Here is a 144179-nt window from a genome sequence, read left to right on the forward strand (position 1 = left end):
TTTCAGATGTCTTAGCTGTTTTTTCTTTTCTTTTCTTTCTATCTTTTCTCAAATGTCTGTACACAATTGAATTTTGAATCCATATCTAAGTAAAATTCTTTTGTCCAACAGTATGTGATTGGTTGCATGTGATCTTGAGTTCTGGAAAGGTTCTGGTTGCTATGTGTGAATTTACACTGGGAATGACAGAGATCAGAAGAATTACTAAATAATTACCACATTCAGTCAGTACTCTCATGTAAAATTAGTTTCTGCTTTGTGCCATTAGTAGTTGGATATAATGCCTTTCATAGTCATGGACTAACTCTCCACCACTGATCCCTGAAATGGAGACATTGTTTAGCATCACTAAGGAGAGACTTTTATGTGGGAACTGACACCTAAAAAGTACCATTTCCTCCAAAAATTGCAGCAGTGAGAGCAATTGCAGAGATGGTGCTCAGTCTTCTTTTGTATTACATTAAATATTCTGAATGTGTTGCCCAAATCTTATATGGGACATATAAGAGGTACAGCACATAAAATACACATGGAAACATCTGTGATTTCAAGTCAAACTACCATCAACTTCAAGGTTGCTTAATTTGAAGTTTGCTTAATTTTCTCAGATACATGTTAATGGGAATTTTCTAGGCACTAATAAATATCAATACCGCTTTGAGACAGAAGTTCTTCTAAGGCTATCTTGAGATAGCCTTAATGTTAATTTGATGCTTCTTGTTTTACTATTTTTGGTTGAGTGCATGCGTATGTACAATGATGGGTACCTTTCAGTACATGTGATGTTAACTGACTTGTCTCTAAATAAATCCTGGATCTCCACAAAGTTTCCTGGTTGGAGGAGTCTCAGCACAGTTTCATTGTCATGGTGCAACGTCTTTTTTTTTTTTTTTTTTTTTTTCCTGAAATCTTATCTTATACAGGCGATCCAGAAATGTCTTGCATCTTTATTTCTTAAGAAGCTCATGTTCATATTAATAATTTATTATATAATATTTATAATATTAGTTATTAAATTAAATTTGCTCTTTTTAATGTGCTCAAATTCTCTCAGACCTTTATTGGTTTATTTGTGAACATTTCATATACTTTTCAAAGTTGAGCAATCTATTTTATATTCACTGAAAAAAAGTTCTATTAGTGTCCATTACATATGAGCAAAGTAACTCATCTGTTACATGCTGCCTGAAATGCTACTATAGTTGTCATGTCCTCTCTTTAACAGAAGTTAAAATACTGTGGCCATAAGGGAGATGGAATAGATGCTTTATTTCCTTTTTTAAAATCTTTCAATCTGTTATATTTTTTTTCTTTTAATTATTTTTGTCTGAACTGAGATTACTTTATTAACCATTTTTCTTACTAGTTTAATAATTCTCTTATTTTCTTCTGCCCCAATTCTTTTTTTCCTTTTATTTCCCCTACTTTTCAAAGCGAGAAAATTTCTGTACAGAATCCCAATTCATTTAAGAGAATTTCTTTTAAGAATCCACACAAAACATTTTCCAGTTGTAGGATTAAATTTTGACAGCACTGAACTATGCACTTCACATTTTTCTTCTTTCTAATCATATTAATTTCATTAGAGTTGCTTAATGTACAATGTTACAACTATATGCACTGTATTAAAAACTCCTGGAGCTTAAGCTTGTGGACAGTCCATTACCTGTGAAAATAAGATTTCTCTTTTTAATTCATGCTTTGTCATGTAACAGTACTTACTATTTCAATACCTTATTTCTATTGATAGAAATAAGAGGCAATTTTGTGTGACCTTAGAAAATAGGACCAGATTATTTATGAGCTGAAGTTTCAAATAAAAATTATGTTTTACGTGATACCAAGTAAAAGAAACTTGGTAATATGTGGTTTTGATTTCAGGTTTCTGTTCTGTAGTGGTTTGTTGCTGGTTTCTGGTAGTCATTCGTAACTGTATTGCTCGAGAAATACATGGTTACACTGCGTCTGATGAAGTTTTATGGCTTTGGAAGCACTACTATATTACCCTTGCTTAACGTTTTAACAAGTGCATAATAAGTTAAAAGAAATTTATTAATTCATCTTTGAAATTTAAAAAAAAAAAAAAAAAAAAAATAGTATAGGAAGTGTTGGGTATCTGGAGAGAAAACTTGTGGTTTTGGAGACACTTTCCTTTATTATAAACTGTTTGCTTATTACAGTTCTTCTTCTTCAATGTTGCAAGATAAAGTACCACGCTACTTTTTGGAGCTGGGGGTTGGAGGAAGAATTTTGTTCCTTTGATTTTCTTTTTATCAGTCACCAAGTATAAGTATTTCCAGAAGCATAGAGTTGTGCATCACATTGTTTCCTTTCTCCGTCAGCCATTGTGTTGGAGTGGGGGAAAGTCCTGCTTTAACAGAGGGAAATGAACCATTTTAGCCTTGTCCTTGCTTCCTGAATGCATGCACCTGTAAATTACCATAGTTTAAGATGAATATTTCTGTGAGAGTTGTTTGTTAGAATGGCACTATGTGCCTAGAGTCTTTTTCTTTCTTTCTTCTAATCTAAATAAATAGTATTTTTAAATAGGAAAGAAAACACTTTTGTCATGATAGAATCAGCTTACTGTAAGCCTCATCTTGTCCTTAAATTACATTTTCATTCCTATAGAATGAAGAAATAGAAAGCTATGTTGCTGAGTATGCCAAGTTGAAAGAGGAACACTTCCCTTGCTTTCAATACAGGACTGAACTTGATGGAGAATCAGAGATTGACAGCGTTTTGTGTTGCAAAAACAATTTTGTCTTGCCAAGGCATTTGAAATCTATAGATTTCTTTATATAGTGTTCTGCCTAAAAAGCAAAACACTGGGAATTAAATTTCTCAGTGAGGATAGTAGAAAACTGTTAATATTGTTAGGTAAACTGGCTTTTACTAGCAATAGTATTGGGAACGCCCCCCCCCCCCCCCCGCTTTTTTTTTTTTTTCTTCCTAAGCCATAACGAAAACAGGATTCTCAACCATAACGCTGATCTGAATCAAATTTACAGATAAAACTTGATAAGTGCTTTTACTACTTAAGTATAAAATTGATTCATATTTCATCCTAACACTTTGGTCTTTGAACACAAATCAAAGCCTCTCTGAATGGAAATCATGGCATGGAAGGAACTGGGGAAGTGGAGAAAGCAAATTTTAAACCAGAACAAAACAGTGCTTTCCTAGGTAAATATCAGGTGTCAAAGGAAAAACAGATATTTGTTTAAATCCCTTAACCTTAAATTGGATTTAAATTTATATATTATAAATAGCATGCAGGGTGATGTGTTTTTTTTCCCTCCCCACCCCTGTGGATTAAGCAACATTTTAGTAACTGCCACTTACCAAATCACATGGCTACATGTTTCATTAATTCGATATTATGTATTCTGGTAGCATGTGTATGACTGAGCAGCAGGATGTCTTTCATGTACAAAACACTAGCCAAATATTAATAAAATTGTACTCCTGTCAATCTTGAACATAAGCCAAAAAACTTTTAGGCCCTAGAAGACCTAATAAAGGTTTGTTGCTTTCTTCTTCTGCTGGATGATTAGAAGTCTGTGAGAGTAGCAAGTTGAAAATTTCTGACGTGAGTGTAAACAAATAATTTCATGAAGTATAAATGTACTGTACATGTATTAGTGACATGCTTTCTATTTCCTGTAGATGCATTATGACATTCTGTCTGATCTTTGGAAACTGTAACTGTGACACCGATGTATTCAGTGCTATTGTCCCTGTTGTATTAAAGAGAGGGGAGGAAAAAAACAAACAAACAAACAAACAAACAAAAAAACAGAACTTGGAATAAGATATTCTGTTTAAGACACTTTTTGGACAAGCCAGGGGGTAAATCTGCCTGGGAAAATGGGATTTAAGTGTCTAGAAAACAAGATTAGCCTTTTCTATTTGATCTTTGGTGAAATCATGTTGAACTGAGATGTTTCATTGCTGACAGCTCCTAGTGAATTCTCTTTTTTTTTCATTTTACTGAATTGGAGAGCAGAGGCCACAGGCCCTGCTGCCCTTTCATTGTCTCCTAACTCTGTTGAGTCAATTCTCATGCAAGAACGTCTGCTGCATGTGTTGAGTAGCTAAGGCTTCACTAATAGTATCTGACATTATAATAGCTTTCCACCCAAAATTCTCGAGAAAGATTAGATGGACTCAAATCTCTGTGATTAATAGGATATGTTACTTCATGCAACTTTTTGCTTCTTTGAAGTAAGAATACATAAGGAATGCCATAATGTAATTACAGTCTGTGACCTTCTAGAATTACTACCTCATATAGGTGGCAAAAATCATAAAAATAATAAGGTAAATAACTTCTTCCTTGTTCTAAAAAAAAAATAAAAAATGAGTATAAGCCTCTGTAGTGGATGTAAAAAGCAAGTTATGTGCTTCTCATTACTTAATTGTGTAATGATTAAGGCCATATACATAGTATAATTTAAAAGGGAATGAAAAAGAAATATTAGCACAGCTGTGGAATTTATTTTTGTCAGACCAACTAAATTCAGGAGAACAGAATGTCTTCAGTAGAATTATTGTCTGTTCATAATTTTGTAACAGAAATTCAGCATCCTAAATGGAAATTAAAAGTACAGTGCCTTGGAGGAACAAATCTCTCACACGGAAGTTATATCTCAGTTGGCTCTCTCTTTCTTCTCTGCTATTAATTCAGTTGAGCAGTTTGCATTTATTGCACAAGAAACTTAGCATGGATAATTGTAGAATTTCTTCATCCACAGGTAGGCATGTTCTGTTTGCAATAAGAACTTCTCTTCAGACATGTCCAAAAATTATGAGATCTGTCATACCAAAAAGAATGAACAAGAAATAACTCTAAAATGAAGGCTTAAAGTCAGTCAGTTGAGAAACATTCCTATTTGATCAAATATGCTATTATTACCATTGCTCCATTTTGATAGTCAAATTATCAACATAGAGACTAATTCCATAGATTTAATTATGTGTCTCAATCATATTCCTGCCCACTTTCCTCTGTATACTTCTTTGACTTCTCATTATAATGTGGGGGCTTCCCAAGGACAGGATGCAGATACTCCACGTGAGACTTCTATAACTTTAGGTATCTCAAAGTTGGGTATATAGTCTAAGTTATGCCACCCTCACCCTCTTGCTACTAACAGAGAACAAATAAATTTTAGTACATGTCCTAAAATAAATGCCAAAGAGAGGGAAAATGAGTTCCCCTTTGGAAAGGGCCTATTGCTCTTCATTGACCAGACATTTGGCTTTAGGCTAGAACCTTAACTCTGACAGCAGGGAGGTAGGATCCTCTTCCCCATGTTTTATTTTTCCCGGGTGTGGTTAGTTTAGTTGAAAATGTGCCCACATATGACTACTGTTAAGAACCATTGTAATTCTCCTTTTGGATTTCGCATTCTTTGGCCCTGTGTGAGTTAGTGAATGCTGGCATGATTTAAGAGGAATGTGGAATAAGGCAACGGTGCCCTGGAGGCATCCTGGCATTTGCATGAATTTGGGGACTTCTGTGCATTGTACAGTTCAACTGATGAACTGAAGAAAAGCTCAAGCAAACAAGAACTTTTTAAAATATATGCAGAAATGTTAGAAAGTATCTTTTTTTTTCCTAATCTATAGTGAAAGAAAACAGTTAAATGTGCATCAAAATGTCAATTTGACATTTGTTTTGTTAAAATCAAATGGTTTAGCTTTGCATCATGGGGTTGGGGGGAGGGGGGAAAAGGAGTTTGCTTATAAGGTCAAGTGTTCAAGCCAACCTGAAAGAATGAGTAGTGTTATAATTACTCCCACTGCTGTGCAAACATGAAGCTGACTGAAATTAGCCTTCTTAATTATCAGCTTTGATATTGTATATTTAGGGTAACCTTTTGAAAACTCACTGAGTTTTGTCCTAGCTCTTTTCCAACTTGACTGCAAATAGATTGAATTTGAGAAGTTGTTTTATTCCTGCTGGCACTCAGAATTATTACTTAATGAGGCATCTGCTACTGTTAAACTAAACATGTCACACAATAAATATGCAAAAAAAAAAAAAAAACCTCAACTGCTGTACTATGATGTCTACTTCTGATTTGGGGGAGGGGAAGAGAATATGCTTTTCCTCTTTATTTTTAAAACTTGAATTTTCAAGATCTCCTATGTACATGAACAGACTTACTGTTTATATCACTATTTGAATACATCTCTTTCCCAACTGAGTGAGAAAGAATCTTATCCTTTTCAGATAGTCAACGTACTTGGATAAAGAAAATCACTTTTAAAAATTAGATGTGATTTGAAAGGAGCCTATTGCAATTCATAAGGATCTAATTGCAATTAAGAGCTGCTCCTAATCCCCACTGGCTGCTTTTGAACATTTTGGTGCAAAGACTGTAGACTATAGATGTTAGGCTATCAGGTGAAAAATACTCATCTCAGAATTGTGTGGAAATAAATGTGCTTTTGGACTACTCTAATTTCTATATAGCTTTGCCAACTAGAATATTAAGAATCCAGAATATTAAGATCCACCAGAAAACATCTACTTTATTTATAAAAGCTGAGTGATTTACTAGGAGTAACCTGAGAGTAAAAAGTATGTGGTATGGCCCTCTGTACTCCCTCATTAGCCTATAAAGATTTTTAAAACTATGGTGTAGCTCATATAATCTCTTGAGTAGCTGCTTTTGTAGCTGGCAGCAGCAGCATGTAGTTAGGGACCAGGCTCTCTGACTGTCTGACCTTCTCCATAATCCTGCAACTGAGGCAACTCAGAAGCCATGACCACATTCCCTGACCACATAGTGCTTCAGTGGTGAAGAAAAATGAGATGGATGTATGAGCAGGGCTTTTCTGTATCCTGTGTAGGTGAGGTAGCTATGAGTGGCCCTATAAGTTATACAAATGGACAGGAACAGAATTATGACTAACCTTCTGGCATTATTAAGGAGGAAAAACAAAATCTGGCTCTAAAACTAGTGATGACTAAGCAGGCTCTTTTGATTGCTCAGAGTGTTTTGTTTTATTTTTTTAAAGTGAATTCTGTGCATCTCTGAAAATTATTTTAATATTATATTTTGGAACCTGTCCTCTTATATAGAATATCTGCACTTTTTTTTTTTTTTTTTTTTTTTTTTAAATGCATCTACCTACCTATCCATTCTTTTAACCTCCTCCTCCTCCTCCTTCCATATCGCCTGGTTGCCCTGGGAAGATGCCATCGCTGCAGGGAGTCTTACTAAGAGGCTGGAGTTGTTCTGAGTTTTGAATACACTCAGGCTTATATTCGTTATCAATAGAGAAGATTAGGTTGAGTTCCACAGCTGGAACTTGCTACTGAAAATGGTCTGTTGCTCTACCCTTTGCACTCAAGAGTTTTATGCTGGGACAGATTAGTTGAAGTGTCCCTGTGGAGTATAGCTGTAGGTTTGTGATGGGATAGGAATTTCTAAAATAGATTAGGCCCAGCATGCTATCCGCTTTTTAGATCAGTAGTAGCTGCTTCAATTCAGGTTACAAAGAGATAAGCAAGCAGAAGGATGATGGATGTGCTGTACTGAGGGCTGCTTTGCTCAGTGGTGAGCTGGTTCCATGTTATATGCATCAGCTGCTTCGTCTAGCCTGAAGTATTAAAAGTCAACAAGAGGCTAAAGGAATCAAAGAATCATTATGGTTGGAAAAGACCAGAAAGATATTAACAGGTTGTGCAGAAACAGTTCGGAACTGGTCTAACAATGTCTCTCATTAAATAATTAATGATGAGGGGGGAAATTAGCACAGCTTTTGCCATATTGCAGGGAATTATGATCTGTATCACTCAGTGTTAATGTCATGTGATTAGGAAAATGAAATTTCCTGGCTAGATGGTGAAGGAGGGAATTATTTGTGGCCTCTGATGCAATCTGCATATCAATGCACCTTTGTTCTTTAATTCTTTGTCATCACGTTTGTTTTATTTTATTTTTAGTAGATCTTGGAAAATTAAACGGTTGGGGATTTAATTTTGAGTTCTCACACATGGTAGATCCTCATCCTCTGGTCTTGAGCCCAGAATATATCCTTAGGTCTGATAGCAACAATAACACTCTTGATTCAGTACAAAACACAGCTTTTTGAAAGAAACATGTTATGGTTTTTATTAAGCAATTGTTTAGCAGAGACAAACCTTCATAGTGACCGAGTTAAGCATGGTGCCAATTCAAACTGTTAGTAATGGTAACTTCCTCATCAAAAATGATGTGTTTGTGTGTGTATATATATATATTTCTTTTTAAGATGGAATGATAAAATCTATTTTCCATTGTGATGGCAATAGCACTTGTTATTAATTTCATTTTGGATTATAAAGAATATTTTACAGATTGGATTTCCTGTGTACTTGCTTCCAACCCTATCTGTTGGACTGACTTCTGCTGCAATACTGATGTGTAAAAATTTTTTTTTTTGTTATGACTAAGCGTACGTGGTCTGGACATGAGACTGAAAGACAAGAACAAATTTACTTTGTGGTTTGGACCTGAATCAATGAGGAATTGATTCAGTTTGCCTCAAAATATAAGAAATGCCCTATTGGCTCAGACAAACTGTCTGTCTAGACTGTCTATCTAGTTTTCTGTCTCCAACAGTTGCAATTGGAAATGTTATTTAGGGAGAGCACACAAGACTGTCTGCTTTCTGCAGTCCACTTCACTCATGTTCTTCCAGCACCTGTATCCACTGAATTAGGGATGCATGGTGGTAGTCTTCCACTCCTACATCATTTATTTATTTATTCACTTATTCTTAGTACCCATTTATTGTCCTGATTTCCATTATTTTTCTGATCTTTTTAAACTTTGTGGTTATGTGTGCCTACACAGCTTCTCACAGTATCAAATTTCAGAAGTTAGCTACCTGGTGTTTCAAACAAAAAACACATATCTTCCCCACCCCTGCCCCTGAGAGGAAAAAACAAAAAAAAAACAAAAACAAACAAACAAACAAAAAACAACAAACAAACAAACAAAAAAACAACAACAAAAAAAAAACAGAACCCCCAAAAACCTCCCTTTCATCATTTTTAAACTAATCTCTAACTACTTTCAACTAGTTTCCTCGTGAAAAATGAAGATGAACCTAAGCAAGAATCTTGGATCTGCATGTCTCCTGATTTGTGTTTCACACTTCTGAATCAGTAACATGGGCTGAAGTGAAATCCAAAGTCTGAACCAGCACCTGAATTTTTAGAAATTCAGCCAAATCTTGCAGTGTATCACTAACAATGCTATTGTTGACCCTAACGAATGAAGGGTGATGTAGGTGGAATATACTATTAGTTTGTTATATTTACAGAAAAGATCTAGCTAGCAGGGACAGCACAGACATGTAGACTTCAAATTGGAAATAACTTTCATAAAGTCAAGAAATGACAGGAAGAAATGGGAGATAATGGACACCGTTCTGTTCGGAAATGTGAATGCTCTACTTGCTTTAGAAGAGTCAGATCTATAATTGGAGGAAAGGGAACATCTAGCTGGGTAGAAATTCCTCAAATAAAATAAAATAAAATAAATCAGAAGTTTAATCTGACCACAACCTGAATATGAATCTGCCAAATATGCAAGTACCATATAGGAACATACAGGCAGAAGGATGTTTTATTACTGTACTATTATCAGCACTTTGTTTTGCTCAGTACAGGTCAGTTTTGAAGTACTCTTTTCCAGTGTTGGACATCATCTTTCAAATGATGTCTGGATCAATTAAAGAATATTCCAAGGACAATTATAAGGATGAGTAGAACTTAAAAAAAAAAATGAATATCTGTGCAGAAATTTTGGAAAAGCTTATTATTTTGCCTAAAACAAGATGGCTAAGTAGGGAGGGAGTAAGTGTTCAAATACATAAAAGGCTTTTATAAAAAGGGTAAGAGAAGAATTAACTTTGGTAAGGAACCTATTAAATAATAAGGAAAAAATGTAGATCATAACAAGTAACAACACATTGCACTGTTCTGGGCTTGGAAATGAATTCATCTTGATACTGCTTGATAAGTCTTCCACCAAAAGTTAATACTTCTTCAATTTTTAGTTGAAGGGTTCAGCATATTCTAAACTCTCAGAAGTGCCACAATATTGAACAGAAGACGAGGCGCTGAATAAAAAAGTGGAGAATGCACCTGAAGATACACTAGTGGAGAAAGAGGTATGCAGGAACACAGTTAATGGAAACTGCATCTCTTTACAGAAATTATTAGTTGGGCCATTGTTTTAGCAACTATAGGAAAAGGGGAGAATTCTGAATACATTCTTTGTCTTATTAGGCTGTCAGTTGGAAGGCTACTGCTGGAATGTTTGTAACAGTGCAAGAGTTTGTGTGTGTAGTGGTCATATGGTGTTGAGTCCTACTATGTTTTGTTGAATCTAATTTTATTTATATAGTGACGTGGCTTCAGTTATACACAATTTAGTTTACACACAGCTTTCAGCTAAGAGGTAACATAAGCTTACAATCTGTCATTTTATTGTTTCTAGTCAGAGGTTATAACTACGAACAACATCACTACATAGAGAGGTTAATTTACAGGAAGTTAATGTTCTCTGCGTGCCTGCTCATGTGTGAGACCGTAAACACAAGACGAAAGAGGCACTATGATAAAGAGAGAGATTCTAATGTAAGATGGCTGAATAAAATGCATGAGAGCAACTTCCAAGATATTTAACTTGGCTCAGGGAATTCAAACACTTTCCTTTCCTTGAGATGCTGCCTTGCGCTGCACCTTTTTACATCATAACATCTCCTTAATATGGCAAGGTTTGATAGTGTTTTATGCTATTGCAGATGGCCAGTCAATAGCATAAAGAAGTTCTAATGTTAAATGCCAATAGCCTTGATTTTAAGAGTTTAGAAAGAGGATCCCTGAGAACAAAGAAATTCTAATAATCCTGTAATCCTTGAATATCAATGAGTGTCAAAGGGCTGAAGACAAAAGGTTTCTGTCTTGTCAGTTAATTTTTAAGACGGATGAATGCCTATACCAAAAGAAAGAGACATTTCCAGATGATGATTTTAAAAAATAAAAAATACTGGAAATAATAAAAATCCAGAAAATGAAAAGCACTAGGCCAAGCAAAGCATCATAGAAAATGACTTTGCAGATATGCCACCTCTCATTAAATTAAAGCTATTCATCCTGTCAATATTTCTGATTAAAGTTACATTTCAGAGTCCCTAGTTGGGCGTTTTGTGTAGAACAGTACCCCATGGGTGAAGTTGTACAGTAAGGAATCCTGATCAAAGTCAAGGAAAGATTTCAGTTACTTATGGTGATCTTTAAGCCCCCGCTCTTTAAATCCTTTTCTAGGATAGTATAAGGAAATACTAATTGAGGGCCTGTACAAATTATGCCTTTAAATCCGCTTGTGAGGAATGCGGAAGGCCATTATGCACACAAACAATGAAATTTCAGTACTCCAAAATGTTTCCAGTAAATCATATATGTTTTATGTAAACAAGAGGATTTGTGGCAGAGAAGTGGACTACAGCCTCAAATCCACTGCATCGTCTTTTTCAGTAGCTAATTGTTCCCTTGCATAGAACTAGTTACACATGGTAGATAAGTAGTAGGATAAGAAATGTGTAATAGGAGTTGGAACTGAAAGATTCAATTGTCAGAACAGCTGATCAGTAGTGAATTTTCTGATAGTTTGACACTGAACCCTAAATGCCTTCTCCCCTCATACATTAGGCTTATTTACAGTATTTTACAGAGGACTTTGCTAGTTAAGATACTAATTAACATCCTTTTTTTTTTTTTTTTCTTCCATACTTTTAAGCACTGGAGGAACAATGGGAGAGTCATATCTGTAGGAGAATTAAGGACTAAGTTTAAAATAGCACCTTCATTCTTTTGAGTTACTCCATAATAGCACTTCAAGTTGCTGAGCTTGGGGAAAATTGTCTCTATCTTTGAGATTTACATTAAATACAGATACCACCAAAACTCACCAGTAAATGTGTTTGTGGAAACAGAAGCAAACTTGCCGTTTTAACTCCTGGATATGTTTCTATCTAAGAGCAGAGCACAAGAGAGATGGATTCAAACCAAATGCAGGGCTTTAAGAATAAGGAGAATGGAAATGACATTGTGTGAAAGGAAAACATTCAACAGCTTGTTTTTCAGTTCTGAAAGATCTAAAATAAGCAAACTCTATAGTAAGCAAACAGACCAAATTACAACAGCATGCTACTGACTTTTGTTTCTGCTATTGACACTTTTCTGTTCCCCATTCTTGGCTCATGTTTCCTACGGTGGTTCATCTCTGACTTTTTTATCTCCATTCATTAGCAGTATGAAAGCAAGTAGTGAAATATATCTGCCAAATATATTGGAGAGGACTGTTAACAGATACATCTAGATGCTGTAGAAGAATGTGTTTCATAGATGTATGTTACACCAACTTCACCATCAGAATGAGGCCTGGATATATTTTAAAGCAATTTTAAAACAAGACCAAGAGAATTCATTTGAAGGAATTTTATACTTGACATGAAAAACTTCCTTTCTTTGCCAATAGTAGCTATTACCACTGTTAAAGCATAACATGCCAAGAGCTAAAACTATATTTCTACACTACTGGAGATATCTCTTTAGTCATTTGTGTTTATAAGGTCAGTTCACTGCCAAGACTATTAAGAGCTGCTTAAAATTAATTAAATTTTCCTGTAGGCCTTGTATGGATATTTTCATATAATTGAAAATTATCAAATAACCTCTGTATTGTAATTTGAAAATAAGAGGAAGGATATCTATTGCTAGCTGATTGGAGAAAGGAGAAAAGATTTTAAATCAGCAAAACTTTAAATTATCCCATCTTTTAGGGGACTGAAAGAAATACAGCCTGAATTGACAGAAGTCTGTCAAATGACTCCAAGCCAATGTAGTATTCATTTACTTGTAAACTGAAGGTGGTTGAAATCTATGATACTTTTATTTTAGAACCTTTAAGTTTAGACTATGACTTGAGGTGTTATGAAACTGTGATTATGAGCTTTCCATCATGATGGTTTAAACTCACTACACAGAGCAGTTGGTGGAAATGCTCTCTCGTGTAAAAGTATTTCATGCCATGAAGGATGTTCTGTGAATCAAGCGAAAAGAGTGCTGCTGAAGTGGGAAAAGAGATGAGGAAGCCAGCTGATGTAGTGATAACATAGCATGAGCATCATGTTCCATTTTTTGTGATTTAGCAATGAAGAGATGCTCTTTGCGTGACACTCCATTGAAATATCTGTGCATGATTTTGTCACTTTCCGCAGCAACATGATGTTTCTGAGAGATTTTTGAGTGTTTAAAACTCAATCAAATAATGCTGTGTTTGTTTAGATGGATTTTGCATCCTGGAGTATGCTTGCTGGCTTTAATCCTGTGCTTTGATCTGTAGCACTGTAAGGGTCTGTTGAAGAACAACAGGCTTTGTAAATTATACTATTTGGTGTCTTCTTAGGGTTTTACTCAACTTCTACCACTGTCATCTATTCATTGCTTCACTGTGTCCCACAGATATTAAATTGTTAGTGCTTCAATAACTTTGTAGTAACTATGAAAACTGTTTATAAACATCTCTCTATCCAAACTTGAGATTTCATTCTGACTGCAAGTGAAGTGATTGCTTCCTAGCATCAAAATAATTCCTTTGTGCAGCAGCAAGCTGTGAAATGCCATTTTGAGAAGGGTAAGGAATGACACAGAAAGAACAGAAGGTGCCTACAGGCCTGCTAGAGCCCCCTGTGCGTAAACTCTAGGTTGGCACTCCCTGAAGAGTCACATACTGGGGCTCCCAAGGAGAGGAGCAGTGAAACATGAGCAGGGTGCCAGCAGCCAGCTAAGGCAGTCCGGGATCTGCCCACACGGTATGTTCCCATATAGTCTTGATATAGTCTTGTATCCAGAAGATGTTTATGAGGGATGCGGAACAGTTTGAAAAGCAATTTTAAACATATACGTGTTTCAAAAACGCTCTAACATCAAGCAGTGGTGGAACAGGGAATATAACTTCTTCTGTTTGCATAGCAGAGGTTTGGGCAGGCTGTTCTCTATTATTTCATTAGCACTGTGCAATTTGCTTTGGTTTAACGTTTGACTTTTTATTTTGTTGTAAGCTTTGATCAGTGTTACCCCGTAGCACAGCGTCTGTGTTGTTTTACTTCAGACTCTGAACAGGGTGGCACTTCTGTTCCGAGGTGGCTCCAAGCTGTCATTGATAGGGAGGCTGCAAATAAGTAAGAGATACCCTGTGGGGTATTCGGTTTTTCACTTGACAAATGTTTTCTCTCCAGCCAAAAAAGCTGCATGCCTGCTACGCTCTCTCAAAGAGAGCTGCCAATGCTGCTCAACAAGTAGCTGGTTAGGATTAAAGGCAAATCTTGCAAAACTTCACACGGGCTCAGAGTGCATTGTAACCAACTTGATCCAGCGGTTTCGGACCTGAATGCAGCCAGCGGGGAACTTTGATTCCCCCTCGGGGCTGGGACCTAGAGCGAGCTTTTTTTTTTTTTTTTTTTTTCTTGGCAGAGGCGCAAAGCTTGGGGCTAGACAAGCCGGGCTCGGCCACCCGCATCTCCTGGGGCTCCCCCTCCGCTCCCTGGCGGAGCGGGGCGGCCTCTCCCTCTCCCTGCCCGCGGTGCGGGGCGCTGCGCTCCGCTCCGCTCCGCTCCGGGGCCGCCGGCGGCAGGCGGCGCACCAGCAGCAGCAGCAGCAAGAGGAGGAGGAGGAGGAGGAAGGCCGGCCCCCTCTCTCCGCCCGGAGGCGCAGGCAGAGGGCGCTTTCGCCATGCGCGGCCCCAGGCGCCGTGCACCCCCCGGCCGCGCCGCCGCTGACAGGCGTCGGGCGAGCGCTGCGCGGAGCCCTGCGGAGCCCTGCGGGCCGGGCCGGGCCCCGCGGGAGGGCGCGCAGGGGCCGCGCCGCCAAGGGGGAGCTGCGGGTGGCTGCGCCGTGCCGCTCTCCTTCCCTCTCTCTCTCTTTCCTTCCCTCCTCCTCCTCCTCCTCCTCCTCCTCTCTGCGCTTTCCACCTCCCCTGCTCCTGAGTGAGCGCGGCCTCGGATGTCCGGTTTCCTGGTGGGTTTTTTACCTGGCAAACTCCGGATAACTTCGGTGAGAATCCGCAAAGCGGCCGGGAAAGTTGGGAACTCCCCTGCAGGCGTCTAGGAGCTGCTGCTGCTGCTGCTACCGCATCTTCTCCATCCCGCGGATTTTACTGCCTTGGATATTGCGAGGGGAGGGAGGGGGGGACAGGACAGCGAAAGCCGGGGTGGGGAGAGAGAGGACGAGAAGGAGCCCCGCAGCTCTGCCCGCATTCCTCCGCCCGCCCCGCGGCCCCCCGCCCTGCCATCTTAGCACAATGCACTTGCTGGAGGTGCTCTCCCTCGGCTGCTGCCTCGCTGCCGGCGCCCTGCTCCTGGGACCCCGGCAGCCGGCCGCCGCCGCCGCCTACGAGTCCGGCCAGGGCTACTACGAGGAGGAGCCCGACGCCGGGGAGCCGAAGGTAAGGCCGTGCCCCGCGGAGGATGCCAAGCTTGCCCCACGGGGCACCGGGCTCCGAGCCCCCTTGGGTGCGCCGCTCATAAGTCGTACCGGCGAGGAAAAGAGATTGGGGAGAAGGGGAGGAGGGGAAGAGGTGTTCTAGGAGGGAGGGAAAAGAAAAAAAGAAGGCTGCACAGGGAATAGCCGCATTCCCAAAGAAACGCGAAGCATCTGATGGGCAGCCCAGAGGCTGCGCGTCCCGGGGATGGGGATGGGGATGGGGCTGTGCCCGGCAGCAGAAGCTTTCCCGAGCCGGCAAAGCTCAGGGCTTCTCCGGCATGAGAGAAGCTGGGGTGTCCCGGCAGCGCCGGCGGCTCCCTTCAGCGGGCTGAGGTGCAAGGAGCCCGGTGCTGCTGGAGGAAGGGCTGCGAGAAGCAGCTGGGCACAGGGATGGAGCAGTGAGGAAAACGTGGGGGACGGTGACAGCAGAAATGGAGACTTTCCACTTGTTGAAAAGTCTCTCTTGGAGCTATTGACACTTCGGATGACTTAGTGCTGCGTGACAGCGCGTACAGAAGGTGTGATGTGACACACCAATCTGAACCTTGCCCAGGCATGTGGATCGGGTCCTGATTAAATCCTCCAGTTCTAATCACAGATACTTGCAGGGCTGCCTTAACTTCTATTTGCATAGGAAATTTTGTAACTTAGTGTTTGAGTACATCTCAGCAGTAATTGTGGTTTTGCAGTTCTTGGTATGCTGATGCGTAAAAATGATGCATAGAATGTGATTGTATATGAATGTGACATTATTAGATAGACCTCTGAAGTCTGAGCTTTGTAACAGCTCTTCCCCTCATCTCATTGTTTTGAAGACTTGTGTCATGCTTTTGGAAAGCAATCAGGATCGAGTTTATTCGTTATTCATTTGGCGGGGGGAGTGTGTGGATTACAAGCTGAGCTGGTATTCTGACTTCTTTTTTCTAGGTTTGCAGTGATAGTTTTGATTTGGTTGGAGAAATAAACGTAATGTAACAGTGCTGTTTGGTTTACTGAACAGGAGTTTTGGGAGTTTTTACAGTAGCTACATGGGAAGTCAAGTGTTGACGGTGTACACATTAGCTGTACATGTAGTTTGGATATCCAGACTGTTGCAGACCATATGTTGTTCACAGGCTTCATGCATTTCAAGTAATATTCTGTATGGAGAAGGTTGCTGAGTATGTTGTAGTCTCCCTCCAAATATTTTAATTACCAATGAATGTTGTCAATTGTAATGTTCTAAATGCTAGTATGCTGTCAGCTTTCCTATTGCTTAAATGTTTACTAGGTACTCCTCAAATCTAAGTATTAAAAGTTAGGAACACAAAATAAACCTGGTCACTCTTATCACTTAGGCTATTAAAAAAAAAAAAATTACAAAAGGGTAAAAATACCTGGACTCTCTCCGGCATGTGACTGACTACAAGCCAGTGAACTGAGTGAAACTGATGCTAGAGGTGTGTGCCCTCAGACTATCTTGCGCTGAAAAGGTAGGGAAAAAAAAAACACAACAAAACAAAACTGGAACATGGTGCATCCTTTGCACACTGAAGTGGCTGAGATCGAACAGCTGATTGTGAAGAAATGCCAGAGTGATGCCGTGCATTCCCATGCACGTGTTGTAGGCAGTCACTGTGTTTCTTAAAGAAACTTCAAAGTCTTTCAGAGCTGCCGCTGTAGAGCACCGTACAGAAGTGCAAGCACTCCCTGGAAAGAAGGGAACTGTGAACAAACCAAAGGAAGAAAGGTCAAGAGACAGGGAAGTGAGTGGGATAGTGTGTGTTAAGCTATAACATTAACAGAAAAGTGTTTTTGTGCCTGGCTACTGGTGAGTAGCAGAGAGTGAGAGAGAGTGTGCATCCCAGCAGGCTTAGTCACGTTGGGAGACTTTAGCTGGGAGTTTGTTGCTTCTGGTGGAACTGTTGGAATGAGTGAGTATTGTGCACAGTTGTTGCTGTGATGAGAGAATGTGGGATGACTTTCTCAAGTAATTAGAAAGGATTAAATAAGTAAATTGTAAGTAATTGTTTCAAGGAAAATATGATTATATTGTCAGTAAAAAGATATTTGCTTGAACTTTCTGAACTTGAATGAAAAATGCATGATCACTTCTGTTTGTAGATACTACGCTTCCTCTGTTTTAACTTTCTACCCCATACTGCTGCATTTTATTCTGATGCCTAAGTGCAAGTTATATAGCCTTTTGGGTTGACATTTTTACAACTTTTATTCCTCTTTGCTTCCTATTTTAAGAAGGTCAGCTTTAGAAATGTTTCTCTAGAGTATGGGTGAAGTTGAGGGTCCTCCAACACAGGAGGCAGAAAATAGTGTTGTGTTTTTATGCAGGTGAGTGTTATGTATTAGTTTTGTCCTGGAGATATGCAGCAACTTGGAAGCATTACAGATAAAAATAGTAGTGCGTCTTCATACATAGCTCTTGCAAAGGCATGCTCTGCTGCAGCTGGCCACCGATAAGCTTGTGCAACACTGCCTCCTCTCCCTTTTTTTTTTTTTTCTTCTGCCAAAGGATAGTGTTCATTATTTGACAAGATTACAGGGCCCAGATTAAGACTTCTCAGATGAACTGTCTGATCAGTGGATGGGGAGCGACCCTTGCCCGTAAATCATCTCCTTCAGATTTCCTGCACCACCAGGGAGTTCCCCCAGCACACAGAACCTCACTCAGCTGGCTCCGCTGCCTCGTCCCCTGGCACCCAGCCATGCCCCTAGTGCTTCATGCCTGTGGCACGTCTTTAAATCGACAACATGCAGCGAATATGTGCTGCCTACCCAGGAGGTCAAAGTGTACTTAGTAATAATAATAATACCTTATTGTTTGGCAAAAGCTTAAAAACGAGCTAGAGGGGCTATGTGGGCATTTTGGGTATGAACTAAAATTCTGAAGTTACTGAAATGAAGGCGTGACAGTGGCATGTACTTAGACTGAATTAATGGGAATGTGGTAACAATAGCAGGAATAGGTTATTATGGTAACAATAGTGGTAACAGTAGCACAGTAACAATAGTGAGGAAGAAGCTAGTGACACAGCTGGGAAGTCTTGCTGAAGTCCCACCTTCGTCTTGCTATGTAGTCAAACGTTTAGGATTATGTGGCAATGCAAAAGCAGTGTTGATCAATTGTTCCACATCAGTTCAGGCAGTTTGAAACTATAAATACACAAGAATTCTTAGTTTTGCATTAAAATTTGAATAACAACTGAAAATTTGATTTTATTTCACTGTTTTAGGTGTGTCCCTGAAAGTAGCAATGGGGCCCCTCTGTGCACACAGCCATACAGAACAGTCTTTGTGCTTTGATTTTGTGGATTTTTTTTCTTTTCCTACCCTCATGAAAATAGGTGCCCTTACATGAGCTCCCATTATCTTGGATGCTATCTCTGCTGAGACATGCCTTTATCATCTTAATTTTATTTTAAATCTGACCTAATCATAAAGTGCTACCAGTTGATGGCTAATGATGTTTAAATACCATTCATGTGGGAGTGGGAGGAAAGCAGTCTGTCAGAGTCTGAGACTTCTTCCTTTTCCTACATCCTGATGGTATCTCAAATCTACCATGCCATGGCCAGCTCTAAGTTTATGAAGTGTGCCTTACTCTGTGCCTCAATGCTTGCTACGCACGCTAGTAAGAAATGAGGCTGGGTTTTCCGGTCTGCTAGAGCACTGCTATTTTTCATAAACCTCATGCCCAGTAATCAAGCAGTGCTAAAATGAATAGGCAGGGAGAAGGTTATTTTTCTTCTGCTGTTACTATTTTGTCTCCTGCAACTTTTTATAAATGTGGCCACTCTTTTTTCAGATGAACATGCAAAGATGCTATCTTTTTGGGAGGCATGACTTGTATCAAATGCAACTAGATGAATCTGAGTAATGTAATAGGACCTACTGTGAAGACTAAGTAGAGCTTCTGCAAGTGAAATTGTTAAACCTTTGCCTAGTTTTCTGTGTGAGGAGAGTACAATACTAAGCTCCAAGAGCTCATGGCACTTCCTAGTTCTTGGTGTATGTACGTGCATTCCTGGGTATCTTGTGTAAGCACACTTATGTGTCTGTGAGGGATTTCACAGGATTGCTGCTGACAAATAACCGCGTTTCTGAAGGCTCTAAAAAAACCCTTTGAGGATTATTTTAACTAACTGCAGTGCTTGAAGGCTTACAGAAACATCCCTTCAAAAATATTATTTTTAAGCTCATTTAGGTTTAACGTCTTTTAAGCTTCTGCATGTTCTTCAAGGGTGTGTGTTCAGTTATTTTGGAAAAAATAAACCAAGACTTGCTGTTTTTGCTGTTGTAGCTAGAGTGGTGGTTATAATCATCTCCCGTTGATACCCTGCATCCAGAATAGGCAGTCTGGCTAGAACCTCATGTTCAGCTGCTGCCTTTTTGAATGTGGTCAGTGATTCATTAAAACAAAATGCTTGGAACAAAGGAAATCCATATGAAGTCAGACTGGTCTCCTATCAAGTTTAATATCTTTGTTTAATGTAAAAAATGTGCTACAGCTGTGTGTAGAATGAATTATAAGAAATTCCAAGTAAGGTTGTTGTTTGAAAGATGTAAGCTCCTTCAGAGTTGCAGAAGAGTTATGTCTTATAAAGTCTTGAATTTTGTTTAGTAACTGGGATAAGTATAGTTTCATTAACTATTATACATATTCAACAGCTGTACTTTGGGAGGAAGGGATTTCCATCCTGAGTGATGTTTAAGTACCATGCACATATAAGAATCTGTGTCAAAGACAGTAATGGCTGCGTAAATTGCAACAGAGTTTTAATTTAAAACATTGATAGCTTAGAGGGATCACGAAGGGATTGTCTCAATTCTTATTTTATATGAATTTGTCAGCTTTTTTTCATAGTATTAAAAACTGTTTTCTGTTTATGTCACCAAAAGATTTTTCCAATGACTCAATATTAATGCATTGCTCTGTTTGCTCTCCTTTGCATTTCAGAATTTCGTTGTGAAGTAGCTAAATCATAAGTCATTTACTCTTCTGTTCTCATGTTGTCATCATTGTAAATCAATCTCTCTATCTCTTTCATATTTTTTTTTTAATTTTCTTGATTTTCTTTAGCCATCTTTTTAAGATGGCTAAAACTCCTTGCAGATATTTAGAGAGTTTATTTGCTGGTGGAATGAATATTTTGGTAAGGTGCTCCAGTTAGCAAAGTAACCAGGAGGAATGCAGTTCATTCAGAAGGAAAATAAAAAGCACAAGAAAAAACAGCTGACAACTGGAGGGGAAAAAAAATCTAATAGTAGTAGTTAGTAGATTTTGGCTAGGCTGTAGTTCTCCCCAGGTATGGGTGACTTCTGTTTTTGTCATCTTCTTACAGGATGAGTTGTCTTCCTAGGAGTGGTTACTGAGTATTACAGAAGTAGTAGTTACCTCTGTATGGAATTCTTGGTTCCTTGATTGGGGTTAACTTCAATGAACATTGATTGTGGAAGTTAACAACACAAATTTTCTGATATCGCCATCACCCTGAACCCTGTTGAAGTTGGTTCAAATCCTGTTCCTCATAGAAAAGAGCAGGCCTTTTGTCCTGGGTAAGGGAAAATACTGCAGAAGAGCTTGGAGACCTCTTGGAAGACACCAGAAGGCTGCAGGAGGGTGGTGGTGGTTGTGTCTGGTGTTGTAGATGTTGCATCCCCTGTGTTACTCTTGCATGCTTGTGGCTGTGTTGTGACATAAGCAATTTCAACAATGATATGACATCTGCCTGTGTCATCCAAAGCAAAGTCCTTTACACCGTATAATGTCTTCAATTTTTGACTCATCCAAGATCTGTGCTCAGTTGCCAGAGAGAAAAGAGCAATTTATCAGAGGGGATTACTTCTTTGAACAGTAGTTGTGCTTGATAATTTCCTCAGTCTTTTCCAAAGGAAATCTGTAGCACCTCCACGTGTGAAATTTCCAGGACTTTGTAAAGATGTAAAACTGTAGATTTCCTACTAGAGATTATTCAGAAGAAACAAAAGTAATCCCTAGCTGCCCTTCAATTTTCTTTGACTGCAGAATTTGTCAGACCCAAATGTATTTGTGGTGGACTGCTCCAGCTGTCTAGAGTGTACTTGCCGCATCACACTATTTACAGCCAAGTTGCAATACTTAGAGCCAAGAGAAAAACTGGCCAAGTGAAACTTCACACGTTAGCTGCTGTCTACTTACTCATGTTTGTGATTTGGGGGTTTTATGGGTGTGGTTTTTGGTTTTCCAGATTGGCCAAGAGAGATGCAGCTAGTAGTAACTTCTGCAGTCTGCTGAAAAAATAACATTCTCATCAGAGAAACAAGGAAAAACAATTGTAGAGGTTGAGGTATTACTTCCAGGTCAAACATTAGTTTTGGCAGAGCTTTTGTAATTCTGATACAAGAGCCCATCCCTCCTTTTCCAAATAAGTGGCTTAATGTTTGTTACCTCCAAGTATCCGTATACACAGCCATGTGAGGAAAGTTTGATAGTTGTTGTGTGCCATGTGCTGCCAACAGATGTTGAGATCCAAGTTCCTGCTCCACTGACTGTAAGTCCAGTTTTGTGGGATTCTTGCTGGTGAAGTGGTTGATGGCAACTTGCAGGGATTCCCTTTTATGAGCCCCCTGGGACCCAAAGCCAGCCCAAGCAGACAATGCTGTGAACCTGTTTTCATGTTCAAGGTGCTCATAAACACCAAGACGAGGAGTTGTGGACTTGGTTTCACATTTATTTGCACTTAGAAGTGCTCTAAAAATTGAACTCCAGGAACTGCCTTGTCCAGGTGCTCTCACTTTGAGCTGTATACATATTACAGAAACTTAACATGGAGAAAGAAAAATTTCTGAATAGCTTAAAATATAAGGAGAGCCTAAACCAAATAAAACTTTAAGTGGAAATGTGCTTGAACGGCTTTGCTTTCGTTTATTCATTTGGGAGTGGGATGGGGGGAGAGAAATTTCTACAATTCTTGGATATCATTTTGGTATGTTTTAAAAATAAAAATCAGATTTTCTCTGGAAATCTTGCCTTTATTGCTCTGAGAACTCACCACAGACTTGATCTCTCACTCTTCTTAACCAACATCTGCTAAGTATCGCAAACTGCAGCAGCATTGTATTTTCTGTAATCTGGAGACTAAGATGACACCATGAAAAGTGGGTTTCACTGGAAGTCCAAAAAAACAAAAAAAAAAGCATTTGCCTTTCTTATCCCTAAAAAGGATAGTTTATTTGATGTAATACTGATGAAAAAATCTCTGCTTGCTTCCAGTCTCTCTGTTACTTGGAGAACATCACTCCTACTATTTCTCTTTATTTCTAATGCAGAAAAGGCAAATTATGTAACATCAGTTGTTCTGGTTATGGATGTTTGTATCTGGCAGCAGACAACTTGATAGAAAAGAAACATTGCCTGTGAATTTAATAGTGCCAAGACTCTAGATAGACACACTGTGTATCCCTTTCAGAATTCCTACTTACGGTTAGAGTGACAGAGTAATTAACCAAGGAAACTAAGAGATGTACTTGTGAGGTAGCGGCTTACTGACATTTGTCTCTTGCCTAGGGACAGATGTTTCCAAATAAAAGCAGAGCCTATGACTTCCTCTTCTCCCCATCTGCTCCCCAGCAAGTCTTGCATAACAGGCAGAATGCTGCTGTGGTACAAACATGACCATTTACTTCATGTTTCTTTTTTTTGTTATTCATGGATGTCAAGGCACTCTTGTTAAGATCTCAATATTTCTTTTTGGTAAGGATTTTTTTATTTCCTTTATATCTTCAGTATTGAATATTCTGTTACTTGGAAGAAGTCAGATAATCTTGCTAATAATCAGCAGGCTGTTATTTTTGAATCACTGTAGGTTCAGTAAAGATGGAGAAGTGTTTTTTTTCCAGGAAGGAAGATAGCAATGGACAATTATTTTGTCCTTCTACTTGGGCGTGTTTCTGGCTGTCTATAGAGGAACAAAATGTCAGTTTCATTTTAAAATACCAAGAACCATGACGTATGGGCCACTGGGCACACCTTTTAGGAGAACATTAACAGTGACATGACTGCGTATCATGACTGTTGGCCTGTGTCCTTTGTAGTTTCATATCCTTTCACAGAGGTTTCATCTAAACTGTCGGGCAGCAGAAGTCAAGAAGTTAGGCTCAAAATCAAATTTCCAGGGGATCTCCTTGATGGACCATTAGTGGTGCTGAATCTGGGGCTTCTGCCTTGTGTTCCCAGGTGTACCTATGGCATGAGAACATACTTTTTTGAACATACAGTTCGGAAAGGTCTGCTTACTTGCTGCTCAGCAGAGCCCAGCAGCTTGGGCAGCTCTTGGCTGTGTGACTTTTCCCCTGCCAAACAGTAACACCATAGTGCTGGGCACGTGAAATTGTCTGGACCATCCTTAGGAGGGGATTTGCTGTGTCTGCACTGGGGAAGGTGGGTTTGATAGCAGTCTGGGCTCAGGTGAAGATCAGGCTGTCTCAGAATAGCAAATTGTGCTATATAGTGGTGTCTTTGCAGGTACAATTCCTTCCTAGGACTGTGGCAATCAAAAAGACTAAATGCAGCCTGTGCAACTAAAAGGGGTGGAAAAAATGCTTGCTTGTTTTTGTTGTTTTTTCTCCTTACCCAATAAGAGCCTACCTATTTTGCCCTGATCATCAACTGTGAAGAATGATCAGGATCCTTAAGATTAATGAGAACCCTGCTTGTTTTCTTCTCTGGGTGGCTGGCTCAGCAAGTGATCAAATCACTAGAAACAAAAAGGAGTAAAGCCCTGGAGAGGAGTTCTGAGTACTTTATTATTCCAAATAGCAGTGGAAGGACTGGTAAGGCAGTAAAAGCATATTGAACTGCGATCTTGCAGCAGGAAGTAGATGGGGAAATGGGGAAAGTAGCGGGGAAGGATTTTCAGAGGCCAGGACCACATTCTTCAAAGGAAGGGAGAATTAGGATGCCTTATTGCATGAGGTAGAACCAAAGAGTTAAGCAAACTCTAAGCTGAACAGTCGTCATTAATCTGGATTAATGGCATAAAAAGGTCTTTGTAGTAATGAAACTCTTTGAATATCTTAGCATAGCTAACAGTTTCAGAAAATTAATGAAACTTTCAAATCCTCATCTCTTATGACAGATGGATGATCTGTGTTTTTCTCTTGAGCCTTTAAGTCGATGTGTTATTCTGATAGTTTGCTTGTGGTATTTATTTTGAGTATTGAAGTGACATTAAAGTAGAAGAATGGTGGCTGTACCTGGTCAGACAAAATGCCTGGTTAGCCCTTTATGTTCTTGTGATGAGGAGCAGTCTGCCATGCTTCTCCCCCAGTTTGTTCCACCTGTAGCCAGTAAGACTGTTCCCACTGAGTCCTGATCCCCCAAAATTTCTTTTCTAACCTCTGTCTGGTGAGCTGCCCTGCTTGTCCCCTGCACATAGCATCCAGCTGGTTTGTCCCCATACCATGCCATGGAAACAGCTCAGCGGGTTCATGAGCTGTTTGCTTTGTTTCTTCTCCTTTGCATCCCACAGAGTGAGCTCAGGGGAATGCCTGCAGCCCTGGTGTGTGAACATGTACTTGCTGCTGGTTCCATGGCCAACTGGGGACTTAAGCTGGAAAATTTTGACAGCAAGCATTGACAGGGGCAGTGGAGAGAGACGCTTGCAGAGTCTTGGGCTCATGATGTTTTTTTGGAGTGAGAGGGCAACCATGGTAACATGCACCTGGCTACAGCCACTCTGCTGGCCCTTTCAGTACCTCTTAGGTTGTTTTTTGGCTGGTCTTTTTCTTTCCTTTTTAATTTATGCCCTTACCATCTAAAGCCTTGCCAAATTACAGGACCTACTTGACAACCTCCTTCTAAGCAAACGAAATGGGAAGTGTCACGACATGCTTACAGACTGCTGGCAGCAGGGTAGCCTGTGGGCCTCACCCCCTTAAATGATGGGGGGAAGTATTTTTCTAATGTTTCACTTGACTTTTCTGTGTGTTATCCCACACAGAGGCTTTTGACATCGACACCTCTTTGTATTAAGAACTTTAGTTTTGAGTGGCTGTTCTGTTTGTTTATATGTACGTATAAATGTTATACATATATATATATATATAATGACAATATTATATATATAATATATATATATAAAACAACAATGAAACTGAAAGCAATTTGTCTTAAGCCTGACACTTGTGAGTTATGTATGAATCATCCCTAGTCCTTATCCTAGACAGAGCAGGGAACAATTTTGTCCATGCCACTTGTGATTTTACTGCGTTCTCTCCTTAGTTGTTCTTTTCCTGGCTAATAGTCCTTCATTTATATAACATGCTTTTGGTAATGAAGCCGCTTCTTACCTTTGATCATCTGACTTCATAGCTTTCTTAATTCTCTGTAAGATGGCAGAACAAGGAGAGGGGAAAGCCAGGAATGCCTGCAGTATTCCGGATATGGGACACCACGGATGTGTGTAGGAACACAATGATGTTTTGTTCTTTTCCCTAATAATTCCACTTATTTTAAGTCTCTTGATTGGAGAGTATTTCGTAACATGTCTGACACAAGTTTGATTAAAGTGCCTCTTCTAAAGAAGTTTTAAAAGTATTTATATTGAAGGATTAGATGGGGGAAGACATTTTGTAGTTATTTTCTTCCTCAAAGTTCTCATAAAAGCTGTTCTTAGAGGCCTCTGTTAAGACAATGTACAGTTATTTAACTTACGTGCTCATAATGCTATGAGTTTTTCTGCCTGCCACATGTGCATGAGAGGTTTAACGGGACTAGCTATCTTCCGAGTTATAAGCCAGTTATAAGCCATGAGTTGTATATTTAATGTTCCTAATGACTTTTTTTTTTTTTTTTTTTTTAAGAAATGTGTTCTCAAAATAATCTGTAAAATATACCAGCAAGCTTGTAAAGGTTGTCTATACCTGTTAACAATAAAACGTGACTCTTGGGCAAGATTTGTGAGAGCTTCGTTATATGCACTAACTAGGTGCATATGACTAAGCAAATTTATCCTGAATCTACCCACCCATGCTTGCAAATTTTCAGATTTGTGCCAAGCCTAGCCTAAAGCATCAAATGTACAAAATGCCCTTCTGAGGTGTGCCTAGACAAGTGTTTTGCCTCTAACAGTCTCAGCAGAGCGTGCTGTTTAGGGAGAACACTTTGGCTTAGTCTCTTTCTGCAAGTCACTCACTTGTGCCGTCCTAACACTCATAGAGGATACATCACTGCCCCTTCTCTTTAGTATCTGTTTATGGACATCTTGTTCATGGATTTGTCTCAGTTCATACTGAAGACAACACAGTAGATTTAGAGCTACTTCAGGCCACGACTGTGACAGGAGTGTCTCTGATTTTGATGACCAGCAATATTTATAAAGAGTTGTTTTTTTTTCAGTTTATTTGCTTTCTGAAGCTTATATTCTGTTGTTTTTTTTTTTTTTTTTTTGTTTGTTTGTTTGTTTCTTTTTTATTATTATTATTCCTTTAAGTCTTGTGTATCACAAGAATCAGACACAAAAGTAATTTTCAGTAGCGAGAGAAGAAAATTAATGTTTGTTTGGGGATCTGGGATATGTGTCCTGAGATTTTCAAAGTCTAAAGAAGAAACACAAGTATTATTTGATTCTTTCAAAAAATACTTAAATACAAATGTATTTTGGCCAGTCACAGGGACTAGGGCCAATGTCAAATTGCTTCCTCCCACCCCTCACAACCGCTCTCATTGAGAAGCCACTTTTACTTCAAGCTTTAGACATTTATTATATGTGCAATGTCTTTTCAGTTCCTTTCTGCCTGGGGTTTTGACAACTTTGTGCAGAACTTTTCCAAAGGAGTACAGTACTTTCCCAGAGTACTACAGGTCAGAATCAAAATCTGGGCCTCTTTAAAGATGCTTTGTTGATGGGAACTTTTATTATGGGGTTTGTTTGTAGGAACTTCCACATTCCAAATGTCACTTGATGAGCACAACTGCAGTACACTGAGTACAGGGGTAAAGCAGAGGATCCTAGCTTGGTCTTGATGCCCTACTCCATTTAAAAATGTGGGAAGAGTTGCAGGGATATTTAGAGAAGGAAGGTGAAGGAGTTGGGTTGTCCACACTTAAGTCCAAAATTTCCGTTCATTCCCCCTATCTACTTTTCCAGGACGAAGGAAAAGGTAAGGGAGTTAAAGGAAAACTTTCAGGTAAGGGTTATATATAGTATGAACTTCAGAGGATATCCAGCATTATCCCTTTAGAAACATCTGTATTATCCCAAAGAAGATTCTTAGTTCATCTAGGCTTTTTCTTAATGGTGGATATCTTCCTTCTCCCTCAGTAGAGAAGTAAAGTTTACTTCTCTGAGGAAATTGTGCATTTTGTTAAGGGTTCTGAATGCATTTATGTTTAAATTCATGTGATCATTTGTTAGATGTTGTCTGGCAAGTGATACAGTGAATAAAATGGAAGATAGTCTTTTCTGAATAATCCTCAGCTTCTTATTCTAAGTCTCTGTTCCATGTTTGTGCTAACCTATTACATTTTGCTATTGTTCTACATATTCTTTTACAGAACTCTGAAAACTGTATTTGGAATAACTTCAGTTTTATTCTTTTTTCCTCCATAAATAACATGTACAATACATTCCTCAAAATCCCTGTTATAGTCTTTATCATACAAGCCCTAATTTACAGATTATCTATTTAACAAATGCGCTTGTATAGGCTTACATTTTTATAATCGCCGTCTATTTAATTTTTCAACTGCCTTATGAGGAAACTATAAAATTGAAAGTTTATTCTGAGCCAAAGCAGGGTGTGTTCATTAGCTAACTGGTTTCATTAGAATGGGAATTTCCTTTCTATTTTATGGGTTACAGTGCAGTGTTGAGACTTTTAAAGTAAAGGCAAAGTATTGCTAAGATATGGAATTGCTTATCTTATCGTAAAACTTGCACTGATATCTGAGTAGTAACCTTAAAATAAAAATGGAATTAGTAAACATTGCTTTTGGTAATCATTAAAGTGACTGAATTTCATACAAAAACTATTTTTATCCACTGCTTACCAGTTATTTACCAATGTCCTTCTATAAAATTAGAATCATTTTGCAAGCAGTGTCCTGATACTTTAGCTGGACCAAAATATTGGCTTCAAAGTCTTCTGGAAGATTGAAAGAAAAACAAATTCTACAACCTGTCTGGCTCTACTCAATGCTGATCATAACAGAGGAATTTCTACCACTAATCTGGGGGGCAATTTCTCTGTTTTATTCCAAACTCTGGCAGATCTGTACCTGGGAAAGACAACTTGAGAATTCTACTATATGTGTGTGTGTGTGTATGTAAATATATATATATATATATATAAAAAAACATTTATATAGAGAGAGAATTTTGTTGTTGTTACTAATTTTTTTTTTTTTTTTTTTGAGTAAAATAGGTTTTTATTTGGCAGCAAAATCTCCTGTTGAACTTTTTATGTTTATGTGGAAGAAGTTACAATATATGAAGTAAAAGATGAAGGCAAAACTTTACATGGAAGTAGTTCTTTTCTTAGTGTAACATGATCTGATCTTCAATTTATATTTACCACTTTTTTCTTATATGTGTATAAAGTTTAGTGACAGTGCAGTGAAGGACTGGTAATACTGGACCACATTACTAATTTAACTAGATTTGGCTAGTCATCCATGTTTCCAGCAGAAGGTGGCCCAGGAACGGGGAGAACCAGGGAGATATTGTTAATTAAGTTTGTAAATAGGTTAATTACTGCAATAATGTTAATTCTGCTCCTGAGCAGCTAAAATTATCCTGATAGTTTGTACAGCCACCCCATCCCTTGGTTGGTTATTATTTGTCCATGTCGAATGGAGGCAGTTGTCCAAAATGTTTTCTATAGAAGTACTCTAAATAACATGTGACCTATATTAAACTAAGGAAGAACATACACGTATAAGCAAGTACTTGCTTCCCTTTTACTTTATACCCAGGCTGACAGTGACATGAGTTCAGCATCTGGAAACCTTTCTCTAGCTATGCTGAAGAAGATTTAGGGTTGCTATTTTGCTGTCATTCCACATGGATAATGTACCACCCTAAAGCCAAGCTAAATCTACCTATATAATAGTACTGATGGACACTGCAACTGTGGTATATGAAAATATGTATTAGATTGCTATTCCAATAAAAATCAAGCATTCAGAATTTACAAAATGACAGAATTAAAACCAATGCTAGAACTAAAACTAAAATTAAAGTTTTTATTTTTTTTCCCAGTGTTATATTAACACTTTGGAGTTGAGTAATTTCCAGGGACTTTGAAAAGACTACCAAAAACGCTCCCAGTTGTATCATCTGTACCTGATACAGTGTTTTCAGTGGGCATGGGCCTGTATGACCAGCTTCCAGGAGTGTTGGGAGCTCTGTCCTCCTTTCCCTGCTGCCATCCCACATCCCGTCTGGTTCCACCCACCATATTCAGCCTGTTTCTCTATATGGCACAATGGGGCTTGGGGTTAGGGAGTGTTAAACCACACCAACCTAGTTGCTTCCACCTTCACCACAACACGTTAGCTGAGCTGAATGTAATCTGGGAGCTGGCATCACTTTTTTCCTACTTCCCTGGCTCTTTCTTCTGACACCCAGTTGCAAACTCTAGCTCCCTTCCCTCTCCTGGTGTCCTTCCTTTTTTACCATCTTCCTCTCAGGGTGGACAGCCTTTTTCTGCTTTCTATTCCCTTACACTCAGGTTTCCCCCATTCATCTGCCTGCTCTGGAATTGCCCAAGAGAGAAAAATCTCACTGCTGTGACCTCATAACCAGCTGCAGGCCAGAACTCTACACACACGGGGAAGACAGCAGCTTCAGGGAGAGCCTATTGATCCTTGGTTCAAGCTTTCTTGCTTTAGCAGAGTAATCTGCCAAAGGCTCTGTTAGAAATTTGTGAGCTGCAATGGTTAGAAAACTTATCTGTTGGGCAAGTTTTACTAAAGATAATAAAGCATGCCCCTAAGGCACCCTCTGTGTTTCTTTCTCTTCTCTATCACTCCAGATCATACTTCTCTGTCAGTTTAAGATGCTACAAATCTCCAGAGAGGAGGCTGCACAATTTTAATGCGGACAAAAAGCAGGCTTTAGGACAGACCCACATTGGAAAAAATTGAGCTTCAGGTTAAAGTCTGTCAAAATCTTTGAATAAACAACTAGAAACAAGGTCTTATAAGTGAAAAAATGGGACCAGGTCCAGCTGAAATTAACAGCTTAACCCAGTGTTGTTTGGTACTGCTAGCCAAAATAGCATTCCTGTTGCCCACCTGCTTATTTGTCCCTGCTGGAGAGCCCGTGTAAGTCTGTTAGGCCACGTTTTCAGTCTGTTTTACCTCTTGACTTTATATGTGCTCAAGGACATGGGGGGTGCAGGAATAAGTGGCTGGGAGCAGACTGAGCAGAGCATTGGTTGTGGTGTTAGCCCAGGGTATTTGTTGAGCAATAACTTCAGATCACAGCGGTACAACTAACTCTGTCACGAGGGCCTATTTTCTTTTTATTTTGCAATGCACTATGAAAAATAGCAATAGAGCAGAAAGTGTCTTGAAGGATGCAGTAATCCTTTGAAAAACACCTGTGGTTATTGGCTGGATTTATCTCACTTTATCTGCCTAGTGGTTAAGTAACTGATTCATGCTGTCTGGACTTCTGTATAACTAGAAGACAGAGAAAGGCACCTGTGAGGAATGCAGGACACTATCTCATCGGCTACTGTTTCAAGTTGTTTTCTAATTTTCAAGTTTCAGAAGTTATCACTTTGAAGTGGGCATATACTGATTGGGGGGTATTAAATGAAATAATTATGTGCACACATGCACCTGTTTCTTACGTAACCAGAGAAGGTATTTTCTGCTCCATCCTTTCTTCTCTGTGTCCTCTTTGCTGAAGTTGGTGAAGCTAGATGCAGTGCTGAAGTATCGCTTGTAGTTTAAATCCTGTCGGTTGGTGTGGAGTTATAAATAGCAAGTGGCTGAAGGAGAGGGTGACAGGGGTAAAGAAAAGCAGCAGCAGAGGAGAGAGGATGAAAGTGAAGGGGAACAGCCATGCAATTATTCCCTGAGCTCCAGCAATATGCAGCTAGAAACTAAAGCTAATACGAACACTATATACCAAGATACTCTAGGCTGAGAGAGTCTAAAGTATATTTGAAAACAATAAATAAACTGTGACTTAGATCAATACATCTGATACCTAAAGTCAACTGTTGTCTTTATTAGTGTTCAATGCTAATACAGTGGTATGAAAGGGGAGATAATTTTAGTATGGTATTTCCTGAGGTCATATACTTTTATTTTAAAGTATTGTTCTGTATCCGGATGCCGTTGCTTAATTTAGCTCTAACTGTAGAATAAAATGATGCTGTTCCCACCCTTGTATGTATAGGCACACATGCATGCACACACAAAATGTATATATATCCATATATACACATAGGTATGTGTAGACATATCAATACACATAGATTCTTTTAAATATTATTTTCATTATATTTAACGCTTAAAAATGTCAGATAACAATTCTGCTACAGTTGAAGTAAAAATACTTTTTTTTCCCATAAAGTAAAGTCTTGTAATTTTATGGGTTTATTTCCAGTAGGTCAGCCACAATTTGCAAAATTCAGCATCATAGGGAAAATCCATTAAAAATGGAAATAGTCTTTAGAAAGGTATATATTGGAAAAAAATAATTGTCTATTTTATACACTGCCTGAAGCTTTCTTGTCAACTCTAGTAAAGTTGACAAGCCCATGTCAGGGAGACGCATTGCAGACAAGTTATTCAGGAGCTGGTTATTATGTTTGTTACAGTGTTGATAAGATGTTACACTGACATTTGTTAAGAGTACAGGATATTTACTTCCTTTTTATTAATATTTTATAAATGTCAAGTTTTTAGGTCTATATACTCTTAGGTTAATATACTATTGAAATCTAGTATAATCCAGTGCAGCAAATGTGCATTGTCAGGAAAATGGTTTTTATTTACAGCAGAGACACACCTGCAAGCCAAAGCAGTGTCTTCTTGAAGAGAAGCTTTTCTGTCTGTTAGAAGACTGACTCTCACTCAAATCAGTGTCAGCTCTATTTGATGTGAATGACTAGTAGGCTGTGTTGAGCTAACTTTGGATCCTCTCATTTAATTGTTGTCTTATGTCATTTCATAGTTGTAAAAGTTGATAAAGATATGCATGAGATGTAAGTGATGAACTGAATAACCTTGTTTTTGTTAATCTGATGCCTTCAGTTTTGCAGGTCTTTATGTCCTGATCTGCACAGATAGGAGTTCAAGAATGATTATAGTTTGTTCCATAGTTCCTTCCATGATTAAATGTGACTGTTCACACATGTACCTTTAAATACACTCTGAGATCTTTGTAGCTGTGCCAACGAACCAATTGCCTACACTCTCCTAACTTAGATGCCAAACATGTTTTCTCTTTCACTCCTGCTCCTTTCACACTTGCCCTCATTTTCATCCTCCTTTAATAATTTTTTTTTTTATTTGAGTGGAAAAATGAGACTTGTGTCACCCTCTCACAGTTATTCGTTTCATTTAAGTCAAAAGTGATTCACAGTGACCTTAGTTGTTTCCCATATTTGTCCCCAAACTGTGAAGTGCAACAGAATGCATCTTCCTGCTTTAAATAGAAAGAAAGATGCTTTAAGTAGGCCATTATTTAAAAAAATAGCCAATTTGTACTTTGTACTTGAAATGTTGTTCTCTACACTAGCACTCCAAGTGGTAGTTTCATAGAAAATATGACAAATGAGTAACACTGAATGCAACTCCCTGCATTTCCCACTCATGGCGTGTTTTTGTTTTTAAATGGGAAAAGGCTGTTCAACTTCATTAGAGAGGAAATTGGCAATGAATCAATTAAAACCCTTACTTTAATCCAGTGGAGTGCCCTAATTTTTCAGCATGATAATACTGACCCTGTCAGGCCTCCTTGTTATGACTGGCAATGAGCATTGGCAGAAACGAAGTATTAGATGATACAATGTTGTCTTGAAAGCCTGGAAACTTTATCTTAAAAATAGTTCAACTGATTTACTGTGCCAGCTTGAATGGCCTTAGTAATAAATCACAATTGTGTTTTATATGGCCTATAAAATGACAACCTATAAAGATAGGCAGAGTAAAAAACAAACATACGTTACTGTTGCAAAAGTATTTCCTATGTTATCTGCTACATCCCATACAAACAGTTCCCATTCTGTTTTTAGTGTAAGCCCAAGGTGAACAGAGTATTAATTTAAGAGGATCTCTAAAGATCGTTTAGTTTTGTTTTCACCCTGCTCTTTTAAAATGCATTAAAATAGAGTCCTACGTGTGAAAAACCAGGCAAAACAAAATATAGACTTTAAACTGATGAGACTTAAAACAAAACTGATTTAGGTTGCGTAGGTATTCCTTCAAGTGTTTAAAGTTGAGTACTTGGTAGATAATAAAAGACTATTATGGCAAGTAGTACTAGTAGAAAGACTTAAGGCCACAGGAAAAATTATTTCTATTTGATCCTTCGTTAGAGTGTTGTCACGGGAGAGGTGTCATAAGAATATAGTGCATGTAGAAGGGGAAGAAGTGAGCTGCACCAGGGAAGTACCCTCCTCCCCTCATCTTGATGTCTGTGGATCAGCCTGCCCTGGAAAAGAGGGAAATATAACTATTTCTATAGTTATAGAAATATAATTATGAAAGGAGAGAGAGAGGAAAATAGCTTCTAGGGAGAATCTTAAATAAATGGTGACTGGGAAAAACATGCAGATATCTTTGGTAAATAGAAAATTTCAAGTGGCAAAGTGCATATCAAAATTAAAAGCTGAAGTCTGAAATATTAGTACTTTTTTTTTTTTTTTTGAGTGACTAAACTTTGGAATAAACTGACAAGGAAAATTGTGACTTCTTGACAATCTCTTCTGATTATCAAGTCTAGATGCCTCTCAGGTTAAGAGATTTAAAGTTTACAAGATGTTAGATTCAGTGCTGAGATATGGAAATGGCCATTGCACAGGAATTTGAAGTAGGTGATCTATTTCTGTGGTACCTGACTCCTCAAGCACCATACCATCCTTGTACAGGCACATGTAGCATGGCACGTCAAATCCTTCTCAGTCTGACTACAAGTACAAAAAAGCTTAAGACATAGAATCACAGAATCACAGAATTTCCTAGGTTGGAAGAGACCTCAAGGTCATCGAGTCCAACCTCCAACCTAACGCTAACAGCCCTCCACTAAACCATATCCCTAAGCTCTACATCTAAACGTCTTTTGAAGACTTCCAGGGATGGTGACTCCACCACTTCCCTGGGCAGCCTGTTCCAGTGCCTCACAACCCTTTCAGTGAAGAAGTTCTTCCTAACATCTAACCTAAAACTCCCCTGGCTCAACTTAAACCCATTCCCCCTCGTCCTGTCACCAGGCACGTGGGAGAACAGGCCAACCCCCACCTCGCTACAGCCTCCCTTGAGGTACCTAAAAAGAGCGATAAGGTCACCCCTGAGCCTCCTCTTCTCCAGGCTGAACAAGCCCAGCTCCCTCAGCCTCTCCTCGTAGGACTTGTTCTCCAGGCCCCTCACCAGCTTCGTCGCCCTTCTCTGCACCCGCTCAAGCACCTCGATGTCCTTCTTGTAGCGAGGGGCCCAAAACTGAACACAGTACTCGAGGTGCGGCCTCACCAGAGCTGAGTACAGGGGGACGATCACCTCCCTAGCCCTGCTGGTCACACTGTTCCTAATACAAGCCAGGATGCCGTTGGCCTTCTTGGCCACCTGAGCACACTGCTGGCTCATATTCAGCCGACTATCAACCATCACTCCCAGGTCCTTCTCTGCCTGGCAGCTTTCCAACCATTCCTCTCCCAGTCTGTAGCTCTGCTTGGGGTTATTGCGCCCCAGGTGCAGGACCCGGCACTTGGCCTTGTTAAACTTCATGCAGTTGACCTCAGCCCATCGGTGCAGCCTATCCAGATCCTCCTGCAGAGCTTTCCTACCCTCAAGCAGATCGACACACGCACCTAACTTGGTGGTATTTCATCAGACTGCGTTGTGAATACTGAGATCTTGAAGGGCTGTGTTTGGAGAGATGCTTCCTGCCGCCTCTCACCCCAGCTTTATCCTTTGGCTTTATCCTTGCAGTGACTCCAGTCTATCACATTTATTATCCGCTCATCCCCACAGGTTTCCTTAATTCCTGTGTTAGAGCTGCTTTATAGCCCTGGCCTCTACAGCATTACATGGCAAGAAGCTTGTGTTGCACAACCAGCTTGAGTGTTGGTGGGGATGTGTAACTAACTCATTTTTCTTTGTTTTTGACCTGTAGTTTGTCTGTTTCTTTAGATTTCTATCAGATTTTGTTCTGTGGGAAATAGTGTATAATTATTTTTATCACTTGTGATTTTATAATTCTTGTCCAGAAAGAGCTTGACTTTGTGGGTTGCCATTCTTGTGTTTATGCCTTTGCATTTTGAGATGGGGTGATCTGGTTATGACATGATGTGAGAGAACATGGAAAATATTGGAAATATAATCATACATGACCAAAATGCAATTATGTCCTGTCAAATCAACAGCTAATAGAAGCCTGTTTTATTCAAGTGTCTTCATCCCAAGATGCTCATTAATAACATACAGGTGCCCATCTCCATTGTAATGAATATATATTTCATCACCTGATTGGAGATTGTATGCTGCCTCTTACCTGTCCTTATGTATCCTCTTATAAAAGAAGAATGTGTACTTGTATGATGGACAAATGTTTACTTACATTTCAGTAAGTTAGAGTAGCTATCATCATGATGTGCCTGTTTGTAATTAAGTGAAGAGAGAGAAGCTGTGAACTTCCCATAAATGATATGGTAGGGAGCAAGCTGTAAGAACAATTCAGGCAGCCCCAGCTTGCCTATATTCATATGTAACAGTATCTGAAAAAGAGGACAGGAGGGAGTAAGCTGTAGCTATGTACAGAAGGAATTATTCTAGTGAGCCAAATCCAGTCAGTAATTTGGGCACTTCAGTCCAAATGACCTTACTGGCTTTGGAAGAAGTATCACATTTTTTATTTTTTTTTAATTTTTTTTAGAGTTTTTTTTGTTCTTGCTATGTTGTGGGCTGTGTTTTTTGTTGTTGTTTCTTTTCTTATTTTTTAATAGCATGTGTGAAAGTTCGAACTGTGATTGCCTCCAGAAGTTTTAAGTAAAACAGTAAAGGCCATGTTAGAAGATGAAAATAAGATTTGGCAATATTGCTAAAAGGAAAAAAAAAAATCTTTCATGCAGTGTTTTGTTTTAGATAATTTGTTTTATAATTAAATGTGGATACACCACTTTTCAGAGACTAAGCATGCCAAGCAACTGAGAATACAATTTATATATTAAAATATCTAAAATTGTTCGGATTTGACTATGGTTTTAAATTGTTAAGGATTTTAAAATAAGAGTTTTTTTTTAAAAAACTACGAGTTTTTTGGCTTATATTCTCTTATTTATTCAGTTGTATATCTCAAATCTATTAAGCCAATTGTTACTATGGGTTTGCACTAACATGCAAACGGAACTTGACCCGTATTGTTGTCATAAAGTGCAGACCTACGTGCAGATTCATGTGTAGAAAGAAACAAAATATGTAGCCAATGTCCCTAGTACAAATCTCACTCCTTTATTGTTGGTTATACTTTTGGGTAAAAGATGAAGGATCTGATCAGTAGTAAGAATGGGGGAAAAAGGAAAACCTGCTAAGGGCCAGACTGTGTGGCCCTGCACTCAGGATATCATGGTTAACCTCTAGGCACTGAACAGATAGGGAGGAGGGAGAAACCCTGAGCAACAGCCAGTTATGGAGCAAGACAATGCCCTGAATTAGGGACTTGGTAAAAATCCCTCGGTGGTTTTGAATTTCTGATAGAAACAGTCCTGAAATACTGGATTCACATTTCTTAGGTGAACTATTAGAATGTATTTTTTTCTAGTCTTCTGAGAAGCACAAAGAAAGTGCAAATGAGTACAGGATGATACTATATTTCCTAAATTCTCCTTACTGCTTTATGAACACAGGCAGTCAAGCTGTTTTCCATCTCTAACCTGTCCTTTCAAAACATGGAGAGTGACTTTTTATTCAGGCAGATAACAAGGGAGAAAGGTTTTAAACCAAAGGAAGACCCATTTAGATTAGATGTTAGGAGGAAATTCTTCACTCCAAGAGTGGTGAGGCACTGACACAGGTTGCCCAGAGAAGCTGTGGATGCTGCATCCCTGGAGGTGTTCAAGGCCAGGCTGGATGGGGCTTTGGGTAACCTGGTCTCGTGGGAGGTGTCCCTGTCCATGGCAGAGGATTGGAAGTAGAAGATCTTTAAGGTCCCTTCTAACCCAAGCTGTTCTATGAAAATCAAAACAATGATATCAGAGAGGAGTTTAGAAAGGAGTGTGTATGCCAAGCAAATGTCCACAAACAGGAGACATGGATCATGCATTTTAGTTGACTCGCATTTGTTTTCTTACTATCAAAGCTTTTCTTTCTGCTTAGTCATAACTTCTGAGTTATGTTTTTATTAGCGCAGTGAATAGAAAGGAAAATACCTGTCACTTAGCTATTGTAGTATGCATCTTGAAAGGAAAATAATTTAAATGTATAAGCAGTGTGTTCTGGGAAATCCTGGAGTTTTATACTGTTGAAGGCTTCTGCTTGTGTATTTTGCTTCTTAGCACATCACTTCTGGCTTGGTAGAAAAACTATCCGAGTTAGTGAATCCTTACTTCAAAAAAAAATAAAAAAAAATTTGTGTGCATTTTTGTTGTATGCCTTAGTTGTATACTCACGTAGCAGTATTATTGCAGGGATACTGCAGCTGTGTTAGCATTGTTAAATGTTCCTTAGGTCTTTAAACATGATTGGTCTTGTTGCTCTACATCTTGTAGTAGCAAGGGCAGAACCCTGCCTCAGAAGGCTTTAAAAAAAATAAAGAAACAGAAGAGACAGAAAAAGCTACACTGCTCTTAGGTTCATTTAACAGTTCTGTGTGTATGCTTACCTACTTCACAACTGGAACAATTTGTGATCTACAAGAATAAAATACGACCATTGATATGTAGCTGTAAAATTTATTTTTTTGCAAGTGCTTTAAAATAAAATTGAATTATATTAAAAGCAGGGCCAATATTTTTATTATTATTATTATTTTATTTTCTCTTAAAAACTAGAGATAGTATAAAATAGCAAACACATGAGCTCACTTACCTTAGTCAGGACTTCAGCGACAGCATCTTTATCATAGGGAAGAATTCTTTTTCAAAAGCAGATATTGCAGCTCCATATTACATAATTAGTATGAAAGATGCTTGCTGTAAGTTTAAATTGCCATGCAACTCAAATAGACCGATGATTTGATTTTCACAGTTGCCCAGATTAAAGCCATAATGTGACGCTGAATATATTTTGATGTGATTAATTCATACCTATATCAATTTTAGAACTTAAGAAAGGTTCTGCTGATTGGAAAATCATGGTTCTAAAAAGGCACTTTATTTAAATGCATCATTTAGTTTCCTGTCTGATTCACTTTCCAACTCCTGAAATACAGTTGAGTTGCTTCTGGTATTATGATTTAAGCCTCTACTGTAGTTAAATACTGAAGTGCTTTAAAGCATCATTTGGAAAGTGAAAGAAAGCTGTCATGTTCTAATTGCTCATTTTTAAGAATTCTTATCTGTCTTGTGTTACTCATAGTTAATTTGCTTTTGCTAAAATTTGTTTCTTACTGTGATCATATGTAAGAAAGATAAACTGTAGCCACGCACATAAACTAAATGTAAATAACAATTATCACTACATTATGGGCTTATTTAAACAAAGAAGGTCCATAGCAAAGGCTCCTGTAAGTGCTCCTGTAAACTCTCTTGAGGAGATGACTAACTGTGGACTAGCCTGTATGAATTATTGCAAACAGCAGCAAAGCTGAATGAGTTTGGTTAATGCCCCTCATGTTATTTCCTCTTCTTACATCTTCCACTTCAGATCACTTTCTGTGTAATCCACAGGCTGAAGATTTTTGGGGTTATGAAGGCAGTACTCATTCTTAGAGTCTTAAATCTCGTTCTATAGATTCAGGCACCCCACATGTTTGGTTAATCTTCTATCAAAACCAATGGATGTTCCACTACTGATAGCAGTGGGGGTTGGACCAACTTTGTGTATTTGTGTAGCAAATGTCTCTTTCATTGAAAACTGGTATCTGAAAAAGAAGCTTTACTTGTCCAAGCGTGATTTGCAGACTTCATTGCAAATCTTGCATTGTTTTGCACTTGCAAAATGCACTTGCATTGTTTTGTGTCGCATACAAGCTTTTTGTTTTCAAGAGAAGGAAATATGATTTCTGTTTTGCTGTTCCTTCTACTGCCTTACATTATTTGAAAGTAAGATACCACTTTATATTACAATTTACTTTGTATTTCATCAAACTAATAAAATTCAAGATTTTTCATTATTTAAGGTACGTTATTATCACAAAATATTTTATTTAAACAAAAGGGCAAAATAATGTTTGAAAATTATGCCATGATTTCTTTTAATTCTAGTTAAAAAAAAAAAAAAAAAAAAACTATTTAGGAATGTATCATCAGTCTAAATGCAAAGCTTTTAATTCAGAAAGATCCTTAATGTTATGTTACGCCTTAGACAGAAGTATTGGTGAGGAGGTGCATGTATTATGAACAAATCATTTTAAGACTACATTTCCTTCTTGTAATGAACTGAAGATTGTTGTAGTGGGTCAATAAATCAAGCAACTGTGAGTGTTTGTTACACAAAGAGCTGGCTTCTGCTGAATGTCTGTGTGATGCAATTTAGAATGGAGGGTAGTCTTGTGGGTAAGCCAGAGATCAGATTTTTATGTAGACCCAGCACAGGGATGGGTGGCTTATGTTTGAATCCATGAATGGAAAAAGTAGCCAGACAGCAATATAAGTGTGTATTGATGACTGAAAGCATTTCACTGCTGTGGTGCTCTTGTTTTATTTACTTAAAGTGTAAGTACATTTCTACCTGTTCTAATATTGACTTTTATATATGCCTGTATATGTTGCGTTACGTGGTTGCAATGGACTTTGTAGTCTGAGAGTTGTCATGAATTCTGCAGACATCAAGAAAACAGAACTACATTTTAAATTGTATTTATACTCCTTATGAGAGTGATACTGCTTCTAAAATAAGCATCTGGAATTATTTCATTAGTCATAAGAAGATCTGTTTACCTTTCATTCTCTCTCCTTACCCATACCCTCTTAAAGTACCAGGTAGCAATATGATAGACAGAGTCTTGATTTTGAAACAGATGTCAAAACAACATTTATTAGGCCTTTTTTTAACTGTAGCACAAAATAATAGTGTAGAAGGACTTGATATATTTTCATAAAGAGATTTTGTCAGCTGCTTATGTAAAACAGATTTATTGAAAGCCAATATACCAATGCTTGTCTGCATTTTTAAAGCAGTTTTACTTTCCTTCATATATATATATATGTGTGTGTGTGTGTGTGTGTACACACACATGCATACACTTAAGACCACTTTTTTATGAAATTAAACTCCACTTGTTAGGATCAGGTGTCCTGTAGCTTCCCATATAGAGCTGTCTATACCAATTTTGAACAAATATTTGGTCCACTGAATCTAGTTGAAGCCAGAACAAATGAAATTACATGTCCTTATTTTGTTACATACACTGGAATATTAGTTTGTAACAATTTTTAATAGGATATGCTGGTCTGTTTTCATTAAATAAATTTGTCTTGATTGTTTAGTCTGATTTCATCTGTAGTGGTACAGTTTTACCACGAGATGCTGACTTGATTAAAAGCTTCACAGCATTTTTTTGTTTGCTATTATATGCTCTTCATATGGGACAGTAAAGGGAAGACTGGTACGAGAGAAATAGTAAACTAGTAAACTTTGTTTATGTACAAAGTTTACTATTGTACAAATATCTAGAACAGGGGGATTATTCAACACAACTCTCTTACCTAACATCCAATGTGAATGTTCTTTGCTCTAGATTTAGGTCAACTGCTATCTGTCCTGGTTAATGTGGACAAGCAGAATGGCTTATTTCCTTCTCCTTAGTTCTTAGCCCTTTATTTCCCTTAGACTTCTCTTCTGTAGACTAAACAATGCTAGTTCCTTCAGTTTGTTCCTTGTGGATGTTAACTAGTGCTCAGCTTGTGACTCATAGATCACTGTTTTGGAGAGCAGAGTACAAAGCTGGAATTTCTTCAACTTGTATTTGTCCAATTGAGTATTCCTTCTTGGAGGACAGAACTTAAAAGATCCTGAAGACTGGATATGTCCTAATGAATTTACCATCTTTAGTTTTCTCTGAGTATTTCTCTTGTCTGCAAAGTTCCTTTGGAGTTCCAATCCTGTCTTCCTGTTTTTACAGCTTATCACGAAGGAGTTGGCTGCATATTTTGTAAGCATCTCCCTCTTCCACCACCCAAATCTGTAAATAATATGTTCAGTAGAACAGCACCATGAGTACAGCTGTGTTCGCTTTGACAGTTAACCACTAATAAACATTGTAGCATACAGTTTTCCAAAAGATTTGCTTCTGTCTTTGTAGTAACTTCCTCTATACCAAATTTCCTGCATCTTAGAATATCAAGGAAAAAGTCTTACTCAAGTCAAAATAAATTAGAGAGTGGACAAAATGAGACTTCTAAATCACACTGAGGTCACAAGCTTTCCAAGAAAAGTAGGGTCAGGCATCTGAGCTAGCAGAAAAAAAATGATACTGATTTTTCTCAAGAATAATTGTTAAGAGGAAGTGCAGCTCCATGGTAACTGTTTCTGTTTCTTTTAGTCCCTTACCAGTGCAACACATTGGAGAAAGTGCTGTGTTTGCTTATCAGTATCTTTTAGTGGGTCCCTCTGACCCATGGGGCCTCACAAAATCATGCACAGGGTAGGACTGTGAAGGAAAAAAAAAGTCTGTGTTGTACAAGTGCTTGGTGTGCAGCTAATGCAGTTTTTGGCTGAAAGCTTTCATTGTGCTGGGGGTTTAAAAAGCATCCATGGTAAATCTAGAAGCACAAGGTGTCTGGATCTGACTGGAGTCTGCATTTCCATGCAGAGATTGGGAGAAGGGTGCTGGGAGCAATGAGTCTGGGCTGCTGGCTTGCAAAGAGAAAGCGTGGCACTTCCCCACGTGTAAATCTTAGAGTGCTGCTTACCTTCCAGAGGTTTTATCCTAACTCATCTGATTCATATTGCTTCTTCCTTATCAGTGTGACACACTTCACTGTCATGAAAGGAAAAGATAATGATACTAAATTGACATGATTTGTGTGTTATACGCAGCCATGATGTTTACAATCCCTTGAGAGGACAGGGGGCAAGGATTCTTCTTTTCCCACTCCCCAAGAACTTGCAAATAACTTGTTTGTTTATTGTTTGTTCCTGTGTTTGTGCAATTGGCGTTGAGCTTTGGAATTCTGCTTTCCTTTTCCAGTCTCCTGAAACCACCAATACTCCAGAAGGTCTCCAAGACAGCAGTTAATAGCTCTGCAGTTGCTTCTGTCAAATCTGAAAGTATCTTAGGGCTAACTAGACAAAGGCATTTGGTTTTGAAGCATCCAGATTAACATGTTGGAGAACACTTTGTGCTTTCCCAATTTTAGCTGAAGTTCTTTGTCACTGTGTTAATTATGTCAGCTAATTACAAATGAGCTTTTGTTTAAAAAAAAAAAAATTGTCTGAAAAGAGACTGAAAAGTCTGTCTTCTCAGATTAATCTGTCAATAAACTTCTGTCCATCATCATCTTTGTTTTGAAGTTTAATGGACACTTTAGTCAAAAACTCTATTTCCTTCTTCACATTCTGGACTTCTGGACTAAGTTCTGCCTTAAAGTTTTACTCAGATTTCAAAATACTTGCTCTCTACTTGTTTTCTCTATCTTCTCTGTCAAAAAAAAAAAAAGAAAAAAAAAAGAAAAAAAAAAAGTATGTAACAGAAACTTGCTGGACAATCTGTTCTGCTTCATTTTTTTTTCTCAGCAGATGGGCAAGTTAAAGCACAGTTCCCTGTACTAATATGTCCTGCATATTGGTTGGTCAGATCATGAGAAGCTGCATCCTACTCACCTTCCTGTGGCTAACATCCTTACTACCACCTTTACTCTTTTCAGTCTTGTCGTTCTCCACCTGCAATAGATGTCTGTCTATAAACAGCATGTGCTGCAGCAGATATGTGCAAATGGCATCTGTTATAATTGCAGCTTTGACCAAAGTCAGTCATACTTACTGATGGTCTTTCATACCAGTCCTGTTTATCCTGCAAGTATGTTCTGTTCACAACTCAATTGCTCAGAGGGGGGGAAAGAAATGTAAAAGTTAAACTAGATAAATTTTTGCCTTGTAAATCATTTGAACTGATTAGAAGAGAGAGGGCTGGATTTTGAGCTTTACCCTTTTACATAAGCTAACAATCTGTTCTAGGAAAAACAGCTTTGTATTTGTAGGGACATAAGGTAGATTTATCAGAGTTTGTGTGTTGTTGGTGATTGATGTAGTACACAGACATAATAAATGCCAGCTGTTCTTCCCCCATAAATCAGAAACAATAATATTTCTTTTTTATTTTGGTTTGAACTGTGTGACTTGGTTGAATTCCTTTTTTGATTTCAAAGGCCTTTTTATTTACAGTTACAAAATAGCAATTTATCTACACTAACAAGTTAGGAACATTATAAATATAACATTATAATGAAACCTGAAAACAGCATCACAAATACTTTCATATTACTAGGAATTGCTATGCTTCATGAGGTATGCAAAAAAAGTTTCCTTTTTTTTTTTTTTCCACATTTTACAAATATGTAATTCTGTCTTTCTCCATTAAAGTTGATTTGCTTGGGGCTGCCCACATCACTCAGTGTTCTAGCTATATTTGGAAGCATCATGTTTTGTATTGTTAACCGGATTGAAACAGATTTGACTGTCTTATTCCTTTTGATCTCCACTTTCAAAGTTCATGCTTTGTCAGCAACTGTTAAATAAGGGGATTGTATACTTAGCATGAAAATATCCAGATGTTTGACAAAGTAAACATGTAAATCCAGTGATCTACATACTGCAAGTAGCTGTATGAAAATCACGATTGATCTGTCCTCTTTAGGCTAAAGGAGGTTGCATTTCCTTACTATTTCTTCTCAGTTTTCTGTAACCAATAGGTATGTTGGTAAATATCATGTGTTATGTAATAGGATCTAAAAAAAATTGTTAAGTATTTGCATCACGTGAATGGTTGTGGAGTATGCAAAATGGAATCAAGTGAAGTTGAATTCAACACTTGTTGAATATGCATAGTCATGTAACATGACAAGCACGTTACTGCAGCTCGTTAATAAATTCAATAAATGAGAGTTATCAACAGCTGGTATCTGCTTTTATAGTTATCCAAACTAACAACTGGTGCGTGGTGACCTTTGGTAATTTATTTTAATTTTATTTTAGTGGCTATTTAGAGTTCTCAGACAGGTTTAGTTAATAAAAATTCTGTATGCTGGCATTCTCATAGATATTGCATGTCTTGTGCTGTTTCCTGACCTTCAAGTTATACGGACTTCTAAAAATGAAAACGCACTGCTGCTTGTAAAAGAAGACAGGACTGCTCTGTTCATGTATATGACAAATGGCATCTGTTCACTTAAGTCTTGTTCGGTTCCAATGACATTTAATTTCTAGGCCCCAATCCTGCTAAATTACATATTGCAGTATATAATGCAAGTTTTACTGAATTCTCAACACCAGACTGAAATAGGTTACACATAACACAAAATACTTTTTTGTTTGGATTGTTTTGTTTTAGTATTTATTTTAAAATATTTTTTAAAAGTCTGACTTTTGTGTTGTGTGCCTTTCTCATGTTCTGCATTTACATGAAAATTAACTAAAGCATTTTTTTTGATTTATGAAAACTCACAAAACTACAAGTTGACTTTTAATGTGAAGTTCTGTCATTTCTTCTGTATTTTGTTTTGTCATTTCAATCCACATATTCTTTTAAAAGATAATTAGAAGAAATAAGACAGGTGCTACTGCTTAAAAGTGTAAACTGAAGCTTTATTATTTCAGGAGTTGTGCTTTTCAGAAATATGTTTCTCTAATTCGACCCTCAGTAACCCTTGAGAGACATAAGCACAAGTTAAAAACTAATTACATGAATTGCTTTTCTGGAACTTGTTAGGCATTTTCTGTTTATACATTAATGTAATATAAATATAGCTTAGGCAACAAAAGCCCTTGGGGTAAATTTATGTCCTGAGTAACCCTGTTCTAGTGACCTCAACAGAATTACTCAAAGTCAAGACAGAATTTAAATTAGAAGACCAGATCTTCAACAGCTGAAAATAGCGAAACTCACCTAAAATCAATGTTCACAACTGCTGTAAAGACAGAATTGTGCCTTCAACTATATCTTGATTGGGTTTCTTGATCTGCAGGCACTTCTAGCAAAGGGGTTGCCTTTTTTTTTTTTTTTTTTTTTTTTTTTGATTCTGGTGTTAGGCTAGAGTTATGTTACGCAACCTGCTTTTGTGTGCATTTTGAAAAGGGGCTTCAATGGAGTGATGAGGAACTTAGTATCTTTCGATCTTGCATGTTTGTTTTTTTCTATTTTTTTTTCCATGCTGTGACCTATTTTCTAAGAAACTTTCTCTAACCAAGCAATACAAAGAAAATTATACTCAGTGCTTATACAATCTTGCTTAAGAGTCTCTACGCTTATATAGGGGCAGTCACCAGATGATGTTCATGTGTGCTTCCTTAATAGCTTTGTTTCAAAAATAAAATTTAAAAATAGATAGTCTGTACTCTACTCCTACAAACATGTAGTGCTTTACTTTAATCTTGGTGATTATCTCCTTCCTTAATTAGAAAAAAAAAAATGGTAAAAGTGGTCTCAGTGTTAAGTCTGGATGCAGTTGGTTTCACTACTGGAAATGTGGATTGAGACTATGTGGTTTATGAAGAGCAATGAGTGATCTGCAATTTTTCCAATACTGTAGCAATAGCCCACCAATGGGAGTTATCCAATAAATGTTTTTCCATTCAGTATCAACATTAATACTGATTTTTCAGCATGATGAGTTGTGTGTCTGTCCCTCCTCTCCAAGATTCCCTGAGCTATAACTAAAAGGGTTAATAACATCTCCATTCACTGCACAAATACTAAGTGACTATCAGTCAGTTGATTTAGATGGAAGAGAAACAGCATACATTTCTAATAAATGAATCTTTTTCCCCATCATTCTCTGAACCTGTCCTGCCAGCTTCACCAAGGAAGTGGAAATATAGTGGGAATGTAGTTCAAGATGTGTAGGGATGGTGTTCTTGACTGTTGCTCAGTGTTTCCATGTCTAGCTGGACAATATCCTCTGCAGAAGTGAGACCCTGCTGATATTCTGGCATAAGACATGTTTTGAGCTCTGTTGCTTTGTGCTCTGAAGCATGGTAGGATAAGTGCTGCGAGCCATTTTATGCCTCTCAAAAAAGTTAAAGCAGCCACTCTTTCTGCATTTTTGTGGCAGAGCAACACAAAGTCACCTTCCCCAAGAGTAGTGTCCTGCTTGTAGAATGGTTTTAGAATGGCTGTTCACAAGCAGTTCAGCTTCAAAGGAATAGCTCCAGTTACTTTGAAATGCTAGTCTGTGTCCTGGTCCAGAGAGTATCCCCCACAAAACAATGGAGTTCAACAATCTCAGCACTGCAATGCATAAAAACATGTAGGGTAACTGTTACGGGCAGTAGCAGCATAGCTGTATTTATATGTCTCTTCAGTCGATCTAATATATTATTTTCAGTTTGCTGTGATAGTCTTTAAAATCACCATGTTAGAACAGATTTAAGCCATGCTTGGGATTTTATCTGGTAGACTCTTTCCATTGTCTGCAGATATAGTACTGAAAGCTGTAATGCATAGACTTCTACAGCTTTTTCATCATTTTGATTTACTACAGTACAGCTTTCCCAAAAGTAGTAATGCTAATTTGAAAATGTGATAGCTGCCAGGCAAACTGCTACTGTGTCAGTTTGTCTATACACACTTTTTAATTAATGTTTTCATGTCAGAATGGAGAGCAATAGGAACAGATTAGAGAGAAGGAAAAAAAAACGTTGGGGGAAGAGAATCCAGAATTTGGATGACGGACAGAAAAGTATTATCAGCAGATGGTCAAATCTGAGGAGAAAGCTCTCATAAATTTTCTGTTTTATAGAATGTCAGGGAATAATTGCCTGCACAGAGATGCACACAAACTGGGAATCAAATAGGAGGATGCATGCAGATGCATCACTAAGGCATTATTGGAACAACCGTGATGAATGGATATAGAAAGGCATGGAGGGAACAGAGATATGGGCTTCCCTTTACAGAGTGAAGCAGTTTGAGTGGACGAGCTGATAACAGGGTTGGTTGAGTATTTGTGGATTAGAGGAGGGGCTGGTGTGGGTGACATTACAGTGAGTGTGTGTCACAGATCGTTAAGTCAGCATGAGGAAGAAGGCAGTTATACTTAAGCAACTCAGAGACCCTTGTTCATAGGGGAGGCTGTAGCCACCCTGTTGCCTGCTGAAAGGACAACTAAGTGGCTTATAAGCAACCCAAGAGATTTCTGGAGACTGCTAAGGGACTGTAATGTAGATGCAATATGCAGTCAACGTGGGTCCTTCACAAATAAAGAAGAACTGGTCAATAGCATCCTTGTCTTTTAGCAACCACAAATTAATGGAGTTTAACATCATGAGGGAGACAAGTAGCAGAGTCTGCATTTTAAACTGAGAGTGTAAACTTTGGTTTATTTACGGAACTGGTAGATGGCATTCTTCTGGAGGCAAAGTGGTTATAAGGGTAAATCATGCTTGACTAATTTAATCACCATCTATAATTAATCAATCTGTGGAAGAGGGCAGTGGATATCATCTAGCTTGACTTTAGCAAATCTTTTGATGCTGTGTTTCACAGTATTGTATTCGAGTTAGGATGTTTGGTCTGGGTGGGTGGAAAAACGATGAAAGTTGGTTGGAAGACTGTTCCATGAGGTAGTTGAAGTTTCATAGTCTGTTTGGAGCCCAGTTACAAGTATCTTTTCTCAGGGGCCTCTCCTGAGACCTATCCTGTTTTATATCTTCATCAATAACAGAAGAGGGTACATTCTGGAGGAGACAGGGTGCACCTGTATAAATTTTGTGAATGACACCAACCTGTAAAGGTAGTGTAGCTGACAGATTTTAGTAGAGGGTTGTCATTCAGAGAGGCTTAGGCAGGCTGGAATAATGGCCTGACAGGAATCTGATTAATTTCAGTAAAGACAAATGTGACATCTTTAACCTGGGAAGGAAGAGCTCCTTGCAGAGGATGAGGCTGGCTGGCTGGGGAACAGCTCTACAGAAAAGGGCTTGGGGGATATTAGAGATGACAAGTTGAACACAAGCCAGCAGCGTGCCCTACTAGCAATGTAGGCCTACGGCATCTTTGGCTTTATTGAGAGGAGTGTACAGCCAGCAGATTGAGCAAAGCAATTATCCCACTCTATTTGACTTAAAACTGCTAAGTATGGAGTACTGTATCCAATTTTGGGGTTTGAGGAGGTAGATAGGGGGAAAAGAAAAGAACAAGTACAAAAAAGAGTACAAGACATTGGTAAACTTGAGTGATTCTAGTAGCAGGATGCAAAAATGGGCAGGAGCAGATGCTGTATAAGAAGAATCTGAATGTGGGAACTAATAGCAGTTTTCCAACACTTGAGGGGGATACTGAGCAAATAGAGATGTGTATCTCATAATATTGTGTATTTCGGTGAAGAGCCTAAGAGACAACGGTCATAAACTGAAAGAGGAAAAGCTCCAAGAGTAAATAAGGAAAATGAGTTAGTGTTGGGTTTGTTTGTTTGTTTGTTTGTTTTCCTAGAAGTACAATTAAGAATTAGAAGCATTTGCTGAGAGAGGTTGTGGATGGCCATCCTTGGAGGTTTGATCAGCAGTTTTGACTAGATGTCTTTCAGAGGACCTTTTTAACCTAAATGATTCTATGATTATAAAAGGAATAGAGAGTAAACACCACTGGCCAATGTTAAACAAACAAATAAAACAAGAATAACAACAAACAAATAAAACAACTCTCAAACCTTCTTCTGTTCAGACGTTTCTGCCAAACCCAAATAACAAATGCTAATAGCACTGGTTTGTGCAAACTATTATTTGGTAATAGGGGGTGACGTATGACATACAAAGAGAAACACATGTATTCCTATTTTCAGAAACCATGTAATTCACTCCCATATTCTGATGGGGAACACGCAGATGTCAAAAATGTCAAAAAAAAAAAAAAAAAAAAAAAAGTCACCTTGAAAGTTGCTATAAAACTGAGTTATTGTTCTCCAGGCTCTAGTTTTTATATGTGGGCTTGATAAGGATATATTTTCTACCGACATTAATCCTTTAATCCTTTCATTATGGACATAGGAGTTCCAGTTTCCTAGATGATATCCAAGAAGGGTGAAACACTGTTCTTGAGTCAATACTAAAGGAAAGAAGATGAAATACCAGAGAAATTGAATTTAAAATTGCAGATCCAGGAGAAGAAGAATAGGGAGGGGTAGAAAGGAAGATTTTTTGAAAGGAGTCCCCTGACACAGACTCTAAAACAATGTAAGAGACAGAATGGGAGACTTGTCTGGGTTGGGTCTTCTTTTTATTTTTTGTTGTTGTTAAATGGCTGTGGTAGAGTTCATCTGTCTTTCAAGATAAAGTAAGTCCTTCCTGGGGTGAAATTTTATGGATATCAGCTTTCTCAGTCTAATCTTAACATTTCTTCTTCAAATACGGATGACTTGCTCAATATAATTAATAACTTGCATTATATTCTGTATGTTGGTATTTTACACATAAATGCATATCAGGAGAAAGAACATATTCCTGTCACAAACTTTGACAAATTTTGTTCTTTAAAAGAATAAATAACAACAACAGAAATCTCCTTTTAGATACAGCAGTTTTTGATATTCAATTCAACTATTAAGGTGTTAAACGTGTTCTGTTTCTCGGGCTTTCTTGTGGGATATTGGATACTGCATTACTGTAGTATTACATAACTAGAAATCAAGAGTCAGATATAAAATACAAACATGTGTATTTGTTCCTTTGTTCCTTGTCTCAGTCCATGCTGAGACACCGTAATGCACGTGTTTTGTCTTAAAGTCTGTTCAGAAGGGTTGTATTCATCTTATCTAAGTAATGATCTGAGGGAATGCTAGAGTTAAGCTCAAGGAGCTAATCATTTAGCGGATGGGAGTCCGTAAATGACAGGTATTTGTTAAATATTTGAAAAAAACTGAGGATGGAAAAGATGCATCCAGGTATTTCAGAGAGGATGTATTTTCTGTTCTGTACGTAGGCTACAAGCTACCATGGCTTAGTGGAAGCTTTACTAGCAGGTCAAAAAATAAGCCAAACAAAAAATTTGGAATCATGGAAAAGATGCAGATTTGAGTTCAGTTTAAAAATGTGCACTTATTTAGCAGGGCTAGTTACTTTCCATAAATTGGGTTGTCCATTTTTGCTTTATGTCCAGCATGTTTGTGCTTTAAGTTGCTTACAGACAGAACGGCAATTACAGTTACCTAGCCTTTGAACTGAATCAAACTGCCAGTTCTTGTTATCTGATGTCCCTGGTTGGATGTGACGAAATACCATGATACTGAAGACTGAAGGAGTGCTAGAAGTACTCACGCAGAGCCAGAAGGCATCTGGTGAGCAGGGTATCATCTGACAACTAGCTATATACTCTGCGGCTACTGCATATGCCTAGGGGGATGAGTACAGCAGTCAGGCTGGTCGTTGCAGCCCAGAAATCACAAGTTAACTGCTGTTCCTGTATGTGGGCAAGACCTGGCTGTGCCTGTTGACTGTAGACATGTAGCAGAGTCTCAAACACAGCACTGAGCTTGTGTCCTATATTTTTTATTAGGAGTTAAGTGCTTTTTTGTGTGTGTTTAAAGTAAATAGACGATAACATCTCTTGCCTAGCATGTGGTTTTCAAGCATGAAAAATACAGGTGCATACATTGACTGTTTCACACCGTATTGGAACATAATGTAACCTTGAAAGTCAACCAGATTAAATCGTATTCAGATTACTCACAAAGAGATATCAGAGAAACTGGGAAATCTCAAACAGTGGTTATAGATATTTTGTTGCTTGGTGGTTTTCTAACTAAATGGATATGCTTTATACAGTTTTTCCAGTGTGTCATTGTAGTTCATGCTGCTCATTCTTCATCTTTCATCTACTGCTCAAAAAATCTTGTTCAAATAAAATTATATTGCAATGCATGTACACCAGAAGAAGGAAAATGACTACAGTGATATGCTTAACCACAAAAATGTAGATAAGGGAATGTGATTTTTCTCCTCTTTGAAAATGCTGTAATTCAGTTGTACAGAAGAGAGGCTGTACTAATAAAAACAGAGTATTGGCCTCTCACAAGACAAAAATCAGTCTGTTAACACCCAGCTTCAGTCTGTGGTGCACAGTTAATGTGTTGCTCACAAATCAGAAATGAATAGTTAAAACTGAGGCCAACAAAAACGTTTGATGCTGTCCAAGGACCAGCATAAACTGAAGACCATGGGCCTATGTAGAAACGAAGTCTCTAGGAGAGATTGTCAGACATGATATTTAAAAACCTTTAAGAATTGGGGGGGGGGGGGAAGGTTTTAAATCTAGATGCTTAATATAGTAATTCATCCATTCATTGTTCTCCAGTACATCTTTCTGATTGATTGAATGTGTTTTTTTCTTGAAAATCCATTTTGGAATCTATGTAGTCCCCTAACACAGATTTTGATTTTCTATATTTATGTCAAAGTATACTGCTACAACAGTATACTGAGAATATTAACTGTATATAGTAACTGAGAATATTATTTTAGTATAGACAGTAGGGACCTGAGATAGGATGAGCAGCTTTGAAGGGAGATCAGAGGATGCGAGACAGGCAAGTCATGTCCTGAAGTAAGAACAGTAGGTACTTGGCCTTCTACCTGGACAACCCCATCTGGGTTATTCTTGGTGTTTTGCTTGAAATTCTTGCAGTAGCACAGTCTGTGATGTGTAAAGTCTTTCACCATTAACACTTCTCAATTTAATCCAGGAGAAAATTTGAATATAGCTGGTTAGGGAGTTTGAGGCAGCTACATTTTCACTAAGGCCCTGCCTCTGTAGGGAATACTGTGTAAAAGCCCACCATTTCCTATAAATTTATCTGGGAAGTACCTTGAAAAGCACAATAGAAAATTAATATGGATCAATACAGTTATTAGACTAAGCTGCAGCACCCTGAAGATGCTTGGCTTCAACCTGCATGGGAGTTACTGCATTGTAAATCATATGCATTGTTTCCTAACTTCCTTGATCTGTTCCCGCTTTTCAGGAAAGTGTTGTGCCAGGCCTTACTTTGTGAGGTATGAGGAGTTAACCAAGATTTTGCAAAAGGTCACACCATGTGTGTCTCTCATGTATGCTATTTCTTAAAGAGGAGAGTGTCTAGGCTATCTTTGTGGACTGTAGCAGAGAGCAAACAGTGGCCCCCAGATCTCTTGGGTCAACTCTTGTTGCTGTTGCTGGAGCTTAATATTGCATCACTGAGCAGGCTGCCCACATGCACTTGGCCTAGCACTTTATATGGGTCTCTTGGGCCCTATGTAACATCTCAGAGGCGTAATTAATTTTGTATTTTGTTGTTTCTTTAGAGGGTTGTTTGGTTTTAGAGTTGTGTGTTTTTTTTTTGTTGTTTTTTTTTTTTTTGGGGGGGGGGGGAGGGGGGTGTTGCACTGTGAAATGCTGTGAGTGCTTGTGAGTTTTGAGGATGCCAGACCAGCTGGGATACAGTTGAGCTTGACTCATGGCATTTTGTGTTTGTGCTGTTTGAAGCAGGTCCTTGAGTGAACTGTCTTGTCAGCTGTGTCTGGGTTTCCTCATGTATTCGGTTTGGATGAGGAAGAGACCAACAGGCCTGAGCTGACAACACAGAAACACCCTTGCCTTTGAGAAGTACAGCTGGTCTGATAAAAAATTATAGCATGCATTTTGTCTAGATTGTAGTGTTTGCATAATGATGAAAAAATGCTTTATGAACATATGCTGTGGGGGTAAACTAAGGAAGGACTGCAGGCGACCTGATGTAAACATCTGAAAAAAAAAAAAAATTTGAATTGGGAATTAATCACACAAACATGCTGCGACAGGCAAAAATGTTTAGAGAAGTCAACAAAAGCTATTATGGGCATTGGTCAGATCATCTAAAAATCAGCAGACTGCTTTAGTAAGGAGCTGAAGTGTAACTGAGAATTTAAGTAAAAAACTAGGGTAGGAAAATTACTGTCTTTGTGTTTTATCAGAATGACTTAACAGTAGTTAGGTCAATAAAACAGTAGTTAGGTAAATAGGTTTTCAAAGCAATTAGCATGTTTTAAATGAAAAATATAGCAGCAATGAGACAAATATTGGCTGTCATGTTAAAAAAAGTCCAATAGTGTTGAAATAGGAAATTTAAGTATAACAAAAAGAATCTGTTTTAAGGCTTTTGGAGGGGCAAGGATTTCTAAAAGCTCAATGTGATACTTAGGGCTAGTAAAATTACAGCTATTGTGACCGTAGGGACTGAAACATGCTACACATGGTGATGTATAGATGCAATACTTAAATAAGCTAGGAGGCCAAATCCTGTAATCCTCACTAAACAAAAATCCCATTGAAGTCAGTAGAAGATTTGGGTGAACAAGGAATGTATAACTGGGCAATTAGAGACAAACTTGCAGACTGACCTTGACTGGGTCTTTGTGCCTGTGATTAGCTGTACCCACAGCATCTGGGCACATTTGTTTAAAGGCACAGACAATTTTAAAGAAATCTCAAAAAAAAAAAAAAAAAAAAATACAATTATGTCATAGTGAAATTTCTGGGTGATCTAAATGATAAATGCGGATAGTCACATAGACACGAATAAAGGCCACACTTGTCAAATCTGAGTCTTATGGAATGGCAGAATTCTTCATTCTTTGTTCATTTCCTGCTCAGGCAAATCAGGAATTGTATAGTGTTCTAGTTTTGTCCCTAATAATATAGGGAGTCGGTTAAGTGACTTTTCAGAAATGGAAGACAGATTATTGTGTAGGATGTCAGAAATAATATCTGGGTAAATTAATAAAAGTATACAGCAACATCTGCCCTACATGCTTTTAAAGTTGTATTAATAATTGCTGTTGTTATTGTTCTAAAACTATGTAAGAATGAAGCAAAACATTCCTGAGATTCATTCAATTACTTTTTTTTTCCCTCTGTTACCATCTAAGTTAACATAACATTGTAAATAAACAAAGCACTTTCTTTTGAAGCAAAATTTAATTCATTATACTGGAAGTGTCATTCTCACTGCCGGTTATTGTAGTGGGACGTGTGTTCCATGGGTCTGAACCTGCTTTCTTTGAAAAGCTGCTGTCTCAGAGAATTGATGATCAAAAGATTGATCAATGAAATTACAGTTTGCAGTAAAAGAAATCCTAGAAATGTGCACAAGAACAGACAGAAATTGTTTCATGGTCCCTTCCTATAAAGGGTAACCTTAGTGACTACAATGGGCTCTTGATATTAGCAAGTATATGCTGCAAATTCTAGTTTGCAGGCCTGTGGTCCTGTAAAAGCATATGTGTGCCTTATGGTACACACAGTAAGCTGCTGGGAAAAAAGTTAAAGGAATCCTTCTACTACATTAACTTCATATGCACATATCTCTATTACAGTTTAAAATGCAAGTCATTATAAATAATCTCTGCAAATTGACTTTAGGAGATGGTTTCCTATGCTTAAAAAAGCCCTTAAGGGTTGCTGGATGTGCTAGAAAACTTCAAATACTTCTCTTCTGCATAAATTCTACTGCTTTGACGTTTCCTTCTGCTAAAATCTTAAAAATAAAAAGGATACTTTTATTTTGAGAAAGCTGAGAAGTGTGTTAGGATCTATTTTATTCAGAAAGTCCAGACCTGTTTACTTTGATTTAATTTCTTCCTCTTGTATTAGAATATAAAACTGTGATTAGAGGCCATCTACACTTTCAAGTCCATCTTGTCCCATCAAGATGTGTACGTTTACTTCTGAAAGTAAATGTAAGCACCTCAGGGTGCTTAGAGCCTGAGATTGGGTGTTAGGGTGCACTGTCCTGGTACTAACCTAAGTTTACTCTTTCATCTATTTTCCATCCTTACCCCCATTTTCCTTGGTACCTGGATTTAAAGTTCTTCTGTCCATGACACTGTGACCAGGTGAGTACAAAATGCAGTGATCCAAAACAGGTTTATTTCACAAAATAATATTTTATTTCTTAAAACAGATAAAAAGCTTAACGTGAGAAAATAATCTAACAGGAAGATCTGGCATGTGCTTAATTTACCTTAAAATTAGCTTAATTTTAAATATCTTCCTTGTATCTTTCCACAGACTTTGAAAAACTAGAACCTTTGCTCCCCTTTCTTCTGCTCTCTGTATGCCTCCTTTTAATATATATAATCCCTATAAATCCGTTTTCTTTTTCATTAGTTTCTAGGCCTGGGTAAGAATACTGGCAACTCAGCAAGATATTATAGGGAAAGTTTATACTAATGCTGCTGTCATGGATTTTACGGTGCCGTATTGTAACTTCTAATAGAGATTATACATATTCTTGCAATCCAATGGTTGTTCTGTATTTTGTAAATGTAAAAACTTCATTCTGTAGTCAAGACCTCTTCGAAAAGTCTTCCGTGTTCACCATTGGATTACTCTGTGTCCTGTCAGTATAAATTAGGGTCTTGTTGAATAGTGCTGATGTTCCCTGACCTTTCTTAAGTGACATTACGGTACAATATACTATTCAGAATAATTTAAGCCAAAAATAATGGGCAATATATATTTGTCCTGATTTGGTTACCTGAAAGGGAATTGTGAGGAAGTCTCAGTCTGGTTCTTGGATTTGCTGGTCTTGAGGATTCATTTACATTTCCCCATCTCTCATGCCTTGCTGACAAACCCCTTAATACCTGTCAGGTTTTACATGGTACAGTAAGCTTTCTCTTTCAATGACACACGAGTGTTCTCATTTTCTGATCCAAAAATGTAGTTTTTTTATTTTTTCCTCCCCCTTGTATGGAAGGGATGTGACAGCTTCATAGAACTACTGGTCTTTTACACTGTAGTTGCAATAAAGTTAGCCCATTAGAGAAAGCAAAAGTGGGTGTGTCTGGCATCTTTCTTACCCCTTCTGTAGGGGTACATGAATGCATGAGCTGATTGCCATCCCTGGAAGTGTGAATCTGGTACAGGCTATTTAAACATAGGAGGAACACAATGGTCTCCTTCCCTGCCAGACTACTGTAGTTCTTAAATATTGAAGTGTTGAAGTGCTGTATTTACTTGTGTTTAAATAATTTGCTCGTAATGGGACAATATGGCTTTGTGTGGGGGTGAAGGCTTTTGTTGTTGTCTTTTGTTTTTAAACTGCTTTCAATGTAATGTTGTACTTAAAGGCTTGAGAATAAATCTTCTTCTCTTTGTACTGTTCTAATCCATTTGGAATTTTGGGATTAAGATTGGATAGTGCTTTTCTCTGTTGTCTGGCTATTTTTTTATGCACCATCAAAGCGTGAGCGCAAAAAAAAATACGGGCTCAGTGTCTAAACAAGTGCTTTTTTTTCCCTGTATAATTTCTCTGTAACAGATGTCAAATGGTGATCCAAAGAATGTTCCACGCAGAATTTAGGATGGAACAAATTTCCAGATTACCAGAATGGGCACAAGTAGGCAATGGATAGCAAGTCCTTTGTGCCTACCTACCTCAGGCTAATGAATTTCAGATGATCTCTTTATTTTTCATACATTAGCAAAGAACTTTTATATAAAATATTTGGGTAAGGGTTTGACAACAAAAATAAAAGCAGCTTACAGCATTTTGTGTATTAATGAAATCTCAGAATGTAATAGCTTAGTTAACAAAGACTTAGCTGTGTGGTTTGTTAGTCTGGTGTGTTACTTTGAGTTACTAAATATACTTTTTTATGACTTTTGTAAAATGAACTGAAGAAATGTGATAGTAAATAAAAGAAATAGACGTTAATATAATCTTAATAGAATGCACTTAGAAACCTGTGCATTTTACTAAATTTGAGTTTTCAAGAACCTTTGTTTCTTTTTTCATTTATGCAAAACTTGCCCAGAATAATTTAAAACAAAGATTTTGCAACTGGAATTACTATGTTGTAAATTGCTTGTTATTCTTTTAACTTTTTTTTTTTGTTGAACTTTGAGCTTTGTATTATGTTTATAATGGGCATATTTGTTGAAATAGGCAATGTAACAAGGTAGGTGGTCTTCTAATTAATATTTCTGTACAGATCTGTAAACTGTGTAAAGCTTGTTTAACAATACAGAAATCATGTCCTGTTAGATTAGGACATTTGTTTAGGAATAAAGTTCAGCTTTTTCTTTGAAATCCAATTGATCTTGTTTCATGGCCTGTGAAATTATTTATTTTAAGTACTGCTTTAAAAGTATAATTAATTCAAGAAATTTCTGTGACCTGTTGCTAAATATTTAGACCATGGATTAATTATGTTTGCTCAGAGCTTTAAATAGTGATTTAAAAACTTGATGAAAAGGAAAGTTACTTAGCAGTGAGAGAAATTTATACAAAGATGATAAGAGGTGATGTGTTCATGTAATCCTTCTGTCCTATAAACAGCCACATTGTTAAAAATTCAAGAATACACAAGAAAGTTGAATTTAAAACTAAATACTGTCATTGTGGTGAGAATGTCCCAGAAGATGTAGCCATATGTGTTCAACATAATTCAGAAATGTTCATAAGAATGTGCAATTTCTTATTCCAGCTGTTAGGAAAACCTCCTCATATGCACTATTGATCTGTAGAATAGAAATTATTACATGAAAATCTATACCAACTGCCTTTTTGAAGTCCAACGCTTGATACATGACCAGAATTCTCACCTCTTTCTGGGGTCTAGGATGTTTTCATACAGTGTGACTCAGGTACTGTCCCAGAGTGGGCTGGCATTTAGATTAAAATAATGGGGTTTTGCCTTACCTTTCAATCTAGTAAATCTCTGCTTGATAATTTAAAAGCCTTGAAATATCACTGCCAGTATTGCATCTGCCAAAGTGATGACAGATAACTGCAGTGTTACGATGTTAATAGTTTTCTTCAAAAACCGTCTCCATATTTGTTTGCTTTTACTGACAAAGCTAATGGCAGTTGCTAATAAAAGTCATGATAATACCAATGCAAGCTCACTAAAGACTGAAAATAAACAATCTTGTTGTAAAGTCATGGTGGGTTATTCTTGTGTACTGATTTTAATGAGGTATGTCTGACTGTTGGAAGGAAAACAAAAGGTTGCAGGGCATTTAAAACAGACATATTCAAAAAAAAAAAAAACAAAACAAAAAAACCCCTACTTGTAACAGGCATTTTACCATTTTTCCAGGATAATAAGGTCTTAGAACCAGAGGTTTTAGTCAAAGTTCAATTTCTGTTCAGTTTCCAAGTACTTTCAGAATTGAATGCTTCACTTTCATCCTTAATGAAAAGTTGTTTATTTGAACTCGATTCTTAAAAATGAACATTATATTCCCTCATATAAGTCATATATATGTTATAGAAGTTACATATATGACTTAAACTGACAGTCTGCAGTAATTATGTTGCAGGGGACACAGGGCTGATTTTGCAAGCTGTCTCCTTTCTGGTAGATGGTGTTGTCTGTTAGCCACCTTAATAATGCAGTAGTCATCACAATGTTTTCCTTTATTTTTAGTTTTCAAACGTGTTCCCCTTTCTTCTGATCATGCACCTAGTCCCAGTGATCCTTGCCATTTATCACCACTGATCACTGTACCTGAAGATGACCAAGAAAATGCATGCATCTCTTCTGCTACAGAATGTGCTGCCTGGTGTCTCCAAGATTTAATCAGGTGTAAGCTTTTCAGCGGCAATAATCCAAATCCTTATTGATTCCCAATCTATTTGTAATGCTAGTGGAAGTTCTAACTGAAACCAGGACACCCTGCTATGAATCTTTCAATCAATTAAAGAATCTAGATGCAGGTGCACTTACACAACAAATGGTTATCCCATAAATTTCCATGACTGCAGTACAGCCTTTGACCTTTAATTTGTATGCTCATCTAGCACAAGCTCCTGAATAGTGAATCGAGTCTATTGAAAACAGGCATGATTTTCATAATTTATTTTGTAATTACTACATGGTGTATCCCTAGAAATAGCCAGTAGGTTTTTGCTAACCACAAGTCGAGAGCTATTGCTGTGGAACAAGGCTGATTTTCAAAGACCAGGCATGGGAACAAAGCCTTTTCTGTTGTTATAATGTAGTTGTGAAATTGCTTCAGAAAAGGTCATAAATATTCAGGATCTGGCTATGGTGCCACCAACCTCTTTCTCAAAATTACTTTCTATTCCTTCAGGAAGGGTGTTTAACACCTTTTCTTTTCCTATGTCTACACACACAGTCACGTATATTCAAAAACAAAGGTCTGTATCTTATGGATTTCTTTCACTGTGCACTGTGGCATTATGATCTCTACTTGTATCAGATATCGTGTCACCTACAACAGTGTCTTAATTGCCTAGGCTCATGGAAACCTGGGAGAATTGGCCACCTAAGATGAGTTTCTAAAGAAACCACTGAGTGGAGCGGGGAGTTGCTCTAGAAAGAGAGGAATGATCTTTCTCTCTCTCTGCTTCCCAGGGAAATCAGACTTAGATTAAAAAAGTGGTATTTTCATAAGTAATTGCCATTGATTGGATGAAAGTACTGCCGTCTTATTAGGGAATGTTGAGAACCGTTCAGGAATGCATGTACTTGAGGAATAAGTACAAGCCAAGAAGTGCATTTCAGAACCACAGGAGCACTGAAATGTTGACTAAAGGACCAAGCATAAATACCTTTGTACAAATATACAATCTTAGAATATTTTTCAACATTTTCTAAGAATATTGAAATAAAATATTTACTGCAAAGTGTTGATGCATATAAAAATGGGGTTTCCCACAAAGTGGAAATTGTATGCTAAACACTTAAATGCTTGTACTCATAAATAGAAGAATACTAATGGAATCCTGGGATGATTTTCTAGTACTTTATCCTCACCAAAAATACTCTGAACAAAATAAGATGTGATAAGATGTACAGGAGTGAAACTTCTGTAGTTTTAAGGTTGTCCTCATAGCCAATGTAATTTTTAGCTTATTTTTAACAAATTCCATCTTCCACATATCTCCTCAAACTCATTTATTTTTCCTTCCCCATCCATTTTATATATTTTACTTTTGTTTGTTTTGCCTCATGTTGTTCTTGGTATTTAAAATGCCAGAATGAATGAAGGTCATTTAAAGCGTAAGGTAGTTCATACCATTTTATTCATTTTCTACTTTCTATTTATTTTGTACCTTCATTCTTATTTGCTGTGTTTGTCCAATGCATTTTGTAAGTTCTTTTGGAGCAGAGACTGATCTTTTTGATCAGAGAGATTACTGCTGTTATTATGATGTTCTGATTTAGTTCAAATTAGCTGCACTGGTGTTACTACTTCTTTAATCTGAAATAAAAAAAAAAAAATGCTCAGTGTTAACATTTAATTTCAGTAAAGCACTGTTTTGTAACAGTATCCAACAGGAACTTTGAAGTTTGAAATTCTGGAAAGTCATTCAATTTTGCTAGTACCAAATCAGTGCATATGAGATCAAAATCAGGGCTATTCTGGCACTACTGTAAGGACAAACAAACAAACAAAAAAGTTAATTTTAATTCTTAAGTATGGTTAAGACATATTCTCTGATTAGCGTATTTTCTGGTTTTTTTTTTTTTTTTTTTTCCTCATAGCAACTTCCAAAAAATAGTGCTGAAATACATGAAGACTTCAATAAAATATTATGCAAGTGAAATGTTTATACATACTTTTGCAATATTTCCATTTGCCTGCACACTGTTTCAACATTGTAATTTAACTACTTGATTTTTACTGCATTTCAGTCAGTCAATAAATACAGGATATAAGCATATTAAAATGGAGGATTTTATAGGCAGAATTTTCTTATTAAGATTTGTCAACAAAATCCTTGAAAATGTAGTGAGTTGACAACTATTATTGGAACAGATGCATAAAGTACCATTATAGCACATTGCACCATCAATTATGTGTCATGTATTCTGCCAAATATTAAGTGTTCTGACCTTTGTTATTAATAATAGAGGCAGACACTGGGGATATGAAAGACAAATAATGCGTGGAAAATCTATTATAGATCTGATTTTTTTTAATGGTTATGGAGTCTGCTTTGTGTCCCGCCTCTCCTTTTGTTAGGTATAATTTTATGAAAAACTGGACATTCCAATTGTGGAAACCCACATTGTGAAAAACCTACTTTGACAGAATAAAACATTCTGAAGTTAAATAATTTTTAATGAAAGAAATCTTGTCAGCAAGCTTTATTACTTTATCATTTGGAATGGAAGACAGGTATATAGAGTCAGCATTTTTTGTGAAATTAACCAAAATTTGGACAAAATAGGAAATGTTGCCAGGCAAGTCTTACATTTAGAAAAGCAGTTGCATTCAATTTAAAAAAAAAAAAAAAAAAAAAAAAAAAACTGCAATCTCTTTTTAGCAGTTCTTAATGATCTGGTGTTTTTACTATATGTAGCGCACACTCTTCTAATCAACGAAAATTTAACATTTGGCTTGATGTTCATGTCAATAATAAATTTTGACTGTCATGCAAAAATTGAATCACTCTAAAAGCTTCTTATGCTTATATTCCTCTGAGCAGTTTGACACAGCTGAGAGTAATTTGACACAGTTCAAAAATATATGCCTTTCACAGACTTGCAGTGAATACACCAAGCAGAAATCATTGAGCTGTGTGTCAAGGTAACATTGGAAACATATTCAAAAATGACATTCATATATATCCACAATCCAGAACACTGCATATACCACAGTTAGTATACATGCATGGTTTTCCTTCTTTTCTTGCTAAATCTGAAGATTAGAGAGAACAAAAGCCTTCTAGTCAATGAGTTTTCTACAGAGTATTCATAAATTTGAATTGAAGTTACCTTTACAAGCAAATGGTTTTATAAAACTCAACAGAAAGTAATTCCAATGCAATAATTAGGATTCACTTAATAATAATAAAAAAAAGCATACCCATATATTCACACTTGAGATTGTAGGCTATCTGGTAGGCAGATTGTTATTCTGTCTTTCACATAGCTCTGAGGCCCATGGAACATTTAGGAAGAAATGCACTTGGAGACAATACTTTAATAAAGTACTGAATGTAATTTAATAAAGCCACTTATTTCTTCATGCTTTCCTTTATTCACATGCATTTAACCCGTGTATACTGAATTTGCTGTCCAGCTGGAAAGATATGACTTGATTTCCTCACCAAAAAGAATTTCATTAACACGAATTATACGTAGTAAATACAACCTCTTTTCTGCTCTATACCATGTTATCTTTTCAACTAAGTCATTTTGAGTTTCAGTACTTACTTTTCTGATGATTTAGGCCTGTACCTTGAATAACTGAAACAGCACTAGTTAGCACTTTTTCTACACTGGTCCATATTGTTTTTAGAAAGTCATCAAAGTGTGGAAGGTGTCAATTCACTTTCTACTTTCACATCACCTCCATTCAGCTAGGACGCAGCTATTAGATGACTAACAGTTTCTATCTCTGTCTTCTGTGTAATGAACTGGCATTCAGCCCTGTGACAAGATGTATAGGGAGCCTCCATGCTGTGACCTCCCACGACATATATTACCATCACATGTCAGTTACTACAGTACAGTGCATCAACAACTTGGTTCTCAAGGTGCATGTGCTGCAGGATGCTTGGGAAACTACCTGATGGGAATGAGGCTACTCAAAAACCGTTCTCTTTTCATGGAATCAAAGAATGGCTTGGGTTGGAAGAGATCATCCTTAGAGAACATCCAGCTCCGCTGCCCCTACTATGGGAAGGCACACCTCCTGTTTGATCTGGTTGCTAAGGGCCCCATCCAACTGGGCTTTAAATACCTCCAGGGACAGGGCTTCTCTGGGCAACCTGTGCCAGTGCCTCACCACCCTCAGAGTGAAGAATTTCCTCCTAATCTCTAATCTAAATCTCCCCTCTTTTAGTTTAAAGCTATTCACCCTTGTCCTGTCATTGTCTGCCCGAGCAAAAAGTTTCTCTCCATCTTTTTTATAAGCCCACGTTAAGTATTGAAAGGCTGCAATGAGGTCTTTCTGGAGCCTTCTCTTATTCAGGCTGAACGTCCCCAGCCTTTCTGTATAGGAGAGGTGCTCCAGACTCATGTACTTAGAGAGATGAAAGCAAGCAGACAGTGGCTGAAGTAGTTGTTTGTTAAGATTGGATTTTTGCCTGTGACCAATGGATTGAGAAACTGTGTGGTGTCTTGCAAGGACAGCAGGAGTGATGGGAGCACAAGATGCTCTGTGTTGCCAACTATGTTGAAGACAATGCCCAAGATACTGCTTGCTGCATGGCTTGGGCCAGAGAAGGCCCTTCTTAGGGAGGCAAGGAAAGAGATGAAGTCCTGAATGTGTGTTTCTGAGACTGAAAGCTTGATTGTGAAAATGATCGAGGACAAAGTAGTCTGTCATGGCATTGTGGTTAGCAGGGCTGTAGTGATTTATATATTTATTTTATTTAACCCACAACACTTTGACATATGAAATGATTTTGAAGTCTGCATTAGTTCCGGCATTAGTAGTTATGGAAGTGAGTTCTGTGAGCCTGTCTTACTGAGGCATTTCTCCTGGTTTTGGTACCTGGTAAGATAGCGGATGCTACACTGTGTGCCGTTTTGTACTTTTCTAGTTGTTTGTGAGATAAAAAGTAGTTTAGTAGTTTTGGTTTGCGTGAGCTTGTTTAGAACTGGTTGCTTTACTTGGGAGCCTTTCTTGTTAGCTAATGAAAGCTAATTGGGCAATTCATCACTGAAGAACTTAATCACTGAATTGAAAGAATTTCTTATTTTCTTAATAGTGGAGTTTGATAAGGAACTGAATCTTACATTTTAATTTCTGTAGTTTTATGTTTCTGGTTTTAGACGTACATTTTATTTACATTGTGTTTCTTGGACCAACAAAACAAGTTTTGTAGCAGCATACACAAAATCTACAGCTAGACACCTTACTAAGCATACCTCTATATTTCGTGTCTCATACTGCCATCTAAGGGCGATGTAAGCTGAGAAGGTGACTAAAGGTTCTTTAATATTTTCTGCTTCTTTTCCCTTTAGGAATTCAGCAATCCATGGGTGAGAGGGTGGGCAAGAAATCACAGCTGTCCCTTGATACTGTTTCAGCTAAGGGGATAGAGAAATCTAGGAATCTTGAGTAAATGAGAAATTAAAATGTAAATCCCAGTCAGTCTTTTAAGAAAATGCCATTGCAATGAGTTTGTGTAAAAAACAGCATATAAGAAAATGAGATTACCAGACTTGAGGCTTCTCTGGAAATAATATGTTACCAAGCATAATACTCATAGAATCATAGAAGAGTTTGGGATGGAAAGGACTTTGAGGATTACCTACTTCTAACACCCCTGCCATGGGCAGGGACACCTCCCACTAGATCAGGTTGCCCAAAGCCCCATCCAGCTTGGCCTTGAACACCTCCAGGAATGAGGCTTCTCTTGGCAACCTGTTCCAGTGCCTCACCACCCCCATAGTAAAGAAATTATTTCTAATATCTAATCTAGTTCTCCCGTTTTTTTAGTTTAAAGCTGTTATGCCTTGTCCTTAGTCCTGAAGAGTTTCAACTGAAAGTCTTACTAGCAAGGGAGTATGCAGTTCAGATTTTTAAAGGTATCAAAATCCTTGACTCATACAAATTTAAGGGTTAATCCTTTATAATAAGAATTTGCTCACATTGCTAGGGTTTTCCATAAAAGGATACAAAAATCGTATTAATTATTTTCTTATTTTTCTAATTTTGCTTTCACCCTTTTTGTATTTCTGGGTGTTTTCATTTTCCTGGACTTTTGGAAAATGAAAAAATAATGTTAAATATTAAATAATGTGAGCATCATATCAATATTTTTGGACTTAAGCATTCCAAATTGTATCATGAAAGCTTTTGTTTCCGGGAAAAAATGCTTTGTTTTGTTTTGTTTTAATCTGCAAATTGTGCTTGGATACGCATAATTCTACAGCTTCTTTCTCACACAGGTGTTTTGAACTACATGTATGATAAAGAGTTACTGTCACAAGCAAAATGTTTCAGTATATGTCAATATAGTGTTATGTCAACATCAATTGACAAAAGTAGATTTTGAAATGAGGACCCCTTTGATCAAAACTTTAAAATGCATGAGTTGTTTTTCAGGCTAGTTTCCAGCAAACCTTGTGTAATAGAGAAAATAATTAATCTTACATGTTACTTTGACAGGCTCATGCAAGCAAAGACCTGGAAGATCAGTTGCGATCTGTGTCCAGTGTGGATGAACTCATGACAGTACTTTACCCCGAATACTGGAAAATGTTCAAATGTCAGTTGAGGAAAGGAGGTTGGCAACACAACAGGGAACAGTCTAGCTTTGACACAAGATCAGATGATTCACTGAAATTTGCTGCAGCACACTATAACGCAGAGATCCTGAAAAGTAAGTACAAGTTATAAAATAGGTTATAACATGATGAATTAAAATCTGAAGACTTGTCAGTTACATCAAAAATATGTTAAAAGCTCAGCATCATTAGTAAACCACTCTCAGCAGTTTCATTTGATGTAATGATTATAAAAAAAACTTCATTGTCAACTTTTCACAGTGAAATGAATTGCTCCACAGAAGTATTTTTGGTATATCCATTCTCAGAAAGCTATAGATTGCTTTCTTAGCTCGGTAAATGTAAGAAATTGTTTCTCTTAAGGTATAAGAAATCTTGATTTGTAGAGGCTATAAAAAATTTGTAAAAAGCAAAGGAGACACTAATAGTTCAATTCAGTAACTGATTCTGCTCATTTTCTGCAATTAAGTCATGGCTGATAATGTTTTCTTTTCTTATGTGTTATTGCTGTAGGAGGTCAAACTATCCACTTGTAACTTTTTCCTTTTACAAGAGGACAGCTGACTTATATTCAAATAAGAAAAAAACAGTTTTCAAACAAATATGTCAGTACCCCCTTAATATTTTATGTGACTTGAAGCTTACAATTTAGCAAGTGCTTGCAGGCAGAGGAACACAAGATTTATAATAGTAATTTTTGACATGATATTGGAAATCATGTACCTTAATGGAGCCCATTTTCTCTGAGTTGCCTACCAAATACTGGCTCCATCAGAGAATAAATGGCCTGTACAACTGCAAGTCTCATGGCTGTTTAGTGTAACTCTGCTTTTGGTAAAGGCTGTATAACACTATGTGAAATACTGGCTGAAATTTATGTGGATGATCTAAGTGTATATACCACCATTCAGGTTAAATCACGTGGTGTGCATGATAGCTAAAGCCTTTTGCTTTAAATTACACTCTTGTAGTTAACAAAGTGAATGTATTCAAATTAATTTCATGTAATTCATGTAATTATTTCATGTAATATTATTTCATGTAATTCAGCAAATTTATTGTTTTTAATGTATAGTACTCCAAATGGAGTACAGTGTTGGGACCATTAAATTTTAATTTGAAATCTGCAGTACTTCTCTAGATATCGCTTAAGGTGGGACTTAACTCAAGCAAAGAAGGAACCCATGCAGCTTCAGCATCCACAGCTCCATTGTAAATATGCCTCTGCTCCATGGCACATGCCTTTGAAGAGAAAATTAGCTAAAAGTTAACACTGAACAATGTGTATTTCATTGAATAAAGGGTGGGACTCTTGCAATGCATATTCTGTTTCTAATCATAAAAAAAAAAAAGGCTACTTATTTATTGCAGAAGAGTACTGTTTTTAAGCAGCTGCTTTATAACATATGAAATTCCCTATATTTTGGCAGGTATTGATACTGAATGGAGAAAAACTCAGTGCATGCCACGTGAAGTGTGCGTAGATGTGGGAAAAGAGTTTGGAGCAACTACAAACACCTTCTTTAAGCCCCCATGTGTATCCATCTACAGATGTGGAGGTTGTTGCAACAGTGAAGGACTCCAGTGCATGAATATCAGCACAAATTACATCAGCAAGACAGTAAGTTCTCACTCTTACTACAATCCAAGTGCTCCTTGCAAATCTGTTTATGGCCGTGCATACTTAAAACTTATTTATTGCCACAATGCGGAAAGAAAAAAATAAATTTTAAAATATATAGGAAAAACAGCTGAAGATACTACTGCCAGGAAGAAAATGCTTAACCCACAAATATATTTGGTTTTCAAAAAAAAAAAAAAAAGATTATGATGTCCAGTTTTGTTATGACATTTTCCATTAAACTTAATTTTATCTGTTTGCTGTATTTAGCCTGTAATTTTGTTAGTGAAGACTGTATTAGGACATGTGCAGACAGGATTCACATTGCAAAGAGAGCCTTTTAGGAGCTGAACCTTGGCATATTAAGAGATACTTGTGTAAAGTAGCTTTTTTGTGTGTTTTCATGCAACATCCTCAGGTATATGTCCAGTTTTTATTCTTCAGGACTAGCTCAAGGCTAGTGAACAGGTAAGAGTGTGCAGGGATTGTGCATTGAGCCTGTGAGCTTCTGTTAAAGGAAAAATATACATGCCATATTCTATTTTAGGTATCTATAACAATTATTATATCATCTTAAAACAATGGTTTCCACAAAAGTTGTGTAAAAATAGTCACACTTCAAAATATTTGCTAGGGTTTGCTCTTGTTACAATATTTGGTCTTTTTGTTGGTTGTGGGCTTTTTTTTTTTTTTTTTACACTTCTTTCTAATGCTTTGAAGAAAACTGATTTTATAGTAAATCTAGTTTCCTTTTTCAACTAGATTCTTCTAGCTGAAGACATCCATATGTATATATAAGTATGATATGTAACTGCATAGCCAATGATTAAATGGTAGCCCATGGAAATATCATTCCCTTGTCACGATAATTCTTATTGCTCAGAGCCTTCTTGAGAGAAGATTAAGAAAAATTCAGAAAACAAAAGCAAACTTTTTTTTTTAAATACATCTTCTGTCTTCATTTCTCATGAAACCTGTCTATGTGAAATGGTGTATTCTACCAAAAATTTTTAATCCTGAGTGTGAGCTAGTGCTAGGCAGCCACACAGCACAGGGATAATGCAACTCAAATAGCTTTAACAAGGAAAACTACAACACTGATACCATTCAGCTCCATAGATATTATTCCCCCAACAACTGTCCTAATTCCAGTTGCTTGAAAGATATATATTTTTCATGTTACAAACTAAGAAATATGGCCAGATTATTATTATTATTATCTGGCATATAAGAAGTTTATCTTACCTGAAGAAAGGATGATCTAGTTGGAGACAGTTTTTGCATTTTGCACAGACTTCCTGGTCTTGGAATACGTTGTAAGCTTTGGGTAAATAATCCCCTTTGATTCATCTTTCTTTTTATACCTGTTGAGTGAAGTCATTAGTCAATTTTTTTGCCTAGCATAAAATGTTTAGATTAGTACTGAGTTTCTTTCTAAGTTCGTGATGTCATTGGTGATATGATACAGGTGTAGTTAAAGATTTGAGAGAGACTGAAAAGGAAAATGCTACAAGGCTTGTCAGAAAGAAGAGATGACAGCATTGTTTTGCTTTCTTACCTATTCTGTAAAAGCAAGCAATATAATCTCAGAGTTTTCTATCTCGCTTCTGCTTTCCAGTTTTATCTGGTCCTTGACAGAATGCAGTTTAAAAAAAAAAATACTTATAAAGGAAGAGAGCTATAGCTATATCTCTTCATCTGTCATCATCTCAAATCTTTTTAAAGTTATGTGACTACAGCTTGCCCTGTATCAGATGAGCATTAGGAAGAAAAAGTGTTGGATTCAAGACCCTTCTGTGGAATTCAGGTACCCTGCACACCTATTTTCACTACTGTTTTCCTTTTATTTCCTGAATGAAATGAAAACAAATGGTTAGTAACCAGGCTTCTTCTGTTTCTTTTCATAAGTCAGCATTTTTGGTAGCCTTATTTTTTGATGTATAAACTCCATAAGAGAAGCCTTATGGTCACCTTGCAGAAAAAGTGTTTAATGGCAAAGGAGCTTTTCAGCTGGAGATCTTACTGTGAGGGCAAACCTTGGTATTGGTTCCAGACATTAAAATCTAAAGAAAATGGATATTGGCTTTATTCGTAATTAATTAAAAAGAAAAGAGCTAAGCATAGAAATTACTTTTATGGAGACCAAATCATTGATTGGCAGGAGAATGGTCTAGGTCAGCTGTTCCCAGGTTGGCTTGTGGAATGCTGTGGTGGTCCAGAGAGAGTTCAACAGTTCTCCAGTGCTGGCTGTGCTTCTCCTTTCTAGCTACTTAACTTTATTAAGAGAAAAATAGAAAAATATTCAGGTTTGCTTTTAATTTCAACAAAAACTGTTTTTGTAATGCTAAGGGGTGTTTATACAATCACGATTGGGATATGAGACAGTTCCTTAAGATGCGGTACAAGGTCTATGAAAACATTTGAAGATCCCCTTAGGCTAATTCATAAAATGCCGTAGATCATTTCTTCTCCTTTATCCATGACACTGCAATAGCCCAGGTTTGTAAGTGGTGGCTTATCTAATAAAGGTCTGTGAGGAGGGTGGTTGGATGGGTTTTGATTGTATTTTGATTTTGATTTTTTTATGGTGATTTTTTTTTGTTTGTTTGTTTGTTTGGTCGGTTTGTGTGGTAGTGTTTTTTTGTTCCTAAATTGTTATTGATCCTATATCCGTTCTCTGTTTCTTTGATACGAGTAATTCAACAGCAGTTACAAACATTGGAACTACCTGGTGCAACAATAGCTGTCCCTGAGCTGTATTTTTTGTATGCCCCACCTAGAAGTACTTACTTACAGGGTAAAGAGAAGCAGTGAGGAGATGTCAAAAATGAGCCATCTCATTCCATTCTTCCTCTTGGCTGGCAGGATGGACAGTTTTTTGGCTTCTTTCACATTATTTGATGTAAAGATCCTAAATCTTTTTTCATGGTTACAGTAATAATCCCTTAAGGGAAAACATCTTTCCAAACAGTTTGAGATGAGATTTAGAGGAGCTTTTCTCACAGGAAATAAGCTAGCAGCTTGATGTTGTTTGCCATATTTGAGATGTACGTGATGTTCCTTTAAACAATTTGGAGATGCATTTGTCACAAGAATTTTCAGTCATTTTGAACTTTACCATTTATGTCTTTTCCCATGCATTTTTCTCTATTAGACTGGTGATCGTAATGATAAAGTAGCTACTATTAATAGTGGGAGATAAATCAATATAAATTCAAAATGTTTTTTTTTGTTGTTGTTGTTAAAATCTATTGGAAGAAAATTGATTCAAATATAAGAAGTTAGAATAAGGAACCCTAGCATGCTAAACATTTATGAAATCATTTATGAAGTCTTCTATGTGGTGGTCTGTGGTACCACAAAGTTCTGGCCTGCAAGCTCTTGCAAGAGGAGTAAAGAAATAATGAGGCTGAAAAGAAAAGGGGACTGATGCACTTGGCATCACAGTAATTGCAGAGTGCCAAAGGCCATTTGGGTTGGATGGAACAAGTCAGGACCACCTTTGCAATGTCTCCTCTGACTGTATTTCTCACTCGAGAAGCACAGCACAGAGCATATGCGCTGAACTTCAAGAATTTTAAAAAATTACAAGTAAAAAAATGAAAATTCAGGAAAAAATGGTTTGATAATTGCATGTGCGATTCTGTAAGGGATCTAATTATCCTCTTACCTTTTTATTAGTCTGAAAAGTTCTTTAATTGCATACCTGTCTGTACCAGGAGGCAGAAAATATAAGCATAAGCAGCTGACATTCAGGTCTGTAGGACAAGTTTTTTAGTTTTGGCTGGTGCAGTGGAATGAATGATAACTATTTAGCCTAAAATATACCTGATTATAGGTTGTGTCTGAGGTAGAGAAATTTGCCATTGAAATTACAGGTCTCCTGCTGTGGAGGAGAGAAAATCAAAACAGCCTTTTCAAACCTTTTAAAGTACATGTATGGTATGTATTTTAGCGTTGTGCTTTGTGAATAAAATGCAGTTTAATATTACACATATTCTATAATTAAGACATTATGAGTTCAAGATGACCAGATACCTCTTGTTGACATTGAAAAGTTATAAGAAATATATTAAGAAATATATTAGATAGTGAACTAACTACTTGACTTTTTTGCTTCAAATCAGTCCTATGGAGAATAAAAAGTAATTAAATGCCCAGAGATTTGTAAAAATATTTATGGACTATAGCGATAGACTCTAAGCCTGTAGTCCAAATGTACAAAGAAAAATTATCTTTCTTTGTTTTTGAAGATGAGCATTTCATGTTTGGCTAGGTTGAAAGATTTATGATGGGGAAGATACTATATTCAAAGTATTACCTGTAGATAGATTTGTGTATACTCATTTATGAGAAAGGTTATCATTTTCTCTTTCTGTTCCTGTTTTACGTTTAGTGTTGTGCTCAGATGAATTTAGTCAAAAAATCAGTCTTGTAAGATGATCTTTAGATTCTGTTTTTATTAATGCAAAATGATAGCTGTAGAAGTCTGTAAAAATACAGTACATAAAAATCTTACTTTTCTATAAATACAAATATCCAGTGATAAATTTGTAAATGTCTTGCAGGGATAACAAAATCAGTCACAACTGGTGAATTTAGCTGACCGAATAGAAGATGTATCAGGTTTTGGTCTAAATTTAAAGACTATTCCTTGTTTGTTTGTGTGTGTTTTTTTTTTTGTTTGTTTATTTGCTTGTTTTAATTAACATGAGAAAGCCAGCATTAATAAAAGTATAGAACCTGTTTATGTTTTCCTACACAGAAAAAAATAATAATCGAAATTGCAAAAACAGGTGTATATAGTTACTGAGGGAAACTATTGTACAAAAATTTACCTAGAAATATAGAATTAAGTACTGTAAAGTGCACATTATCATGTGTCAGGGTGAGAGAGATGGACCTGTTTAGCTTGGAAAAGAGAAGACCGAGGGGAAACCTCATCAATGTGTATAAATATCTGAGGGGAGGGTGTCAAAGGATGGAGGCAGGGTCTTTTGAGTTGTGCCCAGTGAGAGGACAAGAGGCAATGGGCACAAACTGAAGCACAGGAAGTTCTGGCTGAATATTACAGGGCACTTCTTTACTGTGACAGAGCACTGGGGCAGGTTGCCCCAGGTTGTGGAGTCTCCTTCTCTGGAGATATCAAAACCTTCCTGGATGCCATGCTATTCAATGTGCTCTAGGTGATCCTGCTCGGCAGGGGGTTGGACTAGATGACCTTCAGAGGTCCCTTCCAACCTTCGCCATTCTGTGATTCTGCAGAAAGTAAAGCATTTTTTTTTTCAATATAAAACAACAGTCTCATAGCTGACTTTCACAGTAGCCTATCTGATAATTAACACTTCTGTTATTAAACATAGTCCTAATGCTTTGAAAAGTAAATGTAAAAATGACCATTAGTATCTGAAGAGACTTTGATAAAAAAAAGATGGTACCTGAAGAAGAATCAGCTTTAAGATCTAGAGTATATTTAGCAGATACATGAGATTTGATGATAACTTAACATGTGTTGTTGATCAATAATTAAATCACATTTTCTTATACTATAGGCATGGAAAAAGTTGTGATGGAAAGGAAATACAAATCTCTCATTTTAAATATAGGAAATATTTTTTCTATTCAGTATGTATGTTCTGTACAAGGAGAAAGAATATCAAGTCATCTCGATAATGGTCAGTAGAAACTACAGAATATATGTATTCTTAAAAAAAAAAGCCCTGCAACCAAAGCTTTTTGAAAATCCACATAGTATCAATTACTGCAATGATTTTGGCACAAAATTCTTGCTTTAATAACACTATAGTTTTTACTCAAAAGTGGATGATCTTCTTGCAATTTACTGTGCGAGGCTCTTCGATCTTTTTGTGACACAAAAAAAAAAAAAAGGAAAAAAACATCAGAGTCACACACTATCATGTTCAATGGTAAACAAATATAGTTTAAGCAGTGTTAGGAGTACCCAGTTTACCCCATTGGGTAAATTACCTCATTAGGTAATTACTCTATTTTCATTCTCAGCCTAACTTTGCTATTCTTTAATAATAGGTGATGTTGTCTGTGCCAGACACTTGATGCGTTGTTTTTACTTTCTTGGTTTTTGCTTTAAAACTTCAGCAAAAGTGGTGATTCTGCTGCTTCTTAGACCAGAATGAGAGAGAATCGTAGAATCATTCTGGTTGGAAAAGACCTCAAAGATCATCCAGTCCAACCTTTAACCTAGTACTAAAGTCCACCGCTAAACCATGCTGCTATGTTGTACATATACACTTTTCTTGAAGATCTCGAGGTAAGGTAACTGAACTGCATCCCTGGGCAGCCTATTCCATTGCGGCACAACTCTTTCAGTAAAGAAATTTCCCTAATATCCAACCCAAACCTCCCCTAATGCAACTTGAGGCCATTTTCCCTCATCACTTGGTGTTTGGAAGAAGAGCCTGATTCCCCACCTCGCTACAACCTCCTTTAAGGTAGTTGTAAAGTACTCATAGAACCTGTTTTCTAGATCCTTCACCTTCACCAGCTTCATTGCCCTTCTTTGGACACACTCCAGCACCTCGATGTCCTTCTTGTAGTTGAGGTGTCAGCATAAAATGAAACTTAAAGATAATTAAAGGGGCCAACAAAATAAAATTAGATTATTTTTTTTTCTCTGAAAAAGTTGTAATGTTTCCTGGCTTTAGGCAAAGTATATGACGCTTGTTAATTTGTAGTAGGAAGATGTGTTTTGTTATCTTCAGGACAATCTGCATGCTCTTAAGCCTGAAAAAATAAATTTTTTTTTTTTTTTTTTTTTTTTTTTAAGACCTAGGAAAGGCATGAAACTGGAGAGTTGGAATTATTTGCGACTAGAGCACTTCATAACTTTGAGTTGAACAACTATGCAGTTTCAGATATAGACACCTAAATCATATTTTTTTAGGGAGAACCAGTCATTAATACATCTATCTTTATCATGGTGGGAGGGATGGAACCTGGCTGATTCAGAAGGAGCTGGGACAAGATTTGCGTATGCTAAGAATTATGTTAAGGAGACCAAAACCAGGGAAGGGCATTGAGCTTTGCTGGCTGGCTGGCTGGCTGGCTGGCTGAAAGAAAAGCTATGTTTGGGATGAAGTGAGGGGAGGCTGGCATGGAGAATCATATTGGGTGTAGACCTAAGGAAACAAGGGCTGAACACAGTGCTTTGTAGAGGAATACTGGGAGGGGTGAGAAAGACTGGAAGACCTGCAGGCTAGTTGTCTGTTGCAAAACAGCCTTAGACTGGCTGAATGGAATGTGCTCAGTTCCTGTGAAATGCATTAACTCTGTATGTTTTATAGCTCTTCTTCCATTGTGTCGAGATTCCATTAGTATTTGTGATATACTGATATATACAGTATGTTATTTATATATGCTGATTATTATTATATATGCTGATTATGATTATTAATATATATGCTGAGTATTAGCTCACGTGGAAGAGGCTGGAACAGAGCTTTAACTGTAATTATTTTTTTAATGTTGTTATATATATATATATATAACATTATATATATATATATATATATATATGTAATACTCTTTAGTTATCACATATTTCACATATATCACATATTTCACATATATCACATATATCACAACCAATGGTTGTTTTCCATTGGTTTCCTGACCTTAATGTAGTGTTGGTAGCATGTAAATACAGAACAGCATGGGAAAGTTGAGTCTAATTTTTTCTTTTAAATTTTGAGTATTTGCCTCTAACTCTAGTAATACTCATTGCACGTACTTTAATTTGCTGTTAAATGTACTATAATTATTTAGATTTTTCTCAAAACTTTGAGCCATAAAAGCTCTCCACCTTGAAAAAAAACAACTACCCTAATACCTCCTACCATCAGATTTCATGTTCTTCAGGAGATTGAAGCTCATTCTTTGCAGCCTTTCATCCTGAGTATCTGTCTTTATGCAACAGCCCCTGAAGAACTGACCTGGTGGAAATGTCTTTCCCCTTATTGTCTGTAGCATGAATTAGCCTGATTTTTACTATCATTTGAAGCTGAGAAGGAAGGGCAGATTTGGGCCTTTAAGAATACAGTGAAACCAATCCTCTACTGAATGGGGCAGTCAGACAGAAATATTAACCATCTGCTCTCTTGAGAGGAGGTACCCACAGCAACAGTAGACACCCAGCAATGGTGCCAGCAAAGAAGACAGTCAAGAACCAGCATCCTGCTCAGATGCTGTGGTACATTTCTTATACAACAGTCCTTTCTGGATATTGACATTTGGCTGTTAAGTATTGTTAAATATGCCCTGTAGTTGACAACAGCTGTTTAAACATATTGCTCTATTGGATGAAGAAGATTAGGAAGAAATAAATTAGAGATATTAACAAAACCAGAAAGCATTACAGAAGGTCAGATTTTACCTAACTTGAAGTGATTTATTGACATAATAATTCAAACTCTGTGTATGTATATTCACTTTCACTTAAATAACTTAATTGGATTTAGAGATGCTGCTATCAGTTGAGAGCAATGCATTTTTTTTTAGAATGGATCCTATTTCAAAATGCCAGAGATTATTTAAGCAGAATTATTCGGAGTTATATAATACATTTTCTGTAGCAGATTACTTTTCAATAATGTATTTCTTGTGAAATCCCTTCTTGATATATTTTGCATTATCAGAAGAGAAGAATAAATATCTCCTTTTCCAGAATGCATCAGAATATAGTATCCTAATAGCATGTGCAGACATGCTAAAATATGAAGGAAGAACAAATCAATAATTCCAATCCTTTATCATTTCCATTAAGGATTTTTTTTTTTTCAAAATGCTAGTCCATGTATCATCTTCAGCACTTTCTGAAAGTGAGGCCCATAAATATAATACTAAATATAATGTGTTATAATCTCTAACATAAATAGGTGAGTTTGGGTTATTGGCTTTATTTGTAAGCAGTAGCTGCAAGCGGGTGATGTAAAATATGCTGTTAACAGAATTTTATTTAACAAATTGAAGGTTATTCTATGAGAATAGGGAAACTAGTTTACCTTTCCATTGCTGAAGTAGGGTACTTTGTATTGTACTACTGAATGGTAATAGTTGTTAGCAATATTCACATCTAAACTGATACCTTTCACAGTTTAAATGGAAGGATAAATGTAGATGAAGAAAATTCATGCCCACCCTCTTTTCAGCTCACAATTGGGAAGTCTTAGAATTTTTAATGAAATTTCTCGTAGTGTACTCCAGAAGCCCAACAGGTGCTTGGGGATTGTAGCAGTGGTCCTACACTGCCATCTCCAGTGGTCTGGAGTCTGTTACACTTCACAGCATGGCAGACTGATGTATTCCTAGAGCAAAGGAAGAACAGACCATGCTCTTTTTTCAAGAAGCTGTAGTTTGGTCCATGCAAAGAATCATGTTTATCTTCAGCTGCTAAATTTTATTACTTCTCCCTAGAACTAGTGGTTTTTAGTGGATTTTTACTTCAGCTTTGAAAAAGCAAATTCATGTTGTCATAGGAGAACAGAGAAAGCAGAAGATTCTCTTTATATGTGTAATAGTGTGATTAAGTGTATATTCTTTGTCCAGCCCTAGTGTTTGATCTGCCCTTCAGTTCATATATGCACTAAAAATCTTTTTTACAAGATATTTAATGCATTATAAAGTCCTTTGCTTCTATAAGTTCTTAGATGCCCTTTTTTTAAAGAGGCCTTAATGGCTGTACTGTCCTTCCAAAAGCACAAATTGTTTAAAAAAGTATATAAAATGGAATTCTTGCATACGTAGGTGACTTTGACTTTTGCCATCTCTTTAGAGATCAGGATTTAAAAAACAGATAGCCAAAAACCTCAGCATGTATTTTCTCAAATGTGTACTGTATATAGAAGTGAAAGCTATTTATCATAAATGTGGTCCTTTCTGTCTTTACACTCTCCTCCGATTTCTTTGTGTGTGTGTTAATTCCAAACCTATGATGGTCTTCAAATAGATGGATATTTTTAAGAGAAATAAATAGGTACATAAATTTATTTTCATATAAAAAATATTAGTATGAAAAGACTGTGTTGTGATTATTGCTCTCTTTGGATGAGACATTGGTGAGAATTCCTTTTGTGATTAATTTAAAAACTTTTATAACAGATGAGGGTAAAGGAGCCAATACTGATTTGTAAGCCAACAAGGATTATAAGAATAATAAAAAGTTGATAAAATTTCTCTTTCCAGAAATCTATATCGAACTTAGTGAAAAACCTGGAAGTTTGCCTGGTGATAGTTATGTTTAAGAGAGGCAGACACTGATTTTGCATTCATTTTATTAGTACCAAACTTTAAACTAGGAGTGGACTTGTGCCTTTATAATGACCCCAAAATTTAATAAGGGTTATTTATTTTGCAACGGGAACAGGAATCCAAATGTTAATATTCTTTGTTGAGAAGCCTCTTTGTCAAGATAAACTCTTCCCATGGTAGCTCCATAAATGGAGAGCTTTTTTCCATCAGTACATGGAAGATGCAGGAAACTATTTTCTGTTTGTTTTTTCCTTGTACAGAAGCAAAGATATATCATTTTGCATTTTTAGATTCTATTGGGAAAAATAAAAAATAAAAAAATAATAATATAAAGGATTTAGTACTTCTTGCAGGAAAGCATTATAATATTCTGAAACAGAATAAGATACAAATATAGTACTTCTGCCAACTCAGTTCTTTTATGATGACACTCACAACATTAAACTTTTTTAAAGATACAGTCACTCAATGCTTCCAAAATTCATTTTGTAAAATAGATATTTGTCAGAGTTGAAAGCCCTTCACAAAGTTTAGGTTTAAGTTGCCTAATTTAGGTATGGCAATGATATGAACTTTATTGTGGGCTGTACCTTGAGGGTCCTTTACCTCAAGACCCCTTTACCTTGAGGGTCCTTGGTGAATACACCCCATACAGCTGTACCTGCAGGCTTATTAGCACCCAGGCTCACTTGTGTACTCCTTTGTAAGATTTTGTGTTCAAGACATCCTGAAGATGTACTTTGCATCTTGAGTAATTTAAAATGATCAGTGTTTTAATCACATTTGCAAGCTTCCTATATGCCATACTATAAAGTTACTGACTGTAAAGAAAAAAAAAAGCATAAAATATATTATAAAAACACATTGCAGATTCCAGCTAAAAATTAATTATCAACTGAAACTGGAAAAATAACTAATGACCATATTTTGAAGGCCCCAGACTATTCAGAAATATTCTTAAATGCATTTGGAAATGTGACTGCACACCTAAAAGGCAACAGTGTGCTATTGTATTAAAAATACCACCAAAAATAGCTTTTAAGACTTTGACCTAAAGTATTTGTCCTAACTTTTCGGTAAACTATTGAGATTTTAGTTTTGAAATTTTCTTAATTTCTTAAAATTAGATGACCTGGGTGGTTTTCTGTTATCCCATGTTGAGTTTTTCCACAAGGCATCACTGAAGTTATCTTATTTGACTCATTTAATTACGGTTCCCACTAAAATTAGGCTTTTGTTCATTTGCATACATTAATATTTCATTAAAATATATCATTTCTTAATATTCTGGAAATGTACAAGATGCATTCTGTTAGGGTGACCATATAATTTTCACTGATATAAATACTAGAAAGTCAAAAATATGGTATGTGTATCTCAAAACTCACTTATATGAAAATGTTTTGATCTAAATTCAGTATGTTGCTGTTTTATACAAGCTTTGTAATTTTTCAACTGATGTATTATGTCGTAGCTGATCCCCTTTTTAAATTATTATTGTTTTCCAAATTTTTGAAGAGTCTTTCAAATACTATGTTTTGGATATTAAAAAGGCTGCCAATTTGAAGTAATTTCCTCTAGAAGAATGAGTTCTTCATAAATTTTCATCTTTTAACATCTTTGATTTGAATGTCATAGTAAGCAAACTGGCATATAACAGGACTTAACACTAAAAATGTTAACTGTTATGACATAGATACTGTATTCATTTTTTTTTAACTTAGCAATTATTTAGCAGTATCATTGAATATTGAACTGAATGATAGTGGAGAACAAAAACCGAAGCTTAAATTCCCTATGGCGTTTTGTCTATGTCATTATATCTTCAGTTGTACTGTTACTGGTCTATAAAAAAGTTCTTTTATTCTCTTTGCTTTCCCTTCTGTAGTTGTTTGAAATTACAGTGCCTCTTTCTCATGGCCCCAAACCTGTAACCGTCAGTTTTGCCAATCACACGTCCTGCCGATGCATGTCTAAGTTGGATGTTTACAGACAAGTTCATTCTATCATAAGACGTTCCTTGCCAGCAACACAAACCCAGTAAGTATGAGACTTGTCTTTCCTTTCGCCTTACGAGCAAGCATATGTAATTAAATTTAAAATATTGCTGGAAGCTTTCACAGTTAAGATAGGTGACCTTGTATACATCAGTAATAGCAGAATACATTTTGCAAAGGAGCTAATGGTGGTTTACATGGAAAGAACATTACTAAAGCAATTAACACAGTACCTTTCTACCCAGTGGGTAAACTGGGAATAGGTCACTAATAAAAAGTGAAGAAAAAAAAAAATTATAATGGTTGGTTGGTTTGTTTTCCCCCACGGAGGAGCAAAAATGTAGCTAAGGGGAAAAAAAAAAAATCAACTTCTTAAAAAAGAATAACACTAAGAAAAGAAAGCTATCAAAAAATACTGACTTTAGAAATAAGGAACAGGTAGTATGTCTCCCTCAAGCTGTATTTTACTGTTAATATAATAATATTAATAATAATATTTTTTTAAAAGCTGTTAAAAGAAAACTCCTGTCCTTAGGGAATCTTTGACTAAAAATCTTTTTGGACATTTTCATATGCCAGAAGTGAAAACAAAATAGAGCGGGAAGGGTAAGCAGTCCACAAAACTGACAAACTGACGTATCGATTTGTTTGAGTAGTTCATAGGCTTGGTGATTTTGAAAGGAAAAACTCACAAAAGTATTAGCACTGAAGTAATTGTCATTAAAACACTTGAAGAACTTACTACCATTAATTCACAGGACTGAGTGGTGATTTCATGGTGCATACATATTTAGTAGGACAAAAATACCTAACAGGCTACCAGTTGCATTATAGACGATGAATGACTAAAACCTAAACTGGAATCAATTATATACATTTTTAATAAGATGAGCGAATAGTTTAAAACACCCATAGAAGCAAGCTAGGTCTTTCTCTTTTCATTTGTTCATTCAGTTAAAATGTGAATGTTCAATGTTTTTATCAAAACGTGGATCATAAACAGTGGATTAGAAAAATACTAGGGAATAAATCTATTTATAGTTTGATTGCATAATTAATGGATTGTAAAAAGTCAAAATCTGAGAGTCAATAATGAAGACAAATTATGCTGACTGTTGGCAGCTTCTCAGTATCTAAGAACAATTATAATTACTATTACAGGAGTTTATTCTGTGCATGAAAGAGCTACCTATATTTAAAGGGAAGTAAGCATGGACATACCAGACTTTGGCCAGCTGACTGTCCTGCAGTAGTATGCTGTAGTAGAACACAATATATAGTAGCATTCTGTAGTAGTAGAGCACACACAGGCCTTGCCTACTGTTAAATATTATCTTTACTTTCATTTCCAGAATCTTGAGGCACTCAGGCTCATTGTTTTTTGTGTTTTGTTTTTGTTTGTTTTTCGTATTTTCATTTTATAAATCATTGCTTTTAAACTTAAAGCCATTTACATGTTGCTGATGAGTGCCTGGATTCTTTTCAGAATCCCACTGTTTTTTGTGTTTTGTTGGTGTTGTTTTTAATTTACATTCTTGTCACAGTGGTAGATCTGCAAGTGTACATGTATTTCTGCACCTCTCATTTTAACAGAAGTACAATAATAATATGCATATGTATTAATGGAAAGAAAAGCCTAAGAGTGTAAATTCTGGTTTTAGGGTAGTAAACTTGGCATCTAGTAGGAATTGAAGGCTGGACTATGCCATGATGCACATGTTAGAAAGAGGAAAATAACTTGTAAGACATAATATAAATAGTTGCTCTTTTTTGTATAAAATATATTTTCTGCACAACGTTATCATGCGAATTAAGGTCCAGGTCTTTGCCTGTTCTCCCACTTTGTTCTGTTTATTTCATTTTAATAAGTAGTAGCTAGCACTACATACCTATGGGGCTGAGGCATGTCAGTTCATGCTAACCAATGTTTCCGAATACCTTCTGGATTAATGGCATCTTAATCTGTACCCTTCTCTGTCTGTATAGAATTTCATCAAGATGTGCAACTCAGTTAGAAAATTGTTACTTTATTTTAGGAGCTTGGTGATTTTGGAGGGGCAGGAAGTGGAGCAGGAGAGGAGGGCATGGTCTTTAATATATATATCATTCAGATTCAAGTCTCTATGATGACCATTTTTTTTCCATGGTAGTGTAAATAGGTACTTACAGAGCTGACAGGCGTATTTTAGATGTGGTTTGTGTGCATGCTGTACACATTAAATGTTTCTCCCTCCTGTGCGTCATCTGTCTTGACAATGACAGGTAATGACTTAGCATGCTTTTTTATTTTATTGTTATATTTTGTTTTATTTTATTTTGAGTTGATAATGGTTAGGAAAGAAGGTAATGATTTTTTTTTTCAAAGTTTTTTTCCTCTGATTTTTAAGCCTTCTTAACTTTCCAAAAAAGTTATAATAAGATTTTAAAATTTGAGCCATGTCCCCCAGTAATTTTCTGTCCCAGCAGCCAAAGAATTTCTAAGGAAAGTAGTTGCAGGGTTTTTTGCTAGTTGTTTCCAATCTTGATGTTGAAATACATATGGTTTTCTTCAAGTTCTTAGTTTTCATATCGGCATCGTCTTATTATGGTTCATGTGTTCTTGGTGTTTTCACACAGTGTCACCCTTCTGACAATTGCCTTCTCTGCTCCAGGTGTGATTTGGGGCGGAGGGGTTAACAGAATATAATTACATGCCTGTACATTCTCAAGCTGCAACAGGAGACAGGCAAAAAGGCATATATGCCAAGTGAAGGAGCAAGAATGAGATCATTAGCGGAATGAAATCAGAAAACACCAGCTTGATAAAACAGGAGGTGTTACAGGGTGATGTTGAACTAGAAGCAAAGAGTTGTTTAATGTGGTTGAATGATAATCAAGGAAGAATGTCCTAGCACCTGCATTTTTGAATGTGTGAGTAATGCTGCTGCTCTCAGGGAAATGAGAAAGTGCCTAAAATGGGTAATGTATGAGCTGTCTTAACACATGAGAATTTTAGAAATATTCTAGACACAATGAATTAACGACACAGCCTGGATGGGTGAAGTTAGGCATGACTCGTTAAAAGTTGTAATGGGCGTCTGTGGTGATAAAGAAATTGCAAATAAGGAAGATCAGATAATACATATAAATATTCTCATGTGGTGGACCTACTAGCTGTTTCACATCCTGTAAAGAGATTAGCTACTGTTAGGATTTTTTTGCTTTCTTTGGCACCACTATGTTGGCTACAAAACTCCAGCAGGTACAAAGCACTAAACTGTTAAATTGTGTATTTTCTTTCATTTCTAAAGTGACTTCATCACTGCTGAGGTCCAAATCTTCAGAGTCAAGAAAACTGGCCGAGATTTGAGAGGCTGATGAGAAATAATCAGTTAATGACACACAACGATCATATAAAGGGGAAGAGAATCTGGTTACATTTTAGAAAATTGAGTTTGGTCTACACCGTTGATTCAGAAACTGTTATCAACTGTCATCATGTCCTGCTAAAAAGCAACATAAAAAATTATTCCAGTTGCCACCTATGTGGTATTTGACATGCAAACACTTTTTATACTGCTCTATTTTATATATAAGGCTTCCATTCAAGGGTTAGAAAGTACAAGTATCAGTTTCTAGAAGTTAAAGCTAAAAATTGAAATGTAAGAAGGTATCTTCAGCAAATGGTTAAAGATTCCCCTACTTGGGGGAACCTTAACTAGTAGCAGACTTTGATAGGAGTTAAAAACAAGATCATGAATGAACCTTTGAAAGGCATTTTGTAATGGAGGGAAAAATGCAATCAGCACCTAAAAACAATTTCTTCTTGATTTCATATGGCAATAAACCAACTGTATATTTCATTCTATAGGTGTCACATGGCAAACAAGACCTGTCCAAAAAATCATGTCTGGAATAATCAAATTTGCAGATGTTTGGCACAGCATGATTTTGGTTTCTCTTCTCACCTTGGCGATTCTGGTAGGTAGTTTTGCTTAGCAGATTAAATGTAGTTCCATTGTTTGACTTACCTAAAGAAGGTAAAGAAATTAAGAGTTGAGAATTAAATCATAGAATGGCTTGGGTTGGAAAGAGACCTTAAAGACCATCTACTTTCAATCCCCCTGCCATAAGCCAGGATGCCACACACTAGGTCAGGTTGCCTAGGGCCCCATCCAGTCTGGCCTTGAACACCTCCAGGGTTGGGGCATCCACAACTTCTCTAGGCAGCCTAAATAAATTTTTTCTTTATTAATGGTATTACATAATGTTGCCTGTCTTCTGATTTTTGTTTCTTCTCCAGACACCTTGAAAGGTAAGAATTTACTATCATTTCTGCACTTAAAAATATGGGAATAGGATGAAACAAAATTCTGATACTTGTGTAACTTCTTTGTTGTATTTCCAGACACATCTGATGGATTCCATATTTGTGGACCAAACAAAGAGCTGGATGAAGAAACCTGTCAATGTGTCTGCAAAGGAGGCATGCGGCCCTCAAGCTGTGGACCTCACAAAGAATTAGACAGAGCATCGTGTCAGTGCATGTGCAAAAACAAACTTCTCCCTGCTTCCTGTGGACCCAACAAAGAATTTGATGAAGAGAAGTGCCAGTGTGTATGTAAAAAGACCTGTCCCAAACATCAGCCACTAAATCCTGCAAAATGCATCTGTGAATGTATAGAATCTCCCAATAAATGCTTCTTAAAAGGAAAAAGATTCCATCACCAGACATGCAGGTAAAACATCAGTCTTCATCTCTTTTGGTGTGCCTAAGGTATAAAATTTGAGGTTGTGTTATTAGCTGTTTTGCTGAATCATTTTGTAGCCATAAATTGTAAGCCTCTCTTAGGTTCAGTTTTATCTTCTATAGCTTTTATATCTCAGAGGAAACTACTAGGCAGAATAAATATTTTACAGCGTGCTTAGTTTCTTATGCTCTCTCTTACTAGTACTTCATATTTAATCTCTTTTCTTTTGATGAAAATTAAGTAACATGAAAGAAAGAAAGAGACAGAAAGAGAGAAAGAAAGGAAGATTAAAGTACCACTTATTTTATTTCCAGGAACAAAATTGTTCTTAATTAGATTTCAGAAGTCAGTTCTGGAGATATAATCATTTGTTTTATTTTCCACAATTCTGCATATTCTTCATTTCACTCAGTTGATGCTAAAGATTTATGAGTACACAAAAAGTCTCTTAGCTCTGAGTGATTTCTGTGAAAAGGCACAATATGTAATTTTACAGTTATATACACACATTCATCCTTTAAAATGGGATTTGGCCAGGCAAGAAACTCTGAAATTTATTTATATATCACAGGAGCTTTTCCTTCCATGACTGCTACATCAACAGAGGTAGCAGTCTATATACATAAATATTTAAATGTCTAGGTTTTAAGAATCAAACAATATTATTTCTGCCTTATATAATTTTGATGAGGTAAGTTTTTCTGCAAAGTTAATTTGTTAAAACATAAGACTATGCTATTTGGAGGAGAAGGATCACTTCTATTTATTAATATATCATAATTATTTCTATTGTATTGATTACTCTTAACACTTCCAGAAATGTCCATTCATTGGAAATGGAAAATAGGGAGATTTAAATATCTCTGGTAATTTGTAGCTTATCAAAAGTAAGCCACATGCTTTTTTATAAAACATGTAATTGACAGTTATGTCCACGTTAGTTTATCATTAATTAAGACAACATGTCTAATATCAGGAATTAGAGCTGTGCTGAAGAAAGGAGTAAAAAAAAAAGATTAACAACTGGCAGATAATTAACATTATCTGCTTTTCTCTCTTGTGGTTGACATAACAGAGTTTGAATCTCTTTCTTACTTTCAAAGACAATATGATATAAGAAACAGATGGAGAAAAGGAGGCTCAGGGGCGCCCTTATTGCTCTCTATAGGTACATTAAAGGAGGCTGTAGTGAGGTGGGTTTTGGTCTATTCTCCCACGTGCCTGGCGACAGGACAAGGAGGAATGGGTAAAGTTGCGCCAGGGGACTTTTAGGTTGGATGTTAGGAAGAACTTCTTTACTGAAAGGGTTGTTAGACATTGGAATGGGCTGCCCAGGGAAGTGGTTGAGTCACCATCCCTGGAGGTCTTCAAAAGACGTTTAGATGTAGAGCTTAGTGATATGGTTTAGTGGAGGACTTGTTAGTGTTAGGTCAGAGGTTGGACTAGGTTGTAAAGGATTTAGTGTAGTTTATTTGCATTTTAGCTCTGTCCACAATCCACAACCTTCTGTAAAAAGGAAAAGACCTACAACATTGTCTTTCGCAAAAAAGATCCCTTCCTGTTATGAGACCAAGTAAATGGAGGTGCTGCTCTATAACTTTGTGATTAATAATAATTTCTTATAATAATAATGCTTATTATTATTATAAATATATAATAATAGGATAATACGATTTCTAATAAGATTAATAATAAGATTTCTAATAATTAGATTTCTAAGACCTAGGCAGCTGTCCTAGACAGCTCCCTGTGCAGAGAGAGAGCAGTGTTACAGATTCTTGTTTGGAAGCACCTAAATGTTTAGAGGCAGAGGTGTTTTAGGTACAATACATAATGTTAGAACATGCTCCAGAGGGCAGGGATAAAAACCCATTTACAAAGCACAGGATAGGAGGGAAAAATAAAATAAAATAACACTAAAACTTACTATCAAGGTGCTACCATCATTAAAAGTAGCATATTTACTTCAGTTTCATCTTTGGAGATGTTAGACTCTCCAAAATCTCACACCTGAATTGGATTTTTTATTTTTCTTTTGGTAGCAAAAAATCACAATCACTGACCACAAATAAAAAGTTGCCACTGATTCACCCCAACACTACACATACTGTTGGCACACTCCAGCATGCTCAGATTGTTCTCATCAAAACAGACATCAGCCACATAAGAGCGCCCATAGAATACCTGAATAAACAATATTCAGTCTAAATCTTTGAAATACCCAGTCTGTTGTTCAGCAGTTTCCTAAGAAAGTCACATTTATATAGTTACAATTATTGTACTACTATTCACTCTGTACCATTACATTAAAAATTGATTTTGGCCAGTTATGGTGTGGCCAGATCACTGGGTGCCTATCTGCAAAGGATTTTAGAGGGAGGAGAGCAGAGGGAATTTTTTGCTCTGTTGAAGTGTCCCAAACAAGGATATGACTGCAGGTAACTGGAGTGTGACTGCTGCCAGAACTGAGACACTCACTTGGGAGAGATGCTTTATAGCATCTCTCAACTGCAAGTTGAGTTGAAGTCCACAGTTCACTAGCAGGCATGACGCCTAAACAAAGCAGACTCCACATATTTAATGACGACATGACTGCTTTTCATTTTGTGCAGTGTGTCATAGGGGAGTTTGACTTTGTGTATCATCTTTTCTTTTTTATTATTTCACTGTACTATCACTCAGTACAGTAAGTAGTCTGCCTGTCTCTGCCGTGAAAGTTAAAAAGACAGAGTTCAGTGCTTCATCCATTGCATCACTAAGGAATATCTTTTTCCCAGTAGAACCCTCTGGCTGATTTGCAGAGTATTAGATCCTTTGGCAAGCATAATAGTAAAGTTTACTTGCTCCCTTGCTTTCTCTCTCTCTAGTGACAATGAGATTTTCGTGCCTTTTACCACTGTTTCCAAACGTGATTGGGCAAAAGGTCAGTAGGGCTCTGACAGGTTCCTCTGAGCTGTTAGGCTGATCTCAAGTATCTACGTAAAGACTTAGATTAGCACAAAGTAAAGTTACTCTCTTAATTACAGAGACCACACTGGTGAAATAAGCTATGATTAATGACACTGAAAACACTGAACAAGACGTGACTAGTTGATAAATGCCATGTTTGCAGCCTTCCTCATTCCTTATTGCTTTCTTCATAGCCAAGTTCATTGGTTGAACTAACCAGCTTGAATTAATGTAACTGTAATCCAGACCCCATATCATAAACAAATTATTGCAAAGTGGTAATTTGGTATCCAAAACAAGCATGCGACATACTATCTTATCTGCAACAATAATAAGAGTACCCTCAAGCCTGAAACAAAAATTGCCTAGGGAAAAGGATACTGAAATTGCCTTAGTATAGTGTAATGTAATGTCTTTAAACTGAAGTTAGCAATATCACTATTTCACAGACACACATTATTTAAATACAAGTTTTAAGTATAACTCTGTTGAAATTTGAAACATATACTTTTGTCTTTTGACTCATTGCCAGTGTCTGAAAACAAAACAAAACAAAAAAACAGACTTGTACTTTGTCTTCATTATACACCAGAAAGTATTTAGCATTGTTATTGCAAGGTTATTTTAGGTCAGGTTCTTGTTTTAAAAGAATAAAAAAAAATAAAAAAGGAAAAGGAAGAGGAGTTCAGGGACAACCACAGATATTATCTTTGTATGACTTCTATTTTTCAGTTAACGAAAAATTTTCCTGCTTTTTAGCTACTTGTGCGTTATTTTTGTTGAACTTTTTTTAATCTAAAAGAGGCTATTTCTGCTCTTTTTCCTGTCAGATTTATCAGAAGTATGCAGGCTCTGACCTTACTTTAGAATGCAGATAGATGCAATATGAGGTATAGATAGATATAACACTACTGAACTCAGAGAGTGGTGTAGGAATTTGCAGCCTGAAGAAAGTACGTTCTCGTTTTGAAGATCAGAGTCACAGAGTAACAAAAATAAACAAATCTCTTATGCCCACTGCATTAAGGTAAGAAACAGTACTGGGTAGGAAAATGGTACTTTTGACAATCGAAAGGACTCCAGGTTGCCACCTGGCAGGATACAGTATGCAAGCTCATCACAAGCCAATTTAAATGCAAAAATATTACTGTATTTTCAAAATTAAAAGGGAGAAAAAAAAGATGTGATACTGAAGGTTAGACTGCAGTTACAACCCGGCAACACTTTAATTCATGGGTATTTCTTGCAATGAAACTATTTATTTTCCATAACATTCATGATTCTTGCCATTGTCTTTTGGAATTATCTTGGAAGAATAGGCCAATTAAAAGGGGTTCCCAGAACACAAACAGAAGTCAAAAGATATGTATTCATGGGAATAAAACTTTCCATTGAGCAACGGCAATGTAAATGCACACAGATTTATACTCCAGGTTAATATAAATTATTGTGTTTTATTAATGCCCACTTTTTTTGTTTCTTTAGTTGTTACAGACCGCCATGTACAGTTCGAACGAAACGCTGTGATGCTGGATTTTATTTTAGTGAAGAAGTATGCCGCTGTGTACCCACATATTGGAAAAGACCACTTATGAATTAGTGAAGAGAGCACTACTTGCTATTTTGGTGTACATTTTTCCACTAGAACAAAAGAACAACAGAAACTTTGCAAATATTTGGAATTAAATGTTCACCAGAGACCCTGTGGGGCTTTCAGAGACAGATACATTGTGCTTTTCTGAAGATGTGGAAAGCAAATGTAGAAAATAACTGGGGTTCAAGTTTTGTAAAGAACTCAATAAGGACTTATTTTATGCCAATGACCAAACAGCCTAGGTTCTCCTTCTTGTGATTTTTTTAAAGAGATAATGACTATATAATTTATTTCCACTAAAACCATTGTGCAGCATTTCTGTTTATAGCAGTAACAATTGTTAAAGCTCACTGTGATCAATATTTTTATATCATGCAAAGTATGTTTAAAATAAAATGGAAATTGTATTATATAATGCTGAGAACGTTTGATCATCTACCTATAGAAAGGAACTACAATTCAGCTATGTTACTGAAGTCCTAAAAATGGGGAGAAATATGTTAAAAGGAAGTACTTTTAAGAGAGGAAGACTACAGGCATTTTCTTGAATCTGTTGTATATGTCATATGAAATATAAGGAGTTATACTTAGTGTTTCATAATCCAGTGATATACTTGTCTTTAGAAGGAAACTAGCAAAGCAAATATAGCTAATAACTAATGAAAACACTGGAGATCCTGTACCTTGCACAAGGATAAGGACAACAGCAACTGTTCACATTCCACTACATACACCCTTCATTTCATTTCTTGTTAGCATTCCTAAAGAATAGTATAAAACCATGATCTGTTGAAGGTTAGTAGTATGAAAGTAGAAACACCAGCTATGCTTTTTATATAACATTACAGGCCATATACTACTAAATAATTCAGAATGCTTTGTTGCACTTTTACCCTTTCATACAGTTGGTTATCTTGGTCAAAAATCTGCATGTGCAAAAATACTTTGAAGGAAAATAGTACATTTTACATTCCACTGGGAACATGAGAAGACATCCATGAGTCCAGTATGAATTGACATCTACTGTACATAAAAAAAATAGTCAGGACCACTCTTAGTTAAAGAGAATGCAAAATCGAACATCTTCAACTCCAAAGATAAATAAATAAATAAAGGTAAGGTTTTTTAATTTGCATGGGAAGAGCAATGTGCACAGACAACCTATTCAAAATTGAAATATTTCAGAATTTCCAAGGAAGTTGTTAAATTCTGCACCCAATAAGGTTTGCATAAATAGAACAATCAAATCTTAAAAGCAAGATTTCTATAATGGCTAGATCTACAAAAATATTTTTAGTTGTCATAATTACTTCTCAACCAAGTGCTGGTTCTGAGTAGCAATTACTTAGAAAGTTTCCTGGAAGTGGGGCTTGCTTTTCTAGGTTTTTTCATGTTTAGCTATCAGAGCTCCTTAAAATGAGTGAAGGCTATTTTTAGTTACTATTTCCACTGTGAGTTGAGATAGGTCTAATAAGTGGGCAGGACGCAAAGTTATTTGAGAGATCACAGTTTTCATTGTACATCTGCTATCTTCACAGTTCTTTCTAAAAGACCAACTATTTATTAGCTAAATAGGATGAAGTTTGGGCATACATGTACTGAGAAATGTCTTTATCAGTATATTGCCTCAGCAACTAAATGCAGGTAGAACTGACAATTTAGCATCTAAATACAGCTTTATACTAATGCAACCACGCACAACTTCTCATAGGTGTCTAAATTGTTGGCTATGAAAATCTAATATCAAGAGGTTAATAGCCAAAACTTCATCCAGTATTACTAAATACTGGATTTAGGTCAGAGGTTGGACTCGATGATCTTGAGGTCTCTTCCAACCTAGACAATTCTGTGATTCTGTAAAGATCCAGACATTTACTTTTATATATGCCAGCTGCTTGATTTCTTAAAATATTTTATGCTTCTTTCAATTAAGGAGCAAACTTTAATGAAGTCTTGAGAAAACAAAATGTAGGTGAAGCTTCTAAAATAAGTTTCCTCGTATCTACCCATGTCCAATACAGGAGAGAGGTAGCGGTGGACGGACAAACCAAATCTGAAACCAGGACTAGAAGCCAAGTAAGTCAGTAGAAAATAATATGTAGTTGTGGTTAAAAAGGAGGAGGGCACAAGCAGCAACAGAGCAAAACTGCATTCCAGAAAGTACATAGATTATAAAAAGCGAATGTTATAATACTGTATAAATAAAACTACCAAACAGCGCAATGCTTACATTGTCTAATCAATTTGAAATGCATTCATTAAAATAACAGAGCTAATAAAGTCATTCTGCTTAACCAGATATTTGGATTTCTACCACAATCTACACTCAAAAACTACACTCCAAAATCATAAAACCCAGCAGTGTGGGGAAGAGAAGTCAGGCAGTTTAGAAGTGACAGCACTGAACAGGCAGGTAAACTATTACAACCAGCAGCAATTGATTAAAATGACTTTTCTGAATGTACCTTCTTCAGTCTCTTAACTTTCCAGATATAGAGACCTTTAGACATAAAAAATTAAAAAAAAAAAAAAAAATGTAAATCACCAAGTAAAACTAAGTTATACAGAAACCAAAGACCTGAATTCTAAAAGTTACCACAAACGAGGCTTATGCCTGTGCAAGAGACTGGCCAGGCATTCTCAGAGGTACACAGTTAAGTAGAATAATATATGCAAGTAGTTGATTGCATTTTCTGGTAATCATGCTTTCCAATTCTGCTTTACACTAAAATAGCTTCCTTTTTTAAAAAAAAAATACATTATGCATAAGAAGAAAATATATTACAACTATTATTAGTATTAGCCTACAGATTTCCCACCCTATGTGATAAAATGTGATTGTTTATCTCAGTATAGGCACAAAATCAGTCATCTCTATTTAAGCAAGAAAAAAATAATTTACTGGAGGCATAATAGGTGGTTCTGTGCATCAAGCATATAGAGTAGCCAATAGGTTTACACTATTTTCAGTTAGAGGTGTTATTTCATTATAATTCCCTTGCAATTTTCATCTTAATTTCTAACTCATTAAATATATATATATAAAAAAAAAGAAGATACAGAAGATACAACCTAAAAGAAGATCTCAAAATACAGGTGATAGTCCTAGATACAATTTATTCTATGCCAACTGTGGAACATAAAGTTCATATTGCCATTTTTTGTAAAAACTGTGCACCTTCTAGAAAAAAAAATACAGGGAGAAGGAGGAAAAAAAAGAGAGAAATAGCAGTAAATCATGTTTAATAGTAAACAGATTTATGCTTGCATTTCATCAGGAATTTACAGCCGTTCCTGCACTCTCTCAATTATGATACTTTATAGAGACCATAAATTATGCAAAACAGTCCCTCTCTACCTTTATTAACAGAAGGAGATAACATTTACAGTATGAGTGTTCGTCTGCTGACATTTAATTCGTGTTGAACAAGTAAACCTCTTAAACCTGTTAAGTCAATTTGAAAGACCAGCACAAAATCTTGAATATGTATAAATCTTGAATATGTAAATGGTACTTCATTTTGAAAGGCTTAGCATTAGGATTACTTTTGATATTCTTATTTACTGTCCTCAGATCTCAATGGTAAGTATGAATGCCCTTGAATTTTAACATCATTCTCTCTGATCTTCTGCAGTGATAATAAGCTATGCCAAAAGCTAGGAATTGACTAATTTATGCAGCCAGTAAGTGCATCAACAGATTAGCCTGAGTAATGGAACATATTCTTTGAAATATATACTGAATCATTTGAAGGTACAAAAAGGTTGCACTCAAGTAGAAAAGTTTCAACATGATGAACTCAGAATTTTCAACTTTTGTAATTTAGTCATTATAATATAGTCACAATTTATAATATTAATTTTACTTTATTGCAAAAAGTGACAATTATATTTGATGATGTATTTCATAGAAGAATGCTTTTGTTCTCTTTCTCTTTTCCTTTTCCATTTCAGATAAAAACTTCTGTGAAAGAATGCAGGACAACCTTCTGAGTGACAAAGTGCTAACATCATATAAACCAGGTATTTATTTATGTAATAAATATGAACAAAGAACTAATTAATTCAGGCTAAAGAGTCCAGACTACACTAGAGCTATTAAAAGGCTCTAGATAAATCAATACATTTTTATAATCGTAATGTATCTGTAACCATCTGAACAGTAAAAAACACCAAAGTTACAATAGCATAATTTCTAACATTTCAATAACTGAACATTATAAAAATGTACATTTTATCTGTATTCTGCAACTAGGAATCAAGAAACCATTCTTAGGAATGGATTGGATCACAAAAAACAGCACGTTCCAGAAAAAAAAATTAATCACAATACTTTGCTCTTTTATATGAGTATTGCCATTTGTTGGCAAACCAGTGTGGAAATCTCTGAAAATTGTGTATTACCATTTACTCCTTTTTCTACTCAGCAAAACACTAATGAAAATCACACTTTCTAGCTTCAGCCATTTTTCCTGGGTAAGGGGTCTGAATCTGTTCGTGACAGACACTGACCTTTCATCTGAGTTTCAGCAAAATCTGTATCCATTCCCTACATTTGTATCAGCTAAGCGTGGTCCTTGAACTCTTCCCCTTTGCCCCCTTTTTCAACTTAAATTACTTCTCTTAGATTTCTGGACCATATCTCAGTCTCCCCATAAGAATATCTGAAGTTCTCTTTCAGCATTTCTCACGTATCACTGTTAACTCTAACCCTTCCATTTGCTTTTTATGTCTTATCTCCCACTAAAAATGTAATTGTCTTCCTCTATATTACCATTAAAACCTCTTTCTACTGTATATTTTAGATAATCATCCAAACAAGTGGATTAATCCATTTTAAATGCCTAGTGATACTTTTAATTATACATACGTGAAAGAACAAGTTTCAAAAAGAAGTCTGAAAGTGAATGACTTGAAACTTCGCATTCTAAGACTGCAAATCCCATCTGCCCAAGATAAATAATAATAAAAATGATAATGCAGTTGAGAGACTCCCAAAGCGAACTTGCAAATAAAATTAACACCTACAGAAACCACTCTAACAAATTACAGTTGAAACATAAAAGGCAATTTATATCACCTTTGCTGTACAAAATACCACCTTTAATTCTGAACACTGCTGGACACTCTCTCCAGTCTAACATTGCACTCATACAGTCCCCAGCCACATTCAACACAGCAGTTTGGCCTTGTAAAATTGAGTTTACATTCACCTCATTCACACTTGCCTGGAAAAAATCCAGGGCTTATGGGCAGGTAAGGTGACTTTTGGAACATAACACAAAACCTGTAGCTCTTTGCTCTTTCTTATCACAGAATTACCCACCTCTGTGTTTATAATCACTGTGAAGAGAGAAGAGAGATGAAATGAGGTCACAGATTCCTTCCCAGAAGGGTAATGCTATTTTTAGGGATAGGTAGTACTGGTAAGTTCATGGTAGTATTGGTAAACTGCCTTCATAAGGAGAATGTGTTTTTCACCAGCCTGCTCCCTGTCCACAACTAGTAGTTTGGATGCAGAGAGCTGCCAAGTCACAGAACACTTCAGGTTCAACTTAGTCCATGGGTTAGCATCAAGGTAGATACAGCTATATTGGTTTTGGTTGCTCCAATCAGTTTTTAATAAACCATTTAAGAGATATTTATTTTACAATACAGCATATAACCTGTTACTGAAGACATATTGGATTTGTATTGCTTTCAAATAATAAATAAATAAAAATCTAAATATATGCATAGGCATGCTGCCTGAAAGCCTATCTGGAATTAAACTCAACTAAAATTAAGATAAGCTCAGAGAAGCAACGCTGAAATATTTTTTCTGAAACAAAATCAAGTCAGTTACACCTATTAGAGGAAGATGTAGGACTAACGTTTACTTTCATTTCCAACCTATGAAAAAATATACATATGTATGCTTTATGTAGAGATTAAGTGTTTATCAAAGATAATTTCCAAAAATAAGAGAATGAGTTTTTAAATACATATTAGGTACATATTTGTCATCTCTGGAGGAATCATAAGACTGACAGCCCTTTCACATTTATGTGCAAGAACAGACAATGAGTAATAAAAAGAATTTTAATGTTTCTGCAAGTATATTCATATAAATTAGTATTTTGTTCTTTTGTATGATTAATAATCAATAATGTGTTATGCTTTAGTGAATCAAAGCACTAAAAGTTCATCTAGTCTTCCAGTACATTACTGCATTTTTGTTAAGTTTACAAACATTCAGATTTTACAAATCATTACAATCACAAGTCTTTAGCTATTGAAAATCTACCAGTTATCATTTCCCTTTACTTTATTATGTACTGCTCATTGTTCCTTAAAACATACTTCCTGTATGTCTTATATTCTTTAACTGTAGTTTATTTTGAAAAATACTTCCAAAATAACTACTTTTATTTTAGTAACGCTAACTGTGATATGACAAAAAGCCCAAAGTAGCAGGTTAATAAAACTTTACCTTCTCAAAACCACATTTCTGTTATTGCCTCTATCACCAGCTGGGATCCTGCACTATACCGTGTGTGGGTTCCTAAACCAACATCCTTCCTCCAAATGACATCAAGCTGGGGGTGAGGCTACAGCCACCAGTGCTTCTAAGGTGCTGGCATCAATTGAGCATACCCATAGGGCAGCTCTTTTGACCTAGTTTTAGCTTACCATGAAGAATATCTGTATTAGACAAGGGGATTCTCAAACTACAAGGAGAGAAATCAATACTCATCCAAAAAATAAAAAATAAAATAGTAATAATATATAGATATATATTGACCTCTGAGAAGAACAATAAGCTAAATTAGCTAAAAGCAAATCAAAACCATTACATCTACAGGAGACAACTTGTTGCTGACATCACTGATTCTTTCCTCTGATTTAAATGGTATTACTCATGTTGATGGCATGACTCTAAGACTGTGATCAGTCTTCACAGTAGTAAGGCCTGGTAAATGTCATCAAGCACTCCTGTTCTTTACAGGTTGTTCCAACAGCATTATTTGCTCAAGGAATAAAGAACTACATATAATCACAAATATAGCATCATTCTACCTGAAATCTCTTAACTGTTACCAGAGAGTTAACTATAGCTGTCAGAATAGTGCAGCTTGAGCAAACATCATCCACAACTTTTGCTATTGCTTTACACAAAATGAAGCACACAGATGCCTACTAGAATTCTTGTCAACTTTTCAGGGGGAATGAACAACACTGCTAAGCTCAAAGCATGCTTTATGGAGGACTGAAAAAAAGTAAGAGAAAATTAAACATCCCAGCATTAATGAAGTGTTAATTAAGATTAAGTGCATTTGAAACAACACATACCAACAGCAAAACTGTTTTATATAAGGTTCAAGAAGTTTTAAAACAGATACTTTAGACTGCATTGTGGTCTATTAACTATATTCTTCGTGCAGCGAGTGTTTGCAACATAGCCACATGCTGTACAAACAACTGATTAAGTCTAATGAGTACACATGAATGAGCATTTAAAATTTCATTATTTATCACTGAAGAATGGTAAAAAAAAAAAAAAAAAAAAAAAACACAAAGGATGTACAAAGGAAAAAAAAAAAAAAAAAAAAGGATTAGATCCACAACTGACTATATAATCACTATGAGAAGTACTTGAATCCCAAACTTGACTAAAAATCCTCATTCATTTGACACTAATTCACAGGAAGCAAGTTTTCAAAGCACGTTTCCCTACCTCGATGATGCACTTCTGCAAACGCCTATAGCTGTCTGTGCTGTTAGTAAAACATAACTGTATGCCTAACCTCCATCAAAATACATGAACTATTGACTCTATTTACCCTGTAAAGTAAAAGCTGGAAGACTTTCAGAAAGTACTAAAGTCTTTATGCACAAACCAGAAAGACCTGAATTCCAGTACATACATCTTTGTCTTGTTCTTGTAACGTGCCAGCCAATGTTTGAGAAAGGACTAAACTGTCCTGGATGTTATCACTCGCTATTACCTCATAGTTCTGGAGCTTTGACAAGCATGGAAATAAACTTTCTTCACCTATTCCATGCAAATAATTTCAATTTCTCACTTATGTCATGCTTCTCTTATCTAGGATATGACAAGTTTCTGTTCCTTTGATTAAACGTCTTGCTGTCATGAGTTGCAACTGTTTTACAATGAACAATAACAACAACAAAAATGTGTTTTTGCTGTGGCTTTCGTAATTTTCATTTGCCTTTTTCAGCTTTGCCTGGTATGCACTAGATTCACAGAACCAATACATGGTTGAGGTTGGAAGGGAATCTGGAGGACATCTGGTCCAACCCTCCTGCTGAGGTAGGGCCACCCACAGCAGGGTGCCCAGGACCACGTCCTAGCAACTTTCAAAGATCTCAAAGGAGGAGACCCCACAGCATCACTAGGCAGCCTGTGCCAGTGCTCTGTCACCCACAAGGTAAAGGAGCACTTCCTGGAATTCAGACAGAACCTTCTGTTTCCATTTCTGCCTATTGCCTCTTGTCCTGCCACTGAACACCGCTGAGTAGAAAACATTTTCATACGCAAATGAAATTATTCGTCTGGATCCTGCCATCTATTGAGACACAGCAAGTATGAGAGGAACATCAAATATGACCTTAATGAACTTTAAAAATTCATACTGCATATAAATATTTTTCCTTTAGTTAGATTTCTGATTACTCTGGGTTTGCTTTTTAATCTGACAGACATTATGTATTTTTAATAGAGATCTAATCTCCCTCTCATGTCAAAATAAAACAGAAAAAATCAATGTTAAACATATTCTCTAGAGATGCTTAACTGCAAATAAGACAGAGAACACTGCACGATTTTATTACTCAGTAAAATCATGGTTCCGGTGCTATTCATATATCTCATAAATTTTCAGCAAATAAAAATAAATTTTAAAAAATGACATATACATTGAAAACAAAAGAGAAGTGGCTTTTCACTCTAACTAGCTCTTTCAGACTAGCATTAGGCTGATCTGTTTTCTAACTAGTCCATAAACAGTAGACTGATTCCTATGACAAGACACATTACTGAAGACCTATCTTCTTATTTCACTCCAGACTTTGATGGGAATGAAGAATGCTCAAAGCATTGTACAAACAGATCTCACTGTGTGTCATATATACTTCATATATTATATAGAGTATATATATAGCCTGATTCCCCTACAATAGCAATTCAGCCTCTGGCCAACCTTTTTGATCCATTTTGATTTTTTTTCCTCAACTACTCTTTCTGTGAGGAACACCATTATCTTCAGAAGCAGCAGTCTCTTTTCTGTCTTAGTTAGGGTTTTGCATCCTTTCAAACAGAATTTCAAAAAGCCACATCTATACACACCTTACTAAGTTGTAAAGTTCATCATTTGTTACAAAATCTTGCAGAAAAAGTAGTTTACCTTCAATGTCTATTTAACCTGAACTGCTGACTAGTTTACTACACAATCTCAGATGGCTGCAGGAAGCTACCCACATCCAAAACGCTCAGTTCTTAATTGGTCCCATTTCTTAATTGATCCAGTTCTTGAGGAATGGGGAATGGTTGTCTTTGAAAGACAGGAGAAAAGACAGTGAGAAAAATAATGCGTAATGATACCAGAATAGTAATAAACTCATCTTTCCCTTCCCACAAGAAGGCTATTTTTTTTTTAACCTTCCTTCTGCTTTCTGTTGAAATCACTGAATTCAGTGAATCTACACACAGAAGTAGATCTCAGATTCTGACATGCTATGAATGGGAAATGCTTCATAGGCAGAAGGTACCAACATCCAAGTCAAACAAACAGATACTTAAGTCTCTCTTGATCAGTGAGTTAAAAATGGCATAATTCTGAGAGCACTTTAAGATGTAATTTTTGTATTTCATGTCCTTACTTACTCTGTAAACATAATGAACATGAATATTCCTTTTTAAGTGTACAGTAAAACTGGTTTTCTACTATCTTGGCTAATACCTGATCAACTCCTGCATTTAGATAGCCAAGGATGATATAATACATGTTTATAAATATAGACATACAGAAGTGACATATTTATAAATGTATATGTATAAGCGAAGTGTATATACATATATTTGTATATGTAAGCGTATACAGATAAAAAGGGCCAAAAAATACAAGATCTGAGTTTTGAAATTAAGGGAAAACTGGGGAAAAACTATTGTTTTGAGCTGCTTCTTGTTGTATTAGGCAATATATGACTATGGAAAGGAAGGAAAAAAAAAAGACAAGATATTACCCTGAGCAAAGAAATGAACCCTGTAGTAGGTCTTTGATGAGATTACCTGTCTGAAACTGCAGCAACTCTCAAACCTTTTTGTATGTGTCCCATTTTCTCATAATTTTCTCCTCCCAGTACATACTATGAATGAATTTAGAGAAATGTTTATTTACCAGCTATTGTTTAACCTGTAAGAGATCTATATACATATAGTTTTTCTAAATATATTTTATGTAGTACTACTGGAATTTAATTTTATGTTAAATGCTAGGTCAAGTCTCTTTGAGTTTCTCTTACCTTTTTCCTTGTGCACTTAATTTCATACACAATCCTTGTGTAGCAATTCAAGTCCCACCATTGGTCCTTTAATCATTGCTGTATTGCTGCTTGGGGTAATCTGCCCAGTTCCAAAACTGAGACAGATTGCTACTTGCCCCTTGTTCATACGAGAGCCAGTGCCACGTCACACAACCTCGTTTGCCTCTCCTCCTTCCACAGTAGTAAGCTGTCACTGGAAGAAGGCCTGAATGTAACTTTGCATACTTTCTCTCCTAATAGAGCCACAAAGTCTCAAAATTTAGCTCACTGAATCAGAATATCAGAAATATACATTGCAGAGATGACCATCTTTTTCTAAGTAGTCCATAAAGAGTAGACTGATTCCTATCTCACCTTCTCTTTGAAAAGCTATGATAATGAAAATATTAATCTTCATACAACTGTATACATAGCTTCTTCCACTTTGGCTATTGAGCAACACAGATCAAACTAAGTTATGTTCTCTTTATAGAGATCTAAAATCATGCAGGTGGGTGGGGAAAAAAAAAAAAAAAAAAGAAAAAAAAAACTGCTCTGCTGAATGTAGCTTACCCTTTCTAATTTCATGTTAAGTCCATAATACTAGTTACATGTTAGTCACATCTGAAGGCTAAAAGTTATGCTATTGGGCATAAAGTTATTAAAATGATTGAGTTATCTTGATTATAAAGGGCACAGATGCATTAACAAATTAATTTGTTTCAGTTCTTTTCAGCAAATGGCAGTCTGTAAAAATATTTCCAAGCTCGTTTACTTCCCATGTATAAACTTGTATAGTAATTACTTATATAGTATGTATAATTCCAGCCATGTCTTTCCACAGCATGGTAAAACTGGTGGATAAAAATGAGAAACATGATTACTTTTGATCAAAGCCCTTGCCTTTTTTTTTTCATGTGGTCAGAACATAGGAAAATCACATTATGTTGTATTCAGTTTCATTAGTATAATATCTGCACAGTAGTCCAATACCCACCTCTTCCCAAGTGAATGACTGCACCAATCCATGAGTCACATGCCCAAACCTTCACATTGCTAAGAGTCACAGGTTACCATGTTCCCCAAAGAGCCAAGAGAAGGCAGAGCCCTGGAGTGGTGCAAAAGCTGGAGGGGATAACTTCTCCTCAGGTGCCCCAGGGCAACAGGTCCAGACCTACACCAAGGCCCAAGGTCAACCTCTGCCTCAAACATCCCCTGCCATCACCTTCTGCTAGTGTCAGACACATTGTTTTATGTTTGGGAGAGTTTCCCCTAAAACCCAAGGCTTCTAAGAGTCACATATGGACCATTCCAACACTAACTGATTCAAATATAAATTAAGAATTAACAAGTAGAGATTGCAGACTTATTTTATTACTCCTTTTAGCAGGAGTCATGGTGCCTGGCAAGGAAAGAAGTACACCCATTCTACACAGGTAGAATGACCACTTGGCTTCCAACCCATACAGGATATACTATGTAACAATGGTAAGATGTTAAAAATAAATTTAAAAAACATAATAATAATTAAAAATATATATAAATTAAATGCACATTTCATGCTTATTTCTGGGTCACTTAACATTATTTCTATTAATTGTTTTTAATAGTGAATCTAGGAATGCTAACTGTGCATCTTTCACCCTTACAAAGCATATCTGCTAACAAATACTGTTTAATATTTAAAATAGTTTTACTCTACATTTAGAATAACATTTTCTTTAATATATTTTTTGAAGAAACTGTCTTACCAACAAAGACAGATGATGAGCAATAGCTTAACAGAGTTTGAAATATGAACTTCTTTAAGCATTTTTTGAGTTTAGAAAATCTATCATTCCTTGGAAGGTATTTAAATACCTTGGAGTAATTTAAAAGATGTATGGACGTGGCACTAAGAGACATGGTTTAGTGATGGGATTCGGTAGTTCAGGTTAATGTCTGGACTTGGTGATCTTAGAGGTCTTTTCCAACCTATATGATTCTTGATTCTGTGATTAAGTATTCACCACTTGGACAATTTTTCCCTTTCCTTCGTTAGACACAAACATCTTCCTACATATTTTGCACAGTTTGGCAGGGAAGAGAAATTATACCGAGCTGTAGCCAAAAGTACTTAAGAAGGAAGGATATATGAAATCTCAGGTGTTAAGCAAGTCTTTTGAGCTATTCTGAAGAACCAATTTTATTCATCATGCTTATTTAATAAGAATCTGTATTTCATTTCTGACCACATATATGTGTATACGCTTGATTCCATCCAGGCTCTTTTCAGCAGCGTGTAGTGATAGGACAAGGGGCAATGGACAAAAACTGGAACAGAGGAAGTTCTACACAAACACGTCTAAGAACTTCTTTACAGCAAGGGTGACAGAGCACTGGAACAGGCTGCCCAGAAAAGCTGTGCAGTCTCCTCCGAAGTCTGGAGATATTCAGGACCTGCCTGGAAGCATTCCTGCTCAACCTGGTTACTTTAAGGGAACCTGCTTTTAGCAGGAAGGTTGAAATCAATGTGGTCCCTTCCGACCCCAACCAGAGGTCCCTTCCAACCCTGTGATTCTGTGATTCTAGTTTAGATTAGATTAATTTAGACCAAAATTTTACTATGTACTTATCCTAAGATGGGTTCAATAAGTAGCTTTAAAACCTATTTATTTTTTCTCCATAATACTTGCTAAGCTTTCAAATTGTAGTCTAAGTGACTACATTAGTATTTTCATGCATATACATAAGGACACCACCTGTGAGAAGTCCTTATTTCAGTAACACTTCTTCTATATAAATTTTCATAACAACCTCTCCCACAACTCTCTAACCCCATGAACTAACAATATTTTGAGTCAATTCCACCATCATTGTTTGTATCTCCTATTACACCTGAGAAGGCATTTGATCTCATACAATATGCAGCAGTTGCTATTGTTCTAAAAATGGCCTCTATTGGATTTTCTGTGTGAACGGTTTCTGAAAATTATGATGGTTGAATTTGTGGTCAAGTCAGTCGTTCTGAGAAAGCTCATAAAATCCCTAGAGACTTCCAAAGAACAATCAATCCCTACATCAGGAAGCAAAAAGGAAGTGCCAACCCAGTGGAAATTTATTTATTACATGTTTGAAGTCTGCTGAAATAACAAAACATCAGACTTAACAGTTAAACAGGGCATATACAAAGGTGGTGGAATTAAATCTCATTTTCAGCCAGGGAATGGTATTCATATAAGTATTAAAAATGGATTTTTTTAAAGTCACTCCTATAGAAGTTAAAAGAATGTGTGATCATATAAATTACATTAGGCATCAGTGAGAAACTTTCCTTGAACTATATTCTTGCAGGAAATTGGCTAAATGTAGCCCCTTGGCGCCAAGGAGGTCATGAGCTCTGCGTCAGCGCTAATTCATTTTTCGTGACCGCATTGTGTTGGGAAATCCCGATTCCCAGTGCTGAAGTGTAAAACAAAACTTTGAACTCTATGGGGTTATGCACATGATATGCCAAACATGAATGAAATTTCATTTCCTTAAACCTGTAAGGAGTGTATGATTACAGAAAATATTCCATATATCGGTAATAATTTTATTTTGCAAACATTTCAGTCAATTTTATTTTCTGATATTAAATTTATACTTGGAATGAAAATACCAAATACCATCATTTTTGTTCATTTTTTCATTTTTGTTTTAAGATATCACCCAAACTAAGAATTTCTTAAAGCAAAATTAACCTATAACCACCTTTTAAGAAACCATCAATTGCAAACAGGTATTCACACACACACACAAAAAAAAAAAAAAAAAGCTAAAATATTTTAATGTGCAAGTGTGAACACAATAGAGACTAAAACCACCCAATAGGCTGTGCCTCAACATTAAAATAGCCGTTTAAGCTATAAATTATCCTAAATAAATGACAATACCAAATGCAAGTCCTCAGATGTTGAAAAATACCTAGATAGAGATGTTATAGAAACTAAAAACCAGAGTTAAAAACTTTCAAATTGTGTTCTCCAGATAAAACATTAAATATGACAAAGAAAGAATATAGCAACGTATTCTTGAAGGCAAAGGTTAATCATGCATACCACATGCATCCGTGAATAGGGAAACCACAGCATTCTGCACTAGCACTGACTTCTGAGTATGCCAAACTTTAGGTTATGTAGCCTGTGTTGCAGTCATGTTTTATAAAATCAGCGGTAATTTTAGAGAGTGCCACTTAAAGAGAGAAAAGATAAACCTCTTGACACCTAAGATGCAATTATCATACATGTAATAAGCACACAAACTAGAATTCAAGACATTGTAATTCAGGACAGATTTTCAAATCTTTGCAGACCCTCTTTGAAGGGTCCCACCAGCTCTTTCCCTGCTTCACCAGCTCCACTCATCAGCGTTATTGCTGTTTGTCTAGCCAGAGCTGTACTGAATTACTACTAATGTAAACTTAGTTCCCTCTCTAAAATGGTCTAGGAAGAGCATGCCACAAACAACTACTAATGTAACGAGAGTCAGGTTTTCTCTGTGTAGGTGCCTACAAAGCTCTCCAACTTTGGAGGTACTAATGGCATACCAGGCATACTCCTGCGTCCACTGCCATCCAGAGAGCAGCCTCTTTATGTGGCTCACGCAGAATTTGGAAAAGGTTGAAATAAGCAGCAGAGCAGAGAGGTTTAGAGGAGGTCAAGATCTCATTCTGTTACTGAAATTTTATGGCAGAAAGTGCAGTAGAAAACACAGAATTTCTTACAAGTAGGGCACATCATCAATGGGGAGGGCTAGTTCATCAAAAAACACATTTATTATACATGTTACACGGGGGGAACAAAATACATTCTTCTACCATGGCAACAGATACAACTTGATGTTAGGGAAGAAGCTAACTGCTAATCACATGCAGGGGGTGACCTCCACTTCTCTCCCCTGTTCATTGCTTCCATATTGGCTGGCAGGTAACTGCCTCAGGAGGGCCGCACCTCTGGGACAGACTGAACAGTCTAACTCCTGCAGCCCCAGGGCTTTCCCTGCATGAAATTACTGGAGTCAGTGCAAATTTTCTTTTGAATAGAAACCCAGACAACCTCATCTGCTGAAAACTTGATGGCAATTTTGCATTTCACACAAAGCACTTTCTACCTGAGTATAACACTGGTATAGTTGTGAGTTCTCTCCAAACACCTAATTGTTGGGTCTGTACTCATTTCCCATTTTCTTTGATCTCTACCTGATTTCATGTCCTGCCACCACGTGTTAAGAAGGGAAAATTTCACCACATCCCACTGACACTGACTTTATATTTGACTTGTTCTTTAAATAATTCGTTTGAAAGTACACATTATGGAGGTCTGAATTAAAAAGATCATATAGATTTACAACAGGCTTTAAACAAATTTCAGAGGGAAGATCATGGCATAGTCTGTATGACATTGAAAACATTGCTTCAGACAAGACCTGCAAAGAATCTAACCAGGTCTATCAACACAGTTAGCATGAATACAATGTCAACACAGATCTCTTTTAAAATAGAAATAGACTAAGTTATCACCCAGAGGCTGCTTTTACTTGTAAAGATGACACAAAATATTTGTGCTAACAGCATTATAAGGCTTTCAAGCTGTTCATCAATACTAAATGCAGATTAAAGATATATGAGCAAAGAAAACACCTAAGAATACAGTCATGTGCTCTAGTCATGTTAAATTCCATCTATTTTCTATGTAATACTTCAAAGCAAGTAATTTTATAAATACTTCATAACATAGCCAACGGATTTTCTAGTAAATGTACTGATGCAAACAGACCAACCATGCTGTTATTTTCTAGTAATCATCCTGTTTCTGTCTACCTAAGAATGGCAGAGGTACATTCAGAGAAGGCGGTATTCAACATAAGTTGACCCAAGCAAGACAAAGAGAAGATAATAAATAAGTAAAAATGGTAGACATCCCAGCCTTTAGTTAAGTATCAGGAAATATTTTGTTAGTCAGTCCTCTACACTCTTTTTTCTCTGAATACAGTCAGCCAATAGTAGCTACTGTCTGTTGGGGAAAAAAAAATCTAATAAAAATTTTCTTCGTTGCTTGTGAAAAAGAAATAGTGGTTCAGAGCTGTTGGCTTTTTTCTACAATACCACTTGAAATAAGTGAATTGTGCCTTCGGAAAGCAGACTTTCTCCAAGCTCCCTGAGAGCACGAGTTTTTCATTGTAGTCAAGGCGGTGACTTCCATTAACAACTAGTATTTGTAATACATTCATAACATAGCCTTTAATCCCTCTCCAGATCTTTAAAAACAGTAGAGTTGCAAATCCTACATTTCAAGAGCTGATAGTCTGTTTTCAACCTTGCAAATGATAAAAACCTGCAAAGGCAGGTTGGTTCTGTATGCAAGCAGGCAGCCATTTGCTATTATTTTGTCCCTTATTAGTAATCCAAAAATAAAATTCAGGAAGCATTGGGTTATGGTTGTAATGACAATGCCATTTATGTTATACATGTTTACATAGAAGACATCTTTTTATGAGTTCCATGTAAAGAATTCATACAGTGAAGAGTTTATGTAGCATCTTTCAAAAGCGAAGGGAAGTTCCCTGGAGGGGAATTCCCTCCAGGTATAAGGTGTCATTCCCAGAATCCAAGCAACTAAGCAAAGAGAAATTCGGGAGTCCACAGAACAACAGTTCCAGCACAAAACAAGGCATAAAACACCCCACTATTCCACAGAAAGTGGAAAACACTTAATACAAAAGGCAAACTACAATGACCACAGTATGCACAGAAGGCATGTGCATACTGAATGCTTGAACAGCATTCAGGGGGGACTAGAAAATACCTACACACATCACCAGAATTAAAAGTTATCAAAGACTGTTAGTTTAGGAAGATATATTATTGATAAACTTAAATTGTCCCTCACTCTGTTTTTCTACTTCTCTTTCCTTTTATTTTCTTAATACTTGCTGCTAGACCTGAAATGTCAAAAATCTTGAAAGAATTTATCCAGTTCCCACCAATAATCCATCCGGAACATATTACATCCTGAGCTTTATTTTGATCATTAGGGAGGTGATTTCCATTGCCACACATTTGTAATGACTAGCCATCTGGCTTTTGCAGATTTCTTTGCACCGCTGTTTAAAACTGAATCTAAACACTGTTCTTGTTTTGTGACCAATACAGGTATATCTGAAGAATGTATGTCTATTTTAATTTCCCTGCAAAGTCTGTTTCAGCCCAAGCTTTGGCAATTTTAACCTCTTTCTACTTCATCTGACCTACAAGAAATGGCTTTCTTTCACGCTGTCTTGCAGGATGGAGGTTGGGGCAGAGAGGAGGTGGCAAAGGCAAGAAATTCCTTCTTAAATCACTATTCACCCCAGTAAGCCTGGAGATCTTCCCTAAAAAGGTATTTTTGGAATTAATTAATTAATTTTGGATGTTGACTTCAAGAGGTACTAGATTTTACTTTGGAAAAAAAATCATACTTATAGTTTCTATGTATATTTTTATTGTTTGTTTTAGCATCTGGAAATATATTTGAAGAACACACGCTTAGTAATTCTTAAAATTTGTTGTTATGCATTGAACATATATACTTATTGTTTTTTGTCATTCATAACCTGGTAAATTTTTTAGAAATATTTTGTGTTGTTATATATTAACAGATTCGTACACTGAAGAAATAACAAATGCACGTATATTTTTTTAAGGGACATTTTAATCACGTATTAATACTGAAATGTAGTTCTCCACAAATTCAGATGATGTTTTGATCTCCTGGGCTTAGTCAAATGTTTATTCTCTTTTAAGTAGTATACACAATTTGAAGCCTAAGCAGAATGTCCTTCTTCAAGTTAATTATTATACTCAAGGGCTGCCACACACGTATATAGTAGGTCAGACAAAACGCACATTAGGTGTTGTCCCACATCCCAAGGATGTTATTTGATGTGTTAACATTACAGTTTTTCTCTTTATTAGTCCCTAGAGTTGTGCTAATTTTGACAGCTGCTAAACTCATTTTCCTGCATTTTAACTGCTCTAAGACAATCATCATAAAGGGACAAATCCTGCTTGGCTTCATAATGGAGAGAGGTTTTGCAAAAGCTTTTTAAATCATGATGAACACAAAGTGATTGTTAAGACTTTATGGTTTGTTTGGGTTTTTATTTCCATTCAGAGCAAAGCAAGCTTCCCAAAGCAGTGATCTTTGTCCCTCTTCCACTACTCCAGTCCCTCAGTATTTAGAAGATAGCTACCTAAGCACTGACCTTTAAAATTCTGTATGTTGTCTGCTGCTAAACTACAATGGTAAGATAATAAGCACTTGTTTCATTAAAAGGTTTCTGGAGACAATTGCGGCATCAAATCACTAATGTAACTTTTTAAACAAATCTCTTCTGATGAAAGCAGAAATTAAAATTTATGTTTAAAGTGAAATTTATTTTAAAAGCGAAATAGGAGCTCTGCTTTATGCTGTTTCTGCTGTTTCTCTAGAATGTGTCTATTTTTGGCTTTTCCATACACCTCATACATGTTATGTCATAGACCATAAATTCATAGAATCATTGGGGTTGGAAAAGACCTCCTAGATCATCTAGTCCAACTGTCTCCCTGTTACATCTGTTTTTTTGGTAATGCCACAAATATTATATTAATTATATTATATTATAATTTGTGGTAATACCACAAATATTATCCATTAAACCATGTCCTTAAGTACCACATCCAACCTTTCCTTAAAGGCTTCCAGGGATGGTGACAATACCACCTCCCTGGGCAACATGTTCCAATGACTAACCACAGATGTTGGAAAAGCTCCAAAAAGAACATCCTAGCAGAAGTTTTTGAAAGTGAATAGCATGAGAACTGCGAGGTGGAAGAATTACCTCAAAGGATGCTGTCATTGTGAGAAAAGGAGCAGTACATTTCATCAAGAAGACTGGTAATATGCATTTCAATGGAGTAACTGGGAAGACACATGTCCTTCTGGAGGAACTACCATCCTTTCAGATAAAGCAACAGGTAGAGAATATGGTCTAAAATGTGTTTAATGAAGTTAAATATCCAAACTACTATCATAATCAAAGCTATCAAATATATGAGATTAATTTCTTTCATGTAAATGATTCTTTTGAATGAATATCTAGAAACAAGTCTGGAAGCAAATTTCACAGGCCAGAAGCTGGAGGTGTTGCACATGCCATCAGAGATTTTACTTCCCCTCTCATTTCCACACCACGAAGCTATTCAAACTACTAATATTCATTTTAACTCCTCCAACAGGGTGGTTTCATAGAAATTACTATTTTACTTATGACCAAATTTTACATGAATTGCACCAGGAAGGTTAAAGGTATCCTGAGAAAAGTTTCCACAACTGAGTCTCCTTCTTTCAGCCTCTTAATATACAGGAATTATGTCTCCTCACTACCATCTGTGGATTGGCCAAGGACGACACAACTCCAAGTACCATTATTTGCAGTAATTGAAATTTCTTATGCTTCCTAAACTGTAACAAATACTTTATATTCCCTCCCATGACTTGCAGCAGCCTGATCTTTGAGAAACAAAGAATTAACCTGAAAAGGCTACTCAGAGGGGAGAAGTTGAACAGGAAAAAATATATATGTATACATATATATACATATATATATATGTAATTTGTGTATATTCTATTGACTAAAATCAATGAGACCTCAATCAGACCTGTTTGTTATATAAAGCATAATGGGGTTAGCAAGAGCAGCTACCCACTACACCTCTTGCTCTGTCCACGCATATTTCTCAATCCATAGCTTACTTCTATCAAAATGAGGCCTCAAGGCAGATATTTAATTTCATTTCCCTCTTAACATGACTCATAAGAGAATTTACTGGAACTACCCTCTTCACCTCTATGATTTCACAAAGAAGTAATTCTGCATGCTCCCTTGCAAAATACTGTTATTCTTAGATCACACCTTTTATCTAAGGTTACACCATAACATTACTGAACATTACATATAAACACCCTAACAGTCACATCCTGAGCTACTGTCATCTTGTGGCAGAACTGAAGACAGAGTCAAAAATGACTTAGTGGCAGTTTAAAAATGCTTTTCTTTAACGGTTCTCTTAAAAGCATTTCCTGCTATTGTCCTTGGAAAGCTATGTTAACTGCTCATTGTTCTTCAGAGTCTAGGCTGACAACATAATTTTTCAATCTGACCAAGTTTGACTGTTACCTTCCATTTTCAATGACGTATAGGTCCCCTGTATAATTCTCAAAACTGGGACTTTAGCTTTTAAATCACATGGAAACTGTTTTTATAGAGCACTACAAGGGAACAAATCATAAGCCAGTCTTGAACCTACTGCAGCAGTTTAGTAGATTCACCTCATTTCTTCCGTCTCCATAAGTACAGCTCCATGCATGTGTACTTTTTACAACAAATACCTCCTTCAACATCTATTGAGCATCTTTACAAATTTGGATTATTTCCTCATACTTTCTAAATAAGAAACTATATTACAGCTCCACTGCATCTATCAGAATCATGTTTGTATTAAAAATTTTATAAAAGACATCAAGTTATTAAAAAAAAAAGGAAGAGTCACAAATCACTCAGTAGGCTCTTTGGGCTCTTGGTGATTGCAAGCTTGCTTTTAATAATTCAAGAATGCTTTCTCTTTAATCACCAAGTTAGTTTAAACAAGAAATTAAGTACACCACTATTTGTTAATATAATCAAAATCTCTCAAGCAATACATACACAAGTGAAATATTTTTTCTATGACTTGACTGAAACTATTTTCCTAATTACTAGGAGCCAAAGAATTGCACAAAACGCACACAATGCCCACCAGTCAGAACAATTTGCAAAGTTGACTACTGCTTCTATATTATTTCATTTTTAAGGTCTTAGAGAGGTTTTCTCCTCTTTGCCTCTCCTCTTCTCTTTCAGCTCAAAGGAACACATAACAGGTTAGTTCATGATAACTGTCTTACATCCCTGGAAATGAGTTTGAATTTGAATCTGTTTTCAGTTGAAAGAACTAAGAGTAGATATGTGTCACTTCTTTTAATACCCAGTTTTTCTATTGTTTAGTCCTAGAAAACACTAGCTTAATATCTAGTTATAGAACTATTCTCTATACATCAGCCACAACGCTATTCTGCAAGGAAACAGTTGTACAGTTGAAGTGATGTATACCATCATATTCCAGATGTGGAGGGTTATCCACAACATAAGAATACCTCTTTTTCTTTGTTATAATCTGCTTTTTTTTTTTTTTTTTTTTTTTTTAAACCAGAGCACATATTTTGTCATATTTTATTTTTACAATCTTTCTTAAAAGACTCTGTGAACTGTTGACATTATAATATTCAAAGCACCCAAGGATATCTAACAATATTCTTCATTATTTCTATGTGGTAAATTATCTTGTTCCTTTTTCTTATATCTTAATTTTTTACTATATGCAAGGAAGAATATATCTCCAGTTCTGTCCCACTCTATTTAAACTGGCCATGAGCACTTACAAAATATATGTAAGATGACAGACTATATATTGTGTAGAGTGAAAACACAAGCAGGAAAAAAGGAAAAAGAAGAAACAGTTGTAGAAAGATCCTCTAAGTATCCTCAGCATGGTCTCTAATACATTTCCATATGTTAAGGTGTGAATCACCCATACTCACATCATTCCTTAACAGAAAAGTTCAAAAATACAAAGAAATATTAAAATAAGCAATTATAGAGATTTCACAGCCCTCTAGGCATTCTATCCATCTGTCCTTACCATTGATAAGTTTCTGTCTTGCCCTAATTGTCTGTCCTCAGTGCAATTTGAAGCCAATTGATTTCTGTGTTATCTAAAAACAAGAAAAAAGTTTGTATTTTCAAGCAGTTTTTCCCACATCGATTTGAACACCATTCAACCAGGTCATCATTGTTTTTTTTTTTTTTCTTTTTTTTTTTTTTTCTTCCCCTAAACAATCTCAAGACATTCCACTTTTCTTCATGGGATCATGCCTTCTAAAAGCTTATTTACATCTTTCTAGCTTTATTTGCTTGTTTGTTTAAATAAAATTCTTATGAATTTCCAACTATTTTCTCCACCTCCCAGAGCCCATTTTAAACAATCTAAAATAAAGACACTCTGATGTGTTTTTGTAGATCACTGGATAAAAGCAGTCAATAAAAGCGTGCTTCTCTTACCTTCCTATTCTCACTGAGGACCTTCTAACAGTACCACATCCCACTGAAAGCAATAAGTCACATATAAAACCAACATCTAACACACCCCATTTCAATCATCTTTCAGATCCCAAACCAAGGTAGGTACCAACTAAACCTTTATATCCACCCAGAAGAGAATTCCTCTAGAAACAGTTCTCATTGAAGGACCAACACTTTCTCCTAAAATACACTCTGAAATCAGTTCACAAGTGAAGCTTAGGCACAAGTAAACTCAAACTATTCCCCTTTTTCATGGGAGTACAGAAATCAGTCAGAAATAGTGAGCACAACTTTGTTGAAAGCAGACCACTGCTAAGTAAACCTTCGGAGCCACTTTGTAAACAGCCAGAAACATGCAGCTAGTTTTCTGTAAACAGCCAAGTCACGCACAAGCTGAGGGTGGCAGCCTTCTGCAGAAGGTTTTGGTTGATATTTAACAGGGTTACATTTTAAGCTAGCAAATAGTCATAGTTACTATCACTGCAGTTTGATTGCACAAACTAGAAAACCAGAAGAAAAAAAAAAAAAAGAACCATACCTTTTCTGATTTGGTGACACTAAGAGGTTGATGGGACACAATAAATCAAATGAAAACTCAATCCACCTCCTTCTAAAACATGACAGGCAAATTTATTCAAGATCTGTTCTTAGTCCTTACAAATAAGCAGAGAAAAATTTTAATTCACGTCGACACTACTCAGAGCAACGGACATAAGTACAAATATTTATGCCTTGTTTGCTTTTTTCTACTTTACACTTAGGCCCCATTAGCATACTTTGAGTAGGAATTAAACTGATCATGTGAATGACTTTCCTGACCTCTAGAGCTTGAAAGATTTAAGACTTGTATTTACTCAGAGCAATATTACATGTTTTATCCAAAGGAATTCTCTTTCTTTTGATGTGGCTTCTTATTTTTCTTTACAAAGTGAATGTATCACTATCACTCCCACAGGAATTCATTTAACCAACTTAGTCTTTTAATCCTGTCTCTCTGATTGTACCTTAAAAATAACCTAAATTACTATAAAGTACTCAGTGCCACAAAAACGAAAGATTTAGCACATTGGCCATAGTTCAGGCTTAGGTTGCTCTTACAAATTGCTTGGTGAAGCTTTTAAAACTCCTGAGATCTTCTAGGTTGAAAGGCAATGTAAAAATGAAACTTGTTGACAGAATGAATATATTTGTACATTTTCTGCAGAAATAAATTACTTAGTGCCTTCTCTCATTTTTGCTGATGTAAACCAAAAGGGATACTTCTGGAGGACTTCTACACTACGGGCTTTTATATGTTCATTTTAAGTTTTTACAGAAGTAGGATTGATAAATATCGCGCAACCTAATCATTATTACTTTGTAGTAATGATGAGTATTATTGATAGCATACAAAACCTATCCCAATACCAATTTTAAGTATTCCCCCAGTTCTCCTCTTTCTAAATGAATACAAGATATTTTTTTTTTTTTCTCCAAAATTGTAAACTGCTGCAGAAAATTGAAGAGGTCTAAATAGAAAAGCTAAAACTTAACACGATCCTATTTCTAATGCAAATCTCTCAGTAACTTCAGTAAAGTATGAACCTAAAAGGAAGAAACTAAAACTTTCAAATACCTGCAAGCTAGAGGATAAGACTGGTTAGTGTATTTAAGGCACCTTGATATCTGTGATTAACATGCAAAAATGTTAGGAATTTTGTTATGCCATGGATTCTGAAAACAGTTTCACGAACTAAATTCAATAGATTTCTATAGAACTACAGATTTATTCTGAAAGTTCAACCTTTAATTCATTTTTATCTTACCATTATCTTACATTAATTGTAAATAGAAAAGATATGATTTCACAAAGTACTTTGCCAAAACAAACAAGCAAACAAAAACACGACAGATTAGGTCATTAGTGAATATTCTCATATAGGAAGAATATTATTTGGATATTTATATTGGACTGGTCAAGGACTGATTTTTTTAAGTTATGAATAATGAATATTAAGGTTCTGAGGTTTACGCTTGCTATAAAAACCAACATTAGAAGAAAGTATGAAAATGTCATCTTTGTTCTTATCTTATCACTACTAGTGTGAAGTGTAGGGCATGCTGGTTAGCCAACAGGAGAAGTGGAGAAGGGACTACAACTAGTTTCACTAGTTTTCTATCCTTGAATCCTTGGCAGGCTTTTCCTCCATGTATGCCAAGGAACTAATCAAGAAGCACATTTGGCAGTTTTTGATGAAGAATGCAATTGCTGAACATCATCATCTTTGGCAGGAAGAGTTCTGCAATTTTGGCCAAATTTCTGTAAAACAGGTATTCCTGAACCTCACCTGTATTAACAGCTAGATGGTTCCAGTAGAATGTTGCTACTGTGAGAGATACATGTATCAAAGAGAGATACACTGGAAGGGATGAAGTCTGAGGGACCCTACAGATTTAACCTTTGAGCTGAAGTGATACCTAATTATCATAATTTTCTGAATTCTTTGTTTTGAAGTTAAGGAAAAAAAAAACAAACAAACAAACAAAAACACCTAGAGAACTCTACCTAGAGAAATTATGAAATAGTAGAGAAAACTCTAGTAGCCTAAGTTTTGCCCTGTCTTTATATATCAGTGCCATCAGCAACATAAGTATGGACGTGTTTTATTTCTTAAGTAAACAGAAAGAACTTGCATTTTGTGTCAGCTGAAGGGATAATACACAGAGGATGTCAAACTAAAGCTAAAAAGTTACCAGCAAAAATCACTTTTTGCAGAGAACAGTTATAGAACAAGGAAGGATGCGGTATGAACTTTTCTAAATTGCTTACAGAGATTTTTTAGAACATTGCTTTATTAAGCTGCTAGCAGTGTACTCATAAAAAGTACTTTCTACTTTTTCCAGCTTTAATTATACTTATTGTGTAATCATAAAATTATAAGATATGAAGATCTTTTGTCTAAAACTGATTGTTATCTTTCTCATCTCAAACTAGGTGTACATTGTTTTAATTTCCTATGGGGAAATGGTATTCCTTTACCCTGGCCTGCTGTGTTACATGATGTAACAATCCAGCTCATTCAAATTACTACAAGTTACCTAATTCTCCTAATCTACTGAAATTAGCCTGAAGATGTGATTAAAAATAAATAAAATAAAAAATCATAGTTACCAAATACTACTGAGAACCATAAAGGATTTCATTCAGCAGCCAAAGACTGAGAATACGAGTTATCTCAATTCCTGTTATTTTAATCTGGAAATTTGAGTTTTGGGGCTTTTTTTTAATTATTATTATTTTATTTTATTTTTAATTATGGAATCTTTTATAAATTCCATTTTACAAAAAGAGGCAAAGAAAGAAATCACAAGGATTTTATACAATCTCATAACTAAAGTTTACTGCTCAAGAGGTTCACCTAACAGATTACAGCTCTTAGTGTCACTACACTTGTCCATTTACCTGAGTCACTATAACAAAGGATATTTACCGTGACCATGATGAACCATATAACCTAGAGGGGAAACATGGCAAACAGATATAATGAAAGCATGAGATATGTGAACTTAACTCTCATGAAGCATCACAATAGCTTAAAGAATAAGATTTCAGACCTATTATAAAGGAAGACATTAGGTTTTTGTGGGGCACTGAATGCAGCTATTTTGTTTCAGAGATGCTGATGTAAAAATTTTAAAGTTGTAAGCAGAAGCAGCTCTACAGGTAAGAAAGAGCACTCTGGGAGAAATGTTTGCTTTCTATTGATTTTCCTTTTTTATGTAGAGAAAACTATTTGTTTTGTTTCCTTGTTTACTGAAGAATGGACAAAATAAACAAATAAATTAAAGTCGGAGCAAAGATTTCCTGATATGGATGTTGGTACTTCCTGTATTAAAATTAACTTGGAGAAATCAAATGCAAACAGTGCTGACAGTATGCCATTACTTCTATATTGTTAGACTTAATTTAATTTCTGCAATATTTGGCTACCCAAAGCAAAAAGAAGTCTTTCTAACATGATTGCAAACATACAATTAAACCCTTCCTTGTCAATGGATGTCAGCATGTAACTGTATACTAATACAGGACAGTGGACAAAAGAACTGTATTTAAATAGCCTAAACAAAATATGATACAGTAAAATAATATATGACTTGTGCAGAACTAATAAAAACATGTAGTTCTTTTGATTTTCTTCTAGGGTATGGGTTCAAACTGTCTAAAAATGTTAATCTAAATGTTGAACTGGAGAGCTCTCATCTCCCCACACCATTCTCAGTTCACATCATAACTACAGAGTATTTCCAGCTGTTACTGACTTGTTAATAGGACCACTGTGAACACATACTATTGTTTAATCCAGATGTATAAAAATGAGTACTAGGACTATTTCCAATATAATTCATCCCTCTGATGACTTTTTTCTTTGAAAGCTGTACTCTTTTTTTGTTCTTCTTGCTAACAATGAATACAGAAGTTGTCACATTATGCATGACAATGGTACATACTAATGTTGTCTTAAATAGACACGCCTTGACTACAGAAGAGCAAGAAAGCACTATGGAAGAGTTGTTAAACATTACATCTGAAAACTTATATGGTATGTTCCTCTTCCTCTCATCCTACCTAATATTTTATCTTCTTTCCCCTCCTTGTGCAATGACCCCCAAGGCAGGGAAGTAAAACACAGTGCTATTGAACTGCTGGAGATGTTGCATCCAGATTACAGCCTCTGTTGTTAGTCAGTTTGCTGCACTATAACTAGTGCAGGTAACATGGGATAAAGAAACACATCTTACCAATTAACAATTACAACCTGCTTTTTTTTCCAATCTGAAATCATGACAAATCAAGACCAGAACTGGGGGAGGGGGAGGGGGGGAGAGAGAGATCAAATAAAAAGTTTTATTTATCCTCTCTAACATCTATGTACCATTTTGATGTACTTTCTAACGTGTTCTACATATTGATCTTATCACCGGTTTACAATTCCACACCACAACAAATATGCTGTATATGACATATTCAATATATCAGATACTTCTCTTTGTAGTCCCTATCGCTAATTTTGCCAGAGCTGCATTTCTGTGGTGAGCAGTGGTGCACTTCACAGCACTGGGGCCTCTAGTACAATTTTTTAAGGCTTCCACTGCCATCCTCTGCCCTTACTGTTCTATTATACATTTTATTCTACAGTGAAAGATAGTCCACTTTACATAGAATAACGTTGTGATATTAGTACCTATTATTAAAATGCATACATAACAATAAACATCATATCACAAAATAGAAGGTAAGTTTATGTCCAAAAGCTGGATCTGAAGTACAATGAGAATCAAAATGTATTAGCCTTGATTCACTAGACTAAAAATTAAAACGAGAAATAAAAGTATGCTATGATGTTTCCACCAAATTAAAGATCAGTAACAGCATCTAAAAATACACAGAAAATATGTGAAGTTTCAGAAGTATTCGGAAATATATAAAAAGCTAACTGCAACAAGTTCTATCTGGACAGTAGGAAAGCACAACAGATGCGTACTGAGCAACTGCTATTAGGATTACAGCACCACCTAGTGTGTTCTGGTACTGCTCCTAACAGAAGCTTTCTATGTTTCACTTTTGTTTTTCTTTTATAATTGAAATCCAGTTTTTCTGGGTTTCTTTTTGTTAGTAATTCTTTTGATCTGTATGATATGATTGTGGTCAGAGTTTCATTAAATTCATGGATGTTGACTCCATAAGAATGTCACCAGAGGAAGTGTTACACTAAAGCCCACAGCTGCCAAGGCAGGACCTCCTTTCCTTTGTCCCACTCTTTAAGGCAATGAACATAATTTGCTTCAGGCTTGGAAGAAGGACCCTGTCTGCAGGAACAAAAGTAGCCCAGTGGTAGGACTGGCTACCCTTGTAAGCCCCTAAATGTGACTCTCTAGGTTCCCAGATTTTTCAAGTTACCAGAAGCCTTCTTTCTATTTGTCTTAAGCATGCTGAAAGACTATGGAACAAACTCATTATCGAGCAATTAGGTTGGCATTGCTTTTGTTTTTAATTTTGTTTTGGTTTTGTCCCCCCTCCCACCCTTCCAGAACAGGATAATCCTAGACAACCCTGAGCACAGTTTGATAATGATACTTGATAATTATATGTCGCCTTTCATATCTTTCTCCAATTGCAATGGTTATTCAAGGAAGGACAGTTGCAGATGTGGATAGGGAAGGTAGGTTATATATTTACTTACTTATCAAGAAGGAAAAACTGTGCTAGAATTAAAAAGGAAGAAGAAACACAATGATTAAGCAAGCCTCTGATTTTCACATACTTGTGAAGTTCCATTTCAGTTGTACCACCCTACTACATTCAAACTTGAAATGGATGTATTATTGTTTTTGTTTGTTTAATTTCAATAAGAATGATCAGAAGGACTGGAAAACTGCAACCTTATCAAACATTCCACAATGTATCTGCATACATACTACTTAAATATATCTAAGAATTTACAACTTGACAAGAACCATTGAAATCTAGCATGTAAATGCTAATTTCAAGTTGTCCAGGTTAATCTATGCCTTTGCATAAAGGGAGTATGCATAATACTTTCTTTTAATTGCACTCCTGTTCTTTACAGTGAACTTATTGCTGAACATAAATACTGCTCGAAATTATTATTTCTTCTTAGAGTCTTTATGTAGAATTTTGCTCTTTACTGTACATTGTTCAAACCCAATGCTAAAGGTAGTCAGGTTTGTCAGTTAGGGTTTCGGCCCTGGAGAGAGCCAAAACCAGTTGCAAATGGTAGCGGCTACCTATCTTTGTACAATCTTTGCACCGTCAACCTTTCCAGGAAGTAACAAGCCCTCCCAACTGATAAGCTATGAGCAGGCTGTAATGGGACAAGTCTCCTTCCCCTCAGTGGTAAATGGGTCCCTGTGCTAAAAGGATTCAAATATTTAACATACGCAAGACAATCTGATTGTGTAGCCTAACAAGGAAGACATTTCCCATTGGAAGCTATGAGGTCTTGTTTCAGTTCACTGCATCATTCATTTACTTACTTTCAATGCCTCAAAGCAAATTTATCAATGAATTGCTTATGAAGGAACCAGAGATTCAGTCTTCTCTATCTAATGGAATTTAATTAATCACAAAACTACAAAGCTTTCTCAAGAATAAAGACATCATTTACTAAATCTTAAATAAATAAAACACAAAGCCCAAATATGTAAAGGTGAAATTGCAAACCTGACCATAATTGCATTCATCATAACTGCCTTTACTTTACTATCAGTTTTAGCTCCTTTACTTACTCCTTTTTCATGAACATCCTTCATGATTCATTTTTCATAGTAATTGAGCAACACTATTGCACCAGCCTATTAGATGCTTTAATATTTTTAATACATTTGCAATCTTCGTATTAGCAAGCTAAAACAAACTGGAACTTCAAAACTACAGGAATACAGAATAACTATAGTAATCATTGTCGTAATTCAGATTTTAAGAAGTTCATGTAGAGTTTCTCTTCTTTTTTAATTTGTATTGAACTAGAAGTCTACAAGTCTACAAATATGAAAACAAAATCTAATTAAATTTTACTCTTAGCAGAGTATGTATTAATAATACAAGTCTGTATTATTTATGAAGAGTACAGTATAGTCACATCTGGTTTCAATTACATGCTGTATATATGGATAGTTGAATGGTGATATCTCTGTGCAGAGTAACACAACAGGTTGGCTATACCTGAGCTAGTTACCTGTGTCCCTTCACACTCAACGGAAGTCACTTAAAGGGTGCATTTTTCTTACCAATTTTAGAATGAGTTTAGTCATGCTATAGAAATGTCTGTTTCTTTCTTCTGTCTATAAATGAACCCAGATGACTAATTCTGATAAAGATATCTGTGTTATGGATGTCAATATTACATCAGATAAGTCCCAAACCGACTGTCTTTCTTTCTCATCATTCTTACATATAGAATAGCCTCTTTTTGTTGTTGTTGTTGTTGTTTTGTTTTGTTTTCTTGTGAAAACATGCTTGACTTAATCTCTCTGACTTGGTAACAAACTATTTTAAGCCTTTATTTCTTGACTTATACTTGACACATTGTTACTTAGAAATATCATTTTGAATGAGTGACTGTTATCAATAAAACCATTATTCTATCAATTATTTTTTGCTATGAATCTTTGGGAACTCTATATATCATTTCACTGACAATACTACTGATGTGTTACTTTGTCATAAACATTAAATGATCACAGGATGAAACAAACAGTAATAGCAGGTTCTGGGTAAAAACTAATTAAGCTGTCTAGTTTAGTTTTTAAAAAATGTACGTGTATATTTAAGAGATCAGTTGACAAAAAGTCACCAGTAATTTTTGTCTCCAAAAATTTTTTAAACTAATATGTTCAAAGATGAGGGAAAATACCTCCAAAGATTTAAAAAATATATATAAATAAATAAAAGGAGAGGGGAGTGAAATTCATCCTTAATCTCTTAAACTAACAAATACCAAATACAGAGGTTCATAACAGCAATATTGTTTCAAATACTGGAGGAAAAATACCTCCAGGGAGATGAATTGTAGTAAATATTTAAATACATAACTTTTCTTTCATCTACATTTCTATCCAAATTCTAATTAAATTAAAGGTTTAGAAAAAAAAAAAAAAAAAAAGTCTTGCTTGGTGAGTACTAAGAAGGTTAAGAAGGTCAGAGACTCAGAAGTTGATGGCCAATGACTTGAAAATCACCAGACAACATCTTTCCTTAGATATGTGAGGAGGAGTTGTTCAGGGTTAGGGAGAATGAACTGACAAGAAAACAAACAAACAAAAAAAAGTTATATTGACCTTGAAAACGTTATCTAAATTAGCATGTCTGTAGACTCTGTGTTGGTATAAAAAGAGTGGAGCAAGACCTTAACCAAATCATACACTAACGCTTTTTTAATACTGGTTACAGAAACATCTGGCTTGTGTAAAGGCACCAAACAAAGAAAAGCAATGAATCAAAGTAAACTCATGCAAGGGTTGAAAAGAGCTTTACAATCAGAATTAAATCTAGCAACGTTTTTTATCATACATAAATGAGATGTATACATACACGATAACCCCTAGAGAACACATTCATCAAAAAGAGACAGAAGACAAAACCAAAGAAACAGACATGAAGTGCAAGATAACATTTAGAGCTATCTGTGATATTGTGATAAAATATTCTCTCAAGGTAAAACAAAATTATATCCTCCAAGGAAACATGCCTTCCTATTTATATGTCATCATATGGCATGAAATCAATTTTTTTTCCATGGAGCCATGAATACAAAGACCACTTGGCAGCTCAGAAACTTGGCAATATTCAATGGTAGTGCATTACAGTGGCATATTTTAAGAACAGCTAAAGCCCCATTTTTTCCTTATTTGTACTCAGTAAAGATAAATTAACCATGAATTGGGTGAGCCTTCTTCCATCAGAAGATATCTAGTCACTGAATTTCAACCTAACCTTCCAAGAACAAATAAAGTCTAAAGAGAATCTCTTTTCTTGTAAATTATTAAACATATTTAAATAAAAATGAACTTTTTTTTTCTTGAAATATTATTTGGCTCTTCACAGATTTGACAGTCAGGGAGGGTAAGCGTCTGAAATGGAAAAAGGATAGGTTGCATTGCACTGAAATGCAATTACCACGTTGCAGAAGCTTTAATGCAAAAACTGCTTTATCTGTCCAGTTATTATTCAGCATCATTTTTCTATATATCGCTTATAATTCTTAACACAATTTTCTCAGTTCCAATAGGAAGTTCAGTATATGAACCGCACAGAGACATTCGATAGTGAAATGTAATAACATATTTTCCTAGTAGTGCAACTTTCTACAGGAAGGTTCCATCAAGACAATCTCACCTAAGTCTATAAATTTACCATCCCTCAATACACCATAAACCAAGAAGTTAGTAAAATTTTTGAACATGACATGAATAAAATAAAAACCTCTGAATGCAATCTTAGGTAAATAAACAAAGTCTTTCCCCCTAATTTTCTCTCATAAGAGAAAACGCGGGTAGACGCCTCATGTACGTCTACCTAGGTCTTATTTTCTTTTCATGTGCGAGATAAAGCAAGGTCAACAAAGCAAAACTATGAGTTAAAAGCAAAAGTAAAATTCTAAATATCACATATTTGCTCATAACAATGAACTGACTATTCTTCCAAAAGACCATTGAATGACAATACACAACTTGTTCAACCTAAGCCTCTTCCTTTTAACCACTAGGGTCTTGCAGATGCCTTCTTTTGAAAACTTGTGAAAACTCATATGACTAGTATATTCATCTGAGCCAGATCTACAAGAATGGACCCTACGTACAAGCAAGAAGAATTAGACAGGAAGATAGGAATGAAAAGCCTGTGGATAGTATTTAGATTTCTTATTGACATCTCTTGTTCTAGCATATCCATATGTATGTTGTGACTTTCTCTCTCAGAAGTTGAAAAGTGAGCCTAGTTGCCTTAGAAACAAGTTAGATACACCATCAACTAAAATATAACATGCTACAGGGAATTTACAGGAAAAATGCACTTAATAAAAGAGTTCAGGATTACTTGTGCCAAAAGCCCACCCAGTATAAACATATGCTGGCAACCAAAGATGTTATTGTTTCTCTGCCCTTACTATATAACCTATTTTTTCCCTGAAGCCTTTTTTTTCTTGGCTGCATTGCTAAAAGATGGATCATCCAAATACCTGCTTAAACATGTTTTTACGTGTACATCATTATCATTATTGTGTAAAGCAAGCTAAGTATTAATTTGGAAATAATGCCCAAACATATATCATTGGGATATGTAATTAACCTTTTGGGCATGCAAAATTTGTTGTAAAAAGTTTTATTAGAGTTTATGAGAGCTTCACAGAAATCAAGAAAATAACAATTAAAAAAAAAAAAAAAAAACAAATAAAAGGTAGAAAGTAATATTGCAAACAAGTAGTAAATAAATCAAGCCTACTAAAGCCCAAATTAATCAAAAATAAAGAATTACCTCCATTAATGAAAAAAATACTAATACAAACAAGAATCAAAACTGATCTGATTCTTAAGAAATGCAAACCTCAGGAATATAAGGAGCAGAGCATTCTTCCCAACCCTTTAGTTAATTCCCACAAGAATGCTATTGACTGAATGACTTATTTCTTATTTAACCTGGATATCATACTTTGAAAAGCAATGTTTTACAATCCTGAGTTCTCTTTCATGGTCCATTAAGCTTCTAGTGAAGTCACTTAATATCTTCTCAGTTGTAAAAGCATGTAAAAGCGCACCAGAGGAGGTTCAGACTGGACATTTCAAAAAATTTCTTTACTGTGAGGATAGTCAAACACAGGAACTGGCTTCCTATAGAGGTGATTGATACCTTATTTCTGTCAGTGTTCAAGAGACATTTGGACAATGCCCTAAATAACATGTTTTAACTTTTGGTTAGCTCTGAACTAGTCAGGCAGTTGGACTAGATGACCTTTGTCCTGTTCAACTGAACTATTCTGTTCTATTCATGAAGTCTTACATACAGAAATATCCTCTCATTTTCATGTAGAGAATGGTTTATTTTTTATAAACACAAAAAGAGAATGGAAAATTATTAGTCAAATACACCTTTAGGATCTCAAAGAGAGGTTATGCAATGCAGAGAACAGATTAAATTTTTGCTGGATTTTCTTTATATCAACCAAACAAGAATAGCTTTCCCATGTTTTTATTTTTTTAGTCAATCAGTGTAGCCTGAGAATTTTTTCAGTGCAGGGGTGTGTTTGTGAAGTCAGTTTAGAGTCAGTTATCATTACTAAATATTAGGCTAGGGATTAATAACAGATCAGCATAGCAACAGAAGTCAGCATGAGGACAGTCATTAAGGAAGAAATTCATCTGCTGCCTTGACATAACTCATATAGAATACCCCGATCTTCTCCCATGCGAGTGAATACGAGAACACAGCTTTTATCTTATTTTTTAACATTTTGGAGTCAAGATTAGGTTAGAGTGTTACAACCAAACCCAGCTGATCCACCACTTCCCACTCTTCTATGCAGGCACATGCATAGAAGCCCTTTCAGGAAACCTAAAATTCAAATACATCATTTTAGGTAAGCAGAGCCTGGAGTCACGGACATAGACAGAAACTAAAAGCTTCTATTTTACCCTTTAAGTAACTGTTGAGTAATACTGAATGTCAAAGTCCAGAACAGTTACAGCTCTCTATTCTCAAGAGGGAGGCATTCACATGTAACACTAACTGAAAACTTCAGTTGTATTTCACAAATTTCATTTGGCGGTCTTCATAGAAAATCTCTATTCTTTTGCCCTGTTCTGAACTTGTATCTTATGTCCTAAAGCCTTCATCAATATTCTTCTGCACCAAAAATACCTCCATAAACAAGCACAAAGTCGGTCGTCATTTTTATGCTGATGAATAAGAGACCTGCTGCCCAGCTCCAACTACATTTCTAGCGATTTATCACCCACAAAGAGGTATCAGAGAACTGACTTAAAGTTTAAAACTCTTTATGCCACTTATTAATGAGGAGTTACAAGTCACTAAATATAAAAAAAAAAAAAAAAAAAAAAAAAAACCAATAATCTCAAATAAGGAAAAAAATGATACTGCAAAGGTTTAAACTGCTGTAAACCAGTGTGACAGCTTGCAGACAGGCACTATCTACTGAGGGACCAGCTACAGATTTTGACATTTGCTCAGAAGATTATTCCTTGCCAACCTTATCTAGATTGCAGCTAAGCCAGATGGCCTTAGTCCAGGGTTTGTAATCAGCCAAACGTAAAGGGAGGCAACAGCTCTAGCTGAAAAGGAAACAAAACAAAACAAACCTTAGAAATACTAATAACAATCCATGTAATGGTAACCCATATCCTCCCTTAGGTCTCCTGTAGTAACTGAAAAGATCAAAATATTTTATGTCTGTTGTTCAGAACATTTCTGAGGCTGTGACTTTGGTAGAAAAGTAACTGCCTATGAAATGTCTTCTATGATGTCTCAAAGAAGAGTCAATGGAACTCCATTATAATCTTTCCTCCTATACCAAAACTCTCAAAATCACAACAACAGCAGGTCCTGTCTGGTAAGGTTGAAATGCAATGAATTATATCTTTCAGCTCTCAAAATGGTATGTGTAAATGGGGCAGGGAGGAGTGTATTTTAGTTTACCTGAAATATTTATCTTAATCCAAGAGGTAACATTTCATTTTTATTTTGATTAATTTATTTTTCCCCCTTTTTCTCCTTTAATTTTTAACTTAAGTTGATTTTTAAAGTTGAATTAGTAATTTCAAAATGAAGAAAAATCCCTATTGTTTTATCCCAAGAATAAATTGCTTGCATGTTTCATTTTTCTCCCATCTTTAAAATAGTAACCAAATTTTGTTTGTATCTTCTCTACAAAATGTTAATGAGCAATTCTCTTTAGATAGTGTCACATATTATTAAAATTAAAAAAAAAAATAAAAAAAAGTCAATAAAAGAATAAAAGACTAGGAAAAAACACCACTGCTCTGTCCAATACATAAGGATATATAAGACTGACCACTGAAAATAAAAACCTACTGCATATTTTAATTCATTTAAATCTGTTCTGAAAATATATCATTCTTTTTTTCTATTACTTTTCTCATAAATTCTAGTTAAGAACTAGTTAACATCTAGTTAATCTGATAGTTATCAGTAACTGGATGTATTTAAGAAGGTTTTCTTTTCATTTTTTTCTTCAAGAAACCATATATAAACATGATGAAAAGTAAGTCTAGAGTAGGTCTAGCTATTTTTCATCATTTGTCATCAGACACAAAGGGGATGGAACTGATTAATACTTGGTACATCCATTTTTACAAAGAGAATCTCAAACATTCAACAATCAAGGAAGTTTTTAGCTGTTTCCTTCTACCTTGATAAACTACCACAGGTTTCTTTACAGAGGATATTCCTATACTTATCTTATCTGACTGAGATAGACTCAGTAGACTGAGACACAATGTAGGTTTTGTTTTTTTTTTTAAAGGTCTTTGCTCAAAAAGTAGGGAAAATGCTTCTGAAAGTCTTGTAGATCACTTCATTACTTCAAATCCCACAAAATCAATGAGCCAAATGTTGTCCACAAGCTTCAATTTCATACTGAATACTAGTATTCTGCAAGCTCAGACTTGCAATCATGTGTATCTCTGACATTTCAACTACAATGAAAAAAAATGAGAACAGCACAGTAAACTGTTAATCTTAGACAAATTTGCATAAATTGATACATGTTTTTAAAATACTTTCTGAGACAAAGTAGGAAGTAACACACTCAAAAAAAACCTTTGTTTTTAAATAGGTTTTTGTCTTCACAGAACAAACACATGCAAAAATATTCACCCTAGCACTGACCACCATAAAGATAATTTCAAAAAATCCCATTACCAGATCTCTTTAACATCTATTTTGAACCACAGACTAAAACATAACCTTGCTGTGCTAAAATATTACTTACTGAAGTTAAAAAATTAAAAATAAAAAATTGACCAAGTAAGTAATTCAACGTTTAAAATATTTTAAAATTTATATGTAAGAAAAAAAAAAAAAAAAGAGTCACCAAATCCACATTATTTCACATTAAAAATAAAAGATCGTTTCAGCTTCCTTGAGGATATTAGAACAAAGCAAACCTTAAGCATCCTGGCAATGATGTCAAAAGGCAGAGTTATGTGGAAAATATTTTCCTTGTAGGAAATGTCTGTAAATAAGATCCTAACTAAACCACCTACTGTGATTTCAATTTAAACCACTGTGGGGTTTTTTTGTTTGTTTTGTTTTGTTTTTTCTTCTTTTAGTTAATAATTAAAGTATAAAAGGCTTATTTGGAAAGTGAGATATTTTTTTTTCAGCAATGTCTCTTCTGACTGCATTGCAGTCAGGAGGCACAAGTTGTAGCAGCATACTATCATGCTGTTCTGCATTGAGACTACCCCCCAAACATAGCTTTTTAATTTAAAGCTACCAATATTGCTCTGAACTGAGAGGTTCAAAAGACAGACAATGATAATTATACTCAGAGATAACTTGATTATATTTACTTTTGGCACTCAACAATCATGAGGATCTAGAACTAAGCTTCCCTGCACAGCCTGATCCCCCATCTCATACCACAAACTTCTGCATAACCAACTCTTATCAAGTACCAGTCTCTGTTCCTACTGGCATACCATGCCAATTCTAATTTCTTCCACAAAATATCAACTTATTTTTCTTTATAATCTAGTTCATCGCCTTCCTGTTTCTTCTGCTACTGGTTTCTGTGACTTTTTTTCTCACCTTAGACTGAGAAATTTTCTCATCTGTGCCTAAACATCCAGCTTCTCCCAGCCTGCTTTTTTTTATTATTATATTTTTTCTCCACCTCCAGGGTTATCACTTGCTTTCTGTCCTCATTAGATGACTTTCAGCAACAGACTCACCAACAAGCCAATATCTGTCCATTTCACGTGCAGATACCAACAACAATGGCATTCTAGGACAGACCTAAGTAGAACGTCACTCTTCCAATAAACATAAATAATAGAAAGCATCACTTTACACCAAATAACCCTTTAGATTTGTGATTTGTATACTTTTCCACATATCTGGTCATGGATGAAAAATTTAAATGAAGTTGACCTCTTTCTTCTACTCCTGTATGCAGAATTTATTGGGGACTCTCCCAAATGTGCTGGTGGTTTTTACTACTGATACACATCCATTTAAGCAGAAGGCACATTGCATCTTGGAAGATCAATATTTCTGAAGAAGATTACCAGTCAAGCATTAAGTATTTAACACTTCCTCATACTATACTCGTGCAGTCAATCCATTACAAAAGTCCATGCCAATAAGTGCATAAGACTCTCAACTTACAAACTCAGCCTTGTAATTGATCAAGAACAATACATGCCCTTTCCCTTTCTTATTTATTTATTTTTGAAACACTAAACACTCCACCCTCTAATTCCCAGAATAAGAATTTGACAATAGACTTTCAAACATTGCAGTACAAGTTTTACAGATATATAGAGCCAACTGTGTGCATTTATAATTACCTATAATTTCTCAATTTATTTATGGATGAAGTTAGTTAACACCCTAGTGGGGATTGAGCTGCTCAATTCAAGCATCACAATAGCCAGAGAGAGCTGCCAAGTTTCTATACAACACTCCAGAGCCAAGATTATTTTAAGATGATTTTCTATGGTGCAAGCTAGTTTGATAGATGTTATACTAACTAGATCCAATTTCAAAGTCAAAACCAATACAGCATTTTATGAATCTGAAGCTTTTAAACTGAAGGCTTGAATCAAGTCAATGTATACACAAATATGTGTTCCCTTTTGTCCCCCTTATCATTCACTTACCTTGGTATTTAATGGCAGTTTTTGTCTATCAAATCACTGCTGAATCTTAATTAATCATCATAGCATATGTGTTGCCATATTTTTCTAAGGTACTGGACCAAATTTCAGCTCTCTATGATTATTACGGAAACAAAACTAGTAGAATAAAATAGATAGTGCTCAGCTTCCTTTTCTTGCTCACTCATGAGTGTATGCATAAGAAGAGCAAGCATAAGGTTTTAAATAACAAGATTTTTTTAGACAGTAGCTCTTCTTGCTTTTGTCATTCAACTGCTTGTATTTCCTCTGATTAGATATTTCTTCAATAATAAAAGAAAATACCATAGTTTTTTTATTATTATTATTAAGATTAAAGAAAATACAAGGCACTCTGAATGCAAATGCGTATCAATACAAGTTTGTATTTCTAGATTTGGGAGCTTTGTTTTTACACTCTCAATATTGAGATATGTTTGTATGTGTGCTTAAGGGAGAAAAACCAACCCTTCAGCCTTAGTTTGACAGCTCCTCAAACCCTGAGGGACATCCCAGCAAAGACTCTTTTATCAGTACATCTGGAAGTGAGCAGGAAGTACCAGCCCACTGGACCTCCACCTATTACTTGTTTGACAGCTGTGAGCTAATGTATGAGCAAGTGGACAATGGGCAAACACGACGGGGTCATCCTTAATGCTGATAAATGAAATCTGATAAAACACAGGATTTTACGGGGTTGCTAATGAAGGCACTCAGGAAGCAATGGAAGGAAGACAAGCACTACACAACATTTTTCCCATCTTCAAATGTCTTGCAACAGCACTTAGAATTTTAGACCGAACAATTTACAGATGAACTCCCTTCAAGTACTGAGGAGAAGAGAATACAATATCCTGTTTCCTTCTGCTCTCAGAAGTAAAAACCCACAGCTCAGTTCCTGAGGGTAAAGGTCTACCTGAATACAGAGGAAATGAAATCAGATCTCAGCCAATTTATTTGATAAAACTTAGATTTCCTAGTAATTATGTTCAGTAAATTCAGTAAACTGAAGAAGTATTATTTGGGACTGTCTCATTTAGAAACACAGACCACAGACTTATAATATATGAATAAGTTATCCACAAATCCCTTACTATTTTAATACTTCCAGGTGCCAAAGTGACCAGATTAGCTTATCTAAAGTACAATTTCTGACATTGGTAAGCTTTTCTAATATTGCGCAAAGGGAAAAAGAAGGCAAAAAATCTCCATTAAAATCTTTATCCTTCAATAAATTGTTAATGAAAACCCAGGAAGAGCACTTAGTTATCTGCACAAATGTTAATCAAAGATAATTTTGTATAGCATTTAGATTGCTATGTACTTCAGGAAAAGGCCATAAGACAGTAAAGTGTAATCAACAGGTTCCAATGATACAAAAATATTCTACAGCAACACTGATTATTAATATATATTTGATATTTTTTCCCAGTGATTGGAAGAGTATAGAAAACATAAGCCAAAATAACACAACACTAAGATGGTGGGTTTTTTTGTTGTTGTTTGTTTGTTTTTTATCAAAAAAAAATTACATATACCATAGCAGTGTATAGTTTATCTATGAGATTTTACACACACAAAAAAATGTATAGTTAAAATATTATATTGCATATATTGTTACATACTATAGGCTATATTATTATTATATACAGAGGCTATGCATATATAAACTATATGTGGGTAATTGCATTATACATATTTGTTTTTGAGAGAATATCCATCTTGTTTTTTACATTTGTAAAGCCAAAGAAACTGGGGAAACCAAACCTTACCTTCAACTACTTTAGTTTATTGTAGCTGTTAAAGTGAAAAATCTTAATGAAATATAGGAAACACCCAGTGAATCTAAACTAAATTTACAAATACCTTCCTGTACTTAACTTCTATTATTAGATATTATTCAGCCTATGAAAACATCCAAGATATGAAAATACTAACAGAAAGTGTAAGAATTGATCAGTTTCATACACACACACGCATACCACAGTATAATTTCAGAAAGCATGCACAACGCAGTGGTGAGAAAGCATGAATAAAGGGGTAGGGTTTTTTTTGTATGTTTGTTTACGTCCTACACTTTATAGTTATTCCTAAAATTAAGTTACACTTCAAAAGACAACAGAAAGAACTAGTTTATTTAACAGAAATGAAGTATATCATATCTAAATCATCACTAACAAACAGACTAAGTTCCATACTGGTATTTCTCTCGTGTAATTTCCAGACAATTAAACATATAATATATAGATACAGTTATGTATCTCCTTTCTTCTGATCTGCCATTTCAGAAATTTGTATTGATTTTTTTTTTTTTAATTTTTACTTATATACTTGTTCTTATTTTTGTTACTTATTTACTTATATACTTGTTCTTTGACAAACTAGAAAAGCATCTAATTAAATCCCATTTAAAAGATGTAACAGAATATATATTTTTTTTTTTATGGAATATTTTGAAGTCTGTTATAACCTGTTGTTTACCTGTAAACAGCCATGCAACCTAAAAGAGTATGTGTTTGATTTTTTTATAAACTCCAATTTGATTAATATATGAAAGCTAAAACTTAAACATACTATGGCCTATCATACCTCAGAAGAGACAGTTGGCTTTGATTAATTATTTATATTTATATATTTTTAATACTGAACCTCTGTAGAAAATTATTGTTTTCATAATTTATGTAATAAATTATGAATGATAAACATCAGCTCAGAGCTGGTTGTAAAACAGGATCATCCAGACAGAAAAGACTTATTTTGTCAAGTATATATATTTGTTTTTATTTTAAACATGTTCACTTTTCTGTGAAAGTGATTTATTTATTTTTTTTTTTAAACAAATACTGCTCTGAAAAGATATCCAGTGTTACATAAAAGTAATCCCAAATGGGAAAAAAATACTACTAATAAATCAAAGTTCAAAATGTTTTATGTGTCTAATATAAGAAAGCACACCCAAGGATACATCTGACATTCAAAATTATGTTATGCTTCCAGTGATGAGCCAACCTTGTATTTTTGCTGCTTTTTGATTGAAGAAACAATAAAGTACCTACCCTATATAAATCTACAAGACCAACTCACAGTTAACAGGCTCAGAAGTACAGAGACTCTTCTCAGACAAAATAAGATTTGTATTTTAAAGAGAAGCCACAAAATTATTCAATTTGTTGCTGTAACCTTTCTGAGACTGCCTTTTCTCCCTTCCAGTTGTACTAAGTATTATTTTGCTGCCAATGGCATGAGAGTTACTAAAATTCACTGCATGTTTACAAAGTAATACCTCAGCAATTTCTTCTTTAGACTTAACTTCAGCAACAATGAAAGAGATGAGCAGAAAGAAGCAGCATGGAAAACAAATGTATCCAAAACAAAGAAGAAGCAGACAAAAAGTGAGGAAAAAAGGTTATCATCAATGATAATGCATCAATACAAAGCATTTCCAGAAAATGACTCTTAGGCAAGGTCCTTTGACAAATTTAGTTATGTATTGTCCACCAATTTCATAAAGTTTCTCTTAAACGCTGGTACGGATCTCAGCATGGAGGCTGGATAAAGTAAAAGCTAAATATCTAGACAGCTAAGGTCTTAAATAAGAACAGTTTGATTGTTTTTACAAATAACAAGTGTTTGTCAGGTACATAAGGTGAACTTGCAACCAGATTTGGAGTATCTTTACAATTTTGCCTTAAAAGGTGCATCTGACAATTTAATGTTTTTACTTCATTACTTTTGAAGAGAAACCTTTTCCATTCAAGAATGCAGTGTAATGACCAACTATCTCCATACCTGTTTTCAGGACTATTCAGACTTCCCTGACATTAGCTAATTTAACTAATTAACTCAGCCATTTTTCCTTCATGCTTTGAAAAACCACCAGACCAAGTAGGCAAATTATACTAGTACTCTTTCTGCCATCACCAAAAACATTTTTTCCCACAGCTCCTTCCATGCCAGTGGACAGAAGTTTTGAAATTGTTTCTCCTGCCCCCTCCAAAATTTATATGCTTCTGCATCCAGCTCACCCCCATCTTGCATGTGAGCAAGATCTGCTCTGATCTACCCACAATTTAGGCTGGCCTCTCCAGTTGCAGGCACTAGATCCACTGGTAGGCTTTTCCAACAAATACAGAGGTCACAGAGTTAGCTCTAAGTACTACAGGATTTTAGACTTCAGAAAAAGTACTGTCAACTTCATTGGGTGTTTGCACAAGGGAAAAGTACGCACAAAATGCTGATTAGGGTTCATAATTATATGGGAAAAATTTATGATGACTAGGATATCCTGCCTCCACCCTATCACGTAACTCTGACTACCTACCTAAATAAATAAAGTGTTGTATGATTTACACTCCTTAATGTTAATTAGTCTTCTTTTCATGTTTCCTTTCAAAATCAAATAAGTGTTTTAAAGCCTTTTAAAATGTTCATTTTTGGTTTGCTTTCTTAGAAATTATAAGTGAAACAGCTCCTTGTAAAGTAAACTTTGACATTAGGAAAATGTATGAAATATTTAAAATGTTAAAGAAGTCAGAGTATTGTTGGATATTTAAATAGCGTTTTAAGGTTATGAACTAATGCTTTATTTAAATTGTGGTGCAGTTTATTCACAAGTGACATCCAATAAATATTATAAAAAACATGTGTATGGGTGTGTGTGAGAAAGAGATGAGGAGTTTGTTATTAAAAAAACGGTTATTAAATTGAATAATTGTATTTTAATCAATGTGAATTTGTTAATATTTAATATGCTTATGTCAGCCTAAATTTACTAATTGGTCTGACTTCAGATCAGAGAATCCTGTAGTGGCTGTGCAGTGAAGACTCCACGCAGAGAAACAAAACAATGGCTTTCAGATGAAATTTTGGAGATGTGTGCGGATAAGGTTTCATTTTACTATACTCATTGTGTTTCTGGCTTCATTAATTCAATGGCTGATTGATTCAAAAGCCAGAAAATACATAGTTATCTTAATAAGAAGGCTGAAGATCCAGCTTCATTGCAACACAATATTATACTTCAAAATATTCTCAAAATATTTTCCCTGGTAATTATTGCCAACATGAGCCTGAGGCAGATACCCAGTGAAATATTACACACCTTCTTATTGATAACAGTGAGTTGGATGTCACTTTATTGTATAATAGTGGTATGCTATTTGCTCCCCAGTGTGAATAAGATATCAGCTATTCCTGTATGGCAGATAAAGAAATTCCTTGGAACCCTCACAAAGTTATTGTTTTGATAACAGATTTGAGCCCATTATAGAAATTAGTCATTTGAAAAGGTCAGAAGCAAATAAAAGAATTGAACCAATCTAACCCTGGCTAGAGATTTTAATGTTTTCTTCACTATTATTTTGAGGATTTGTTACATAGGATGTCAGTGGGTAATGAAGATTTATCAAATTCAACTCTCAGAAAGTCTAGCTTGCCTACAGATTATTTTTTCAGGAATCAAGAAAGTTTCTGTGAACTGAAACACTTTTTATGCTGCATCATACTACCTTAATTTCTATACTTGGAGACAGTTTAAGTTGATGTTGAGAAGTGTCTAAATATTAGATTCAGATTCTGCAGTTAAAATTTCAAATCAAAACCTTATATTTATCACCTAATAGAAACTGGTTTTTGAACATTTTAGACCTTTTTCTCATTTGCAAGAACAATTTTGCCTTGAAATCCATGCAACTTCACCAGTAAAAAAGGAAGATATGATTAATCTTCCTGTGTCTCAAGAAATTGTTGCTTTTATTGTTTTTCAGAACAGGACAGCAGTGACTTTCCAGGTATGATGTAAGAATTAATTTTCCTACATCGTCCATGCATCATTTATAACATTGATATCTACTGTTGTGAAATAAATGAGGATCATTACAGCAGAAAATATTCTTGACTATTAAACTAATAAGTTTCTGGTTTGCTATCTGAGAGAGAAAACTAGATGAACATCAAAACATGGCTAGTAGTTCATAATCTGAAAAGAATGCTGATTATGGTCATCTTGTACACACACCAAGACTAATTACTGGACTGAACAGTTAAGGAAACAACTGCTGTACATTGCTCAAGTAGAAGTAAAAGTTAGCTGTTCCTGTGTTTTGATCTTTATTGGTATCCAAGTTGTCATTTAATTAGAACTCTGTCAAAGCATTTAATACTGTCAGTACAGCCTAATCAAAGTCATAGTGTGAATTAAAATAAATTAAAATAAATTCACAGTGAAATTAAAACTTATTTCCAATAAATGAATGGAGTTGTTTAAGGTCTGGTGAAGTGATTATCTTGACTGTCTTTCTGGCCTCACTTCAATGATTTATTATCTCAGTTTCAGATGAAATAAATCTGAAGGGGAATAGACATCCGCTTTAACTTAGTTTGTTTTGGCATAGCTTTCAACAAAAGATGTTCATTTATGTACCACGTGATTTGATAAAACAGGTTGCAATTACCAAACAAAATATGCCACCATTCTCACTTATTAAATCTGGCCCATAATTTTTGCTTTTCATAAATCTACACAAATTCTTTTCTTCCCCTGTGAACATGCTTCCTAACCATTCATTCACTATTGGAAATATAATTAGTGTTGAAATCAATTTCTGTAAATCTCTAATTTAGCACACTTCAGGCTTTCTATATATATTTAAAAATAATAATGAGGAGGACTTTATCTCAGACTGATTTTAGAAATAAAAAAAAAAGTAGTTTCAGAACAATTGCATTTTACTGGACTATAACACAGTCAGACAATTATCATTCTAAAAAAAAAGCCCTTTCAAAACAACTAAAACATTTAATTTAGATATAATCTTGGAGATCTAATCAAGCAAATATTTTAAGGCCAAGGTGCTAAAGACTACTATGACACTTGGATTATATTGAAATTGAAATTTCTAGTGGTAAGAACATCAAAACATTGCAGGAATCTTCTAGACATACCGGTCATAGACTGGTCTATGCCCAGTTGGATCTTAAATTTTCATTGGAAAGACACATATACAGAAGATACTTCTTTGGAGTAAGAGAATAAGCTAGAGAACTTGTTGACATGCTTTCAAGACCTGTTTTCTATGATTTCTGTTACAGGAAAAAAAAAATCCTTTAAAAATAATAAAAATAAAAAGAAAGTGCTTCTGAGTTGCAAGAAGCAGAGAGACATAAGATGAACCAGTCACCAAAGCAATAAATCAACTTCACCTCTGTAAAGGTTACTTGGCTTCACTCATGAATGTCTATTTCCCAGATTCCCAAATTCTTTTTCTAGTTTTATGTATCATGTGCCTATTTGCACCATTTCTAATACAGAAACTACAAAGAGCAAAGCAATTTCCTGAGAAAAGCTCTAAATTACTGGCAACAGTACGAGATACCTTTTGTTTGTTTGTTTATCTGTAGAAAAAAATTATATTTTTTTAAAAATATCTGCTCTCTAAGAAGAGATTGGACTGTGCACTTAGGCACATGGTCTGAACTTTTGGGTAGACCTGTGCGGTGTCGAGAGTTGGACTTGATGATCCTTAAGGGTCCCTTCCAACTCAGGATATTCTATGATTCTATGATTCTCTATATAAGTTCATGCTGCTTATAAACGATCTCTCCTCCTGACAGCGGTCATAGAAAACTTGAGACCTTTTGCTTATTCTAAACACCCCTACATTCACTTACTTTGATAGAATCATAGAATCACAGAATCATTAAGGTTGGAAAAGACCTTCAAGATCATCTGGTCCAATCAGCCCCCTACCAGCAATATCACCCACTAAACCATGTCCCTAAGCTCCATGTCCAACCTCTCCTTAAATACTCCCAGAGACCAGTGACTTCACCACCTCCCTGGGCAACCCATTCCAATGCCTGACTGCTCTTTCTGAGAAGAAATATCTCCTAATTTCTAACCTAAACTCGTTATCTGCAAGAAGAGGCCGACCCCCAGCTCCCCAAAACTTCCTTTCAGTTGTAGAGAGCAATATGGTCTCCCCTGAGCCTCCTCTTCCCCAGACTAAACCACCCCAGTTCCCTCAGCCACTCTTCATAGGACTTGTGTTCCAGGCCCTTCACCAGGTTTGTAGCCCTTCTCCAGACACATTCCAGGGCCCCAATGTCCTTCTTGTACCAAAGGGCCCATAACTGAAGTACTCAAGGTGTGGCATCACCAGAGCAAAGTAAAAGGGGAAAATCAATGATGGTTCCCATCAAACAAATTTGCAATGACCATAATTGCATAATTCAATCCAAATCTTTTGTTTTCTTCTATTAATTTCTGACTGCAAATTTAAACATTACTAAAAGCATTACAACAACTAAAAATATTATGATTTCAGTATTTTTATGTGGATTTTCCCTAAGAATTATGTTAAATTTAACAGCATGCATCAACAGTAGTAAGAGAAAAAAACAATATATGGATGTGCAATTTCGTCAAAATCCAATATTACAAATTAATAAAATTCAAAGTGAAATTTACAATGAACAAAAAATCTAAATACATAAAGGAAATAAATATACAGTAGGCACTAAAATAGCTTCTGGATCAGCATCATACAGCTGTTGTGTACTGCACTTATGCTACAGTGTTCATTTAGTTCAGTTTCTATTTCAGCCCCAACAGCCCCAACTATTTTCTCCTTTTTGTTTTACTTTGTTGTATTGGTTTATAATATATTCTGTTGAATGTATGGACAATTAGAATCTTTCACGTGAACAAAGTCAAAAAGCAACTGCAAACAGGATTTGAATTGCATACAAAACTAAATAGTAGTGCTAATAATAGTAATATTTACAAAAAGATGTGCTATTGAAAGACTAAGTCACTTCATATTATAGAACAAGAAGAAATGCTATACAGAAGCTAAACGACTTCCATGTGGCAAAAAAACAGACAAAAAAAAAAAAAAAAAAAAAAAACCTAGAAATGGAGTTGCTTATATCTAGTTTTCTTGTACAATTTACATAAACCCATCACTTTTGATGATGACTATCTTCTTTCTTTTAAAAGTATAATACACTTTTTTTTTTATCCATAAGCCATTAAAAATTTATCTAACCTAAAAGAAAATAAAGTACAGAATACTCTCCAATAATTTCAGCAGGTTTATACAAGATCAGAAATTTTGAAAAAACAAAACAAAACAAAAAAAAAACCACACCATTACATATCATCTACAAAAGCAGGCTTCTGTGTTGGCTCATATTTGCCATATCACACAATATCATATTTGATATATCATTTTCATCATTTCTTAACTATGGAGTTCAAGAAGCATTGCATCTTTTAATTTCTTTTAAACTACCATAGTTAACTAAACGTGATTTTGGATGCACTCCCTGGAGACTCAAGGTTTCATTCAGGGCTAGTTAAACACAGTAGCAAACAGTTCTTGAATCACCAACATAGATAGCAGGACTAGTTCCAAGAACCTCTTCCAAAATTTAAAATGAAGGCTTTACTTTTCTGTCACTATCTTCAGCATTAACAACACCACAGATGGCTTTAAAGTATCACTTACAAGATGAAACATGGAACATCTGTTGGAACCAACATGGGGACTTGAAAGAAAACAGTTTCTCACCCCTTTATTTATTTATTTATTTATTTATTTTTATTAAAGTATAGAATAGGTTACCTAAAAATTCTCAGTAATTTTCATAGGACCAAACTATACATTTTTCACATGTTCAATACATGTTTTTCCCATTAAATCTGTGTTTGGTATTGTAATTTGTGCTTAAACAGTGCTTACAGAGATAACATTAAAAGTTGCCACATAACAAATGAAATTTCCTCTCATTGTGAAGAAGAACACACTCCCTCTTAGTCACATTTAGTGTAGATGAGGGGGGGAACACAGTTACAAGACTGTTTCTTTATTTAGTTATAGTTGCCAGATTGGACCACATTCACATCCATCAAGTATTTCAAGTAAGTTCCTTTCTTAAATTGTTTAAAGTGCTTCATTTTTGTGTACAGTTCAATTACAAGAGGTGGATTAATGCTGAATATTAATTGCAGCATTGAATTAAAAGATCTGCTTTAGAAAAATACTGTCTTTTAACACAGCCTTCTAACTATGAAAACTAAAATATACCATAACCCAAAAGTACTTTATATGGATTCACAAATAAATTTATAAAAATGTAAATAGTCCTAAAAGTTCACCTAGAAAACTGAACCAATTCTTTTAATAATCTACACTACATTTAGATATTCCAAACTGAAGCCCATACTATAGTCTGCATTAAAAACACTTTTCTACCATAACTCACCTCAATGCAATTGTTCCCAACCTGTTCTTAAATTGAAATGTGTGAATTTGTCTTGAATTATTAATAAAGGCTTTGTGCTGAAAAGCTGGGAGAAAAACAAGAGTAATTTTTAATCAGTTTTTCTCAAAAGCAGCAGCTTCTCTAAGCTGCTGTAACTCACACATTTATAAAAATGTGCAATTTTCAATCACATTCTTTTTTAAAACAATATACCAATATTCTATTGGCATGCTTCAGAGGGAAGCAACAACTTTTATTTTACTATTTTAAAGCCAACTCTCTTTATATTCCTGTGACAAATTCCCTTTTCAGCTTTAATTTGGAAATTGTTTATGCTGTCTATTTTGGCCACTGAGGGACTGAAAGGCAATGAATGCATAAACATACAATGGGCTACTAAAATATGCAAAAACCTGATGGCCCAGCAGAGAAAACAAAGTATCACATCTGTCTTTGTTGTAGTTTAATCCTGCAGGCAGCTCAGCACCACCCAGCCACTCGCTCACTCTCCCCAAGTGGGATGGGGAGAGAAGTGGGTAGGCAAAAGTGCAAGAACACATGGGCTGGGGTATGCACAAGGGAAAGCAAAAGCCACACACAAGCAAAGCCAAATCAGGATCCACTCACTGCTTCCCACCAGCAGGCAGGTGCTGGCCACTGCAGGACAGCAGGAATCATCACGTGTAATGCTTTCTTGGGAAGAACAAACCCCACCACCATCACTCCAAACATAACCTTTCTACTCCTTCTCTGCCCCAGCTGTTATTGCTGAGCGTGACGCCAGGTAGTGTGGGACATCCCATCCCTTTGGGCAGCCTGGGCCAGCTGGGTCCCCTCCAGCTCCTGGGGCACCCTCTGCCCCCTCGCTGGCAGGGCAGCACAAGGAGCTGGAGAGTCCTTGGCTGCGTGTGAACACTGCTCTGCAACAACTAAAACATCCATGTGCTATCATGAAAATTTTCATCCAAATTCTTAAACACAACTCCACAGAAGACAATTAACTCTATCCCAGCAAAAACCACAACACTTCTATTTGATTTGGAGATAAGCCAATAGGTCCAAAGCTTCTCCATCCCTGACACCACTTTCAAGTGTTAGCTTTGACTTCTGGAGTACCATTAAGGAAAAATCAAGCCCTGGAGAACAGCCATGCCAGGAAGCAGCCATTTTTGGTCATATTGGTACCATCGCGACACTAAATACCAAACAAGAAAATGTCATGCAGTCTTTTTTTTTGGTCTGTTTAACATCACCTCTTCACTGTTTGATAAATCCTAGCTATAAGCCCAATGTAAAATCTCTTAGATTTGATTGAAAACATTTTATTTTTTTTAATTTTGAATGAATATCACACAGGTACACTGATTTTTTCTGAAAAAAAAAAATACTTGAAGTGGCTTCATATCATAATTATAGTTTTCCATATAAAAATAAAAAAATATAATTATTATTATAACCTAATAAATGGCCTGCATAGAAGCATAATTTTCCTTCTTTACATTTTAAGCAAGTTTTTGTTTTGTATCTTGTACACACTGGAATATATTTTGAGCTCATTTTTTTTTCCAGGAGAAACCAAATATGTTTCTAATCCATCACTATTTAAGTAGCAGCACAGACTACAGTATATTGAATTAAACAACGCCTCTGCAATGTGGTTGGAACTTGCATTTTCTACTTTTCTTAATAAATTTATTTGAAATTAGCTTATATTATTAGCCAGATGTTGATAATTTTGCTTGTAAAAAATAAAGAAAAAAAAAGCTTATAAAATACTATGTCTGAACAAAACCTAGTGCCTTTATTCTTAACAAAGAAAAAAAAGAAGATGAAAAAGGTCACAGTGTACCAAAACAAGTATTTCAGAAAGGCTTTCCATTCTCAAAACAACCCACAGCTGAAAGCTCAAGCATTTAGTGCCGTAATATGACAATCATGATAGGTGCTTCAACATCCTGTTACAGGAAGCAAAACTGAAGGCACACTTGGAGCATCTTCATGGACAAGGACAAGGGAACAAAGCCTTTTATACTTCCCTCTTCCTTCCCCTCCTCAGCAAACGTTGCCAGGCATATTCTCAACTATCTTACTCATCTGACATGGTAACTTTCAGATGCTCACTTGATTTCTGGTCCCTGCTTTTAGGCACATTAGGTTTCTTCCAGAGACATGAGCTAGCTTGGGGTACAAAGCTTCCTCCTTGGACAGAATAGAATTTCAAGAGCAAGATGGGATTTCTATAACAGCTACATTACAGGAGTCAGAAAAGCTTGAAGGATTTTCACCTATAAGCTCCGTGACTGGAAGTATAGAAACAAAGCTAACACTTTGAGGTTGGCATTCTTAAGTGTATGAAATATACATGCAGAAGAAACACACAGTTCAGAGTGGAAGAGCCTTGCAGAATTAACAGAATTAGTAATCTCATTAGCAATCACTGAACAACATGAAACCCCAAAAGTTTTTGGAACATGCTTGGATACCAGCATGACATATTAGCCATTTAATAACCAGTTTCAACAGTGAGTTTGCATTCAACTTTTCATGTGAAGGGTGTTTTTTTTTGTTTGTTTGTTTTGGCTTTTGTTTTGTTTTGTCATGCATAACAAAAAGCAAAATGATCCCTCAAGCTTGCCTAGTAAAACTATTAGAAGTCTGATGCCTACAGTTTTAACCAATCCAGACAGCTATATGTGGATTTGCTCCAGTTTATGCTAGATAAATAGCATGTGAGGGGCCTGGCACTTATCAGGAGTATGAGATGATTGAACAGGAAAGTAAACATGGCATGAGAAGACTGAAAATATCTGAAGCCAAATTCCTAATTCACCCATACCTATTGCCATTATCAGTAACTGAGCAACAAAGAATTTGATCTCTGAAGTCCAGTTGTTACAGACAATACAGTGAACACAAAGCTCCAGAATATATCTCATTGAACCTTTCATCAGTTTTGAAAGAGATGTAGACAAGTGCAAATATGCTGCATGTATGCAAGTGCAGCAGTACAAGTTTTAGTGACACTTTGCAATATTTATATCACTGCAGAAGAACAAGATTCCACCTAATCTAAATTTGTCATTTTTATACCAGATGAAGGAAATACTTTTCTCACAGAATGCTGATAAAACCGTGTGAATGAGACATAATGCTATTAAAGCAAAATTTGACAAGAGTGAAAAATACCCATTTGTGTGGGTATCAAAGCCATCCAGTCTATTAGACATCACAGATCTCATTTTCCACTTTTTGTCATGTTTTGCCCTGCTCTATTTCATTTAGTTGAAGAAATTCAACTAAATGAAAATAATTCAATGTGTTGAGGTAATTGCCCTAAATATATGTACTATAGCACTTTTCAGCATAAAGTAAAGAAGCTGATTATCTTTCAATGAGCTTGCTTGGCTATCACAAATAGTTAGGCACCTTTACTAGGAACTGCATGGTATCTTGATAGGTACCATTTATTTTTTATTATTATTATTTTTTAACTAATCTCCCTTCAGCCCACTGAAACTGCCATCTTCTTTAGTTCTTTCTTTACTTTCTCATACCTTTATGTCAATTCTTTTTTTCCACGCACAGGAACAAGTCCAGAATGACCAAACCAAAAATCCAAGGTTCAAAAGGTCAGTTGTGGTGCTCTGATGTAATCCCCATTAAAGGAAATGTGAATTCTAACCCCCTAACTGATGGCACAAACAGGCTATAAATACCATGTACCCCACCTTGTATAAAACAAATCCCACAAAAACAAATCACATAGATGTTTCCTTCAAATAGCTCTGAAAAATAGACACCACCTGAAGACCCTGTATAGAACATGAATGTGTTGTGCAGTTTTTTTTCAGAAGAGATTTTAATATCTCTAGAGAACAATTTTCTAATGGAGGTCAAGAGATTATATTAAATTGATTCATGTTCTCTACCCAGTATGTAAAGTACAGTGGCCACAGCAGTATGTACATTTTGATGTGCCTGACTTGCTAGCTGTTAAAAATAATAGATGACTGAGAAATAACCCCCTTATGGCTTTCATTGATTGGAAAGCCTTTTGTTTTCTTTGAAATCAGATTCAAAAGACATCACTTGGCACATAACCCATGGCAAGGGTTGGCTTGATGGCTAATCCATCAATGTGACAACACAAATGAAATTGAAACCCTACTGTCCTCACATCTGCACTACGAAACCTGTCGGTTAGAACCAGATGATGTTCTACTACACTTCCTGTGTATTTGGTTGAATATATTGGTTGAAGCTGTATCTGACTTCAAAAAGATGAAGAAAGTATGGAAGTGGGGGTTGGAAATTAACATTTCTGAACCTTGAGAATTAACAATTGTCCTTTAAATTGTATCATACATTGAGAGTTGTACAGGTACACCGTAATAAAGTTCTGTATGGTCAAGTTTTCAGTTAGTTGGAGTAAACCTTATTGTACAGGAGTCTACAAGAAAAAATAGGGGCTGCATGACATTAAATCACATATGACAAAAACAGACTGCTAGGGAAATAGTTCTGAAATTTCTACAAGTAATTTTTATTTACTACTATATTGATAATTTGTAATTTAATCTTGATAATTTACTACAATCTTGAACTTCATATTTTAATATCCATTAAAATGGACAAATGGAAAAATATCAATACCAACATTGATAGCATTCAGATATTTTTGCCTGTGTATAAATAAATGCAACAAAATGCAGAAAGAAACAATAACTTTTAACCAAATACTATTAGGTGGGGTCTTCTAGACTATCTAGCCCATTACATATGCACATAGATTTGTATTTATGGAACATATGAAAGAGAAAACTTGTTCTGTTAGTACTTCAAAACAGCCAGTTTTGCAAATCTAAAAAAGCTATTCTAAAAGCTATTGCAAAGTTTTCTAATTCATTGAGTTCTACCACAGCAAAGCACATCTTTTCTGCTTTCAACACACAAAAGTCTGCCACATCAACATGTATCTTCATATACCTCATTTCCATTTACAAATGGTCTGGATTTCCCTCTCCTTTTCCTTCAACTTTGTTAAAACAGACTTTCTTTAAAATAATTTTCTCAGAATTTCTTTTTAGAGCTGATCGTTAAACAAGCTATTCCAGTGGCAAGGTTAAGGTATCAGACCTGACAAGTTCTTGCCCACTGACCTGTATCCTGCCATTTCTTCAGCATAAATATTTGGGTGGCTGCTCTCTAACACATAACCATTAAGTGATCTGCTTAAGAAGACCTACAATAATGCAAGTAGGGGAGAACAGAACAAAGAGAAAAACTGAGACTGGAGACAACCCACTCAAG

General features: G+C 35.9%; 1 protein-coding gene across 1 annotated transcript; it reads left to right on the plus strand.

The window, feature by feature from the left end:
* Positions 1-15025: 15025 nt before the first annotated feature.
* VEGFC (vascular endothelial growth factor C) lies at positions 15026-89702 on the plus strand (the record flags this gene model as incomplete). The annotated part of the gene is given in 9 exon segments (XM_032186791.1): positions 15026-15167; positions 15170-15283; positions 15286-15518; positions 66139-66352; positions 67688-67878; positions 80051-80202; positions 84010-84119; positions 84547-84877; positions 89324-89702. Coding segments are annotated over 9 exon segments (1602 nt in total), but the record flags the coding sequence as incomplete, so codon positions are not given.
* Between the last annotated feature and the right edge of the window lie 54477 nt (positions 89703-144179).

This window comes from Aythya fuligula, chromosome 4, assembly GCF_009819795.1.
Source record: "Aythya fuligula isolate bAytFul2 chromosome 4, bAytFul2.pri, whole genome shotgun sequence".
Classification (NCBI taxonomy): Eukaryota; Metazoa; Chordata; class Aves; order Anseriformes; family Anatidae; genus Aythya; species Aythya fuligula.